Source organism: Triturus cristatus, unplaced genomic scaffold, assembly GCF_964204655.1.
Source record: "Triturus cristatus unplaced genomic scaffold, aTriCri1.1 SCAFFOLD_292, whole genome shotgun sequence".
Taxonomy (NCBI): Eukaryota; Metazoa; Chordata; class Amphibia; order Caudata; family Salamandridae; genus Triturus; species Triturus cristatus.
Genome location: NW_028188527.1, coordinates 567,570 through 707,600, shown reverse-complemented (window position 1 = coordinate 707,600; position 140,031 = coordinate 567,570). Strand labels below are relative to the sequence as shown.

Sequence of the window (140,031 nt, the reverse complement as noted above, 5' to 3'; positions counted from 1 at the left end):
GGATGAAGTCGCACCTTCTACCCAGGGTTATGGAGCTCCGCGCAGGGTAAGATTTCAGGTTTCACCCCTGGCTGCAGGGGTGAAAACAAAACACTTCACAGACTCAGTAAAGTGTATTTAACTCCTTCACAGCATCAGAACAAGGCCTGCAAGGCCTTGGGTGTGTTTCCAGCCTCCAGGCACCAATTTACTGATACTTGTGACATTTGCAGGGGTTAGGCTTCAAGGGGATGAAGCCGCACCTTCTACCCAGGGTTATGGAGCTCCGCGCAGGGTGAGATTTCAGGGTTTACCCCCGGATGGAAGTGTGAAAATAAAACACTTCACATACTCAGGAAAGTGTATTTAGCTGCTTTACAGTATCAGAATAAGGCCTGCAAGGTCTTGGGTGTGTTTCCAGCCTCCAGGCACCAATTTACTGATACTTGTGACATTTGCAGGTGTGAGGCATCATGGGGATGAAGTCGCACCTTCTACCCAGGGTTATGGAGCTCCGCGCAGGGTGAGATTTCAGGGTTCACCCCTGGATGGAAGTGTGAACATAAAACACTTCACATACTCAGGAAAGAGTATTTAGCTGCTTTACAGTATCAGAATAAGGCCTGCAAGGCCTTGGGACTACTTCCAGCCTCCTGGCACCAGTTTTACTGATACTTGTGACATTTGCAGGTGTTAGGCTTCAAGGGGATGAAGTCGCACCTTCTACCCAGGGTCATGGAGCTCCACGCAGGGTAAGATTTCAGGCTTCGCCCCAGGCTGGAGGAGTGAAAATAAAACACATCACATACTCAGGAAAGTGTATTTAACTCCTTTACAGTATCAGAATAAGGCCTGCAAGGCCTTGGGCCTACATCCAGCCTCCTGGCACCAGTTTTACTGATACTTGTGACATTCGTAGTTGTTAGGCTTCAAGGGGATGAAGTCGCGCCTTCTAACCAGGGTCATGGAGCTCCGCGCAGGGTAAGATTTCAGGTTTCACCCCTGGCTGCAGGGGTGAAAACAAAACACTTCACAGACTCAGTAAAGTGTATTTAACTCCTTCACAGCATCAGAACAAGGCCTGCAAGGCCTTGGGTGTGTTTCCAGCCTCCAGGCACCAATTTACTGATACTTGTGACATTTGCAGGTGTTAGGCATCAAGGGGATGAAGTCGCACCTTCTACCCAGGGTTATGGAGCTCCGCGCAGGGTAAGATTTCAGGTTTCACCCCTGGCTGCAGGGGTGAAAACAAAACACTTCGCATACTCAGTAAAGTGCATTTCACTCCTTTACAGTATCAGAACAAGGCCTGCAAGGCCTTGGGCCTACTTCCAGCCTCCTGGCACCAATTTACTGATACTTGTGACATTTGCAGGGGTTAGGCTTCAAGGGGATGAAGCCGCACCTTCTACCCAGGGTTATGGAGCTCCGCGCAGAGTGAGATTTCAGGGTTTACCCCTGGATGGAAGTGTGAACATAAAACACTTCACATACTCAGGAAAGTGTATGTAGCTGCTTTACAGTATCAGAATAAGGCATGCAAGGCCTTGGGCCTACTTCCAGCCTCCTGGCACCAGTTTTACTGATACTTGTGACATTTGCAGGTGTTAGGCATCAAGGGGATGAAGTCGCACCTTCTACCCAGGGTCATGGAGCTCCGCGCAGGGTGAGATTTCAGGGTTCACCCCTGGCTGCAGGTGGGAAAATAAAACACTTCACATACTCAGGAAAGTGTATTTAGCTCCTTTACAGTATCAGAATGAGGCCTGCAAGGCCTTGGGCCTACTTCCAGACTCCTGGCACCAGTTTTACTGATACTTGTGACATTTGCAGGGGTTAGGCTTCAAGGGGATGAAGTCGCACCTTCTACCCAGGGTTATGGAGCTCCGCGCAGGGTGAGATTTCAGGGTTTACCCCTGGATGGAAGTGTGAAAATAAAACACTTCACATACTCAGGAAAGTGTATTAGGTGCTTTACAGTATCAGAATAAGGCCTGCAAGGCCTTGGGCCTACTTCCAGCCTCCTGGCACCAGTTTACTGATACTTGTGACATTTGCAGGGGTTAGGCTTCAAGGGGATGAAGTCGCACCTTCTACCCAGGGTTATGGAGCTCCGCGCAGGGTGAGATTTCAGGGTTCACCCCTGGCTGCAGGTGGGAAAATAAAACACTTCACATACTCAGGAAAGTGTATTTAGCTCCTTTACAGTATCAGAATGAGGCCTGCAAGGCCTTGGGCCTACTTCCAGACTCCTGGCACCAGTTTTACTGATACTTGTGACATTTGCAGGTGTTAGGCTTCAAGGGGATGAAGTCGCACCTTCTACCCAGGTTTATGGAGCTCCGCGCAGGGTAAGATTTCAGGTTTCACCCCCGGCTGCAGGTGTGAAAACAAAACACTTCACAGACTCAGTAAAGTGTATTTAACTCCTTCACAGCATCAAAACAAGGCCTGCAAGGTCTTGGGTGTGTTTCCAGCCTCCAGGCACCAATTTACTGATACTTGTGACATTTGCAGGTGTGAGGCATCATGGGGATGAAGTCGCACCTTCTACCCAGGGTTATGGAGCTCCGCGCAGGGTGAGATTTCAGGGTTCACCCCTGGATGGAAGTGTGAACATAAAACACTTCACATACTCAGGAAAGAGTATTTAGCTGCTTTACAGTATCAGAATAAGGCCTGCAAGGCCTTGGGACTACTTCCAGCCTCCTGGCACCAGTTTTACTGATACTTGTGACATTTGCAGGTGTTAGGCTTCAAGGGGATGAAGTCGCACCTTCTACCCAGGGTCATGGAGCTCCACGCAGGGTAAGATTTCAGGCTTCGCCCCAGGCTGGAGGAGTGAAAATAAAACACATCACATACTCAGGAAAGTGTATTTAACTCCTTTACAGTATCAGAATAAGGCCTGCAAGGCCTTGGGCCTACATCCAGCCTCCTGGCACCAGTTTTACTGATACTTGTGACATTTGTAGTTGTTAGGCTTCAAGGGGATGAAGTCGCGCCTTCTACCCAGGGTCATGGAGCTCCGCGCAGGGTAAGATTTCAGGTTTCACCCCTGGCTGCAGGGGTGAAAACAAAACACTTCACAGACTCAGTAAAGTGTATTTAACTCCTTCACAGCATCAGAACAAGGCCTGCAAGGCCTTGGGTGTGTTTCCAGCCTCCAGGCACCAATTTACTGATACTTGTGACATTTGCAGGTGTTAGGCATCAAGGGGATGAAGTCGCACCTTCTACCCAGGGTTATGGAGCTCCGCGCAGGGTAAGATTTCAGGTTTCACCCCTGGCTGCAGGGGTGAAAACAAAACACTTCGCATACTCAGTAAAGTGCATTTCACTCCTTTACAGTATCAGAACAAGGCCTGCAAGGCCTTGGGCCTACTTCCAGCCTCCTGGCACCAATTTACTGATACTTGTGACATTTGCAGGGGTTAGGCTTCAAGGGGATGAAGCCGCACCTTCTACCCAGGGTTATGGAGCTCCGCGCAGAGTGAGATTTCAGGGTTTACCCCTGGATGGAAGTGTGAACATAAAACACTTCACATACTCAGGAAAGTGTATGTAGCTGCTTTACAGTATCAGAATAAGGCCTGCAAGGCCTTGGGACTACTTCCAGCCTCCTGGCACCAGTTTTACTGATACTTGTGACATTTGCAGGTGTTAGGCATCAAGGGGATGAAGTCGCACCTTCTACCCAGGGTCATGGAGCTCCGCGCAGGGTGAGATTTCAGGGTTCACCCCTGGCTGCAGGTGGGAAAATAAAACACTTCACATACTCAGGAAAGTGTATTTAGCTCCTTTACAGTATCAGAATGAGGCCTGCAAGGCCTTGGGCCTACTTCCAGACTCCTGGCACCAGTTTTACTGATACTTGTGACATTTGCAGGTGTTAGGCTTCAAGGGGATGAAGTAGCACCTTCTACCCAGGGTCATGGAGCTCCGCGCAGGGTAAGATTTCAGGTTTCACCCCTGGCTGCAGGGGTGAAAACAAAACACTTCACAGACTCAGTAAAGTGTATTTAACTCTTTCACAGCATCAGAACAAGGCCTGCAAGGCCTTGGGTGTGTTTCCAGCCTCCAGGCACCAATTTACTGATACTTGTGACATTTGCAGGTGTTAGGCATCAAGGGGATGAAGTCGCACCTTCTACCCAGGGTTATGGAGCTCCGCGCAGGGTAAGATTTCAGGGTTTACCCCTGGATGGAAGTGTGAAAATAAAACACTTCACATACTCAGGAAAGTGTATTAGGTGCTTTACAGTATCAGAATAAGGCCTGCAAGGCCTTGGGCCTACTTCCAGCCTCATGGCACCAGTTTACTGATACTTGTGACATTTGCAGGGGTTAGGCTTCAAGGGGATGAAGTCGCACCTTCTACCCAGGGTTATGGAGCTCCGCGCAGGGTGAGATTTCAGGGTTTACCCCCGGATGGAAGTGTGAAAATAAAACACTTCACATACTCAGGAAAGTGTATTTAGCTGCTTTACAGTATCAGAATAAGGCCTGCAAGGTCTTGGGTGTGTTTCCAGCCTCCAGGCACCAATTTACTGATACTTGTGACATTTGCAGGTGTGAGGCATCATGGGGATGAAGTCGCACCTTCTACCCAGGGTTATGGAGCTCCGCGCAGGGTGAGATTTCAGGGTTCACCCCTGGATGGAAGTGTGAACATAAAACACTTCACATACTCAGGAAAGAGTATTTAGCTGCTTTACAGTATCAGAATAAGGCCTGCAAGGCCTTGGGACTACTTCCAGCCTCCTGGCACCAGTTTTACTGATACTTGTGACATTTGCAGGTGTTAGGCTTCAAGGGGATGAAGTCGCACCTTCTACCCAGGGTCATGGAGCTCCACGCAGGGTAAGATTTCAGGCTTCGCCCCAGGCTGGAGGAGTGAAAATAAAACACATCACATACTCAGGAAAGTGTATTTAACTCCTTTACAGTATCAGAATAAGGCCTGCAAGGCCTTGGGCCTACATCCAGCCTCCTGGCACCAGTTTTACTGATACTTGTGACATTTGTAGTTGTTAGGCTTCAAGGGGATGAAGTCGCGCCTTCTACCCAGGGTCATGGAGCTCCGCGCAGGGTAAGATTTCAGGTTTCACCCCTGGCTGCAGGGGTGAAAACAAAACACTTCACAGACTCAGTAAAGTGTATTTAACTCCTTCACAGCATCAGAACAAGGCCTGCAAGGTCTTGGGTGTGTTTCCAGCCTCCAGGCACCAATTTACTGATACTTGTGACATTTGCAGGTGTGAGGCATCATGGGGATGAAGTCGCACCTTCTACCCAGGGTTATGGAGCTCCGCGCAGGGTGAGATTTCAGGGTTCACCCCTGGATGGAAGTGTGAACATAAAACACTTCACATACTCAGGAAAGAGTATTTAGCTGCTTTACAGTATCAGAATAAGGCCTGCAAGGCCTTGGGACTACTTCCAGCCTCCTGGCACCAGTTTTACTGATACTTGTGACATTTGCAGGTGTTAGGCTTCAAGGGGATGAAGTCGCACCTTCTACCCAGGGTCATGGAGCTCCACGCAGGGTAAGATTTCAGGCTTCGCCCCAGGCTGGAGGAGTGAAAATAAAACACATCACATACTCAGGAAAGTGTATTTAACTCCTTTACAGTATCAGAATAAGGCCTGCAAGGCCTTGGGCCTACATCCAGCCTCCTGGCACCAGTTTTACTGATACTTGTGACATTTGTAGTTGTTAGGCTTCAAGGGGATGAAGTCGCGCCTTCTACCCAGGGTCATGGAGCTCCGCGCAGGGTAAGATTTCAGGTTTCACCCCTGGCTGCAGGGGTGAAAACAAAACACTTCACAGACTCAGTAAAGTGTATTTAACTCCTTCACAGCATCAGAACAAGGCCTGCAAGGTCTTGGGTGTGTTTCCAGCCTCCAGGCACCAATTTACTGATACTTGTGACATTTGCAGGTGTTAGGCATCAAGGGGATGAAGTCGCACCTTCTACCCAGGGTTATGGAGCTCCGCGCAGGGTAAGATTTCAGGTTTCACCCCTGGCTGCAGGGGTGAAAACAAAACACTTCACATACTCAGTGAAGTGCATTTCACTCCTTTACAGTATCAGAACAAGGCCTGCAAGGCCTTGGGCCTACTTCCAGCCTCCTGGCACCAATTTACTGATACTTGTGACATTTGCAGGGTTAGGCTTCAAGGGGATGAAGTCGCACCTTCTATCCAGGGTTATGGAACTCCGCGCAGGGTGAGATTTCAGGGTTCACCCCTGGATGGAAGTGTGAACATAAAACACTTCACATACTCAGGAAAGAGTATTTAGCTGCTTTACAGTATCAGAATAAGGCCTGCAAGGCCTTGGGACTACTTCCAGCCTCCTGGCACCAGTTTTACTGATACTTGTGACATTTGCAGGTGTTAGGCTTCAAGGGGATGAAGTCGCACCTTCTACCCAGGGTCATGGAGCTCCACGCAGGGTAAGATTTCAGGCTTCGCCCCAGGCTGGAGGAGTGAAAATAAAACACATCACATACTCAGGAAAGTGTATTTAACTCCTTTACAGTATCAGAATAAGGCCTGCAAGGCCTTGGGCCTACATCCAGCCTCCTGGCACCAGTTTTACTGATACTTGTGACATTCGTAGTTGTTAGGCTTCAAGGGGATGAAGTCGCGCCTTCTAACCAGGGTCATGGAGCTCCGCGCAGGGTAAGATTTCAGGTTTCACCCCTGGCTGCAGGGGTGAAAACAAAACACTTCACAGACTCAGTAAAGTGTATTTAACTCCTTCACAGCATCAGAACAAGGCCTGCAAGGCCTTGGGTGTGTTTCCAGCCTCCAGGCACCAATTTACTGATACTTGTGACATTTGCAGGTGTTAGGCATCAAGGGGATGAAGTCGCACCTTCTACCCAGGGTTATGGAGCTCCGCGCAGGGTAAGATTTCAGGTTTCACCCCTGGCTGCAGGGGTGAAAACAAAACACTTCGCATACTCAGTAAAGTGCATTTCACTCCTTTACAGTATCAGAACAAGGCCTGCAAGGCCTTGGGCCTACTTCCAGCCTCCTGGCACCAATTTACTGATACTTGTGACATTTGCAGGGGTTAGGCTTCAAGGGGATGAAGCCGCACCTTCTACCCAGGGTTATGGAGCTCCGCGCAGAGTGAGATTTCAGGGTTTACCCCTGGATGGAAGTGTGAACATAAAACACTTCACATACTCAGGAAAGTGTATGTAGCTGCTTTACAGTATCAGAATAAGGCATGCAAGGCCTTGGGCCTACTTCCAGCCTCCTGGCACCAGTTTTACTGATACTTGTGACATTTGCAGGTGTTAGGCATCAAGGGGATGAAGTCGCACCTTCTACCCAGGGTCATGGAGCTCCGCGCAGGGTGAGATTTCAGGGTTCACCCCTGGCTGCAGGTGGGAAAATAAAACACTTCACATACTCAGGAAAGTGTATTTAGCTCCTTTACAGTATCAGAATGAGGCCTGCAAGGCCTTGGGCCTACTTCCAGACTCCTGGCACCAGTTTTACTGATACTTGTGACATTTGCAGGGGTTAGGCTTCAAGGGGATGAAGTCGCACCTTCTACCCAGGGTTATGGAGCTCCGCGCAGGGTGAGATTTCAGGGTTTACCCCTGGATGGAAGTGTGAAAATAAAACACTTCACATACTCAGGAAAGTGTATTAGGTGCTTTACAGTATCAGAATAAGGCCTGCAAGGCCTTGGGCCTACTTCCAGCCTCCTGGCACCAGTTTACTGATACTTGTGACATTTGCAGGGGTTAGGCTTCAAGGGGATGAAGTCGCACCTTCTACCCAGGGTTATGGAGCTCCGCGCAGGGTGAGATTTCAGGGTTTACCCCTGGATGGAAGTGTGAACATAAAACACTTCACATACTCAGGAAAGTGTATGTAGCTGCTTTACAGTATCAGAATAAGGCATGCAAGGCCTTGGGCCTACTTCCAGCCTCCTGGCACCAGTTTTACTGATACTTGTGACATTTGCAGGTGTTAGGCATCAAGGGGATGAAGTCGCACCTTCTACCCAGGGTCATGGAGCTCCGCGCAGGGTGAGATTTCAGGGTTCACCCCTGGCTGCAGGTGGGAAAATAAAACACTTCACATACTCAGGAAAGTGTATTTAGCTCCTTTACAGTATCAGAATGAGGCCTGCAAGGCCGTGTGTGTGTTTCCAGCATCCTGGCACTAGTTTTACTGATACTTTGTGACATTTGCAGGTTTTAGGCTTCAAGGGGATGAAGTCGCACCTTCTACCCAGGTTTATGGAGCTCCGCGCAGGGTAAGATTTCAGGGTTCACCCCAGGCTTGAGCTGAGAAAATAAAACACTTCACATTCTCAGGAAAGTGTTTTTATCTCCTTTCCAGTATCAGAATAGGGCCTGCAAGGCCTTGGGCCTACTTCCAGCCTCCTGGCACCAGTTTTTCTGATACTTGTGACATTTGCAGGTGTTAGGCTTCAAGGGGATGAAGTCGCGCCTTCTACCCAGGGTCATGGAGCTCCGCGCAGGGTAAGATTTCAGGTTTCACCCCTGGCTGCAGGGGTGAAAACAAAACACTTCACAGACTCAGTAAAGTGTATTTAACTCCTTCACAGCATCAGAACAAGGCCTGCAAGGCCTTGGGTGTGTTTCCAGCCTCCAGGCACCAATTTACTGATACTTGTGACATTTGCAGGTGTTAGGCATCAAGGGGATGAAGTCGCACCTTCTACCCAGGGTTATGGAGCTCCGCGCAGGGTAAGATTTCAGGTTTCACCCCTGGCTGCAGGGGTGAAAACAAAACACTTCGCATACTCAGTAAAGTGCATTTCACTCCTTTACAGTATCAGAACAAGGCCTGCAAGGCCTTGGGCCTACTTCCAGCCTCCTGGCACCAATTTACTGATACTTGTGACATTTGCAGGGGTTAGGCTTCAAGGGGATGAAGCCGCACCTTCTACCCAGGGTTATGGAGCTCCGCGCAGAGTGAGATTTCAGGGTTTACCCCTGGATGGAAGTGTGAACATAAAACACTTCACATACTCAGGAAAGTGTATGTAGCTGCTTTACAGTATCAGAATAAGGCATGCAAGGCCTTGGGCCTACTTCCAGCCTCCTGGCACCAGTTTTACTGATACTTGTGACATTTGCAGGTGTTAGGCATCAAGGGGATGAAGTCGCACCTTCTACCCAGGGTCATGGAGCTCCGCGCAGGGTGAGATTTCAGGGTTCACCCCTGGCTGCAGGTGGGAAAATAAAACACTTCACATACTCAGGAAAGTGTATTTAGCTCCTTTACAGTATCAGAATGAGGCCTGCAAGGCCTTGGGCCTACTTCCAGACTCCTGGCACCAGTTTTACTGATACTTGTGACATTTGCAGGGGTTAGGCTTCAAGGGGATGAAGTCGCACCTTCTACCCAGGGTTATGGAGCTCCGCGCAGGGTGAGATTTCAGGGTTTACCCCTGGATGGAAGTGTGAAAATAAAACACTTCACATACTCAGGAAAGTGTATTAGGTGCTTTACAGTATCAGAATAAGGCCTGCAAGGCCTTGGGCCTACTTCCAGCCTCCTGGCACCAGTTTACTGATACTTGTGACATTTGCAGGGGTTAGGCTTCAAGGGGATGAAGTCGCACCTTCTACCCAGGGTTATGGAGCTCCGCGCAGGGTGAGATTTCAGGGTTTACCCCTGGATGGAAGTGTGAACATAAAACACTTCACATACTCAGGAAAGTGTATGTAGCTGCTTTACAGTATCAGAATAAGGCATGCAAGGCCTTGGGCCTACTTCCAGCCTCCTGGCACCAGTTTTACTGATACTTGTGACATTTGCAGGTGTTAGGCATCAAGGGGATGAAGTCGCACCTTCTACCCAGGGTCATGGAGCTCCGCGCAGGGTGAGATTTCAGGGTTCACCCCTGGCTGCAGGTGGGAAAATAAAACACTTCACATACTCAGGAAAGTGTATTTAGCTCCTTTACAGTATCAGAATGAGGCCTGCAAGGCCTTGGGCCTACTTCCAGACTCCTGGCACCAGTTTTACTGATACTTGTGACATTTGCAGGTGTTAGGCTTCAAGGGGATGAAGTCGCACCTTCTACCCAGGTTTATGGAGCTCCGCGCAGGGTAAGATTTCAGGTTTCACCCCCGGCTGCAGGTGTGAAAACAAAACACTTCACAGACTCAGTAAAGTGTATTTAACTCCTTCACAGCATCAAAACAAGGCCTGCAAGGTCTTGGGTGTGTTTCCAGCCTCCAGGCACCAATTTACTGATACTTGTGACATTTGCAGGTGTGAGGCATCATGGGGATGAAGTCGCACCTTCTACCCAGGGTTATGGAGCTCCGCGCAGGGTGAGATTTCAGGGTTCACCCCTGGATGGAAGTGTGAACATAAAACACTTCACATACTCAGGAAAGAGTATTTAGCTGCTTTACAGTATCAGAATAAGGCCTGCAAGGCCTTGGGACTACTTCCAGCCTCCTGGCACCAGTTTTACTGATACTTGTGACATTTGCAGGTGTTAGGCTTCAAGGGGATGAAGTCGCACCTTCTACCCAGGGTCATGGAGCTCCACGCAGGGTAAGATTTCAGGCTTCGCCCCAGGCTGGAGGAGTGAAAATAAAACACATCACATACTCAGGAAAGTGTATTTAACTCCTTTACAGTATCAGAATAAGGCCTGCAAGGCCTTGGGCCTACATCCAGCCTCCTGGCACCAGTTGTACTGATACTTGTGACATTTGTAGTTGTTAGGCTTCAAGGGGATGAAGTCGCGCCTTCTACCCAGGGTCATGGAGCTCCGCGCAGGGTAAGATTTCAGGTTTCACCCCTGGCTGCAGGGGTGAAAACAAAACACTTCACAGACTCAGTAAAGTGTATTTAACTCCTTCACAGCATCAGAACAAGGCCTGCAAGGCCTTGGGTGTGTTTCCAGCCTCCAGGCACCAATTTACTGATACTTGTGACATTTGCAGGTGTTAGGCATCAAGGGGATGAAGTCGCACCTTCTACCCAGGGTTATGGAGCTCCGCGCAGGGTAAGATTTCAGGTTTCACCCCTGGCTGCAGGGGTGAAAACAAAACACTTCGCATACTCAGTAAAGTGCATTTCACTCCTTTACAGTATCAGAACAAGGCCTGCAAGGCCTTGGGCCTACTTCCAGCCTCCTGGCACCAATTTACTGATACTTGTGACATTTGCAGGGGTTAGGCTTCAAGGGGATGAAGCCGCACCTTCTACCCAGGGTTATGGAGCTCCGCGCAGAGTGAGATTTCAGGGTTTACCCCAGGCTGGAGGAGTGAAAATAAAACACTTCACATACTCAGGAAAGTGTATTTATCTCCTTTACAGTATCAGAATAAGGCCTGCAAGTCCTTGGGCCTACTTCGAGCCTCCTGGCACCAGTTTTACTGATACTTGTGACATTTGCAGGTGTTAGGCTTCAAGGGGATGAAGTTGCACCTTCTACCCAGGGTCATGGAGCTCCGCGCAGGGTGAGATTTCAGGGTTCACCCCAGGCTTGAGGTGTGACAATAAAACACTTCACATACTCCGGAAAGTGTAATTAACTCCTTTACTGTATCAGAATAAGGCCTGCAAGGCCTTGGGCCTACTTCCAGCCTCCAGGCACCAGTATTACTGATACTTTGTGACATTTTAAGGTGTTAAGCTTCAAGGGGATGAAGTCACACCTTGTACCCAGTGTCATGGAGCTCCGCGCAGGGTAAGATTTCAGGCTTCACCCCAGGCTGGAGGAGTGAAAATAAAACACTTCACATACTCAGGAAAGTGTATTTAACTCCTTTACAGTATCAGAATAAGGCCTGCAAGGCCTTGGGCCTACTTCCAGCCTCCAGGCACCAGTATTACTGATACTTTGTGACATTTTAAGGTGTTAGGCTTCAAGGGGATGAAGTCGCACCTTGTACCCAGGGTCATGGAGCTCCGCGCAGGGTACGATTTCAGGTTTGGAGGTGTGAACTCCGTTACAGTATCAGAACAAGACCTGCATGGCCTTGGGTGTGTTTCTAGCCTCCAGGCACCAGTTTTACTGATACTTTGTGACCTTTGGAGGAGATAAGCTTCAAGGGGACGTAGTTGCACCTTCTACCCAGGGTTATGGAGCTATGCGCAGGGTAAGATTTCAGGGTTCACCCCTGGCTGGAGGTGTGACTATGTGGATTGTTTTGTTTTCACACCTCCAGCCAGGGGTGAACCCTGAAATCTCACCCTGCGCGGAGCTCCATAACCCTGGGTAGAAGGTGCGACTTCATCCCCTTGAAGCTGTAAACCTCCAAATGTCACAAATATTACTAAAACATGTACCTGGAAGCTAGGGATGGGCCGGAGATCCTGAAGGCTAAGATCTGATACTGTGAATGGTGTTCATGTGCGTTCTGGACTTTGTGAAGTGTTTTGTTTTCTTCCCCTACCTCCATCCAAATTAGCAGCAGGCCTCGATCAGGCTACAGTGCGCAGAATATGATTTCTGGTCTCAGGTCTCCCTCGTGACATACCATTGGATTCAGGAGTGGTCCCCACTCCAGCGATAGGGCTCAGTAGAACAGTGGTAGTCACAGGCCTCACTCTGTACTGTACTATTCAGTTCCGCAGTGGGCCTCCCCGGTCATAGGCTCAGCGTCTGACATACAGTAACTCACTCTGTCTACAGATGTCACCTCAGAGGTACACCTAGCTCCAGCTGTAAAAATCAGCTCAGCAGAGTGCCTCCATGCCGGTACTGGGGTCACCATTTCAGGTGCATTCACACCCTCTGCTCTCACTTGGGGTGTCTTAAAACATGTAGGCCTAACTCGGCCGCCTTCCTTCATTGTGTCACTGTGTATTTATTGTATTGAGTCTGCACCCGCCTCCTCTGGCTCGGCGCTCGGCAGTGAATGCTCTCTGCCTGCATGTGAAGCTGCCAGCACACGGCCGCCTGGTGATGCGTGCGAGGCTGGAGCCAGGGCCGTGCCCCGCTGCTTGTAAGCCCCGAGCCGAGGGTGCCACAGCCGAGGGTGCAGGCGCGCGGGGAGGGCCCCCTGGCCCCCGTGCCAGGGGCTCCCTGGCATTGTTTCCACCCCGCGCTCGGCCGGCGGAGCCCTGTGTTACTTCGGCCCGTTCCAGAACGCGCTCCCCGCGGCCCCCGCAGCCCCACTGTGACGCCACAGGGCCCGCTCCCTGCAGGAGCCCCCTCCCTCCCGCGGGCCGCCGCTCCCGGCCGCAGGAGTCGAGAGAGGACCGGGGAAAAGGGGTCCGGAGCCCGGGATTTCAGGCATGGAGGCGCCCGCCGTCGGGGGAGCGCCGAGTCTCCCCGCGGATCACAAGCCAGGGATGAGGGGTGGATCCGAAACGGGGGCAGGCCCGGGAGAGGGCCGAAGCTGGGCTCCTGGTCATGTATGCGTGGAAGCGCGTGTTTAACTGATTGTGTTTTAAAACGTGGATAATCCGAAGGTAGGAAACACAAAAGTCAGCTGGGAGCAAAGAGCCGAGTGTGCCTCGCACAGCCCTGTCTGCTCGGGACCAATCAGAGGCCGGCTCCTCCCTGTATATATTCACGGGGCTCGGGTTTGGGAGGGACATTTCTGTTCAGTGACAGCGCCCGCGCCGAGACTCGCATTACAATGGCCGAAACCGCTCCAGCCGCCGCGGCGCCTCCCGCTGAGGTCGCCCCCAAGAAAAAGCAGCAGAAGAAGACAGCGGGGGCCTCCAAGGCCAAGAAGCCTTCCGGCCCCAGCGTGGCCGATCTGATCCTGAAGGTGGTGACCGCCTCTGCCGAGAGGAAGGGAGTCTCCCTGTCGGCCATGAAGAAGGGGCTGGTCGCCGAGGGCTACGATGTGGACAAGAACAAGAGCCGGGTCAAGGCCTCCCTCAAGAGCCTGGTCAGCAAAGGCGCCCTGGCCCAGCTGAAGGGCACCGGGGCCTCCGGATCCTTCAAGGTGAACAAGAAGCAGCTGGAGGGCAAGAAGGCGGCCAAGAAGGCGGCCGCCAAGACCAAGAAACCAGCGGCCAAGAAAGCTGCCCCTGCCGCCAAGAAGCCCAAAAAGGCTCCCGCGGGGGTCAAGAAGAGCCCGAAGAAGGTCAAGAAGCCTGCGGCAGCAAAGAGCCCCAAGAAGCCCAAGGCTGCCCCCGCCAAGAAGGCTGCCAAGAGCCCAGCGAAAGCCAAGGCGGCGAAGCCCAAAGTGGCCAAGAAAAGCCCTGCCAAGGTAGTCAAACCCAAGGCAGCCAAGCCCAAAGCAGCCAAGCCCAAGAAGGCAGCGCCCAAGAAGAAGTAAGGGCTTGCACCAAGACACTGCAAACACAACGGCTCTTTTAAGAGCCATCCACCCGGTCCAGAAGAGAGCTTGTTCGTCCCCACCCTTGCACCCCGCGTGCACACTTCTCTATAATAATAAACGGCACAGTAAATCCATAGCGCACCTTTCCGCACGCGAGTGCCGTGTGTGATCTTGGTCATGTAAACGGCTCTTTTGGTGCTGCGTGGATTGAAATCTGTGTACCAAATAAAGAAGGGGGTCTGGGAGTTTATTAGACCTCCGTTTATAATAAATGTGAAATAACGTGTGCCTTGGTGCTTTCACTGTATCCGGGCAGATTCGAAGTGGTGTCTGCATAAAGCAGACGATTGTGAACGTGAAATCGAGCGCAGTTAACGGCGGCGTGTTCCAGGGTGACCAAGGGCAGTACACTTATAAAATCCTGGGCTCCTCGCCCAGTTGACCGGGGGCGAGTGGTTCGTGTGACTATGGATGGACACGGAGACAAAGGCTGACCCAAGCGCGGGCTACGGCTCCAACGTACATCATCCAATCGGAGGGTGTCTTTTTCTCCACAGCTCATTGGAGAGACAGGCTGCAGCCTCCGGTTCATTGGCCAATCATTGCACACCGCGGGCTATTTTCAAACGTGGGGCGGTCGCTTCAGCCAACCAGAGCAGCCCTCCGTCTTCGAGTGCATAAATAGGGCTCTTGCCTGCTTGAACTCCATTCTTCCTCGCTTGTCGCTGAGAGAGACCGCTCCCGCCATGGCCCGCACCAAGCAGACAGCCCGCAAGTCCACCGGCGGCAAAGCGCCTCGCAAGCAGCTGGCCACCAAGGCTGCCCGCAAGAGCGCGCCTGCCACCGGCGGCGTCAAGAAGCCTCACCGCTACCGACCCGGCACTGTGGCTCTCCGCGAGATCCGCCGCTACCAGAAGTCCACCGAGCTCCTCATCCGCAAGCTGCCCTTCCAGCGCTTGGTGAGGGAGATCGCCCAGGACTTCAAGACCGACCTGCGCTTCCAGAGCTCCGCCGTCATGGCCCTGCAAGAGGCCAGCGAGGCCTACCTGGTGGGGCTCTTCGAGGACACCAACCTGTGCGCCATCCACGCCAAGAGGGTGACCATCATGCCCAAGGACATCCAGCTGGCCCGTCGTATCCGAGGCGAGAGGGCCTAAGGAGACACGCCGACCCGAACAACCACCACAACGGCTCTTTTAAGGGCCACCACCCTGTCACATACGAGCTTCTCTTATCTGCCATGGCATGTTCTACAGGTTAGGGTGGGTGGGCTGGCTGAGAGTACCACGAGTACTGGGTAACTTATACCGGCACTGGGTGACCAGAGCACTCCGTGTTCACAGTGCACAATCGCATCTTCAATGTGTCCATCGTTTAATAAAGAGCTTTGTTTGGGTGGAGGGTTGTGTTGGGATCCGCTGGTCACAAGCCAGCGCTGTGGGGCATCTGTGCTCCCGGTACATCGGGTTCATGTGTCCGATTTCGGGAGCGCTTGCCCAGGGGCGGATTATTGCCGTTGCCCTTGGTCTTAAAGTACAAACACAACGTGACACCCGCACACACTAAAACTGGTCGCCGAAAACAATAAGCCCGTGGGCTCATTTAACGTCATCGTTACATTACAGTGCTTATGTGACACTTGGTACCAAAGAGAGGGCTCATTCATATAAACAGGTTTATTTAAACAGGCAAAACGGGTTGCCTGCTCCATCGTCCCTCGCTCATTTAACGTCATCGTTACATTACAGTGCTTACGTGAGACTTGGTCCCAAAGAGAGGGCTCATTCATATAAACATGTTTATTAAAAACGGGTTGCCTGCTCCATCGTCCCTCGGTCTGCAGCAAGACCCGTGAGAGCGGGTCTTGTGCGCTCAACATTACCTTTTAAAACACTTATTTCTCCGGTCATAATAGAAGCACATTAGCTCTTAGGGGAGGACGTGGTTGGCCCTTAAAAGAGCCGTTGTGTTAGTTGGGGATGCGCCTCGAAGCCTTACTTGGCGCTGGTGTACTTGGTGACGGCCTTGGTGCCCTCCGACACGGCGTGCTTGGCCAGCTCTCCGGGCAGCAGCAGACGCACTGCGGTCTGGATCTCCCGGGAGGTGATGGTGCGCCGCGAGTTGTAGTGGGCCAGGCGGGAAGCCTCCCCGGCGATGCGCTCGAAGATGTCGTTCACGAAGGAGTTCATGATGCCCATGGCCTTAGAGGAGATGCCGGTGTCCGGGTGCACCTGCTTCATCACTTTGTAAATGTAGATTGCATAGCTTTCCTTCCTGCTCCTCTTGCGCTTCTTCCCGTCCTTCTTGGGCGGCTTGGAGAGCGCTTTCTTGGAGCCCTTCTTGGGAGCCGGCGCGGACTTGGCTGGTTCAGGCATGGTCGACAATCTGCACCGCTTCCTGTGGAGCCGAGAGAAATAAGGCCAGGCGAGCCCGGCACTTGTATTTATAGGCTGGGCGTGTAAAGTAGCTGCTTCTCTGCTCTCCCTTCTCATTGGCAGGCAAAGGCAAGCCCCCCACCTCCTAGTGTACTGCGGTTCTGGGTCTCTGATTGGTGAAACAGAAGCCCTCCTCCCTCCAATGAGAAGTACTATCAGCGCCTAGCTGTCAACCAATCAGACGCACCCGAAGTCTTTATATCGCCGGAGTCGAGCCGAACAGCAGTACTAATCTCTCTGTTGTGTGAGTGAGCCCCTGCATCGATCGCCATGTCTGGACGCGGAAAGCAAGGAGGAAAGGCCCGCGCTAAGGCCAAGACACGCTCTTCCAGAGCCGGGCTCCAGTTCCCCGTGGGCCGTGTGCACAGGTTACTCCGGAAGGGAAGCTACGCCGAGAGGGTGGGCGCCGGTGCCCCCCGTCTATTTGGCTGCAGTCCTGGAGTACCTGACCGCTGAGATCCTGGAGCTGGCCGGCAACGCTGCCCGTGACAACAAGAAGACCCGCATCATCCCCAGACACCTCCAGCTGGCCATCCGCAACGACGAGGAGCTGAATAAGCTGCTGGGCCGAGTCACCATCGCCCAGGGAGGAGTCCTGCCCAACATCCAGGCCGTGCTGCTGCCCAAGAAAACCGAGAGCCACAAGGCAGGGGGCAAAGCAAGCAAGTAAAGGCCCGCAGACCACCGTGGAAACACACCCTAAACACAAAGGCTCTTTTCAGGGCCAACCACAGACTCCATCAAAGAGCGTATCCGTGCCAAGGTGTTACTCTGGCAGGCTTCATAGTCGCGGCAGCGCCCGCACCGTCGCTACATAGGAGGGATGCCCAAGCCCTCGGACGGACACATAAATGCTGCCCCCGTCCCAAAACCGAGCTTGAGGCCGACGAGAATAATCTTTTTGTAAAAATAAATAAATACGTGTTTATAGGGGCAGTTTACAGACTTGCCACGACCGGGCCTGACCTGTGGACAGTGTTACGGGGTTGCGGGCGGCCGCACACAGCGGGGTGGTGCCGGTGAGGCCGTTAATGTGTTGGCTCCATTAAAACATTTCAGAGCCTGCTGTTCATAGTGGGAGCGGGCACCGAGCGCCAGGGTTAGGCGGGCCGCGGTGATGAGTGGGGGCCGGGAAGGGAGGCGTGTGTGTGTGCTTGACTGTGATCCGTGCCCCGGCGGCAGCTGCTGAGCCCACGACAAAGAGGCGGCTGGGAGCGCGCTCTTTTTCAAACGGCAACGGCCGCTCCAGCCCCCCGCTCCCTGCAGAGGGCGGTCCAGGGGCGGGCTCCCCCTCGCCTTCCGTTGAGTCACGTGGGCCGCTTGGAGCGCCCTAGCCGGTCCGCCGCAGCTCCTCCATATAAGCAGCCGTCGCTGGCTGTTTCCTCATTTCTGCTCAGTCACAGTACCGACAGGACAACATGTCTGGACGCGGCAAAGGAGGGAAGGGGCTCGGCAAAGGCGGCGCCAAGAGGCACCGCAAGGTGCTCCGGGACAACATCCAGGGCATCACCAAGCCGGCCATTCGCCGCCTGGCGCGCCGTGGCGGGGTCAAGCGCATCTCCGGCCTCATCTACGAGGAGACCCGCGGGGTGCTGAAGGTTTTCCTGGAGAATGTGATCCGGGACGCCGTCACCTACACCGAGCACGCCAAGAGGAAGACCGTCACCGCCATGGATGTCGTTTACGCCCTGAAGCGCCAGGGCCGCACCCTCTACGGATTCGGCGGTTAAACTCTCGACTTGCCCACGGAAAGAAAGAGAAAAAAAAACACCAACCCAAAGGCTCTTTTAAGAGCCGACCACGATGTCATGGGAGAGCTGTATCTATGCACTAGGGATCCCGCAGGGCAGGCCTGCTTTGTAGGCCCACAGCCGGTCGGGTGAGGGGGGCATTTCTCCGAAACCGCCATGCAAGGCACTGTCCTGGGGCCAGGGCACCTTCCTGGAGCCCCGCGTCCATCCTAGTCCCGCCCACGGGGCCCGCTGTCCTGAAGCCACCTAAGGCGGGTATAGCCCGGCCCAGGGGCCCGCCATTCTGGAGCTCTGTACTTGGGACCTAAGGCGGGTATAGCCCGGCCCGGGGGCCCGCCATCCTGGAGCCCTGGACTGGGGACCCATGGCGAGTTTGGCCCGGCCCAGGGCCGGTCATTTCCCTCGACTATTAAGCCCCCACGTAGTGGGGGCTTACAGAACACGAATGAGGGACAAAGGTTCGAGCTAGCGGCGGCGGCCGCGCGGCCGGCCATCTGGTCGCCGATTTGCGCGACCAGATGGCCCACGGAGCTGCGCGACCAGATGGCCGGGCGGCGGAACGGCCGCGCTACCTCTAACTTTTGTCTCTCGCTCGGGCGCTGTAAGCCCCCACTTCGTGGGGGCTTAATAGTCGGTAAAATAGAGCGTTCCCATGCAGGCCCATGGGGTGTGCGATCCTCATTTTTTTTTGTGACCGATTTCGGGACTCTAAGCACCTGTTTTAGTGCTTTTTTTTTTTTATTATTGTTTTGTTGACATTTTGGTTCAAGGGGACCACGGCACTACTTCTACCCGGGGCAATGGAGCTCCACTTCGGGTAACATTTCAGGTTTTCCCCCTCAGCTGGAGATGGGCCCCCAAAAAAAAAAAAAATCGTAATCCTAATAAAATACATATATTTTTATTTTTTTTCACCCAAAAATGAAATAACGTCCTTCACAGTATCTGGTCCATTTTGTAGCCTCCAGTCACCCCTTTAACAATGTTTAATAAAAAATAAAAATAAAAATACTAAAATTTTAGGTCAAATGGGACGAAGTCACTTTTTCTACACAGGGTGCTCCAATTGGGGTAATATTTCAGGATTTACCCCTCGACTGGAGGTGGGAAAAATACTTCACTCAAAGGGTACATAAAGCCCTTTACATTATCAGATCCAAGACTTCAGTGTCTCGGGCCCATTTCTAGCCTCCAGGCGCTTGTTTTGTTCTTTTTATGACATTTTGAAATTTACAGGTTTATGGGGACACAGTAGCTCGTTCTACCCAGGGCTATGGAGCTCCGCGCAGGGTAAGATTTCAAGTTTCGCCCCGGGCTGGAGATGTGAAAACGCAACACTTCACATACTCAGCAAAGTGTATTTAACCCCTTTACAGTATCAGAACAAGGCCTTGGGCCTACCTCCAGCCTCCAGGCACCAATTTTACTGATACTTGTGACATTTGCAGGTGTTAGGCTTCAAGGGGATGAAGTCGCACCTTCTACCCAGGGTTATGGAGCTCCGCGCAGGGTAAGATTTCAGGATTCACCCCTGGCTGTGGTGCGAAAATAAAACACTTCACATACTCAGTACAGTCTATTTAACCCTTAACAGTATCAGAACAAGGCCTGCAAGGCCTTGGGCCTACTTCCAGCCTCCTGGCACCAGTTTTACTGATACTTGTGACATTTAAAGGTGTTAGGCTTCAAGGGGATGAAGTCGCACCTTCTACCCAGGGTTATGGAGCTCCGCGCAGGGTAAGATTTCAGGTTTCACCCCTGGCTGCAGGGGTGAAAACAAAACACTTCACAGACTCAGTAAAGTGTATTTAACTCCTTCACAGCATCAGAACAAGGCCTGCAAGGCCTTGGGTGTGTTTCCAGCCTCCAGGCACCAATTTACTGATACTTGTGACATTTGCAGGGGTTAGGCTTCAAGGGGATGAAGCCGCACCTTCTACCCAGGGTTATGGAGCTCCGCGCAGGGTGAGATTTCAGGGTTTACCCCCGGATGGAAGTGTGAAAATAAAACACTTCACATACTCAGGAAAGTGTATTTAGCTGCTTTACAGTATCAGAATAAGGCCTGCAAGGTCTTGGGTGTGTTTCCAGCCTCCAGGCACCAATTTACTGATACTTGTGACATTTGCAGGTGTGAGGCATCATGGGGATGAAGTCGCACCTTCTACCCAGGGTTATGGAGCTCCGCGCAGGGTGAGATTTCAGGGTTCACCCCTGGATGGAAGTGTGAACATAAAACACTTCACATACTCAGGAAAGAGTATTTAGCTGCTTTACAGTATCAGAATAAGGCCTGCAAGGCCTTGGGACTACTTCCAGCCTCCTGGCACCAGTTTTACTGATACTTGTGACATTTGCAGGTGTTAGGCTTCAAGGGGATGAAGTCGCACCTTCTACCCAGGGTCATGGAGCTCCACGCAGGGTAAGATTTCAGGCTTCGCCCCAGGCTGGAGGAGTGAAAATAAAACACATCACATACTCAGGAAAGTGTATTTAACTCCTTTACAGTATCAGAATAAGGCCTGCAAGGCCTTGGGCCTACATCCAGCCTCCTGGCACCAGTTTTACTGATACTTGTGACATTCGTAGTTGTTAGGCTTCAAGGGGATGAAGTCGCGCCTTCTAACCAGGGTCATGGAGCTCCGCGCAGGGTAAGATTTCAGGTTTCACCCCTGGCTGCAGGGGTGAAAACAAAACACTTCACAGACTCAGTAAAGTGTATTTAACTCCTTCACAGCATCAGAACAAGGCCTGCAAGGCCTTGGGTGTGTTTCCAGCCTCCAGGCACCAATTTACTGATACTTGTGACATTTGCAGGTGTTAGGCATCAAGGGGATGAAGTCGCACCTTCTACCCAGGGTTATGGAGCTCCGCGCAGGGTAAGATTTCAGGTTTCACCCCTGGCTGCAGGGGTGAAAACAAAACACTTCGCATACTCAGTAAAGTGCATTTCACTCCTTTACAGTATCAGAACAAGGCCTGCAAGGCCTTGGGCCTACTTCCAGCCTCCTGGCACCAATTTACTGATACTTGTGACATTTGCAGGGGTTAGGCTTCAAGGGGATGAAGCCGCACCTTCTACCCAGGGTTATGGAGCTCCGCGCAGAGTGAGATTTCAGGGTTTACCCCTGGATGGAAGTGTGAACATAAAACACTTCACATACTCAGGAAAGTGTATGTAGCTGCTTTACAGTATCAGAATAAGGCATGCAAGGCCTTGGGCCTACTTCCAGCCTCCTGGCACCAGTTTTACTGATACTTGTGACATTTGCAGGTGTTAGGCATCAAGGGGATGAAGTCGCACCTTCTACCCAGGGTCATGGAGCTCCGCGCAGGGTGAGATTTCAGGGTTCACCCCTGGCTGCAGGTGGGAAAATAAAACACTTCACATACTCAGGAAAGTGTATTTAGCTCCTTTACAGTATCAGAATGAGGCCTGCAAGGCCTTGGGCCTACTTCCAGACTCCTGGCACCAGTTTTACTGATACTTGTGACATTTGCAGGGGTTAGGCTTCAAGGGGATGAAGTCGCACCTTCTACCCAGGGTTATGGAGCTCCGCGCAGGGTGAGATTTCAGGGTTTACCCCTGGATGGAAGTGTGAAAATAAAACACTTCACATACTCAGGAAAGTGTATTAGGTGCTTTACAGTATCAGAATAAGGCCTGCAAGGCCTTGGGCCTACTTCCAGCCTCCTGGCACCAGTTTACTGATACTTGTGACATTTGCAGGGGTTAGGCTTCAAGGGGATGAAGTCGCACCTTCTACCCAGGGTTATGGAGCTCCGCGCAGGGTGAGATTTCAGGGTTTACCCCTGGATGGAAGTGTGAACATAAAACACTTCACATACTCAGGAAAGTGTATGTAGCTGCTTTACAGTATCAGAATAAGGCATGCAAGGCCTTGGGCCTACTTCCAGCCTCCTGGCACCAGTTTTACTGATACTTGTGACATTTGCAGGTGTTAGGCATCAAGGGGATGAAGTCGCACCTTCTACCCAGGGTCATGGAGCTCCGCGCAGGGTGAGATTTCAGGGTTCACCCCTGGCTGCAGGTGGGAAAATAAAACACTTCACATACTCAGGAAAGTGTATTTAGCTCCTTTACAGTATCAGAATGAGGCCTGCAAGGCCTTGGGCCTACTTCCAGACTCCTGGCACCAGTTTTACTGATACTTGTGACATTTGCAGGTGTTAGGCTTCAAGGGGATGAAGTCGCACCTTCTACCCAGGTTTATGGAGCTCCGCGCAGGGTAAGATTTCAGGTTTCACCCCCGGCTGCAGGTGTGAAAACAAAACACTTCACAGACTCAGTAAAGTGTATTTAACTCCTTCACAGCATCAAAACAAGGCCTGCAAGGTCTTGGGTGTGTTTCCAGCCTCCAGGCACCAATTTACTGATACTTGTGACATTTGCAGGTGTGAGGCATCATGGGGATGAAGTCGCACCTTCTACCCAGGGTTATGGAGCTCCGCGCAGGGTGAGATTTCAGGGTTCACCCCTGGATGGAAGTGTGAACATAAAACACTTCACATACTCAGGAAAGAGTATTTAGCTGCTTTACAGTATCAGAATAAGGCCTGCAAGGCCTTGGGACTACTTCCAGCCTCCTGGCACCAGTTTTACTGATACTTGTGACATTTGCAGGTGTTAGGCTTCAAGGGGATGAAGTCGCACCTTCTACCCAGGGTCATGGAGCTCCACGCAGGGTAAGATTTCAGGCTTCGCCCCAGGCTGGAGGAGTGAAAATAAAACACATCACATACTCAGGAAAGTGTATTTAACTCCTTTACAGTATCAGAATAAGGCCTGCAAGGCCTTGGGCCTACTTCCAGCCTCCTGGCACCAATTTACTGATACTTGTGACATTTGCAGGTGTTAGGCATCAAGGGGATGAAGTCGCACCTTCTACCCAGGGTTATGGAGCTCCGCGCAGGGTAAGATTTCAGGTTTCACCCCTGGCTGCAGGGGTGAAAACAAAACACTTCGCATACTCAGTAAAGTGCATTTCACTCCTTTACAGTATCAGAACAAGGCCTGCAAGGCCTTGGGCCTACTTCCAGCCTCCTGGCACCAATTTACTGATACTTGTGACATTTGCAGGGGTTAGGCTTCAAGGGGATGAAGCCGCACCTTCTACCCAGGGTTATGGAGCTCCGCGCAGAGTGAGATTTCAGGGTTTACCCCTGGATGGAAGTGTGAACATAAAACACTTCACATACTCAGGAAAGTGTATGTAGCTGCTTTACAGTATCAGAATAAGGCCTGCAAGGCCTTGGGACTACTTCCAGCCTCCTGGCACCAGTTTTACTGATACTTGTGACATTTGCAGGTGTTAGGCATCAAGGGGATGAAGTCGCACCTTCTACCCAGGGTCATGGAGCTCCGCGCAGGGTGAGATTTCAGGGTTCACCCCTGGCTGCAGGTGGGAAAATAAAACACTTCACATACTCAGGAAAGTGTATTTAGCTCCTTTACAGTATCAGAATGAGGCCTGCAAGGCCTTGGGCCTACTTCCAGACTCCTGGCACCAGTTTTACTGATACTTGTGACATTTGCAGGTGTTAGGCTTCAAGGGGATGAAGTAGCACCTTCTACCCAGGGTCATGGAGCTCCGCGCAGGGTAAGATTTCAGGTTTCACCCCTGGCTGCAGGGGTGAAAACAAAACACTTCACAGACTCAGTAAAGTGTATTTAACTCTTTCACAGCATCAGAACAAGGCCTGCAAGGCCTTGGGTGTGTTTCCAGCCTCCAGGCACCAATTTACTGATACTTGTGACATTTGCAGGTGTTAGGCATCAAGGGGATGAAGTCGCACCTTCTACCCAGGGTTATGGAGCTCCGCGCAGGGTAAGATTTCAGGGTTTACCCCTGGATGGAAGTGTGAAAATAAAACACTTCACATACTCAGGAAAGTGTATTAGGTGCTTTACAGTATCAGAATAAGGCCTGCAAGGCCTTGGGCCTACTTCCAGCCTCCTGGCACCAGTTTACTGATACTTGTGACATTTGCAGGGGTTAGGCTTCAAGGGGATGAAGTCGCACCTTCTACCCAGGGTTATGGAGCTCCGCGCAGGGTGAGATTTCAGGGTTTACCCCCGGATGGAAGTGTGAAAATAAAACACTTCACATACTCAGGAAAGTGTATTTAGCTGCTTTACAGTATCAGAATAAGGCCTGCAAGGTCTTGGGTGTGTTTCCAGCCTCCAGGCACCAATTTACTGATACTTGTGACATTTGCAGGTGTGAGGCATCATGGGGATGAAGTCGCACCTTCTACCCAGGGTTATGGAGCTCCGCGCAGGGTGAGATTTCAGGGTTCACCCCTGGATGGAAGTGTGAACATAAAACACTTCACATACTCGGGAAAGAGTATTTAGCTGCTTTACAGTATCAGAATAAGGCCTGCAAGGCCTTGGGACTACTTCCAGCCTCCTGGCACCAGTTTTACTGATACTTGTGACATTTGCAGGTGTTAGGCTTCAAGGGGATGAAGTCGCACCTTCTACCCAGGGTCATGGAGCTCCACGCAGGGTAAGATTTCAGGCTTCGCCCCAGGCTGGAGGAGTGAAAATAAAACACATCACATACTCAGGAAAGTGTATTTAACTCCTTTACAGTATCAGAATAAGGCCTGCAAGGCCTTGGGCCTACATCCAGCCTCCTGGCACCAGTTTTACTGATACTTGTGACATTTGTAGTTGTTAGGCTTCAAGGGGATGAAGTCGCGCCTTCTACCCAGGGTCATGGAGCTCCGCGCAGGGTAAGATTTCAGGTTTCACCCCTGGCTGCAGGGGTGAAAACAAAACACTTCACAGACTCAGTAAAGTGTATTTAACTCCTTCACAGCATCAGAACAAGGCCTGCAAGGTCTTGGGTGTGTTTCCAGCCTCCAGGCACCAATTTACTGATACTTGTGACATTTGCAGGTGTGAGGCATCATGGGGATGAAGTCGCACCTTCTACCCAGGGTTATGGAGCTCCGCGCAGGGTGAGATTTCAGGGTTCACCCCTGGATGGAAGTGTGAACATAAAACACTTCACATACTCAGGAAAGAGTATTTAGCTGCTTTACAGTATCAGAATAAGGCCTGCAAGGCCTTGGGACTACTTCCAGCCTCCTGGCACCAGTTTTACTGATACTTGTGACATTTGCAGGTGTTAGGCTTCAAGGGGATGAAGTCGCACCTTCTACCCAGGGTCATGGAGCTCCACGCAGGGTAAGATTTCAGGCTTCGCCCCAGGCTGGAGGAGTGAAAAGAAAACACATCACATACTCAGGAAAGTGTATTTAACTCCTTTACAGTATCAGAATAAGGCCTGCAAGGCCTTGGGCCTACATCCAGCCTCCTGGCACCAGTTTTACTGATACTTGTGACATTTGTAGTTGTTAGGCTTCAAGGGGATGAAGTCGCGCCTTCTACCCAGGGTCATGGAGCTCCGCGCAGGGTAAGATTTCAGGTTTCACCCCTGGCTGCAGGGGTGAAAACAAAACACTTCACAGACTCAGTAAAGTGTATTTAACTCCTTCACAGCATCAGAACAAGGCCTGCAAGGTCTTGGGTGTGTTTCCAGCCTCCAGGCACCAATTTACTGATACTTGTGACATTTGCAGGTGTTAGGCATCAAGGGGATGAAGTCGCACCTTCTACCCAGGGTTATGGAGCTCCGCGCAGGGTAAGATTTCAGGTTTCACCCCTGGCTGCAGGGGTGAAAACAAAACACTTCACATACTCAGTAAAGTGCATTTCACTCCTTTACAGTATCAGAACAAGGCCTGCAAGGCCTTGGGCCTACTTCCAGCCTCCTGGCACCAATTTACTGATACTTGTGACATTTGCAGGGTTAGGCTTCAAGGGGATGAAGTCGCACCTTCTATCCAGGGTTATGGAACTCCGCGCAGGGTGAGATTTCAGGGTTCACCCCTGGATGGAAGTGTGAACATAAAACACTTCACATACTCAGGAAAGAGTATTTAGCTGCTTTACAGTATCAGAATAAGGCCTGCAAGGCCTTGGGACTACTTCCAGCCTCCTGGCACCAGTTTTACTGATACTTGTGACATTTGCAGGGGTTAGGCTTCAAGGGGATGAAGTCGCACCTTCTACCCAGGGTTATGGAGCTCCGCGCAGGGTGAGATTTCAGGGTTTACCCCTGGATGGAAGTGTGAACATAAAACACTTCACATACTCAGGAAAGTGTATTTAGCTCCTTTACAGTATCAGAATGAGGCCTGCAAGGCCTTGGGCCTACTTCCAGACTCCTGGCACCCGTTTTACTGATACTTGTGACATTTGCAGGTGTTAGGCTTCAAGGGGATGAAGTCGCACCTTCTACCCAGGTTTATGGAGCTCCGCGCAGGGTAAGATTTCAGGTTTCACCCCCGGCTGCAGGTGTGAAAACAAAACACTTCACAGACTCAGTAAAGTGTATTTAACTCCTTCACAGCATCAAAACAAGGCCTGCAAGGTCTTGGGTAAGGGTGGGCGTAGTGGGCGTAGTGGGGCTACGTGAAGCAGCACGTAGTGTGCCCAAATCTACGCACACTACGCGCTTCGCGTAGCCCCACTACGTGCCACCCACCTCCCACCCGCCATTCTTTTAAATATTATAAGCAATGAAAAATAAAGTAAAAGTAAGTCGACTTACCCGTAAGCGCGGCGTCTCCGGGGCTCCCTCTTTCAGTTTCTAATTTCTTCTGGCAAATGCGCATGCGCGGACGCCCGCGCATGCGCATTTCTCGCGAGAAATGCGCATGCGCGGGTGTCCGCGCATGCGCATTTGCCAGAAGAAATTAGAAACTGAAAGAGGGAGCCCCGGAGACGCCGCGCTTACGGGTAAGTCGACTTACTTTACTTTATTTTTCATTGCTCATATATTTAAAAGAAGGGCGGGCGGGAGGTGGGTGGCGGGTGGCAAGCAGCTACGCTTCGCCCTCGGCGTGTGCGTAGCGCTGCCCTGCTTCGCCTACTTCGGAAAGTGCGAAGCAGGCAGCGCTACGTACACTACGTGGGCGAAGCGTAGTGCTACGCCCGGGGTTAGTCTTGGGTGTGTTTCCAGCCTCCAGGCACCAATTTACTGATACTTGTGACATTTGCAGGTGTGAGGCATCATGGGGATGAAGTCGCACCTGCTACCCAGGGTTATGGAGCTCCGCGCAGGGTGAGATTTCAGGGTTTACCCCTGGATGGAAGTGTGAACATAAAACACTTCACATACTCAGGAAAGTGTATTTAGCTGCTTTACAGTATCAGAATAAGGCCTGCAAGGCCGTGGGCCTCTTTTCAGCCTCCTGGCACCAGTTGTACTGAAACTTGTGACATTTTGCAGGTGTTAGGCATCAAGGGGATGAAGTCGCACCTTCTACCCAGGGTTATGGAGCTCCGCGCAGGGTAAGATTACAGGTTTCACCCTTGGCTGCAGGGGTGAAAACAAAACACTTCACAGACTCAGGAAAGTGTATTTAACTCCTTCACAGCATCAGAACAAGGCCTGCAAGGTCTTGGGTGTGTTTCCAGCCTCCAGGCACCAATTTACTGATACTTGTGACATTTTAAGGTGTTAAGCTGTGAGGGGATGAAGTCGCACCTTCTACCCAGGGTTATGGAGCTCCGCGCAGGGTAAGGTTTCATGTTTCACCCCTGGCTGCAGGTGTGAAAACAAAACACTTCACAGACTCAGTAAAGTGTATTTAACTCCTTCACAGCATCAGAACAAGGCCTGCAAGGTCTTGGGTGTGTTTCCAGCCTCCAGGCACCAATTTACTGATACTTGTGACATTTGCAGGTGTTAGGCATCAAGGGGATGAAGTCGCACCTTCTACCCAGGGTTATGGAGCTCCGCGCAGGGTAAGATTACAGGTTTCACCCCTGGCTGCAGGGGTGAAAACAAAACACTTCACAGACTCAGGAAAGTGTATTTAACTCCTTCACAGCATCAGAACAAGGCCTGCAAGGTCTTGGGTGTGTTTCCAGCCTCCAGGCACCAATTTACTGATACTTGTGACATTTTAAGGTGTTAAGCTTCAAGGGGATGAAGTCGCACCTTCTACCCAGGGTTATGGAGCTCCTCGCAGGGTAAGATTTCAGGTTTCACCCCTGGCTGCAGGGGTGAAAACAAAACACTTCACAGACTCAGTAAAGTGTATTTAGCTACTTTACAGTATCAGAACAAGGCCTGCAAGGTCTTGGGTGTGTTTCCAGCCTCCAGGCACCAATTTACTGATACTTGTGACATTTGCAGGTGTTAGGCATCAAGGGGATGAAGTCGCACCTTCTACCCAGGGTAATGGAGCTCCGCGCAGGGTAAGATTTCAGGTTTCACCCCTGGCTGCAGGGGTGAAAACAAAACACTTCACATACTCAGTAAAGTGCATTTCACTCCTTTACAGTATCAGAACAAGGCCTGCAAGGCCTTGGGCCTACTTCCAGCCTCCTGGCACCAATTTACTGATACTTGTGACATTTGCAGGGTTAGGCTTCAAGGGGATGAAGTCGCACCTTCTATCCAGGGTTATGGAACTCCGCGCAGGGTGAGATTTCAGGGTTCACCCCTGGATGGAAGTGTGAACATAAAACACTTCACATACTCAGGAAAGAGTATTTAGCTGCTTTACAGTATCAGAATAAGGCCTGCAAGGCCTTGGGACTACTTCCAGCCTCCTGGCACCAGTTTTACTGATACTTGTGACATTTGCAGGGGTTAGGCTTCAAGGGGATGAAGTCGCACCTTCTACCCAGGGTTATGGAGCTCCGCGCAGGGTGAGATTTCAGGGTTTACCCCTGGATGGAAGTGTGAACATAAAACACTTCACATACTCAGGAAAGTGTATTTAGCTCCTTTACAGTATCAGAATGAGGCCTGCAAGGCCTTGGGCCTACTTCCAGACTCCTGGCACCCGTTTTACTGATACTTGTGACATTTGCAGGTGTTAGGCTTCAAGGGGATGAAGTCGCACCTTCTACCCAGGTTTATGGAGCTCCGCGCAGGGTAAGATTTCAGGTTTCACCCCCGGCTGCAGGTGTGAAAACAAAACACTTCACAGACTCAGTAAAGTGTATTTAACTCCTTCACAGCATCAAAACAAGGCCTGCAAGGTCTTGGGTAAGGGTGGGCGTAGTGGGCGTAGTGGGGCTACGTGAAGCAGCACGTAGTGTGCCCAAATCTACGCACACTACGCGCTTCGCGTAGCCCCACTACGTGCCACCCACCTCCCACCCGCCATTCTTTTAAATATTATAAGCAATGAAAAATAAAGTAAAAGTAAGTCGACTTACCCGTAAGCGCGGCGTCTCCGGGGCTCCCTCTTTCAGTTTCTAATTTCTTCTGGCAAATGCGCATGCGCGGACGCCCGCGCATGCGCATTTCTCGCGAGAAATGCGCATGCGCGGGTGTCCGCGCATGCGCATTTGCCAGAAGAAATTAGAAACTGAAAGAGGGAGCCCCGGAGACGCCGCGCTTACGGGTAAGTCGACTTACTTTACTTTATTTTTCATTGCTCATATATTTAAAAGAAGGGCGGGCGGGAGGTGGGTGGCGGGTGGCAAGCAGCTACGCTTCGCCCTCGGCGTGTGCGTAGCGCTGCCCTGCTTCGCCTACTTCGGAAAGTGCGAAGCAGGCAGCGCTACGTACACTACGTGGGCGAAGCGTAGTGCTACGCCCGGGGTTAGTCTTGGGTGTGTTTCCAGCCTCCAGGCACCAATTTACTGATACTTGTGACATTTGCAGGTGTGAGGCATCATGGGGATGAAGTCGCACCTGCTACCCAGGGTTATGGAGCTCCGCGCAGGGTGAGATTTCAGGGTTTACCCCTGGATGGAAGTGTGAACATAAAACACTTCACATACTCAGGAAAGTGTATTTAGCTGCTTTACAGTATCAGAATAAGGCCTGCAAGTCCGTGGGCCTCTTTTCAGCCTCCTGGCACCAGTTGTACTGAAACTTGTGACATTTTGCAGGTGTTAGGCATCAAGGGGATGAAGTCGCACCTTCTACCCAGGGTTATGGAGCTCCGCGCAGGGTAAGATTACAGGTTTCACCCTTGGCTGCAGGGGTGAAAACAAAACACTTCACAGACTCAGGAAAGTGTATTTAACTCCTTCACAGCATCAGAACAAGGCCTGCAAGGTCTTGGGTGTGTTTCCAGCCTCCAGGCACCAATTTACTGATACTTGTGACATTTTAAGGTGTTAAGCTGTGAGGGGATGAAGTCGCACCTTCTACCCAGGGTTATGGAGCTCCGCGCAGGGTAAGGTTTCATGTTTCACCCCTGGCTGCAGGTGTGAAAACAAAACACTTCACAGACTCAGTAAAGTGTATTTAACTCCTTCACAGCATCAGAACAAGGCCTGCAAGGTCTTGGGTGTGTTTCCAGCCTCCAGGCACCAATTTACTGATACTTGTGACATTTTAAGGTGTTAAGCTGTGAGGGGATGAAGTCGCACCTTCTACCCAGGGTTATGGAGCTCCGCGCAGGGTAAGGTTTCATGTTTCACCCCTGGCTGCAGGTGTGAAAACAAAACACTTCACAGACTCAGTAAAGTGTATTTAACTCCTTCACAGCATCAGAACAAGGCCTGCAAGGTCTTGGGTGTGTTTCCAGCCTCCAGGCACCAATTTACTGATACTTGTGACATTTGCAGGTGTTAGGCATCAAGGGGATGAAGTCGCACCTTCTACCCAGGGTTATGGAGCTCCGCGCAGGGTAAGATTACAGGTTTCACCCCTGGCTGCAGGGGTGAAAACAAAACACTTCACAGACTCAGGAAAGTGTATTTAACTCCTTCACAGCATCAGAACAAGGCCTGCAAGGTCTTGGGTGTGTTTCCAGCCTCAAGGCACCAATTTACTGATACTTGTGACATTTTAAGGTGTTAAGCTTCAAGGGGATGAAGTCGCACCTTCTACCCAGGGTTATGGAGCTCCTCGCAGGGTAAGATTTCAGGTTTCACCCCTGGCTGCAGGGGTGAAAACAAAACACTTCACAGACTCAGTAAAGTGTATTTAACTCCTTCACAGCATCAGAACAAGGCCTGCAAGGTCTTGGGTGTGTTTCCAGACTCCAGGCACCAATTTACTGATACTTGTGACATTTGCAGGTGTTAGGCATCAAGGGGATGAAGTCGCACCTTCTACCCAGGGTTATGGAGCTCCGCGCAGGGTAAGATTTCCGGTTTCACCCCTGACTGCAGGGGTGAAAACAAAACACTTCGCATACTCAGTAAAGTGCATTTCACTCCTTTACAGTATCAGAACAAGGCCTGCAAGGCCTTGGGCCTACTTCCAGCCTCCTGGCACCAATTTACTGATACTTGTGACATTTGCAGGGGTTAGGCTTCAAGGGGATGAAGTCGCACCTTCTACCCAGGGTTATGGAGCTCCGCGCAGGGTGAGATTTCAGGGTTTACCCCTGGATGGAAGTGTGAACATAAAACACTTCACATACTCAGGAAAGTGTATGTAGCTGCTTTACAGTATCAGAATAAGGCATGCAAGGCCTTGGGCCTACTTCCAGCCTCCTGGCACCAGTTTTACTGATACTTGTGACATTTGCAGGTGTTAGGCATCAAGGGGATGAAGGCGCACCTTCTACCCAGGGTCATGGAGCTCCGCGCAGGGTGAGATTTCAGGGTTCACCCCTGGCTGCAGGTGGGAAAATAAAACACTTCACATACTCAGGAAAGTGTATTTAGCTCCTTTACAGTATCAGAATGAGGCCTGCAAGGCCTTGGGCCTACTTCCAGACTCCTGGCACCAGTTTTACTGATACTTGTGACATTTGCAGGTGTTAGGCTTCAAGGGGATGAAGTCGCACCTTCTACCCAGGTTTATGGAGCTCCGCGCAGGGTAAGATTTCAGGTTTCACCCCCGGCTGCAGGTGTGAAAACAAAACACTTCACAGACTCAGTAAAGTGTATTTAACTCCTTCACAGCATCAGAACAAGGCCTGCAAGGTCTTGGGTGTGTTTCCAGCCTCCAGGCACCAATTTACTGATACTTGTGACATTTGCAGGTGTGAGGCATCATGGGGATGAAGTCGCACCTTCTACCCAGGGTTATGGAGCTCCGCGCAGGGTAAGATTTCAGGTTTCACCCCTGGCTGCAGGGGTGAAAACAAAACACTTCACAGACTCAGTAAAGTGTATTTAACTCCTTCACAGCATCAGAACAAGGCCTGCAAGGTCTTGGGTGTGTTTCCAGACTCCAGGCACCAATTTACTGATACTTGTGACATTTGCAGGTGTTAGGCATCAAGGGGATGAAGTCGCACCTTCTACCCAGGGTTATGGAGCTCCGCGCAGGGTAAGATTTCCGGTTTCACCCCTGGCTGCAGGGGTGAAAACAAAACACTTCGCATACTCAGTAAAGTGCATTTCACTCCTTTACAGTATCAGAACAAGGCCTGCAAGGCCTTGGGCCTACTTCCAGCCTCCTGGCACCAATTTACTGATACTTGTGACATTTTCAGGGGTTAGGCTTCAAGGGGATGAAGTCGCACCTTCTACCCAGGGTTATGGAGCTCCGCGCAGGGTGAGATTTCAGGGTTTACCCCTGGATGGAAGTGTGAACATAAAACACTTCACATACTCAGGAAAGTGTATGTAGCTGCTTTACAGTATCAGAATAAGGCATGCAAGGCCTTGGGCCTACTTCCAGCCTCCTGGCACCAGTTTTACTGATACTTGTGACATTTGCAGGTGTTAGGCATCAAGGGGATGAAGGCGCACCTTCTACCCAGGGTCATGGAGCTCCGCGCAGGGTGAGATTTCAGGGTTCACCCCTGGCTGCAGGTAGGAAAATAAAACACTTCACATACTCAGGAAAGTGTATTTAGCTCCTTTACAGTATCAGAATGAGGCCTGCAAGGCCTTGGGCCTACTTCCAGACTCCTGGCACCAGTTTTACTGATACTTGTGACATTTGCAGGTGTTAGGCTTCAAGGGGATGAAGTCGCACCTTCTACCCAGGTTTATGGAGCTCCGCGCAGGGTAAGATTTCAGGTTTCACCCCCGGCTGCAGGTGTGAAAACAAAACACTTCACAGACTCAGTAAAGTGTATTTAACTCCTTCACAGCATCAGAACAAGGCCTGCAAGGTCTTGGGTGTGTTTCCAGCCTCCAGGCACCAATTTACTGATACTTGTGACATTTGCAGGTGTGAGGCATCATGGGGATGAAGTCGCACCTTCTACCCAGGGTTATGGAGCTCCGCGCAGGGTAAGATTTCAGGTTTCACCCCTGGCTGCAGGGGTGAAAACAAAACACTTCACAGACTCAGTAAAGTGTATTTAACTCCTTTACAGTATCAGAATAAGGCCTGCAAGGCTGTGTGTGTGTTTCCAGCCTCCAGGCACCAATTTACTGATACTTGTGACATTTTAAGGTGTTAAGCTTCAAGGGGATGAAGTCACACCTTGTACCCAGGGTCATGGAGCTCCGCGCAGGGTAAGATTTCAGGCTTCACCCCAGGCTCGAGGAGTGAAAATAAAACACTTCACATACTCAGGAAAGTGTATTTAACTCCTTTACAGTATCAGAATAAGGCCTGCAAGGCCGTGTGTGTGTTTCCAGCATCCTGGCACTAGTTTTACTGATACTTTGTGACATTTGCAGGTTTTAGGCTTCAAGGGGATGAAGTCGCACCTTCTACCCAGGTTTATGGAGCTCCGCGCAGGGTAAGATTTCAGGGTTCACCCCAGGCTTGAGCTGAGAAAATAAAACACTTCACATTCTCAGGAAAGTGTTTTTATCTCCTTTCCAGTATCAGAATAGGGCCTGCAAGGCCTTGGGCCTACTTCCAGCCTCCTGGCACCAGTTTTTCTGATACTTGTGACATTTGCAGGTGTTAGGCTTCAAGGGGATGAAGTCGCGCCTTCTACCCAGGGTCATGGAGCTCCGCGCAGGGTAAGATTTCAGGTTTCACCCCTGGCTGCAGGGGTGAAAACAAAACACTTCACAGACTCAGTAAAGTGTATTTAACTCCTTCACAGCATCAGAACAAGGCCTGCAAGGCCTTGGGTGTGTTTCCAGCCTCCAGGCACCAATTTACTGATACTTGTGACATTTGCAGGTGTTAGGCATCAAGGGGATGAAGTCGCACCTTCTACCCAGGGTTATGGAGCTCCGCGCAGGGTAAGATTTCAGGTTTCACCCCTGGCTGCAGGGGTGAAAACAAAACACTTCGCATACTCAGTAAAGTGCATTTCACTCCTTTACAGTATCAGAACAAGGCCTGCAAGGCCTTGGGCCTACTTCCAGCCTCCTGGCACCAATTTACTGATACTTGTGACATTTGCAGGGGTTAGGCTTCAAGGGGATGAAGCCGCACCTTCTACCCAGGGTTATGGAGCTCCGCGCAGAGTGAGATTTCAGGGTTTACCCCTGGATGGAAGTGTGAACATAAAACACTTCACATACTCAGGAAAGTGTATGTAGCTGCTTTACAGTATCAGAATAAGGCATGCAAGGCCTTGGGCCTACTTCCAGCCTCCTGGCACCAGTTTTACTGATACTTGTGACATTTGCAGGTGTTAGGCATCAAGGGGATGAAGTCGCACCTTCTACCCAGGGTCATGGAGCTCCGCGCAGGGTGAGATTTCAGGGTTCACCCCTGGCTGCAGGTGGGAAAATAAAACACTTCACATACTCAGGAAAGTGTATTTAGCTCCTTTACAGTATCAGAATGAGGCCTGCAAGGCCTTGGGCCTACTTCCAGACTCCTGGCACCAGTTTTACTGATACTTGTGACATTTGCAGGGGTTAGGCTTCAAGGGGATGAAGTCGCACCTTCTACCCAGGGTTATGGAGCTCCGCGCAGGGTGAGATTTCAGGGTTTACCCCTGGATGGAAGTGTGAAAATAAAACACTTCACATACTCAGGAAAGTGTATTAGGTGCTTTACAGTATCAGAATAAGGCCTGCAAGGCCTTGGGCCTACTTCCAGCCTCCTGGCACCAGTTTACTGATACTTGTGACATTTGCAGGGGTTAGGCTTCAAGGGGATGAAGTCGCACCTTCTACCCAGGGTTATGGAGCTCCGCGCAGGGTGAGATTTCAGGGTTTACCCCTGGATGGAAGTGTGAACATAAAACACTTCACATACTCAGGAAAGTGTATGTAGCTGCTTTACAGTATCAGAATAAGGCATGCAAGGCCTTGGGCCTACTTCCAGCCTCCTGGCACCAGTTTTACTGATACTTGTGACATTTGCAGGTGTTAGGCATCAAGGGGATGAAGTCGCACCTTCTACCCAGGGTCATGGAGCTCCGCGTAGGGTGAGATTTCAGGGTTCACCCCTGGCTGCAGGTGGGAAAATAAAACACTTCACATACTCAGGAAAGTGTATTTAGCTCCTTTACAGTATCAGAATGAGGCCTGCAAGGCCTTGGGCCTACTTCCAGACTCCTGGCACCAGTTTTACTGATACTTGTGACATTTGCAGGTGTTAGGCTTCAAGGGGATGAAGTCGCACCTTCTACCCAGGGTTATGGAGCTCCGCGCATGGTGAGATTTCAGGGTTCACCCCTGGATGGAAGTGTGAGAATAAAACACTTCACAGACTCAGTAAAGTGTATTTAACTCCTTCACAGCATCAAAACAAGGCCTGCAAGGTCTTGGGTGTGTTTCCAGCCTCCAGGCACCAATTTACTGATACTTGTGACATTTGCAGGTGTGAGGCATCATGGGGATGAAGTCGCACCTTCTACCCAGGGTTATGGAGCTCCGCGCAGGGTGAGATTTCAGGGTTCACCCCTGGATGGAAGTGTGAACATAAAACACTTCACATACTCAGGAAAGAGTATTTAGCTGCTTTACAGTATCAGAATAAGGCCTGCAAGGCCTTGGGACTACTTCCAGCCTCCTGGCACCAGTTTTACTGATACTTGTGACATTTGCAGGTGTTAGGCTTCAAGGGGATGAAGTCGCACCTTCTACCCAGGGTCATGGAGCTCCACGCAGGGTAAGATTTCAGGCTTCGCCCCAGGCTGGAGGAGTGAAAATAAAACACATCACATACTCAGGAAAGTGTATTTAACTCCTTTACAGTATCAGAATAAGGCCTGCAAGGCCTTGGGCCTACATCCAGCCTCCTGGCACCAGTTTTACTGATACTTGTGACATTTGTAGTTGTTAGGCTTCAAGGGGATGAAGTCGCGCCTTCTACCCAGGGTCATGGAGCTCCGCGCAGGGTAAGATTTCAGGTTTCACCCCTGGCTGCAGGGGTGAAAACAAAACACTTCACAGACTCAGTAAAGTGTATTTAACTCCTTCACAGCATCAGAACAAGGCCTGCAAGGCCTTGGGTGTGTTTCCAGCCTCCAGGCACCAATTTACTGATACTTGTGACATTTGCAGGTGTTAGGCATCAAGGGGATGAAGTCGCACCTTCTACCCAGGGTTATGGAGCTCCGCGCAGGGTAAGATTTCAGGTTTCACCCCTGGCTGCAGGGGTGAAAACAAAACACTTCGCATACTCAGTAAAGTGCATTTCACTCCTTTACAGTATCAGAACAAGGCCTGCAAGGCCTTGGGCCTACTTCCAGCCTCCTGGCACCAATTTACTGATACTTGTGACATTTGCAGGGGTTAGGCTTCAAGGGGATGAAGCCGCACCTTCTACCCAGGGTTATGGAGCTCCGCGCAGAGTGAGATTTCAGGGTTTACCCCAGGCTGGAGGAGTGAAAATAAAACACTTCACATACTCAGGAAAGTGTATTTATCTCCTTTACAGTATCAGAATAAGGCCTGCAAGTCCTTGGGCCTACTTCGAGCCTCCTGGCACCAGTTTTACTGATACTTGTGACATTTGCAGGTGTTAGGCTTCAAGGGGATGAAGTTGCACCTTCTACCCAGGGTCATGGAGCTCCGCGCAGGGTGAGATTTCAGGGTACACCCCAGGCTTGAGGTGTGACAATAAAACACTTCACATACTCCGGAAAGTGTAATTAACTCCTTTACCGTATCAGAATAAGGCCTGCAAGGCCTTGGGCCTACTTCCAGCCTCCAGGCACCAGTATTACTGATACTTTGTGACATTTTAAGGTGTTAAGCTTCAAGGGGATGAAGTCACACCTTGTACCCAGTGTCATGGAGCTCCGCGCAGGGTAAGATTTCAGGCTTCACCCCAGGCTGGAGGAGTGAAAATAAAACACTTCACATACTCAGGAAAGTGTATTTAACTCCTTTACAGTATCAGAATAAGGCCTGCAAGGCCTTGGGCCTACTTCCAGCCTCCAGGCACCAGTATTACTGATACTTTGTGACATTTTAAGGTGTTAGGCTTCAAGGGGATGAAGTCGCACCTTGTACCCAGGGTCATGGAGCTCCGCGCAGGGTACGATTTCAGGTTTGGAGGTGTGAACTCCGTTACAGTATCAGAACAAGACCTGCATGGCCTTGGGTGTGTTTCTAGCCTCCAGGCACCAGTTTTACTGATACTTTGTGACCTTTGGAGGAGATAAGCTTCAAGGGGACGTAGTTGCACCTTCTACCCAGGGTTATGGAGCTATGCGCAGGGTGAGATTTCAGGGTTCACCCCTGGCTGGAGGTGTGACTATGTGGATTGTTTTGTTTTCACACCTCCAGCCAGGGGTGAACCCTGAAATCTCACCCTGCGCGGAGCTCCATAACCCTGGGTAGAAGGTGCGACTTCATCCCCTTGAAGCTGTAAACCTCCAAATGTCACAAATATTACTAAAACATGTACCTGGAAGCTAGGGATGGGCCGGAGATCCTGAAGGCTAAGATCTGATACTGTGAATGGTGTTCATGTGCGTTCTGGACTTTGTGAAGTGTTTTGTTTTCTTCCCCTACCTCCATCCAAATTAGCAGCAGGCCTCGATCAGGCTACAGTGCGCAGAATATGATTTCTGGTCTCAGGTCTCCCTCGTGACATACCATTGGATTCAGGAGTGGTCCCCACTCCAGCGATAGGGCTCAGTAGAACAGTGGTAGTCACAGGCCTCACTCTGTACTGTACTATTCAGTTCCGCAGTGGGCCTCCCCGGTCATAGGCTCAGCGTCTGACATACAGTAACTCACTCTGTCTACAGATGTCACCTCAGAGGTACACCTAGCTCCAGCTGTAAAAATCAGCTCAGCAGAGTGCCTCCATGCCGGTACTGGGGTCACCATTTCAGGTGCATTCACACCCTCTGCTCTCACTTGGGGTGTCTTAAAACATGTAGGCCTAACTCGGCCGCCTTCCTTCATTGTGTCACTGTGTATTTATTGTATTGAGTCTGCACCCGCCTCCTCTGGCTCGGCGCTCGGCAGTGAATGCTCTCTGCCTGCATGTGAAGCTGCCAGCACACGGCCGCCTGGTGATGCGTGCGAGGCTGGAGCCAGGGCCGTGCCCCGCTGCTTGTAAGCCCCGAGCCGAGGGTGCCACAGCCGAGGGTGCAGGCGCGCGGGGAGGGCCCCCTGGCCCCCGTGCCAGGGGCTCCCTGGCATTGTTTCCACCCCGCGCTCGGCCGGCGGAGCCCTGTGTTACTTCGGCCCGTTCCAGAACGCGCTCCCCGCGGCCCCCGCAGCCCCACTGTGACGCCACAGGGCCCGCTCCCTGCAGGAGCCCCCTCCCTCCCGCGGGCCGCCGCTCCCGGCCGCAGGAGTCGAGAGAGGACCGGGGAAAAGGGGTCCGGAGCCCGGGATTTCAGGCATGGAGGCGCCCGCCGTCGGGGGAGCGCCGAGTCTCCCCGCGGATCACAAGCCAGGGATGAGGGGTGGATCCGAAACGGGGGCAGGCCCGGGAGAGGGCCGAAGCTGGGCTCCTGGTCATGTATGCGTGGAAGCGCGTGTTTAACTGATTGTGTTTTAAAACGTGGATAATCCGAAGGTAGGAAACACAAAAGTCAGCTGGCAGCAAAGAGCCGAGTGTGCCTCGCACAGCCCTGTCTGCTCGGGACCAATCAGAGGCCGGCTCCTCCCTGTATATATTCACGGGGCTCGGGTTTGGGAGGGACATTTCTGTTCAGTGACAGCGCCCGCGCCGAGACTCGCATTACAATGGCCGAAACCGCTCCAGCCGCCGCGGCGCCTCCCGCTGAGGTCGCCCCCAAGAAAAAGCAGCAGAAGAAGACAGCGGGGGCCTCCAAGGCCAAGAAGCCTTCCGGCCCCAGCGTGGCCGATCTGATCCTGAAGGTGGTGACCGCCTCTGCCGAGAGGAAGGGAGTCTCCCTGTCGGCCATGAAGAAGGGGCTGGTCGCCGAGGGCTACGATGTGGACAAGAACAAGAGCCGGGTCAAGGCCTCCCTCAAGAGCCTGGTCAGCAAAGGCGCCCTGGCCCAGCTGAAGGGCACCGGGGCCTCCGGATCCTTCAAGGTGAACAAGAAGCAGCTGGAGGGCAAGAAGGCGGCCAAGAAGGCGGCCGCCAAGACCAAGAAACCAGCGGCCAAGAAAGCTGCCCCTGCCGCCAAGAAGCCCAAAAAGGCTCCCGCGGGGGTCAAGAAGAGCCCGAAGAAGGTCAAGAAGCCTGCGGCAGCAAAGAGCCCCAAGAAGCCCAAGGCTGCCCCCGCCAAGAAGGCTGCCAAGAGCCCAGCGAAAGCCAAGGCGGCGAAGCCCAAAGTGGCCAAGAAAAGCCCTGCCAAGGTAGTCAAACCCAAGGCAGCCAAGCCCAAAGCAGCCAAGCCCAAGAAGGCAGCGCCCAAGAAGAAGTAAGGGCTTGCACCAAGACACTGCAAACACAACGGCTCTTTTAAGAGCCATCCACCCGGTCCAGAAGAGAGCTTGTTCGTCCCCACCCTTGCACCCCGCGTGCACACTTCTCTATAATAATAAACGGCACAGTAAATCCATAGCGCACCTTTCCGCACGCGAGTGCCGTGTGTGATCTTGGTCATGTAAACGGCTCTTTTGGTGCTGCGTGGATTGAAATCTGTGTACCAAATAAAGAAGGGGGTCTGGGAGTTTATTAGACCTCCGTTTATAATAAATGTGAAATAACGTGTGCCTTGGTGCTTTCACTGTATCCGGGCAGATTCGAAGTGGTGTCTGCATAAAGCAGACGATTGTGAACGTGAAATCGAGCGCAGTTAACGGCGGCGTGTTCCAGGGTGACCAAGGGCAGTACACTTATAAAATCCTGGGCTCCTCGCCCAGTTGACCGGGGGCGAGTGGTTCGTGTGACTATGGATGGACACGGAGACAAAGGCTGACCCAAGCGCGGGCTACGGCTCCAACGTACATCATCCAATCGGAGGGTGTCTTTTTCTCCACAGCTCATTGGAGAGACAGGCTGCAGCCTCCGGTTCATTGGCCAATCATTGCACACCGCGGGCTATTTTCAAACGTGGGGCGGTCGCTTCAGCCAACCAGAGCAGCCCTCCGTCTTCGAGTGCATAAATAGGGCTCTTGCCTGCTTGAACTCCATTCTTCCTCGCTTGTCGCTGAGAGAGACCGCTCCCAGCAGACAGCCCGCAAGTCCACCGGCGGCAAAGCGCCTCGCAAGCAGCTGGCCACCAAGGCTGCCCGCAAGAGCGCGCCTGCCACCGGCGGCGTCAAGAAGCCTCACCGCTACCGACCCGGCACTGTGGCTCTCCGCGAGATCCGCCGCTACCAGAAGTCCACCGAGCTCCTCATCCGCAAGCTGCCCTTCCAGCGCTTGGTGAGGGAGATCGCCCAGGACTTCAAGACCGACCTGCGCTTCCAGAGCTCCGCCGTCATGGCCCTGCAAGAGGCCAGCGAGGCCTACCTGGTGGGGCTCTTCGAGGACACCAACCTGTGCGCCATCCACGCCAAGAGGGTGACCATCATGCCCAAGGACATCCAGCTGGCCCGTCGTATCCGAGGCGAGAGGGCCTAAGGAGACACGCCGACCCGAACAACCACCACAACGGCTCTTTTAAGGGCCACCACCCTGTCACCTACGAGCTTCTCTTATCTGCCATGGCATGTTCTACAGGTTAGGGTGGGTGGGCTGGCTGAGAGTACCACGAGTACTGGGTAACTTATACCGGCACTGGGTGACCAGAGCACTCCGTGTTCACAGTGCACAATCGCATCTTCAATGTGTCCATCGTTTAATAAAGAGCTTTGTTTGGGTGGAGGGTTGTGTTGGGATCCGCTGGTCACAAGCCAGCGCTGTGGGGCATCTGTGCTCCCGGTACATCGGGTTCATGTGTCCGATTTCGGGAGCGCTTGCCCAGGGGCGGATTATTGCCGTTGCCCTTGGTCTTAAAGTACAAACACAACGTGACACCCGCACACACTAAAACTGGTCGCCGAAAACAATAAGCCCGTGGGCTCATTTAACGTCATCGTTACATTACAGTGCTTATGTGACACTTGGTACCAAAGAGAGGGCTCATTCATATAAACAGGTTTATTTAAACATTATTTTCACGTGGCTCCCTGCTGACGAGAGGCAATTACCTCGAAACACGTGTCCAGGGATGGCATTATTTCACATACTCGTGGCATAGGCGTACTCACCGCTGCCACTACATTATCCAGAATTCTTTGGGGCTATTTGCTAGTATGACGAGCAGTGTCGCGACCCACTACGTAAAAGGTTTATTTAAACAGGCAAAACGGGTTGCCTGCTCCATCGTCCCTCGCTCATTTAACGTCATCGTTACATTACAGTGCTTACGTGAGACTTGGTCCCAAAGAGAGGGCTCATTCATATAAACATGTTTATTAAAAACGGGTTGCCTGCTCCATCGTCCCTCGGTCTGCAGCAAGACCCGTGAGAGCGGGTCTTGTGCGCTCAACATTACCTTTTAAAACACTTATTTCTCCGGTCATAATAGAAGCACATTAGCTCTTAGGGGAGGACGTGGTTGGCCCTTAAAAGAGCCGTTGTGTTAGTTGGGGATGCGCCTCGAAGCCTTACTTGGCGCTGGTGTACTTGGTGACGGCCTTGGTGCCCTCCGACACGGCGTGCTTGGCCAGCTCTCCGGGCAGCAGCAGACGCACTGCGGTCTGGATCTCCCGGGAGGTGATGGTGCGCCGCGAGTTGTAGTGGGCCAGGCGGGAAGCCTCCCCGGCGATGCGCTCGAAGATGTCGTTCACGAAGGAGTTCATGATGCCCATGGCCTTAGAGGAGATGCCGGTGTCCGGGTGCACCTGCTTCATCACTTTGTAAATGTAGATTGCATAGCTTTCCTTCCTGCTCCTCTTGCGCTTCTTCCCGTCCTTCTTGGGCGGCTTGGAGAGCGCTTTCTTGGAGCCCTTCTTGGGAGCCGGCGCGGACTTGGCTGGTTCAGGCATGGTCGACAATCTGCACCGCTTCCTGTGGAGCCGAGAGAAATAAGGCCAGGCGAGCCCGGCACTTGTATTTATAGGCTGGGCGTGTAAAGTAGCTGCTTCTCTGCTCTCCCTTCTCATTGGCAGGCAAAGGCAAGCCCCCCACCTCCTAGTGTACTGCGGTTCTGGGTCTCTGATTGGTGAAACAGAAGCCCTCCTCCCTCCAATGAGAAGTACTATCAGCGCCTAGCTGTCAACCAATCAGACGCACCCGAAGTCTTTATATCGCCGGAGTCGAGCCGAACAGCAGTACTAATCTCTCTGTTGTGTGAGTGAGCCCCTGCATCGATCGCCATGTCTGGACGCGGAAAGCAAGGAGGAAAGGCCCGCGCTAAGGCCAAGACACGCTCTTCCAGAGCCGGGCTCCAGTTCCCCGTGGGCCGTGTGCACAGGTTACTCCGGAAGGGAAGCTACGCCGAGAGGGTGGGCGCCGGTGCCCCCCGTCTATTTGGCTGCAGTCCTGGAGTACCTGACCGCTGAGATCCTGGAGCTGGCCGGCAACGCTGCCCGTGACAACAAGAAGACCCGCATCATCCCCAGACACCTCCAGCTGGCCATCCGCAACGACGAGGAGCTGAATAAGCTGCTGGGCCGAGTCACCATCGCCCAGGGAGGAGTCCTGCCCAACATCCAGGCCGTGCTGCTGCCCAAGAAAACCGAGAGCCACAAGGCAGGGGGCAAAGCAAGCAAGTAAAGGCCCGCAGACCACCGTGGAAACACACCCTAAACACAAAGGCTCTTTTCAGGGCCAACCACAGACTCCATCAAAGAGCGTATCCGTGCCAAGGTGTTACTCTGGCAGGCTTCATAGTCGCGGCAGCGCCCGCACCGTCGCTACATAGGAGGGATGCCCAAGCCCTCGGACGGACACATAAATGCTGCCCCCGTCCCAAAACCGAGCTTGAGGCCGACGAGAATAATCTTTTTGTAAAAATAAATAAATACGTGTTTATAGGGGCAGTTTACAGACTTGCCACGACCGGGCCTGACCTGTGGACAGTGTTACGGGGTTGCGGGCGGCCGCACACAGCGGGGTGGTGCCGGTGAGGCCGTTAATGTGTTGGCTCCATTAAAACATTTCAGAGCCTGCTGTTCATAGTGGGAGCGGGCACCGAGCGCCAGGGTTAGGCGGGCCGCGGTGATGAGTGGGGGCCGGGAAGGGAGGCGTGTGTGTGTGCTTGACTGTGATCCGTGCCCCGGCGGCAGCTGCTGAGCCCACGACAAAGAGGCGGCTGGGAGCGCGCTCTTTTTCAAACGGCAACGGCCGCTCCAGCCCCCCGCTCCCTGCAGAGGGCGGTCCAGGGGCGGGCTCCCCCTCGCCTTCCGTTGAGTCACGTGGGCCGCTTGGAGCGCCCTAGCCGGTCCGCCGCAGCTCCTCCATATAAGCAGCCGTCGCTGGCTGTTTCCTCATTTCTGCTCAGTCACAGTACCGACAGGACAACATGTCTGGACGCGGCAAAGGAGGGAAGGGGCTCGGCAAAGGCGGCGCCAAGAGGCACCGCAAGGTGCTCCGGGACAACATCCAGGGCATCACCAAGCCGGCCATTCGCCGCCTGGCGCGCCGTGGCGGGGTCAAGCGCATCTCCGGCCTCATCTACGAGGAGACCCGCGGGGTGCTGAAGGTTTTCCTGGAGAATGTGATCCGGGACGCCGTCACCTACACCGAGCACGCCAAGAGGAAGACCGTCACCGCCATGGATGTCGTTTACGCCCTGAAGCGCCAGGGCCGCACCCTCTACGGATTCGGCGGTTTAACTCTCGACTTGCCCACGGAAAGAAAGAGAAAAAAAAACACCAACCCAAAGGCTCTTTTAAGAGCCGACCACGATGTCATGGGAGAGCTGTATCTATGCACTAGGGATCCCGCAGGGCAGGCCTGCTTTGTAGGCCCACAGCCGGTCGGGTGAGGGGGGCATTTCTCCGAAACCGCCATGCAAGGCACTGTCCTGGGGCCAGGGCACCTTCCTGGAGCCCCGCGTCCATCCTAGTCCCGCCCACGGGGCCCGCTGTCCTGAAGCCCTGTACTGGCCACCTAAGGCGGGTATAGCCCGGCCCAGGGGCCCGCCATTCTGGAGCTCTGTACTTGGGACCTAAGGCGGGTATAGCCCGGCCCGGGGGCCCGCCATCCTGGAGCCCTGGACTGGGGACCCATGGCGAGTTTGGCCCGGCCCAGGGCCGGTCATTTCCCTCGACTATTAAGCCCCCACGTAGTGGGGGCTTACAGAACACGAATGAGGGACAAAGGTTCGAGCTAGCGGCGGCGGCCGCGCGGCCGGCCATCTGGTCGCCGATTTGCGCGACCAGATGGCCCACGGAGCTGCGCGACCAGATGGCCGGGCGGCGGAACGGCCGCGCTACCTCTAACTTTTGTCTCTCGCTCGGGCGCTGTAAGCCCCCACTTCGTGGGGGCTTAATAGTCGGTAAAATAGAGCGTTCCCATGCAGGCCCATGGGGTGTGCGATCCTCATTTTTTTTTGTGACCGATTTCGGGACTCTAAGCACCTGTTTTAGTGCTTTTTTTTTTTTATTATTGTTTTGTTGACATTTTGGTTCAAGGGGACCACGGCACTACTTCTACCCGGGGCAATGGAGCTCCACTTCGGGTAACATTTCAGGTTTTCCCCCTCAGCTGGAGATGGGCCCCCAAAAAAAAAAAAAATCGTAATCCTAATAAAATACATATATTTTTATTTTTTTTCACCCAAAAATGAAATAACGTCCTTCACAGTATCTGGTCCATTTTGTAGCCTCCAGTCACCCCTTTAACAATGTTTAATAAAAAATAAAAATAAAAATACTAAAATTTTAGGTCAAATGGGACGAAGTCACTTTTTCTACACAGGGTGCTCCAATTGGGGTAATATTTCAGGATTTACCCCTCGACTGGAGGTGGGAAAAATACTTCACTCAAAGGGTACATAAAGCCCTTTACATTATCAGATCCAAGACTTCAGTGTCTCGGGCCCATTTCTAGCCTCCAGGCGCTTGTTTTGTTCTTTTTATGACATTTTGAAATTTACAGGTTTATGGGGACACAGTAGCTCGTTCTACCCAGGGCTATGGAGCTCCGCGCAGGGTAAGATTTCAAGTTTCGCCCCGGGCTGGAGATGTGAAAACGCAACACTTCACATACTCAGCAAAGTGTATTTAACCCCTTTACAGTATCAGAACAAGGCCTTGGGCCTACCTCCAGCCTCCAGGCACCAATTTTACTGATACTTGTGACATTTGCAGGTGTTAGGCTTCAAGGGGATGAAGTCGCACCTTCTACCCAGGGTTATGGAGCTCCGCGCAGGGTAAGATTTCAGGATTCACCCCTGGCTGTGGTGCGAAAATAAAACACTTCACATACTCAGTACAGTCTATTTAACCCTTAACAGTATCAGAACAAGGCCTGCAAGGCCTTGGGCCTACTTCCAGCCTCCTGGCACCAGTTTTACTGATACTTGTGACATTTAAAGGTGTTAGGCTTCAAGGGGATGAAGTCGCACCTTCTACCCAGGGTTATGGAGCTCCGCGCAGGGTAAGATTTCAGGTTTCACCCCTGGCTGCAGGGGTGAAAACAAAACACTTCACAGACTCAGTAAAGTGTATTTAACTCCTTCACAGCATCAGAACAAGGCCTGCAAGGCCTTGGGTGTGTTTCCAGCCTCCAGGCACCAATTTACTGATACTTGTGACATTTGCAGGGGTTAGGCTTCAAGGGGATGAAGCCGCACCTTCTACCCAGGGTTATGGAGCTCCGCGCAGGGTGAGATTTCAGGGTTTACCCCCGGATGGAAGTGTGAAAATAAAACACTTCACATACTCAGGAAAGTGTATTTAGCTGCTTTACAGTATCAGAATAAGGCCTGCAAGGTCTTGGGTGTGTTTCCAGCCTCCAGGCACCAATTTACTGATACTTGTGACATTTGCAGGTGTGAGGCATCATGGGGATGAAGTCGCACCTTCTACCCAGGGTTATGGAGCTCCGCGCAGGGTGAGATTTCAGGGTTCACCCCTGGATGGAAGTGTGAACATAAAACACTTCACATACTCAGGAAAGAGTATTTAGCTGCTTTACAGTATCAGAATAAGGCCTGCAAGGCCTTGGGACTACTTCCAGCCTCCTGGCACCAGTTTTACTGATACTTGTGACATTTGCAGGTGTTAGGCTTCAAGGGGATGAAGTCGCACCTTCTACCCAGGGTCATGGAGCTCCACGCAGGGTAAGATTTCAGGCTTCGCCCCAGGCTGGAGGAGTGAAAATAAAACACATCACATACTCAGGAAAGTGTATTTAACTCCTTTACAGTATCAGAATAAGGCCTGCAAGGCCTTGGGCCTACATCCAGCCTCCTGGCACCAGTTTTACTGATACTTGTGACATTCGTAGTTGTTAGGCTTCAAGGGGATGAAGTCGCGCCTTCTAACCAGGGTCATGGAGCTCCGCGCAGGGTAAGATTTCAGGTTTCACCCCTGGCTGCAGGGGTGAAAACAAAACACTTCACAGACTCAGTAAAGTGTATTTAACTCCTTCACAGCATCAGAACAAGGCCTGCAAGGCCTTGGGTGTGTTTCCAGCCTCCAGGCACCAATTTACTGATACTTGTGACATTTGCAGGTGTTAGGCATCAAGGGGATGAAGTCGCACCTTCTACCCAGGGTTATGGAGCTCCGCGCAGGGTAAGATTTCAGGTTTCACCCCTGGCTGCAGGGGTGAAAACAAAACACTTCGCATACTCAGTAAAGTGCATTTCACTCCTTTACAGTATCAGAACAAGGCCTGCAAGGCCTTGGGCCTACTTCCAGCCTCCTGGCACCAATTTACTGATACTTGTGACATTTGCAGGGGTTAGGCTTCAAGGGGATGAAGCCGCACCTTCTACCCAGGGTTATGGAGCTCCGCGCAGAGTGAGATTTCAGGGTTTACCCCTGGATGGAAGTGTGAACATAAAACACTTCACATACTCAGGAAAGTGTATGTAGCTGCTTTACAGTATCAGAATAAGGCATGCAAGGCCTTGGGCCTACTTCCAGCCTCCTGGCACCAGTTTTACTGATACTTGTGACATTTGCAGGTGTTAGGCATCAAGGGGATGAAGTCGCACCTTCTACCCAGGGTCATGGAGCTCCGCGCAGGGTGAGATTTCAGGGTTCACCCCTGGCTGCAGGTGGGAAAATAAAACACTTCACATACTCAGGAAAGTGTATTTAGCTCCTTTACAGTATCAGAATGAGGCCTGCAAGGCCTTGGGCCTACTTCCAGACTCCTGGCACCAGTTTTACTGATACTTGTGACATTTGCAGGGGTTAGGCTTCAAGGGGATGAAGTCGCACCTTCTACCCAGGGTTATGGAGCTCCGCGCAGGGTGAGATTTCAGGGTTTACCCCTGGATGGAAGTGTGAAAATAAAACACTTCACATACTCAGGAAAGTGTATTAGGTGCTTTACAGTATCAGAATAAGGCCTGCAAGGCCTTGGGCCTACTTCCAGCCTCCTGGCACCAGTTTACTGATACTTGTGACATTTGCAGGGGTTAGGCTTCAAGGGGATGAAGTCGCACCTTCTACCCAGGGTTATGGAGCTCCGCGCAGGGTGAGATTTCAGGGTTTACCCCTGGATGGAAGTGTGAACATAAAACACTTCACATACTCAGGAAAGTGTATGTAGCTGCTTTACAGTATCAGAATAAGGCATGCAAGGCCTTGGGCCTACTTCCAGCCTCCTGGCACCAGTTTTACTGATACTTGTGACATTTGCAGGTGTTAGGCATCAAGGGGATGAAGTCGCACCTTCTACCCAGGGTCATGGAGCTCCGCGCAGGGTGAGATTTCAGGGTTCACCCCTGGCTGCAGGTGGGAAAATAAAACACTTCACATACTCAGGAAAGTGTATTTAGCTCCTTTACAGTATCAGAATGAGGCCTGCAAGGCCTTGGGCCTACTTCCAGACTCCTGGCACCAGTTTTACTGATACTTGTGACATTTGCAGGTGTTAGGCTTCAAGGGGATGAAGTCGCACCTTCTACCCAGGTTTATGGAGCTCCGCGCAGGGTAAGATTTCAGGTTTCACCCCCGGCTGCAGGTGTGAAAACAAAACACTTCACAGACTCAGTAAAGTGTATTTAACTCCTTCACAGCATCAAAACAAGGCCTGCAAGGTCTTGGGTGTGTTTCCAGCCTCCAGGCACCAATTTACTGATACTTGTGACATTTGCAGGTGTGAGGCATCATGGGGATGAAGTCGCACCTTCTACCCAGGGTTATGGAGCTCCGCGCAGGGTGAGATTTCAGGGTTCACCCCTGGATGGAAGTGTGAACATAAAACACTTCACATACTCAGGAAAGAGTATTTAGCTGCTTTACAGTATCAGAATAAGGCCTGCAAGGCCTTGGGACTACTTCCAGCCTCCTGGCACCAGTTTTACTGATACTTGTGACATTTGCAGGTGTTAGGCTTCAAGGGGATGAAGTCGCACCTTCTACCCAGGGTCATGGAGCTCCACGCAGGGTAAGATTTCAGGCTTCGCCCCAGGCTGGAGGAGTGAAAATAAAACACATCACATACTCAGGAAAGTGTATTTAACTCCTTTACAGTATCAGAATAAGGCCTGCAAGGCCTTGGGCCTACATCCAGCCTCCTGGCACCAGTTTTACTGATACTTGTGACATTTGTAGTTGTTAGGCTTCAAGGGGATGAAGTCGCGCCTTCTACCCAGGGTCATGGAGCTCCGCGCAGGGTAAGATTTCAGGTTTCACCCCTGGCTGCAGGGGTGAAAACAAAACACTTCACAGACTCAGTAAAGTGTATTTAACTCCTTCACAGCATCAGAACAAGGCCTGCAAGGCCTTGGGTGTGTTTCCAGCCTCCAGGCACCAATTTACTGATACTTGTGACATTTGCAGGTGTTAGGCATCAAGGGGATGAAGTCGCACCTTCTACCCAGGGTTATGGAGCTCCGCGCAGGGTAAGATTTCAGGTTTCACCCCTGGCTGCAGGGGTGAAAACAAAACACTTCGCATACTCAGTAAAGTGCATTTCACTCCTTTACAGTATCAGAACAAGGCCTGCAAGGCCTTGGGCCTACTTCCAGCCTCCTGGCACCAATTTACTGATACTTGTGACATTTGCAGGGGTTAGGCTTCAAGGGGATGAAGCCGCACCTTCTACCCAGGGTTATGGAGCTCCGCGCAGAGTGAGATTTCAGGGTTTACCCCTGGATGGAAGTGTGAACATAAAACACTTCACATACTCAGGAAAGTGTATGTAGCTGCTTTACAGTATCAGAATAAGGCCTGCAAGGCCTTGGGACTACTTCCAGCCTCCTGGCACCAGTTTTACTGATACTTGTGACATTTGCAGGTGTTAGGCATCAAGGGGATGAAGTCGCACCTTCTACCCAGGGTCATGGAGCTCCGCGCAGGGTGAGATTTCAGGGTTCACCCCTGGCTGCAGGTGGGAAAATAAAACACTTCACATACTCAGGAAAGTGTATTTAGCTCCTTTACAGTATCAGAATGAGGCCTGCAAGGCCTTGGGCCTACTTCCAGACTCCTGGCACCAGTTTTACTGATACTTGTGACATTTGCAGGTGTTAGGCTTCAAGGGGATGAAGTAGCACCTTCTACCCAGGGTCATGGAGCTCCGCGCAGGGTAAGATTTCAGGTTTCACCCCTGGCTGCAGGGGTGAAAACAAAACACTTCACAGACTCAGTAAAGTGTATTTAACTCTTTCACAGCATCAGAACAAGGCCTGCAAGGCCTTGGGTGTGTTTCCAGCCTCCAGGCACCAATTTACTGATACTTGTGACATTTGCAGGTGTTAGGCATCAAGGGGATGAAGTCGCACCTTCTACCCAGGGTTATGGAGCTCCGCGCAGGGTAAGATTTCAGGGTTTACCCCTGGATGGAAGTGTGAAAATAAAACACTTCACATACTCAGGAAAGTGTATTAGGTGCTTTACAGTATCAGAATAAGGCCTGCAAGGCCTTGGGCCTACTTCCAGCCTCCTGGCACCAGTTTACTGATACTTGTGACATTTGCAGGGGTTAGGCTTCAAGGGGATGAAGTCGCACCTTCTACCCAGGGTTATGGAGCTCCGCGCAGGGTGAGATTTCAGGGTTTACCCCCGGATGGAAGTGTGAAAATAAAACACTTCACATACTCAGGAAAGTGTATTTAGCTGCTTTACAGTATCAGAATAAGGCCTGCAAGGTCTTGGGTGTGTTTCCAGCCTCCAGGCACCAATTTACTGATACTTGTGACATTTGCAGGTGTGAGGCATCATGGGGATGAAGTCGCACCTTCTACCCAGGGTTATGGAGCTCCGCGCAGGGTGAGATTTCAGGGTTCACCCCTGGATGGAAGTGTGAACATAAAACACTTCACATACTCGGGAAAGAGTATTTAGCTGCTTTACAGTATCAGAATAAGGCCTGCAAGGCCTTGGGACTACTTCCAGCCTCCTGGCACCAGTTTTACTGATACTTGTGACATTTGCAGGTGTTAGGCTTCAAGGGGATGAAGTCGCACCTTCTACCCAGGGTCATGGAGCTCCACGCAGGGTAAGATTTCAGGCTTCGCCCCAGGCTGGAGGAGTGAAAATAAAACACATCACATACTCAGGAAAGTGTATTTAACTCCTTTACAGTATCAGAATAAGGCCTGCAAGGCCTTGGGCCTACATCCAGCCTCCTGGCACCAGTTTTACTGATACTTGTGACATTTGTAGTTGTTAGGCTTCAAGGGGATGAAGTCGCGCCTTCTACCCAGGGTCATGGAGCTCCGCGCAGGGTAAGATTTCAGGTTTCACCCCTGGCTGCAGGGGTGAAAACAAAACACTTCACAGACTCAGTAAAGTGTATTTAACTCCTTCACAGCATCAGAACAAGGCCTGCAAGGTCTTGGGTGTGTTTCCAGCCTCCAGGCACCAATTTACTGATACTTGTGACATTTGCAGGTGTGAGGCATCATGGGGATGAAGTCGCACCTTCTACCCAGGGTTATGGAGCTCCGCGCAGGGTGAGATTTCAGGGTTCACCCCTGGATGGAAGTGTGAACATAAAACACTTCACATACTCAGGAAAGAGTATTTAGCTGCTTTACAGTATCAGAATAAGGCCTGCAAGGCCTTGGGACTACTTCCAGCCTCCTGGCACCAGTTTTACTGATACTTGTGACATTTGCAGGTGTTAGGCTTCAAGGGGATGAAGTCGCACCTTCTACCCAGGGTCATGGAGCTCCACGCAGGGTAAGATTTCAGGCTTCGCCCCAGGCTGGAGGAGTGAAAAGAAAACACATCACATACTCAGGAAAGTGTATTTAACTCCTTTACAGTATCAGAATAAGGCCTGCAAGGCCTTGGGCCTACATCCAGCCTCCTGGCACCAGTTTTACTGATACTTGTGACATTTGTAGTTGTTAGGCTTCAAGGGGATGAAGTCGCGCCTTCTACCCAGGGTCATGGAGCTCCGCGCAGGGTAAGATTTCAGGTTTCACCCCTGGCTGCAGGGGTGAAAACAAAACACTTCACAGACTCAGTAAAGTGTATTTAACTCCTTCACAGCATCAGAACAAGGCCTGCAAGGTCTTGGGTGTGTTTCCAGCCTCCAGGCACCAATTTACTGATACTTGTGACATTTGCAGGTGTTAGGCATCAAGGGGATGAAGTCGCACCTTCTACCCAGGGTTATGGAGCTCCGCGCAGGGTAAGATTTCAGGTTTCACCCCTGGCTGCAGGGGTGAAAACAAAACACTTCACATACTCAGTAAAGTGCATTTCACTCCTTTACAGTATCAGAACAAGGCCTGCAAGGCCTTGGGCCTACTTCCAGCCTCCTGGCACCAATTTACTGATACTTGTGACATTTGCAGGGTTAGGCTTCAAGGGGATGAAGTCGCACCTTCTATCCAGGGTTATGGAACTCCGCGCAGGGTGAGATTTCAGGGTTCACCCCTGGATGGAAGTGTGAACATAAAACACTTCACATACTCAGGAAAGAGTATTTAGCTGCTTTACAGTATCAGAATAAGGCCTGCAAGGCCTTGGGACTACTTCCAGCCTCCTGGCACCAGTTTTACTGATACTTGTGACATTTGCAGGGGTTAGGCTTCAAGGGGATGAAGTCGCACCTTCTACCCAGGGTTATGGAGCTCCGCGCAGGGTGAGATTTCAGGGTTTACCCCTGGATGGAAGTGTGAACATAAAACACTTCACATACTCAGGAAAGTGTATTTAGCTCCTTTACAGTATCAGAATGAGGCCTGCAAGGCCTTGGGCCTACTTCCAGACTCCTGGCACCCGTTTTACTGATACTTGTGACATTTGCAGGTGTTAGGCTTCAAGGGGATGAAGTCGCACCTTCTACCCAGGTTTATGGAGCTCCGCGCAGGGTAAGATTTCAGGTTTCACCCCCGGCTGCAGGTGTGAAAACAAAACACTTCACAGACTCAGTAAAGTGTATTTAACTCCTTCACAGCATCAAAACAAGGCCTGCAAGGTCTTGGGTAAGGGTGGGCGTAGTGGGCGTAGTGGGGCTACGTGAAGCAGCACGTAGTGTGCCCAAATCTACGCACACTACGCGCTTCGCGTAGCCCCACTACGTGCCACCCACCTCCCACCCGCCATTCTTTTAAATATTATAAGCAATGAAAAATAAAGTAAAAGTAAGTCGACTTACCCGTAAGCGCGGCGTCTCCGGGGCTCCCTCTTTCAGTTTCTAATTTCTTCTGGCAAATGCGCATGCGCGGACGCCCGCGCATGCGCATTTCTCGCGAGAAATGCGCATGCGCGGGTGTCCGCGCATGCGCATTTGCCAGAAGAAATTAGAAACTGAAAGAGGGAGCCCCGGAGACGCCGCGCTTACGGGTAAGTCGACTTACTTTACTTTATTTTTCATTGCTCATATATTTAAAAGAAGGGCGGGCGGGAGGTGGGTGGCGGGTGGCAAGCAGCTACGCTTCGCCCTCGGCGTGTGCGTAGCGCTGCCCTGCTTCGCCTACTTCGGAAAGTGCGAAGCAGGCAGCGCTACGTACACTACGTGGGCGAAGCGTAGTGCTACGCCCGGGGTTAGTCTTGGGTGTGTTTCCAGCCTCCAGGCACCAATTTACTGATACTTGTGACATTTGCAGGTGTGAGGCATCATGGGGATGAAGTCGCACCTGCTACCCAGGGTTATGGAGCTCCGCGCAGGGTGAGATTTCAGGGTTTACCCCTGGATGGAAGTGTGAACATAAAACACTTCACATACTCAGGAAAGTGTATTTAGCTGCTTTACAGTATCAGAATAAGGCCTGCAAGGCCGTGGGCCTCTTTTCAGCCTCCTGGCACCAGTTGTACTGAAACTTGTGACATTTTGCAGGTGTTAGGCATCAAGGGGATGAAGTCGCACCTTCTACCCAGGGTTATGGAGCTCCGCGCAGGGTAAGATTACAGGTTTCACCCTTGGCTGCAGGGGTGAAAACAAAACACTTCACAGACTCAGGAAAGTGTATTTAACTCCTTCACAGCATCAGAACAAGGCCTGCAAGGTCTTGGGTGTGTTTCCAGCCTCCAGGCACCAATTTACTGATACTTGTGACATTTTAAGGTGTTAAGCTGTGAGGGGATGAAGTCGCACCTTCTACCCAGGGTTATGGAGCTCCGCGCAGGGTAAGGTTTCATGTTTCACCCCTGGCTGCAGGTGTGAAAACAAAACACTTCACAGACTCAGTAAAGTGTATTTAACTCCTTCACAGCATCAGAACAAGGCCTGCAAGGTCTTGGGTGTGTTTCCAGCCTCCAGGCACCAATTTACTGATACTTGTGACATTTGCAGGTGTTAGGCATCAAGGGGATGAAGTCGCACCTTCTACCCAGGGTTATGGAGCTCCGCGCAGGGTAAGATTACAGGTTTCACCCCTGGCTGCAGGGGTGAAAACAAAACACTTCACAGACTCAGGAAAGTGTATTTAACTCCTTCACAGCATCAGAACAAGGCCTGCAAGGTCTTGGGTGTGTTTCCAGCCTCCAGGCACCAATTTACTGATACTTGTGACATTTTAAGGTGTTAAGCTTCAAGGGGATGAAGTCGCACCTTCTACCCAGGGTTATGGAGCTCCTCGCAGGGTAAGATTTCAGGTTTCACCCCTGGCTGCAGGGGTGAAAACAAAACACTTCACAGACTCAGTAAAGTGTATTTAGCTACTTTACAGTATCAGAACAAGGCCTGCAAGGTCTTGGGTGTGTTTCCAGCCTCCAGGCACCAATTTACTGATACTTGTGACATTTGCAGGTGTTAGGCATCAAGGGGATGAAGTCGCACCTTCTACCCAGGGTTATGGAGCTCCGCGCAGGGTAAGATTTCAGGTTTCACCCCTGGCTGCAGGGGTGAAAACAAAACACTTCACATACTCAGTAAAGTGCATTTCACTCCTTTACAGTATCAGAACAAGGCCTGCAAGGCCTTGGGCCTACTTCCAGCCTCCTGGCACCAATTTACTGATACTTGTGACATTTGCAGGGTTAGGCTTCAAGGGGATGAAGTCGCACCTTCTATCCAGGGTTATGGAACTCCGCGCAGGGTGAGATTTCAGGGTTCACCCCTGGATGGAAGTGTGAACATAAAACACTTCACATACTCAGGAAAGAGTATTTAGCTGCTTTACAGTATCAGAATAAGGCCTGCAAGGCCTTGGGACTACTTCCAGCCTCCTGGCACCAGTTTTACTGATACTTGTGACATTTGCAGGGGTTAGGCTTCAAGGGGATGAAGTCGCACCTTCTACCCAGGGTTATGGAGCTCCGCGCAGGGTGAGATTTCAGGGTTTACCCCTGGATGGAAGTGTGAACATAAAACACTTCACATACTCAGGAAAGTGTATTTAGCTCCTTTACAGTATCAGAATGAGGCCTGCAAGGCCTTGGGCCTACTTCCAGACTCCTGGCACCCGTTTTACTGATACTTGTGACATTTGCAGGTGTTAGGCTTCAAGGGGATGAAGTCGCACCTTCTACCCAGGTTTATGGAGCTCCGCGCAGGGTAAGATTTCAGGTTTCACCCCCGGCTGCAGGTGTGAAAACAAAACACTTCACAGACTCAGTAAAGTGTATTTAACTCCTTCACAGCATCAAAACAAGGCCTGCAAGGTCTTGGGTAAGGGTGGGCGTAGTGGGCGTAGTGGGGCTACGTGAAGCAGCACGTAGTGTGCCCAAATCTACGCACACTACGCGCTTCGCGTAGCCCCACTACGTGCCACCCACCTCCCACCCGCCATTCTTTTAAATATTATAAGCAATGAAAAATAAAGTAAAAGTAAGTCGACTTACCCGTAAGCGCGGCGTCTCCGGGGCTCCCTCTTTCAGTTTCTAATTTCTTCTGGCAAATGCGCATGCGCGGACGCCCGCGCATGCGCATTTCTCGCGAGAAATGCGCATGCGCGGGTGTCCGCGCATGCGCATTTGCCAGAAGAAATTAGAAACTGAAAGAGGGAGCCCCGGAGACGCCGCGCTTACGGGTAAGTCGACTTACTTTACTTTATTTTTCATTGCTCATATATTTAAAAGAAGGGCGGGCGGGAGGTGGGTGGCGGGTGGCAAGCAGCTACGCTTCGCCCTCGGCGTGTGCGTAGCGCTGCCCTGCTTCGCCTACTTCGGAAAGTGCGAAGCAGGCAGCGCTACGTACACTACGTGGGCGAAGCGTAGTGCTACGCCCGGGGTTAGTCTTGGGTGTGTTTCCAGCCTCCAGGCACCAATTTACTGATACTTGTGACATTTGCAGGTGTGAGGCATCATGGGGATGAAGTCGCACCTGCTACCCAGGGTTATGGAGCTCCGCGCAGGGTGAGATTTCAGGGTTTACCCCTGGATGGAAGTGTGAACATAAAACACTTCACATACTCAGGAAAGTGTATTTAGCTGCTTTACAGTATCAGAATAAGGCCTGCAAGTCCGTGGGCCTCTTTTCAGCCTCCTGGCACCAGTTGTACTGAAACTTGTGACATTTTGCAGGTGTTAGGCATCAAGGGGATGAAGTCGCACCTTCTACCCAGGGTTATGGAGCTCCGCGCAGGGTAAGATTACAGGTTTCACCCTTGGCTGCAGGGGTGAAAACAAAACACTTCACAGACTCAGGAAAGTGTATTTAACTCCTTCACAGCATCAGAACAAGGCCTGCAAGGTCTTGGGTGTGTTTCCAGCCTCCAGGCACCAATTTACTGATACTTGTGACATTTTAAGGTGTTAAGCTGTGAGGGGATGAAGTCGCACCTTCTACCCAGGGTTATGGAGCTCCGCGCAGGGTAAGGTTTCATGTTTCACCCCTGGCTGCAGGTGTGAAAACAAAACACTTCACAGACTCAGTAAAGTGTATTTAACTCCTTCACAGCATCAGAACAAGGCCTGCAAGGTCTTGGGTGTGTTTCCAGCCTCCAGGCACCAATTTACTGATACTTGTGACATTTTAAGGTGTTAAGCTGTGAGGGGATGAAGTCGCACCTTCTACCCAGGGTTATGGAGCTCCGCGCAGGGTAAGGTTTCATGTTTCACCCCTGGCTGCAGGTGTGAAAACAAAACACTTCACAGACTCAGTAAAGTGTATTTAACTCCTTCACAGCATCAGAACAAGGCCTGCAAGGTCTTGGGTGTGTTTCCAGCCTCCAGGTACCAATTTACTGATACTTGTGACATTTGCAGGTGTTAGGCATCAAGGGGATGAAGTCGCACCTTCTACCCAGGGTTATGGAGCTCCGCGCAGGGTAAGATTACAGGTTTCACCCCTGGCTGCAGGGGTGAAAACAAAACACTTCACAGACTCAGGAAAGTGTATTTAACTCCTTCACAGCATCAGAACAAGGCCTGCAAGGTCTTGGGTGTGTTTCCAGCCTCAAGGCACCAATTTACTGATACTTGTGACATTTTAAGGTGTTAAGCTTCAAGGGGATGAAGTCGCACCTTCTACCCAGGGTTATGGAGCTCCTCGCAGGGTAAGATTTCAGGTTTCACCCCTGGCTGCAGGGGTGAAAACAAAACACTTCACAGACTCAGTAAAGTGTATTTAACTCCTTCACAGCATCAGAACAAGGCCTGCAAGGTCTTGGGTGTGTTTCCAGACTCCAGGCACCAATTTACTGATACTTGTGACATTTGCAGGTGTTAGGCATCAAGGGGATGAAGTCGCACCTTCTACCCAGGGTTATGGAGCTCCGCGCAGGGTAAGATTTCCGGTTTCACCCCTGACTGCAGGGGTGAAAACAAAACACTTCGCATACTCAGTAAAGTGCATTTCACTCCTTTACAGTATCAGAACAAGGCCTGCAAGGCCTTGGGCCTACTTCCAGCCTCCTGGCACCAATTTACTGATACTTGTGACATTTGCAGGGGTTAGGCTTCAAGGGGATGAAGTCGCACCTTCTACCCAGGGTTATGGAGCTCCGCGCAGGGTGAGATTTCAGGGTTTACCCCTGGATGGAAGTGTGAACATAAAACACTTCACATACTCAGGAAAGTGTATGTAGCTGCTTTACAGTATCAGAATAAGGCATGCAAGGCCTTGGGCCTACTTCCAGCCTCCTGGCACCAGTTTTACTGATACTTGTGACATTTGCAGGTGTTAGGCATCAAGGGGATGAAGGCGCACCTTCTACCCAGGGTCATGGAGCTCCGCGCAGGGTGAGATTTCAGGGTTCACCCCTGGCTGCAGGTGGGAAAATAAAACACTTCACATACTCAGGAAAGTGTATTTAGCTCCTTTACAGTATCAGAATGAGGCCTGCAAGGCCTTGGGCCTACTTCCAGACTCCTGGCACCAGTTTTACTGATACTTGTGACATTTGCAGGTGTTAGGCTTCAAGGGGATGAAGTCGCACCTTCTACCCAGGTTTATGGAGCTCCGCGCAGGGTAAGATTTCAGGTTTCACCCCCGGCTGCAGGTGTGAAAACAAAACACTTCACAGACTCAGTAAAGTGTATTTAACTCCTTCACAGCATCAGAACAAGGCCTGCAAGGTCTTGGGTGTGTTTCCAGCCTCCAGGCACCAATTTACTGATACTTGTGACATTTGCAGGTGTGAGGCATCATGGGGATGAAGTCGCACCTTCTACCCAGGGTTATGGAGCTCCGCGCAGGGTAAGATTTCAGGTTTCACCCCTGGCTGCAGGGGTGAAAACAAAACACTTCACAGACTCAGTAAAGTGTATTTAACTCCTTCACAGCATCAGAACAAGGCCTGCAAGGTCTTGGGTGTGTTTCCAGACTCCAGGCACCAATTTACTGATACTTGTGACATTTGCAGGTGTTAGGCATCAAGGGGATGAAGTCGCACCTTCTACCCAGGGTTATGGAGCTCCGCGCAGGGTAAGATTTCCGGTTTCACCCCTGGCTGCAGGGGTGAAAACAAAACACTTCGCATACTCAGTAAAGTGCATTTCACTCCTTTACAGTATCAGAACAAGGCCTGCAAGGCCTTGGGCCTACTTCCAGCCTCCTGGCACCAATTTACTGATACTTGTGACATTTGCAGGGGTTAGGCTTCAAGGGGATGAAGTCGCACCTTCTACCCAGGGTTATGGAGCTCCGCGCAGGGTGAGATTTCAGGGTTTACCCCTGGATGGAAGTGTGAACATAAAACACTTCACATACTCAGGAAAGTGTATGTAGCTGCTTTACAGTATCAGAATAAGGCATGCAAGGCCTTGGGCCTACTTCCAGCCTCCTGGCACCAGTTTTACTGATACTTGTGACATTTGCAGGTGTTAGGCATCAAGGGGATGAAGGCGCACCTTCTACCCAGGGTCATGGAGCTCCGCGCAGGGTGAGATTTCAGGGTTCACCCCTGGCTGCAGGTAGGAAAATAAAACACTTCACATACTCAGGAAAGTGTATTTAGCTCCTTTACAGTATCAGAATGAGGCCTGCAAGGCCTTGGGCCTACTTCCAGACTCCTGGCACCAGTTTTACTGATACTTGTGACATTTGCAGGTGTTAGGCTTCAAGGGGATGAAGTCGCACCTTCTACCCAGGTTTATGGAGCTCCGCGCAGGGTAAGATTTCAGGTTTCACCCCCGGCTGCAGGTGTGAAAACAAAACACTTCACAGACTCAGTAAAGTGTATTTAACTCCTTCACAGCATCAGAACAAGGCCTGCAAGGTCTTGGGTGTGTTTCCAGCCTCCAGGCACCAATTTACTGATACTTGTGACATTTGCAGGTGTGAGGCATCATGGGGATGAAGTCGCACCTTCTACCCAGGGTTATGGAGCTCCGCGCAGGGTAAGATTTCAGGTTTCACCCCTGGCTGCAGGGGTGAAAACAAAACACTTCACAGACTCAGTAAAGTGTATTTAACTCCTTTACAGTATCAGAATAAGGCCTGCAAGGCTGTGTGTGTGTTTCCAGCCTCCAGGCACCAATTTACTGATACTTGTGACATTTTAAGGTGTTAAGCTTCAAGGGGATGAAGTCACACCTTGTACCCAGGGTCATGGAGCTCCGCGCAGGGTAAGATTTCAGGCTTCACCCCAGGCTCGAGGAGTGAAAATAAAACACTTCACATACTCAGGAAAGTGTATTTAACTCCTTTACAGTATCAGAATAAGGCCTGCAAGGCCGTGTGTGTGTTTCCAGCATCCTGGCACTAGTTTTACTGATACTTTGTGACATTTGCAGGTTTTAGGCTTCAAGGGGATGAAGTCGCACCTTCTACCCAGGTTTATGGAGCTCCGCGCAGGGTAAGATTTCAGGGTTCACCCCAGGCTTGAGCTGAGAAAATAAAACACTTCACATTCTCAGGAAAGTGTTTTTATCTCCTTTCCAGTATCAGAATAGGGCCTGCAAGGCCTTGGGCCTACTTCCAGCCTCCTGGCACCAGTTTTTCTGATACTTGTGACATTTGCAGGTGTTAGGCTTCAAGGGGATGAAGTCGCGCCTTCTACCCAGGGTCATGGAGCTCCGCGCAGGGTAAGATTTCAGGTTTCACCCCTGGCTGCAGGGGTGAAAACAAAACACTTCACAGACTCAGTAAAGTGTATTTAACTCCTTCACAGCATCAGAACAAGGCCTGCAAGGCCTTGGGTGTGTTTCCAGCCTCCAGGCACCAATTTACTGATACTTGTGACATTTGCAGGTGTTAGGCATCAAGGGGATGAAGTCGCACCTTCTACCCAGGGTTATGGAGCTCCGCGCAGGGTAAGATTTCAGGTTTCACCCCTGGCTGCAGGGGTGAAAACAAAACACTTCGCATACTCAGTAAAGTGCATTTCACTCCTTTACAGTATCAGAACAAGGCCTGCAAGGCCTTGGGCCTACTTCCAGCCTCCTGGCACCAATTTACTGATACTTGTGACATTTGCAGGGGTTAGGCTTCAAGGGGATGAAGCCGCACCTTCTACCCAGGGTTATGGAGCTCCGCGCAGAGTGAGATTTCAGGGTTTACCCCTGGATGGAAGTGTGAACATAAAACACTTCACATACTCAGGAAAGTGTATGTAGCTGCTTTACAGTATCAGAATAAGGCATGCAAGGCCTTGGGCCTACTTCCAGCCTCCTGGCACCAGTTTTACTGATACTTGTGACATTTGCAGGTGTTAGGCATCAAGGGGATGAAGTCGCACCTTCTACCCAGGGTCATGGAGCTCCGCGCAGGGTGAGATTTCAGGGTTCACCCCTGGCTGCAGGTGGGAAAATAAAACACTTCACATACTCAGGAAAGTGTATTTAGCTCCTTTACAGTATCAGAATGAGGCCTGCAAGGCCTTGGGCCTACTTCCAGACTCCTGGCACCAGTTTTACTGATACTTGTGACATTTGCAGGGGTTAGGCTTCAAGGGGATGAAGTCGCACCTTCTACCCAGGGTTATGGAGCTCCGCGCAGGGTGAGATTTCAGGGTTTACCCCTGGATGGAAGTGTGAAAATAAAACACTTCACATACTCAGGAAAGTGTATTAGGTGCTTTACAGTATCAGAATAAGGCCTGCAAGGCCTTGGGCCTACTTCCAGCCTCCTGGCACCAGTTTACTGATACTTGTGACATTTGCAGGGGTTAGGCTTCAAGGGGATGAAGTCGCACCTTCTACCCAGGGTTATGGAGCTCCGCGCAGGGTGAGATTTCAGGGTTTACCCCTGGATGGAAGTGTGAACATAAAACACTTCACATACTCAGGAAAGTGTATGTAGCTGCTTTACAGTATCAGAATAAGGCATGCAAGGCCTTGGGCCTACTTCCAGCCTCCTGGCACCAGTTTTACTGATACTTGTGACATTTGCAGGTGTTAGGCATCAAGGGGATGAAGTCGCACCTTCTACCCAGGGTCATGGAGCTCCGCGCAGGGTGAGATTTCAGGGTTCACCCCTGGCTGCAGGTGGGAAAATAAAACACTTCACATACTCAGGAAAGTGTATTTAGCTCCTTTACAGTATCAGAATGAGGCCTGCAAGGCCTTGGGCCTACTTCCAGACTCCTGGCACCAGTTTTACTGATACTTGTGACATTTGCAGGTGTTAGGCTTCAAGGGGATGAAGTCGCACCTTCTACCCAGGTTTATGGAGCTCCGCGCAGGGTAAGATTTCAGGTTTCACCCCCGGCTGCAGGTGTGAAAACAAAACACTTCACAGACTCAGTAAAGTGTATTTAACTCCTTCACAGCATCAAAACAAGGCCTGCAAGGTCTTGGGTGTGTTTCCAGCCTCCAGGCACCAATTTACTGATACTTGTGACATTTGCAGGTGTGAGGCATCATGGGGATGAAGTCGCACCTTCTACCCAGGGTTATGGAGCTCCGCGCAGGGTGAGATTTCAGGGTTCACCCCTGGATGGAAGTGTGAACATAAAACACTTCACATACTCAGGAAAGAGTATTTAGCTGCTTTACAGTATCAGAATAAGGCCTGCAAGGCCTTGGGACTACTTCCAGCCTCCTGGCACCAGTTTTACTGATACTTGTGACATTTGCAGGTGTTAGGCTTCAAGGGGATGAAGTCGCACCTTCTACCCAGGGTCATGGAGCTCCACGCAGGGTAAGATTTCAGGCTTCGCCCCAGGCTGGAGGAGTGAAAATAAAACACATCACATACTCAGGAAAGTGTATTTAACTCCTTTACAGTATCAGAATAAGGCCTGCAAGGCCTTGGGCCTACATCCAGCCTCCTGGCACCAGTTTTACTGATACTTGTGACATTTGTAGTTGTTAGGCTTCAAGGGGATGAAGTCGCGCCTTCTACCCAGGGTCATGGAGCTCCGCGCAGGGTAAGATTTCAGGTTTCACCCCTGGCTGCAGGGGTGAAAACAAAACACTTCACAGACTCAGTAAAGTGTATTTAACTCCTTCACAGCATCAGAACAAGGCCTGCAAGGCCTTGGGTGTGTTTCCAGCCTCCAGGCACCAATTTACTGATACTTGTGACATTTGCAGGTGTTAGGCATCAAGGGGATGAAGTCGCACCTTCTACCCAGGGTTATGGAGCTCCGCGCAGGGTAAGATTTCAGGTTTCACCCCTGGCTGCAGGGGTGAAAACAAAACACTTCGCATACTCAGTAAAGTGCATTTCACTCCTTTACAGTATCAGAACAAGGCCTGCAAGGCCTTGGGCCTACTTCCAGCCTCCTGGCACCAATTTACTGATACTTGTGACATTTGCAGGGGTTAGGCTTCAAGGGGATGAAGCCGCACCTTCTACCCAGGGTTATGGAGCTCCGCGCAGAGTGAGATTTCAGGGTTTACCCCTGGATGGAAGTGTGAACATAAAACACTTCACATACTCAGGAAAGTGTATGTAGCTGCTTTACAGTATCAGAATAAGGCCTGCAAGGCCTTGGGACTACTTCCAGCCTCCTGGCACCAGTTTTACTGATACTTGTGACATTTGCAGGTGTTAGGCATCAAGGGGATGAAGTCGCACCTTCTACCCAGGGTCATGGAGCTCCGCGCAGGGTGAGATTTCAGGGTTCACCCCTGGCTGCAGGTGGGAAAATAAAACACTTCACATACTCAGGAAAGTGTATTTAGCTCCTTTACAGTATCAGAATGAGGCCTGCAAGGCCTTGGGCCTACTTCCAGACTCCTGGCACCAGTTTTACTGATACTTGTGACATTTGCAGGTGTTAGGCTTCAAGGGGATGAAGTAGCACCTTCTACCCAGGGTCATGGAGCTCCGCGCAGGGTAAGATTTCAGGTTTCACCCCTGGCTGCAGGGGTGAAAACAAAACACTTCACAGACTCAGTAAAGTGTATTTAACTCTTTCACAGCATCAGAACAAGGCCTGCAAGGCCTTGGGTGTGTTTCCAGCCTCCAGGCACCAATTTACTGATACTTGTGACATTTGCAGGTGTTAGGCATCAAGGGGATGAAGTCGCACCTTCTACCCAGGGTTATGGAGCTCCGCGCAGGGTAAGATTTCAGGGTTTACCCCTGGATGGAAGTGTGAAAATAAAACACTTCACATACTCAGGAAAGTGTATTAGGTGCTTTACAGTATCAGAATAAGGCCTGCAAGGCCTTGGGCCTACTTCCAGCCTCCTGGCACCAGTTTACTGATACTTGTGACATTTGCAGGGGTTAGGCTTCAAGGGGATGAAGTCGCACCTTCTACCCAGGGTTATGGAGCTCCGCGCAGGGTGAGATTTCAGGGTTTACCCCCGGATGGAAGTGTGAAAATAAAACACTTCACATACTCAGGAAAGTGTATTTAGCTGCTTTACAGTATCAGAATAAGGCCTGCAAGGTCTTGGGTGTGTTTCCAGCCTCCAGGCACCAATTTACTGATACTTGTGACATTTGCAGGTGTGAGGCATCATGGGGATGAAGTCGCACCTTCTACCCAGGGTTATGGAGCTCCGCGCAGGGTGAGATTTCAGGGTTCACCCCTGGATGGAAGTGTGAACATAAAACACTTCACATACTCGGGAAAGAGTATTTAGCTGCTTTACAGTATCAGAATAAGGCCTGCAAGGCCTTGGGACTACTTCCAGCCTCCTGGCACCAGTTTTACTGATACTTGTGACATTTGCAGGTGTTAGGCTTCAAGGGGATGAAGTCGCACCTTCTACCCAGGGTCATGGAGCTCCACGCAGGGTAAGATTTCAGGCTTCGCCCCAGGCTGGAGGAGTGAAAATAAAACACATCACATACTCAGGAAAGTGTATTTAACTCCTTTACAGTATCAGAATAAGGCCTGCAAGGCCTTGGGCCTACATCCAGCCTCCTGGCACCAGTTTTACTGATACTTGTGACATTTGTAGTTGTTAGGCTTCAAGGGGATGAAGTCGCGCCTTCTACCCAGGGTCATGGAGCTCCGCGCAGGGTAAGATTTCAGGTTTCACCCCTGGCTGCAGGGGTGAAAACAAAACACTTCACAGACTCAGTAAAGTGTATTTAACTCCTTCACAGCATCAGAACAAGGCCTGCAAGGTCTTGGGTGTGTTTCCAGCCTCCAGGCACCAATTTACTGATACTTGTGACATTTGCAGGTGTGAGGCATCATGGGGATGAAGTCGCACCTTCTACCCAGGGTTATGGAGCTCCGCGCAGGGTGAGATTTCAGGGTTCACCCCTGGATGGAAGTGTGAACATAAAACACTTCACATACTCAGGAAAGAGTATTTAGCTGCTTTACAGTATCAGAATAAGGCCTGCAAGGCCTTGGGACTACTTCCAGCCTCCTGGCACCAGTTTTACTGATACTTGTGACATTTGCAGGTGTTAGGCTTCAAGGGGATGAAGTCGCACCTTCTACCCAGGGTCATGGAGCTCCACGCAGGGTAAGATTTCAGGCTTCGCCCCAGGCTGGAGGAGTGAAAAGAAAACACATCACATACTCAGGAAAGTGTATTTAACTCCTTTACAGTATCAGAATAAGGCCTGCAAGGCCTTGGGCCTACATCCAGCCTCCTGGCACCAGTTTTACTGATACTTGTGACATTTGTAGTTGTTAGGCTTCAAGGGGATGAAGTCGCGCCTTCTACCCAGGGTCATGGAGCTCCGCGCAGGGTAAGATTTCAGGTTTCACCCCTGGCTGCAGGGGTGAAAACAAAACACTTCACAGACTCAGTAAAGTGTATTTAACTCCTTCACAGCATCAGAACAAGGCCTGCAAGGTCTTGGGTGTGTTTCCAGCCTCCAGGCACCAATTTACTGATACTTGTGACATTTGCAGGTGTTAGGCATCAAGGGGATGAAGTCGCACCTTCTACCCAGGGTTATGGAGCTCCGCGCAGGGTAAGATTTCAGGTTTCACCCCTGGCTGCAGGGGTGAAAACAAAACACTTCACATACTCAGTAAAGTGCATTTCACTCCTTTACAGTATCAGAACAAGGCCTGCAAGGCCTTGGGCCTACTTCCAGCCTCCTGGCACCAATTTACTGATACTTGTGACATTTGCAGGGTTAGGCTTCAAGGGGATGAAGTCGCACCTTCTATCCAGGGTTATGGAACTCCGCGCAGGGTGAGATTTCAGGGTTCACCCCTGGATGGAAGTGTGAACATAAAACACTTCACATACTCAGGAAAGAGTATTTAGCTGCTTTACAGTATCAGAATAAGGCCTGCAAGGCCTTGGGACTACTTCCAGCCTCCTGGCACCAGTTTTACTGATACTTGTGACATTTGCAGGGGTTAGGCTTCAAGGGGATGAAGTCGCACCTTCTACCCAGGGTTATGGAGCTCCGCGCAGGGTGAGATTTCAGGGTTTACCCCTGGATGGAAGTGTGAACATAAAACACTTCACATACTCAGGAAAGTGTATTTAGCTCCTTTACAGTATCAGAATGAGGCCTGCAAGGCCTTGGGCCTACTTCCAGACTCCTGGCACCCGTTTTACTGATACTTGTGACATTTGCAGGTGTTAGGCTTCAAGGGGATGAAGTCGCACCTTCTACCCAGGTTTATGGAGCTCCGCGCAGGGTAAGATTTCAGGTTTCACCCCCGGCTGCAGGTGTGAAAACAAAACACTTCACAGACTCAGTAAAGTGTATTTAACTCCTTCACAGCATCAAAACAAGGCCTGCAAGGTCTTGGGTAAGGGTGGGCGTAGTGGGCGTAGTGGGGCTACGTGAAGCAGCACGTAGTGTGCCCAAATCTACGCACACTACGCGCTTCGCGTAGCCCCACTACGTGCCACCCACCTCCCACCCGCCATTCTTTTAAATATTATAAGCAATGAAAAATAAAGTAAAAGTAAGTCGACTTACCCGTAAGCGCGGCGTCTCCGGGGCTCCCTCTTTCAGTTTCTAATTTCTTCTGGCAAATGCGCATGCGCGGACGCCCGCGCATGCGCATTTCTCGCGAGAAATGCGCATGCGCGGGTGTCCGCGCATGCGCATTTGCCAGAAGAAATTAGAAACTGAAAGAGGGAGCCCCGGAGACGCCGCGCTTACGGGTAAGTCGACTTACTTTACTTTATTTTTCATTGCTCATATATTTAAAAGAAGGGCGGGCGGGAGGTGGGTGGCGGGTGGCAAGCAGCTACGCTTCGCCCTCGGCGTGTGCGTAGCGCTGCCCTGCTTCGCCTACTTCGGAAAGTGCGAAGCAGGCAGCGCTACGTACACTACGTGGGCGAAGCGTAGTGCTACGCCCGGGGTTAGTCTTGGGTGTGTTTCCAGCCTCCAGGCACCAATTTACTGATACTTGTGACATTTGCAGGTGTGAGGCATCATGGGGATGAAGTCGCACCTGCTACCCAGGGTTATGGAGCTCCGCGCAGGGTGAGATTTCAGGGTTTACCCCTGGATGGAAGTGTGAACATAAAACACTTCACATACTCAGGAAAGTGTATTTAGCTGCTTTACAGTATCAGAATAAGGCCTGCAAGGCCGTGGGCCTCTTTTCAGCCTCCTGGCACCAGTTGTACTGAAACTTGTGACATTTTGCAGGTGTTAGGCATCAAGGGGATGAAGTCGCACCTTCTACCCAGGGTTATGGAGCTCCGCGCAGGGTAAGATTACAGGTTTCACCCTTGGCTGCAGGGGTGAAAACAAAACACTTCACAGACTCAGGAAAGTGTATTTAACTCCTTCACAGCATCAGAACAAGGCCTGCAAGGTCTTGGGTGTGTTTCCAGCCTCCAGGCACCAATTTACTGATACTTGTGACATTTTAAGGTGTTAAGCTGTGAGGGGATGAAGTCGCACCTTCTACCCAGGGTTATGGAGCTCCGCGCAGGGTAAGGTTTCATGTTTCACCCCTGGCTGCAGGTGTGAAAACAAAACACTTCACAGACTCAGTAAAGTGTATTTAACTCCTTCACAGCATCAGAACAAGGCCTGCAAGGTCTTGGGTGTGTTTCCAGCCTCCAGGCACCAATTTACTGATACTTGTGACATTTGCAGGTGTTAGGCATCAAGGGGATGAAGTCGCACCTTCTACCCAGGGTTATGGAGCTCCGCGCAGGGTAAGATTACAGGTTTCACCCCTGGCTGCAGGGGTGAAAACAAAACACTTCACAGACTCAGGAAAGTGTATTTAACTCCTTCACAGCATCAGAACAAGGCCTGCAAGGTCTTGGGTGTGTTTCCAGCCTCCAGGCACCAATTTACTGATACTTGTGACATTTTAAGGTGTTAAGCTTCAAGGGGATGAAGTCGCACCTTCTACCCAGGGTTATGGAGCTCCTCGCAGGGTAAGATTTCAGGTTTCACCCCTGGCTGCAGGGGTGAAAACAAAACACTTCACAGACTCAGTAAAGTGTATTTAGCTACTTTACAGTATCAGAACAAGGCCTGCAAGGTCTTGGGTGTGTTTCCAGCCTCCAGGCACCAATTTACTGATACTTGTGACATTTGCAGGTGTTAGGCATCAAGGGGATGAAGTCGCACCTTCTACCCAGGGTTATGGAGCTCCGCGCAGGGTAAGATTTCAGGTTTCACCCCTGGCTGCAGGGGTGAAAACAAAACACTTCACATACTCAGTAAAGTGCATTTCACTCCTTTACAGTATCAGAACAAGGCCTGCAAGGCCTTGGGCCTACTTCCAGCCTCCTGGCACCAATTTACTGATACTTGTGACATTTGCAGGGTTAGGCTTCAAGGGGATGAAGTCGCACCTTCTATCCAGGGTTATGGAACTCCGCGCAGGGTGAGATTTCAGGGTTCACCCCTGGATGGAAGTGTGAACATAAAACACTTCACATACTCAGGAAAGAGTATTTAGCTGCTTTACAGTATCAGAATAAGGCCTGCAAGGCCTTGGGACTACTTCCAGCCTCCTGGCACCAGTTTTACTGATACTTGTGACATTTGCAGGGGTTAGGCTTCAAGGGGATGAAGTCGCACCTTCTACCCAGGGTTATGGAGCTCCGCGCAGGGTGAGATTTCAGGGTTTACCCCTGGATGGAAGTGTGAACATAAAACACTTCACATACTCAGGAAAGTGTATTTAGCTCCTTTACAGTATCAGAATGAGGCCTGCAAGGCCTTGGGCCTACTTCCAGACTCCTGGCACCCGTTTTACTGATACTTGTGACATTTGCAGGTGTTAGGCTTCAAGGGGATGAAGTCGCACCTTCTACCCAGGTTTATGGAGCTCCGCGCAGGGTAAGATTTCAGGTTTCACCCCCGGCTGCAGGTGTGAAAACAAAACACTTCACAGACTCAGTAAAGTGTATTTAACTCCTTCACAGCATCAAAACAAGGCCTGCAAGGTCTTGGGTAAGGGTGGGCGTAGTGGGCGTAGTGGGGCTACGTGAAGCAGCACGTAGTGTGCCCAAATCTACGCACACTACGCGCTTCGCGTAGCCCCACTACGTGCCACCCACCTCCCACCCGCCATTCTTTTAAATATTATAAGCAATGAAAAATAAAGTAAAAGTAAGTCGACTTACCCGTAAGCGCGGCGTCTCCGGGGCTCCCTCTTTCAGTTTCTAATTTCTTCTGGCAAATGCGCATGCGCGGACGCCCGCGCATGCGCATTTCTCGCGAGAAATGCGCATGCGCGGGTGTCCGCGCATGCGCATTTGCCAGAAGAAATTAGAAACTGAAAGAGGGAGCCCCGGAGACGCCGCGCTTACGGGTAAGTCGACTTACTTTACTTTATTTTTCATTGCTCATATATTTAAAAGAAGGGCGGGCGGGAGGTGGGTGGCGGGTGGCAAGCAGCTACGCTTCGCCCTCGGCGTGTGCGTAGCGCTGCCCTGCTTCGCCTACTTCGGAAAGTGCGAAGCAGGCAGCGCTACGTACACTACGTGGGCGAAGCGTAGTGCTACGCCCGGGGTTAGTCTTGGGTGTGTTTCCAGCCTCCAGGCACCAATTTACTGATACTTGTGACATTTGCAGGTGTGAGGCATCATGGGGATGAAGTCGCACCTGCTACCCAGGGTTATGGAGCTCCGCGCAGGGTGAGATTTCAGGGTTTACCCCTGGATGGAAGTGTGAACATAAAACACTTCACATACTCAGGAAAGTGTATTTAGCTGCTTTACAGTATCAGAATAAGGCCTGCAAGTCCGTGGGCCTCTTTTCAGCCTCCTGGCACCAGTTGTACTGAAACTTGTGACATTTTGCAGGTGTTAGGCATCAAGGGGATGAAGTCGCACCTTCTACCCAGGGTTATGGAGCTCCGCGCAGGGTAAGATTACAGGTTTCACCCTTGGCTGCAGGGGTGAAAACAAAACACTTCACAGACTCAGGAAAGTGTATTTAACTCCTTCACAGCATCAGAACAAGGCCTGCAAGGTCTTGGGTGTGTTTCCAGCCTCCAGGCACCAATTTACTGATACTTGTGACATTTTAAGGTGTTAAGCTGTGAGGGGATGAAGTCGCACCTTCTACCCAGGGTTATGGAGCTCCGCGCAGGGTAAGGTTTCATGTTTCACCCCTGGCTGCAGGTGTGAAAACAAAACACTTCACAGACTCAGTAAAGTGTATTTAACTCCTTCACAGCATCAGAACAAGGCCTGCAAGGTCTTGGGTGTGTTTCCAGCCTCCAGGCACCAATTTACTGATACTTGTGACATTTTAAGGTGTTAAGCTGTGAGGGGATGAAGTCGCACCTTCTACCCAGGGTTATGGAGCTCCGCGCAGGGTAAGGTTTCATGTTTCACCCCTGGCTGCAGGTGTGAAAACAAAACACTTCACAGACTCAGTAAAGTGTATTTAACTCCTTCACAGCATCAGAACAAGGCCTGCAAGGTCTTGGGTGTGTTTCCAGCCTCCAGGCACCAATTTACTGATACTTGTGACATTTGCAGGTGTTAGGCATCAAGGGGATGAAGTCGCACCTTCTACCCAGGGTTATGGAGCTCCGCGCAGGGTAAGATTACAGGTTTCACCCCTGGCTGCAGGGGTGAAAACAAAACACTTCACAGACTCAGGAAAGTGTATTTAACTCCTTCACAGCATCAGAACAAGGCCTGCAAGGTCTTGGGTGTGTTTCCAGCCTCAAGGCACCAATTTACTGATACTTGTGACATTTTAAGGTGTTAAGCTTCAAGGGGATGAAGTCGCACCTTCTACCCAGGGTTATGGAGCTCCTCGCAGGGTAAGATTTCAGGTTTCACCCCTGGCTGCAGGGGTGAAAACAAAACACTTCACAGACTCAGTAAAGTGTATTTAACTCCTTCACAGCATCAGAACAAGGCCTGCAAGGTCTTGGGTGTGTTTCCAGACTCCAGGCACCAATTTACTGATACTTGTGACATTTGCAGGTGTTAGGCATCAAGGGGATGAAGTCGCACCTTCTACCCAGGGTTATGGAGCTCCGCGCAGGGTAAGATTTCCGGTTTCACCCCTGACTGCAGGGGTGAAAACAAAACACTTCGCATACTCAGTAAAGTGCATTTCACTCCTTTACAGTATCAGAACAAGGCCTGCAAGGCCTTGGGCCTACTTCCAGCCTCCTGGCACCAATTTACTGATACTTGTGACATTTGCAGGGGTTAGGCTTCAAGGGGATGAAGTCGCACCTTCTACCCAGGGTTATGGAGCTCCGCGCAGGGTGAGATTTCAGGGTTTACCCCTGGATGGAAGTGTGAACATAAAACACTTCACATACTCAGGAAAGTGTATGTAGCTGCTTTACAGTATCAGAATAAGGCATGCAAGGCCTTGGGCCTACTTCCAGCCTCCTGGCACCAGTTTTACTGATACTTGTGACATTTGCAGGTGTTAGGCATCAAGGGGATGAAGGCGCACCTTCTACCCAGGGTCATGGAGCTCCGCGCAGGGTGAGATTTCAGGGTTCACCCCTGGCTGCAGGTGGGAAAATAAAACACTTCACATACTCAGGAAAGTGTATTTAGCTCCTTTACAGTATCAGAATGAGGCCTGCAAGGCCTTGGGCCTACTTCCAGACTCCTGGCACCAGTTTTACTGATACTTGTGACATTTGCAGGTGTTAGGCTTCAAGGGGATGAAGTCGCACCTTCTACCCAGGTTTATGGAGCTCCGCGCAGGGTAAGATTTCAGGTTTCACCCCCGGCTGCAGGTGTGAAAACAAAACACTTCACAGACTCAGTAAAGTGTATTTAACTCCTTCACAGCATCAGAACAAGGCCTGCAAGGTCTTGGGTGTGTTTCCAGCCTCCAGGCACCAATTTACTGATACTTGTGACATTTGCAGGTGTGAGGCATCATGGGGATGAAGTCGCACCTTCTACCCAGGGTTATGGAGCTCCGCGCAGGGTAAGATTTCAGGTTTCACCCCTGGCTGCAGGGGTGAAAACAAAACACTTCACAGACTCAGTAAAGTGTATTTAACTCCTTCACAGCATCAGAACAAGGCCTGCAAGGTCTTGGGTGTGTTTCCAGACTCCAGGCACCAATTTACTGATACTTGTGACATTTGCAGGTGTTAGGCATCAAGGGGATGAAGTCGCACCTTCTACCCAGGGTTATGGAGCTCCGCGCAGGGTAAGATTTCCGGTTTCACCCCTGGCTGCAGGGGTGAAAACAAAACACTTCGCATACTCAGTAAAGTGCATTTCACTCCTTTACAGTATCAGAACAAGGCCTGCAAGGCCTTGGGCCTACTTCCAGCCTCCTGGCACCAATTTACTGATACTTGTGACATTTGCAGGGGTTAGGCTTCAAGGGGATGAAGTCGCACCTTCTACCCAGGGTTATGGAGCTCCGCGCAGGGTGAGATTTCAGGGTTTACCCCTGGATGGAAGTGTGAACATAAAACACTTCACATACTCAGGAAAGTGTATGTAGCTGCTTTACAGTATCAGAATAAGGCATGCAAGGCCTTGGGCCTACTTCCAGCCTCCTGGCACCAGTTTTACTGATACTTGTGACATTTGCAGGTGTTAGGCATCAAGGGGATGAAGGCGCACCTTCTACCCAGGGTCATGGAGCTCCGCGCAGGGTGAGATTTCAGGGTTCACCCCTGGCTGCAGGTAGGAAAATAAAACACTTCACATACTCAGGAAAGTGTATTTAGCTCCTTTACAGTATCAGAATGAGGCCTGCAAGGCCTTGGGCCTACTTCCAGACTCCTGGCACCAGTTTTACTGATACTTGTGACATTTGCAGGTGTTAGGCTTCAAGGGGATGAAGTCGCACCTTCTACCCAGGTTTATGGAGCTCCGCGCAGGGTAAGATTTCAGGTTTCACCCCCGGCTGCAGGTGTGAAAACAAAACACTTCACAGACTCAGTAAAGTGTATTTAACTCCTTCACAGCATCAGAACAAGGCCTGCAAGGTCTTGGGTGTGTTTCCAGCCTCCAGGCACCAATTTACTGATACTTGTGACATTTGCAGGTGTGAGGCATCATGGGGATGAAGTCGCACCTTCTACCCAGGGTTATGGAGCTCCGCGCAGGGTAAGATTTCAGGTTTCACCCCTGGCTGCAGGGGTGAAAACAAAACACTTCACAGACTCAGTAAAGTGTATTTAACTCCTTTACAGTATCAGAATAAGGCCTGCAAGGCTGTGTGTGTGTTTCCAGCCTCCAGGCACCAATTTACTGATACTTGTGACATTTTAAGGTGTTAAGCTTCAAGGGGATGAAGTCACACCTTGTACCCAGGGTCATGGAGCTCCGCGCAGGGTAAGATTTCAGGCTTCACCCCAGGCTCGAGGAGTGAAAATAAAACACTTCACATACTCAGGAAAGTGTATTTAACTCCTTTACAGTATCAGAATAAGGCCTGCAAGGCCGTGTGTGTGTTTCCAGCATCCTGGCACTAGTTTTACTGATACTTTGTGACATTTGCAGGTTTTAGGCTTCAAGGGGATGAAGTCGCACCTTCTACCCAGGTTTATGGAGCTCCGCGCAGGGTAAGATTTCAGGGTTCACCCCAGGCTTGAGCTGAGAAAATAAAACACTTCACATTCTCAGGAAAGTGTTTTTATCTCCTTTCCAGTATCAGAATAGGGCCTGCAAGGCCTTGGGCCTACTTCCAGCCTCCTGGCACCAGTTTTTCTGATACTTGTGACATTTGCAGGTGTTAGGCTTCAAGGGGATGAAGTCGCGCCTTCTACCCAGGGTCATGGAGCTCCGCGCAGGGTAAGATTTCAGGTTTCACCCCTGGCTGCAGGGGTGAAAACAAAACACTTCACAGACTCAGTAAAGTGTATTTAACTCCTTCACAGCATCAGAACAAGGCCTGCAAGGCCTTGGGTGTGTTTCCAGCCTCCAGGCACCAATTTACTGATACTTGTGACATTTGCAGGTGTTAGGCATCAAGGGGATGAAGTCGCACCTTCTACCCAGGGTTATGGAGCTCCGCGCAGGGTAAGATTTCAGGTTTCACCCCTGGCTGCAGGGGTGAAAACAAAACACTTCGCATACTCAGTAAAGTGCATTTCACTCCTTTACAGTATCAGAACAAGGCCTGCAAGGCCTTGGGCCTACTTCCAGCCTCCTGGCACCAATTTACTGATACTTGTGACATTTGCAGGGGTTAGGCTTCAAGGGGATGAAGCCGCACCTTCTACCCAGGGTTATGGAGCTCCGCGCAGAGTGAGATTTCAGGGTTTACCCCTGGATGGAAGTGTGAACATAAAACACTTCACATACTCAGGAAAGTGTATGTAGCTGCTTTACAGTATCAGAATAAGGCATGCAAGGCCTTGGGCCTACTTCCAGCCTCCTGGCACCAGTTTTACTGATACTTGTGACATTTGCAGGTGTTAGGCATCAAGGGGATGAAGTCGCACCTTCTACCCAGGGTCATGGAGCTCCGCGCAGGGTGAGATTTCAGGGTTCACCCCTGGCTGCAGGTGGGAAAATAAAACACTTCACATACTCAGGAAAGTGTATTTAGCTCCTTTACAGTATCAGAATGAGGCCTGCAAGGCCTTGGGCCTACTTCCAGACTCCTGGCACCAGTTTTACTGATACTTGTGACATTTGCAGGGGTTAGGCTTCAAGGGGATGAAGTCGCACCTTCTACCCAGGGTTATGGAGCTCCGCGCAGGGTGAGATTTCAGGGTTTACCCCTGGATGGAAGTGTGAAAATAAAACACTTCACATACTCAGGAAAGTGTATTAGGTGCTTTACAGTATCAGAATAAGGCCTGCAAGGCCTTGGGCCTACTTCCAGCCTCCTGGCACCAGTTTACTGATACTTGTGACATTTGCAGGGGTTAGGCTTCAAGGGGATGAAGTCGCACCTTCTACCCAGGGTTATGGAGCTCCGCGCAGGGTGAGATTTCAGGGTTTACCCCTGGATGGAAGTGTGAACATAAAACACTTCACATACTCAGGAAAGTGTATGTAGCTGCTTTACAGTATCAGAATAAGGCATGCAAGGCCTTGGGCCTACTTCCAGCCTCCTGGCACCAGTTTTACTGATACTTGTGACATTTGCAGGTGTTAGGCATCAAGGGGATGAAGTCGCACCTTCTACCCAGGGTCATGGAGCTCCGCGTAGGGTGAGATTTCAGGGTTCACCCCTGGCTGCAGGTGGGAAAATAAAACACTTCACATACTCAGGAAAGTGTATTTAGCTCCTTTACAGTATCAGAATGAGGCCTGCAAGGCCTTGGGCCTACTTCCAGACTCCTGGCACCAGTTTTACTGATACTTGTGACATTTGCAGGTGTTAGGCTTCAAGGGGATGAAGTCGCACCTTCTACCCAGGGTTATGGAGCTCCGCGCATGGTGAGATTTCAGGGTTCACCCCTGGATGGAAGTGTGAGAATAAAACACTTCACAGACTCAGTAAAGTGTATTTAACTCCTTCACAGCATCAAAACAAGGCCTGCAAGGTCTTGGGTGTGTTTCCAGCCTCCAGGCACCAATTTACTGATACTTGTGACATTTGCAGGTGTGAGGCATCATGGGGATGAAGTCGCACCTTCTACCCAGGGTTATGGAGCTCCGCGCAGGGTGAGATTTCAGGGTTCACCCCTGGATGGAAGTGTGAACATAAAACACTTCACATACTCAGGAAAGAGTATTTAGCTGCTTTACAGTATCAGAATAAGGCCTGCAAGGCCTTGGGACTACTTCCAGCCTCCTGGCACCAGTTTTACTGATACTTGTGACATTTGCAGGTGTTAGGCTTCAAGGGGATGAAGTCGCACCTTCTACCCAGGGTCATGGAGCTCCACGCAGGGTAAGATTTCAGGCTTCGCCCCAGGCTGGAGGAGTGAAAATAAAACACATCACATACTCAGGAAAGTGTATTTAACTCCTTTACAGTATCAGAATAAGGCCTGCAAGGCCTTGGGCCTACATCCAGCCTCCTGGCACCAGTTTTACTGATACTTGTGACATTTGTAGTTGTTAGGCTTCAAGGGGATGAAGTCGCGCCTTCTACCCAGGGTCATGGAGCTCCGCGCAGGGTAAGATTTCAGGTTTCACCCCTGGCTGCAGGGGTGAAAACAAAACACTTCACAGACTCAGTAAAGTGTATTTAACTCCTTCACAGCATCAGAACAAGGCCTGCAAGGCCTTGGGTGTGTTTCCAGCCTCCAGGCACCAATTTACTGATACTTGTGACATTTGCAGGTGTTAGGCATCAAGGGGATGAAGTCGCACCTTCTACCCAGGGTTATGGAGCTCCGCGCAGGGTAAGATTTCAGGTTTCACCCCTGGCTGCAGGGGTGAAAACAAAACACTTCGCATACTCAGTAAAGTGCATTTCACTCCTTTACAGTATCAGAACAAGGCCTGCAAGGCCTTGGGCCTACTTCCAGCCTCCTGGCACCAATTTACTGATACTTGTGACATTTGCAGGGGTTAGGCTTCAAGGGGATGAAGCCGCACCTTCTACCCAGGGTTATGGAGCTCCGCGCAGAGTGAGATTTCAGGGTTTACCCCAGGCTGGAGGAGTGAAAATAAAACACTTCACATACTCAGGAAAGTGTATTTATCTCCTTTACAGTATCAGAATAAGGCCTGCAAGTCCTTGGGCCTACTTCGAGCCTCCTGGCACCAGTTTTACTGATACTTGTGACATTTGCAGGTGTTAGGCTTCAAGGGGATGAAGTTGCACCTTCTACCCAGGGTCATGGAGCTCCGCGCAGGGTGAGATTTCAGGGTTCACCCCAGGCTTGAGGTGTGACAATAAAACACTTCACATACTCCGGAAAGTGTAATTAACTCCTTTACCGTATCAGAATAAGGCCTGCAAGGCCTTGGGCCTACTTCCAGCCTCCAGGCACCAGTATTACTGATACTTTGTGACATTTTAAGGTGTTAAGCTTCAAGGGGATGAAGTCACACCTTGTACCCAGTGTCATGGAGCTCCGCGCAGGGTAAGATTTCAGGCTTCACCCCAGGCTGGAGGAGTGAAAATAAAACACTTCACATACTCAGGAAAGTGTATTTAACTCCTTTACAGTATCAGAATAAGGCCTGCAAGGCCTTGGGCCTACTTCCAGCCTCCAGGCACCAGTATTACTGATACTTTGTGACATTTTAAGGTGTTAGGCTTCAAGGGGATGAAGTCGCACCTTGTACCCAGGGTCATGGAGCTCCGCGCAGGGTACGATTTCAGGTTTGGAGGTGTGAACTCCGTTACAGTATCAGAACAAGACCTGCATGGCCTTGGGTGTGTTTCTAGCCTCCAGGCACCAGTTTTACTGATACTTTGTGACCTTTGGAGGAGATAAGCTTCAAGGGGACGTAGTTGCACCTTCTACCCAGGGTTATGGAGCTATGCGCAGGGTGAGATTTCAGGGTTCACCCCTGGCTGGAGGTGTGACTATGTGGATTGTTTTGTTTTCACACCTCCAGCCAGGGGTGAACCCTGAAATCTCACCCTGCGCGGAGCTCCATAACCCTGGGTAGAAGGTGCGACTTCATCCCCTTGAAGCTGTAAACCTCCAAATGTCACAAATATTACTAAAACATGTACCTGGAAGCTAGGGATGGGCCGGAGATCCTGAAGGCTAAGATCTGATACTGTGAATGGTGTTCATGTGCGTTCTGGACTTTGTGAAGTGTTTTGTTTTCTTCCCCTACCTCCATCCAAATTAGCAGCAGGCCTCGATCAGGCTACAGTGCGCAGAATATGATTTCTGGTCTCAGGTCTCCCTCGTGACATACCATTGGATTCAGGAGTGGTCCCCACTCCAGCGATAGGGCTCAGTAGAACAGTGGTAGTCACAGGCCTCACTCTGTACTGTACTATTCAGTTCCGCAGTGGGCCTCCCCGGTCATAGGCTCAGCGTCTGACATACAGTAACTCACTCTGTCTACAGATGTCACCTCAGAGGTACACCTAGCTCCAGCTGTAAAAATCAGCTCAGCAGAGTGCCTCCATGCCGGTACTGGGGTCACCATTTCAGGTGCATTCACACCCTCTGCTCTCACTTGGGGTGTCTTAAAACATGTAGGCCTAACTCGGCCGCCTTCCTTCATTGTGTCACTGTGTATTTATTGTATTGAGTCTGCACCCGCCTCCTCTGGCTCGGCGCTCGGCAGTGAATGCTCTCTGCCTGCATGTGAAGCTGCCAGCACACGGCCGCCTGGTGATGCGTGCGAGGCTGGAGCCAGGGCCGTGCCCCGCTGCTTGTAAGCCCCGAGCCGAGGGTGCCACAGCCGAGGGTGCAGGCGCGCGGGGAGGGCCCCCTGGCCCCCGTGCCAGGGGCTCCCTGGCATTGTTTCCACCCCGCGCTCGGCCGGCGGAGCCCTGTGTTACTTCGGCCCGTTCCAGAACGCGCTCCCCGCGGCCCCCGCAGCCCCACTGTGACGCCACAGGGCCCGCTCCCTGCAGGAGCCCCCTCCCTCCCGCGGGCCGCCGCTCCCGGCCGCAGGAGTCGAGAGAGGACCGGGGAAAAGGGGTCCGGAGCCCGGGATTTCAGGCATGGAGGCGCCCGCCGTCGGGGGAGCGCCGAGTCTCCCCGCGGATCACAAGCCAGGGATGAGGGGTGGATCCGAAACGGGGGCAGGCCCGGGAGAGGGCCGAAGCTGGGCTCCTGGTCATGTATGCGTGGAAGCGCGTGTTTAACTGATTGTGTTTTAAAACGTGGATAATCCGAAGGTAGGAAACACAAAAGTCAGCTGGCAGCAAAGAGCCGAGTGTGCCTCGCACAGCCCTGTCTGCTCGGGACCAATCAGAGGCCGGCTCCTCCCTGTATATATTCACGGGGCTCGGGTTTGGGAGGGACATTTCTGTTCAGTGACAGCGCCCGCGCCGAGACTCGCATTACAATGGCCGAAACCGCTCCAGCCGCCGCGGCGCCTCCCGCTGAGGTCGCCCCCAAGAAAAAGCAGCAGAAGAAGACAGCGGGGGCCTCCAAGGCCAAGAAGCCTTCCGGCCCCAGCGTGGCCGATCTGATCCTGAAGGTGGTGACCGCCTCTGCCGAGAGGAAGGGAGTCTCCCTGTCGGCCATGAAGAAGGGGCTGGTCGCCGAGGGCTACGATGTGGACAAGAACAAGAGCCGGGTCAAGGCCTCCCTCAAGAGCCTGGTCAGCAAAGGCGCCCTGGCCCAGCTGAAGGGCACCGGGGCCTCCGGATCCTTCAAGGTGAACAAGAAGCAGCTGGAGGGCAAGAAGGCGGCCAAGAAGGCGGCCGCCAAGACCAAGAAACCAGCGGCCAAGAAAGCTGCCCCTGCCGCCAAGAAGCCCAAAAAGGCTCCCGCGGGGGTCAAGAAGAGCCCGAAGAAGGTCAAGAAGCCTGCGGCAGCAAAGAGCCCCAAGAAGCCCAAGGCTGCCCCCGCCAAGAAGGCTGCCAAGAGCCCAGCGAAAGCCAAGGCGGCGAAGCCCAAAGTGGCCAAGAAAAGCCCTGCCAAGGTAGTCAAACCCAAGGCAGCCAAGCCCAAAGCAGCCAAGCCCAAGAAGGCAGCGCCCAAGAAGAAGTAAGGGCTTGCACCAAGACACTGCAAACACAACGGCTCTTTTAAGAGCCATCCACCCGGTCCAGAAGAGAGCTTGTTCGTCCCCACCCTTGCACCCCGCGTGCACACTTCTCTATAATAATAAACGGCACAGTAAATCCATAGCGCACCTTTCCGCACGCGAGTGCCGTGTGTGATCTTGGTCATGTAAACGGCTCTTTTGGTGCTGCGTGGATTGAAATCTGTGTACCAAATAAAGAAGGGGGTCTGGGAGTTTATTAGACCTCCGTTTATAATAAATGTGAAATAACGTGTGCCTTGGTGCTTTCACTGTATCCGGGCAGATTCGAAGTGGTGTCTGCATAAAGCAGACGATTGTGAACGTGAAATCGAGCGCAGTTAACGGCGGCGTGTTCCAGGGTGACCAAGGGCAGTACACTTATAAAATCCTGGGCTCCTCGCCCAGTTGACCGGGGGCGAGTGGTTCGTGTGACTATGGATGGACACGGAGACAAAGGCTGACCCAAGCGCGGGCTACGGCTCCAACGTACATCATCCAATCGGAGGGTGTCTTTTTCTCCACAGCTCATTGGAGAGACAGGCTGCAGCCTCCGGTTCATTGGCCAATCATTGCACACCGCGGGCTATTTTCAAACGTGGGGCGGTCGCTTCAGCCAACCAGAGCAGCCCTCCGTCTTCGAGTGCATAAATAGGGCTCTTGCCTGCTTGAACTCCATTCTTCCTCGCTTGTCGCTGAGAGAGACCGCTCCCAGCAGACAGCCCGCAAGTCCACCGGCGGCAAAGCGCCTCGCAAGCAGCTGGCCACCAAGGCTGCCCGCAAGAGCGCGCCTGCCACCGGCGGCGTCAAGAAGCCTCACCGCTACCGACCCGGCACTGTGGCTCTCCGCGAGATCCGCCGCTACCAGAAGTCCACCGAGCTCCTCATCCGCAAGCTGCCCTTCCAGCGCTTGGTGAGGGAGATCGCCCAGGACTTCAAGACCGACCTGCGCTTCCAGAGCTCCGCCGTCATGGCCCTGCAAGAGGCCAGCGAGGCCTACCTGGTGGGGCTCTTCGAGGACACCAACCTGTGCGCCATCCACGCCAAGAGGGTGACCATCATGCCCAAGGACATCCAGCTGGCCCGTCGTATCCGAGGCGAGAGGGCCTAAGGAGACACGCCGACCCGAACAACCACCACAACGGCTCTTTTAAGGGCCACCACCCTGTCACCTACGAGCTTCTCTTATCTGCCATGGCATGTTCTACAGGTTAGGGTGGGTGGGCTGGCTGAGAGTACCACGAGTACTGGGTAACTTATACCGGCACTGGGTGACCAGAGCACTCCGTGTTCACAGTGCACAATCGCATCTTCAATGTGTCCATCGTTTAATAAAGAGCTTTGTTTGGGTGGAGGGTTGTGTTGGGATCCGCTGGTCACAAGCCAGCGCTGTGGGGCATCTGTGCTCCCGGTACATCGGGTTCATGTGTCCGATTTCGGGAGCGCTTGCCCAGGGGCGGATTATTGCCGTTGCCCTTGGTCTTAAAGTACAAACACAACGTGACACCCGCACACACTAAAACTGGTCGCCGAAAACAATAAGCCCGTGGGCTCATTTAACGTCATCGTTACATTACAGTGCTTATGTGACACTTGGTACCAAAGAGAGGGCTCATTCATATAAACAGGTTTATTTAAACAGGCAAAACGGGTTGCCTGCTCCATCGTCCCTCGCTCATTTAACGTCATCGTTACATTACAGTGCTTACGTGAGACTTGGTCCCAAAGAGAGGGCTCATTCATATAAACATGTTTATTAAAAACGGGTTGCCTGCTCCATCGTCCCTCGGTCTGCAGCAAGACCCGTGAGAGCGGGTCTTGTGCGCTCAACATTACCTTTTAAAACACTTATTTCTCCGGTCATAATAGAAGCACATTAGCTCTTAGGGGAGGACGTGGTTGGCCCTTAAAAGAGCCGTTGTGTTAGTTGGGGATGCGCCTCGAAGCCTTACTTGGCGCTGGTGTACTTGGTGACGGCCTTGGTGCCCTCCGACACGGCGTGCTTGGCCAGCTCTCCGGGCAGCAGCAGACGCACTGCGGTCTGGATCTCCCGGGAGGTGATGGTGCGCCGCGAGTTGTAGTGGGCCAGGCGGGAAGCCTCCCCGGCGATGCGCTCGAAGATGTCGTTCACGAAGGAGTTCATGATGCCCATGGCCTTAGAGGAGATGCCGGTGTCCGGGTGCACCTGCTTCATCACTTTGTAAATGTAGATTGCATAGCTTTCCTTCCTGCTCCTCTTGCGCTTCTTCCCGTCCTTCTTGGGCGGCTTGGAGAGCGCTTTCTTGGAGCCCTTCTTGGGAGCCGGCGCGGACTTGGCTGGTTCAGGCATGGTCGACAATCTGCACCGCTTCCTGTGGAGCCGAGAGAAATAAGGCCAGGCGAGCCCGGCACTTGTATTTATAGGCTGGGCGTGTAAAGTAGCTGCTTCTCTGCTCTCCCTTCTCATTGGCAGGCAAAGGCAAGCCCCCCACCTCCTAGTGTACTGCGGTTCTGGGTCTCTGATTGGTGAAACAGAAGCCCTCCTCCCTCCAATGAGAAGTACTATCAGCGCCTAGCTGTCAACCAATCAGACGCACCCGAAGTCTTTATATCGCCGGAGTCGAGCCGAACAGCAGTACTAATCTCTCTGTTGTGTGAGTGAGCCCCTGCATCGATCGCCATGTCTGGACGCGGAAAGCAAGGAGGAAAGGCCCGCGCTAAGGCCAAGACACGCTCTTCCAGAGCCGGGCTCCAGTTCCCCGTGGGCCGTGTGCACAGGTTACTCCGGAAGGGAAGCTACGCCGAGAGGGTGGGCGCCGGTGCCCCCCGTCTATTTGGCTGCAGTCCTGGAGTACCTGACCGCTGAGATCCTGGAGCTGGCCGGCAACGCTGCCCGTGACAACAAGAAGACCCGCATCATCCCCAGACACCTCCAGCTGGCCATCCGCAACGACGAGGAGCTGAATAAGCTGCTGGGCCGAGTCACCATCGCCCAGGGAGGAGTCCTGCCCAACATCCAGGCCGTGCTGCTGCCCAAGAAAACCGAGAGCCACAAGGCAGGGGGCAAAGCAAGCAAGTAAAGGCCCGCAGACCACCGTGGAAACACACCCTAAACACAAAGGCTCTTTTCAGGGCCAACCACAGACTCCATCAAAGAGCGTATCCGTGCCAAGGTGTTACTCTGGCAGGCTTCATAGTCGCGGCAGCGCCCGCACCGTCGCTACATAGGAGGGATGCCCAAGCCCTCGGACGGACACATAAATGCTGCCCCCGTCCCAAAACCGAGCTTGAGGCCGACGAGAATAATCTTTTTGTAAAAATAAATAAATACGTGTTTATAGGGGCAGTTTACAGACTTGCCACGACCGGGCCTGACCTGTGGACAGTGTTACGGGGTTGCGGGCGGCCGCACACAGCGGGGTGGTGCCGGTGAGGCCGTTAATGTGTTGGCTCCATTAAAACATTTCAGAGCCTGCTGTTCATAGTGGGAGCGGGCACCGAGCGCCAGGGTTAGGCGGGCCGCGGTGATGAGTGGGGGCCGGGAAGGGAGGCGTGTGTGTGTGCTTGACTGTGATCCGTGCCCCGGCGGCAGCTGCTGAGCCCACGACAAAGAGGCGGCTGGGAGCGCGCTCTTTTTCAAACGGCAACGGCCGCTCCAGCCCCCCGCTCCCTGCAGAGGGCGGTCCAGGGGCGGGCTCCCCCTCGCCTTCCGTTGAGTCACGTGGGCCGCTTGGAGCGCCCTAGCCGGTCCGCCGCAGCTCCTCCATATAAGCAGCCGTCGCTGGCTGTTTCCTCATTTCTGCTCAGTCACAGTACCGACAGGACAACATGTCTGGACGCGGCAAAGGAGGGAAGGGGCTCGGCAAAGGCGGCGCCAAGAGGCACCGCAAGGTGCTCCGGGACAACATCCAGGGCATCACCAAGCCGGCCATTCGCCGCCTGGCGCGCCGTGGCGGGGTCAAGCGCATCTCCGGCCTCATCTACGAGGAGACCCGCGGGGTGCTGAAGGTTTTCCTGGAGAATGTGATCCGGGACGCCGTCACCTACACCGAGCACGCCAAGAGGAAGACCGTCACCGCCATGGATGTCGTTTACGCCCTGAAGCGCCAGGGCCGCACCCTCTACGGATTCGGCGGTTTAACTCTCGACTTGCCCACGGAAAGAAAGAGAAAAAAAAACACCAACCCAAAGGCTCTTTTAAGAGCCGACCACGATGTCATGGGAGAGCTGTATCTATGCACTAGGGATCCCGCAGGGCAGGCCTGCTTTGTAGGCCCACAGCCGGTCGGGTGAGGGGGGCATTTCTCCGAAACCGCCATGCAAGGCACTGTCCTGGGGCCAGGGCACCTTCCTGGAGCCCCGCGTCCATCCTAGTCCCGCCCACGGGGCCCGCTGTCCTGAAGCCCTGTACTGGCCACCTAAGGCGGGTATAGCCCGGCCCAGGGGCCCGCCATTCTGGAGCTCTGTACTTGGGACCTAAGGCGGGTATAGCCCGGCCCGGGGGCCCGCCATCCTGGAGCCCTGGACTGGGGACCCATGGCGAGTTTGGCCCGGCCCAGGGCCGGTCATTTCCCTCGACTATTAAGCCCCCACGTAGTGGGGGCTTACAGAACACGAATGAGGGACAAAGGTTCGAGCTAGCGGCGGCGGCCGCGCGGCCGGCCATCTGGTCGCCGATTTGCGCGACCAGATGGCCCACGGAGCTGCGCGACCAGATGGCCGGGCGGCGGAACGGCCGCGCTACCTCTAACTTTTGTCTCTCGCTCGGGCGCTGTAAGCCCCCACTTCGTGGGGGCTTAATAGTCGGTAAAATAGAGCGTTCCCATGCAGGCCCATGGGGTGTGCGATCCTCATTTTTTTTTGTGACCGATTTCGGGACTCTAAGCACCTGTTTTAGTGCTTTTTTTTTTTTATTATTGTTTTGTTGACATTTTGGTTCAAGGGGACCACGGCACTACTTCTACCCGGGGCAATGGAGCTCCACTTCGGGTAACATTTCAGGTTTTCCCCCTCAGCTGGAGATGGGCCCCCAAAAAAAAAAAAAATCGTAATCCTAATAAAATACATATATTTTTATTTTTTTTCACCCAAAAATGAAATAACGTCCTTCACAGTATCTGGTCCATTTTGTAGCCTCCAGTCACCCCTTTAACAATGTTTAATAAAAAATAAAAATAAAAATACTAAAATTTTAGGTCAAATGGGACGAAGTCACTTTTTCTACACAGGGTGCTCCAATTGGGGTAATATTTCAGGATTTACCCCTCGACTGGAGGTGGGAAAAATACTTCACTCAAAGGGTACATAAAGCCCTTTACATTATCAGATCCAAGACTTCAGTGTCTCGGGCCCATTTCTAGCCTCCAGGCGCTTGTTTTGTTCTTTTTATGACATTTTGAAATTTACAGGTTTATGGGGACACAGTAGCTCGTTCTACCCAGGGCTATGGAGCTCCGCGCAGGGTAAGATTTCAAGTTTCGCCCCGGGCTGGAGATGTGAAAACGCAACACTTCACATACTCAGCAAAGTGTATTTAACCCCTTTACAGTATCAGAACAAGGCCTTGGGCCTACCTCCAGCCTCCAGGCACCAATTTTACTGATACTTGTGACATTTGCAGGTGTTAGGCTTCAAGGGGATGAAGTCGCACCTTCTACCCAGGGTTATGGAGCTCCGCGCAGGGTAAGATTTCAGGATTCACCCCTGGCTGTGGTGCGAAAATAAAACACTTCACATACTCAGTACAGTCTATTTAACCCTTAACAGTATCAGAACAAGGCCTGCAAGGCCTTGGGCCTACTTCCAGCCTCCTGGCACCAGTTTTACTGATACTTGTGACATTTAAAGGTGTTAGGCTTCAAGGGGATGAAGTCGCACCTTCTACCCAGGGTTATGGAGCTCCGCGCAGGGTAAGATTTCAGGTTTCACCCCTGGCTGCAGGGGTGAAAACAAAACACTTCACAGACTCAGTAAAGTGTATTTAACTCCTTCACAGCATCAGAACAAGGCCTGCAAGGCCTTGGGTGTGTTTCCAGCCTCCAGGCACCAATTTACTGATACTTGTGACATTTGCAGGGGTTAGGCTTCAAGGGGATGAAGCCGCACCTTCTACCCAGGGTTATGGAGCTCCGCGCAGGGTGAGATTTCAGGGTTTACCCCCGGATGGAAGTGTGAAAATAAAACACTTCACATACTCAGGAAAGTGTATTTAGCTGCTTTACAGTATCAGAATAAGGCCTGCAAGGTCTTGGGTGTGTTTCCAGCCTCCAGGCACCAATTTACTGATACTTGTGACATTTGCAGGTGTGAGGCATCATGGGGATGAAGTCGCACCTTCTACCCAGGGTTATGGAGCTCCGCGCAGGGTGAGATTTCAGGGTTCACCCCTGGATGGAAGTGTGAACATAAAACACTTCACATACTCAGGAAAGAGTATTTAGCTGCTTTACAGTATCAGAATAAGGCCTGCAAGGCCTTGGGACTACTTCCAGCCTCCTGGCACCAGTTTTACTGATACTTGTGACATTTGCAGGTGTTAGGCTTCAAGGGGATGAAGTCGCACCTTCTACCCAGGGTCATGGAGCTCCACGCAGGGTAAGATTTCAGGCTTCGCCCCAGGCTGGAGGAGTGAAAATAAAACACATCACATACTCAGGAAAGTGTATTTAACTCCTTTACAGTATCAGAATAAGGCCTGCAAGGCCTTGGGCCTACATCCAGCCTCCTGGCACCAGTTTTACTGATACTTGTGACATTCGTAGTTGTTAGGCTTCAAGGGGATGAAGTCGCGCCTTCTAACCAGGGTCATGGAGCTCCGCGCAGGGTAAGATTTCAGGTTTCACCCCTGGCTGCAGGGGTGAAAACAAAACACTTCACAGACTCAGTAAAGTGTATTTAACTCCTTCACAGCATCAGAACAAGGCCTGCAAGGCCTTGGGTGTGTTTCCAGCCTCCAGGCACCAATTTACTGATACTTGTGACATTTGCAGGTGTTAGGCATCAAGGGGATGAAGTCGCACCTTCTACCCAGGGTTATGGAGCTCCGCGCAGGGTAAGATTTCAGGTTTCACCCCTGGCTGCAGGGGTGAAAACAAAACACTTCGCATACTCAGTAAAGTGCATTTCACTCCTTTACAGTATCAGAACAAGGCCTGCAAGGCCTTGGGCCTACTTCCAGCCTCCTGGCACCAATTTACTGATACTTGTGACATTTGCAGGGGTTAGGCTTCAAGGGGATGAAGCCGCACCTTCTACCCAGGGTTATGGAGCTCCGCGCAGAGTGAGATTTCAGGGTTTACCCCTGGATGGAAGTGTGAACATAAAACACTTCACATACTCAGGAAAGTGTATGTAGCTGCTTTACAGTATCAGAATAAGGCATGCAAGGCCTTGGGCCTACTTCCAGCCTCCTGGCACCAGTTTTACTGATACTTGTGACATTTGCAGGTGTTAGGCATCAAGGGGATGAAGTCGCACCTTCTACCCAGGGTCATGGAGCTCCGCGCAGGGTGAGATTTCAGGGTTCACCCCTGGCTGCAGGTGGGAAAATAAAACACTTCACATACTCAGGAAAGTGTATTTAGCTCCTTTACAGTATCAGAATGAGGCCTGCAAGGCCTTGGGCCTACTTCCAGACTCCTGGCACCAGTTTTACTGATACTTGTGACATTTGCAGGGGTTAGGCTTCAAGGGGATGAAGTCGCACCTTCTACCCAGGGTTATGGAGCTCCGCGCAGGGTGAGATTTCAGGGTTTACCCCTGGATGGAAGTGTGAAAATAAAACACTTCACATACTCAGGAAAGTGTATTAGGTGCTTTACAGTATCAGAATAAGGCCTGCAAGGCCTTGGGCCTACTTCCAGCCTCCTGGCACCAGTTTACTGATACTTGTGACATTTGCAGGGGTTAGGCTTCAAGGGGATGAAGTCGCACCTTCTACCCAGGGTTATGGAGCTCCGCGCAGGGTGAGATTTCAGGGTTTACCCCTGGATGGAAGTGTGAACATAAAACACTTCACATACTCAGGAAAGTGTATGTAGCTGCTTTACAGTATCAGAATAAGGCATGCAAGGCCTTGGGCCTACTTCCAGCCTCCTGGCACCAGTTTTACTGATACTTGTGACATTTGCAGGTGTTAGGCATCAAGGGGATGAAGTCGCACCTTCTACCCAGGGTCATGGAGCTCCGCGCAGGGTGAGATTTCAGGGTTCACCCCTGGCTGCAGGTGGGAAAATAAAACACTTCACATACTCAGGAAAGTGTATTTAGCTCCTTTACAGTATCAGAATGAGGCCTGCAAGGCCTTGGGCCTACTTCCAGACTCCTGGCACCAGTTTTACTGATACTTGTGACATTTGCAGGTGTTAGGCTTCAAGGGGATGAAGTCGCACCTTCTACCCAGGTTTATGGAGCTCCGCGCAGGGTAAGATTTCAGGTTTCACCCCCGGCTGCAGGTGTGAAAACAAAACACTTCACAGACTCAGTAAAGTGTATTTAACTCCTTCACAGCATCAAAACAAGGCCTGCAAGGTCTTGGGTGTGTTTCCAGCCTCCAGGCACCAATTTACTGATACTTGTGACATTTGCAGGTGTGAGGCATCATGGGGATGAAGTCGCACCTTCTACCCAGGGTTATGGAGCTCCGCGCAGGGTGAGATTTCAGGGTTCACCCCTGGATGGAAGTGTGAACATAAAACACTTCACATACTCAGGAAAGAGTATTTAGCTGCTTTACAGTATCAGAATAAGGCCTGCAAGGCCTTGGGACTACTTCCAGCCTCCTGGCACCAGTTTTACTGATACTTGTGACATTTGCAGGTGTTAGGCTTCAAGGGGATGAAGTCGCACCTTCTACCCAGGGTCATGGAGCTCCACGCAGGGTAAGATTTCAGGCTTCGCCCCAGGCTGGAGGAGTGAAAATAAAACACATCACATACTCAGGAAAGTGTATTTAACTCCTTTACAGTATCAGAATAAGGCCTGCAAGGCCTTGGGCCTACATCCAGCCTCCTGGCACCAGTTTTACTGATACTTGTGACATTTGTAGTTGTTAGGCTTCAAGGGGATGAAGTCGCGCCTTCTACCCAGGGTCATGGAGCTCCGCGCAGGGTAAGATTTCAGGTTTCACCCCTGGCTGCAGGGGTGAAAACAAAACACTTCACAGACTCAGTAAAGTGTATTTAACTCCTTCACAGCATCAGAACAAGGCCTGCAAGGCCTTGGGTGTGTTTCCAGCCTCCAGGCACCAATTTACTGATACTTGTGACATTTGCAGGTGTTAGGCATCAAGGGGATGAAGTCGCACCTTCTACCCAGGGTTATGGAGCTCCGCGCAGGGTAAGATTTCAGGTTTCACCCCTGGCTGCAGGGGTGAAAACAAAACACTTCGCATACTCAGTAAAGTGCATTTCACTCCTTTACAGTATCAGAACAAGGCCTGCAAGGCCTTGGGCCTACTTCCAGCCTCCTGGCACCAATTTACTGATACTTGTGACATTTGCAGGGGTTAGGCTTCAAGGGGATGAAGCCGCACCTTCTACCCAGGGTTATGGAGCTCCGCGCAGAGTGAGATTTCAGGGTTTACCCCTGGATGGAAGTGTGAACATAAAACACTTCACATACTCAGGAAAGTGTATGTAGCTGCTTTACAGTATCAGAATAAGGCCTGCAAGGCCTTGGGACTACTTCCAGCCTCCTGGCACCAGTTTTACTGATACTTGTGACATTTGCAGGTGTTAGGCATCAAGGGGATGAAGTCGCACCTTCTACCCAGGGTCATGGAGCTCCGCGCAGGGTGAGATTTCAGGGTTCACCCCTGGCTGCAGGTGGGAAAATAAAACACTTCACATACTCAGGAAAGTGTATTTAGCTCCTTTACAGTATCAGAATGAGGCCTGCAAGGCCTTGGGCCTACTTCCAGACTCCTGGCACCAGTTTTACTGATACTTGTGACATTTGCAGGTGTTAGGCTTCAAGGGGATGAAGTAGCACCTTCTACCCAGGGTCATGGAGCTCCGCGCAGGGTAAGATTTCAGGTTTCACCCCTGGCTGCAGGGGTGAAAACAAAACACTTCACAGACTCAGTAAAGTGTATTTAACTCTTTCACAGCATCAGAACAAGGCCTGCAAGGCCTTGGGTGTGTTTCCAGCCTCCAGGCACCAATTTACTGATACTTGTGACATTTGCAGGTGTTAGGCATCAAGGGGATGAAGTCGCACCTTCTACCCAGGGTTATGGAGCTCCGCGCAGGGTAAGATTTCAGGGTTTACCCCTGGATGGAAGTGTGAAAATAAAACACTTCACATACTCAGGAAAGTGTATTAGGTGCTTTACAGTATCAGAATAAGGCCTGCAAGGCCTTGGGCCTACTTCCAGCCTCCTGGCACCAGTTTACTGATACTTGTGACATTTGCAGGGGTTAGGCTTCAAGGGGATGAAGTCGCACCTTCTACCCAGGGTTATGGAGCTCCGCGCAGGGTGAGATTTCAGGGTTTACCCCCGGATGGAAGTGTGAAAATAAAACACTTCACATACTCAGGAAAGTGTATTTAGCTGCTTTACAGTATCAGAATAAGGCCTGCAAGGTCTTGGGTGTGTTTCCAGCCTCCAGGCACCAATTTACTGATACTTGTGACATTTGCAGGTGTGAGGCATCATGGGGATGAAGTCGCACCTTCTACCCAGGGTTATGGAGCTCCGCGCAGGGTGAGATTTCAGGGTTCACCCCTGGATGGAAGTGTGAACATAAAACACTTCACATACTCGGGAAAGAGTATTTAGCTGCTTTACAGTATCAGAATAAGGCCTGCAAGGCCTTGGGACTACTTCCAGCCTCCTGGCACCAGTTTTACTGATACTTGTGACATTTGCAGGTGTTAGGCTTCAAGGGGATGAAGTCGCACCTTCTACCCAGGGTCATGGAGCTCCACGCAGGGTAAGATTTCAGGCTTCGCCCCAGGCTGGAGGAGTGAAAATAAAACACATCACATACTCAGGAAAGTGTATTTAACTCCTTTACAGTATCAGAATAAGGCCTGCAAGGCCTTGGGCCTACATCCAGCCTCCTGGCACCAGTTTTACTGATACTTGTGACATTTGTAGTTGTTAGGCTTCAAGGGGATGAAGTCGCGCCTTCTACCCAGGGTCATGGAGCTCCGCGCAGGGTAAGATTTCAGGTTTCACCCCTGGCTGCAGGGGTGAAAACAAAACACTTCACAGACTCAGTAAAGTGTATTTAACTCCTTCACAGCATCAGAACAAGGCCTGCAAGGTCTTGGGTGTGTTTCCAGCCTCCAGGCACCAATTTACTGATACTTGTGACATTTGCAGGTGTGAGGCATCATGGGGATGAAGTCGCACCTTCTACCCAGGGTTATGGAGCTCCGCGCAGGGTGAGATTTCAGGGTTCACCCCTGGATGGAAGTGTGAACATAAAACACTTCACATACTCAGGAAAGAGTATTTAGCTGCTTTACAGTATCAGAATAAGGCCTGCAAGGCCTTGGGACTACTTCCAGCCTCCTGGCACCAGTTTTACTGATACTTGTGACATTTGCAGGTGTTAGGCTTCAAGGGGATGAAGTCGCACCTTCTACCCAGGGTCATGGAGCTCCACGCAGGGTAAGATTTCAGGCTTCGCCCCAGGCTGGAGGAGTGAAAAGAAAACACATCACATACTCAGGAAAGTGTATTTAACTCCTTTACAGTATCAGAATAAGGCCTGCAAGGCCTTGGGCCTACATCCAGCCTCCTGGCACCAGTTTTACTGATACTTGTGACATTTGTAGTTGTTAGGCTTCAAGGGGATGAAGTCGCGCCTTCTACCCAGGGTCATGGAGCTCCGCGCAGGGTAAGATTTCAGGTTTCACCCCTGGCTGCAGGGGTGAAAACAAAACACTTCACAGACTCAGTAAAGTGTATTTAACTCCTTCACAGCATCAGAACAAGGCCTGCAAGGTCTTGGGTGTGTTTCCAGCCTCCAGGCACCAATTTACTGATACTTGTGACATTTGCAGGTGTTAGGCATCAAGGGGATGAAGTCGCACCTTCTACCCAGGGTTATGGAGCTCCGCGCAGGGTAAGATTTCAGGTTTCACCCCTGGCTGCAGGGGTGAAAACAAAACACTTCACATACTCAGTAAAGTGCATTTCACTCCTTTACAGTATCAGAACAAGGCCTGCAAGGCCTTGGGCCTACTTCCAGCCTCCTGGCACCAATTTACTGATACTTGTGACATTTGCAGGGTTAGGCTTCAAGGGGATGAAGTCGCACCTTCTATCCAGGGTTATGGAACTCCGCGCAGGGTGAGATTTCAGGGTTCACCCCTGGATGGAAGTGTGAACATAAAACACTTCACATACTCAGGAAAGAGTATTTAGCTGCTTTACAGTATCAGAATAAGGCCTGCAAGGCCTTGGGACTACTTCCAGCCTCCTGGCACCAGTTTTACTGATACTTGTGACATTTGCAGGGGTTAGGCTTCAAGGGGATGAAGTCGCACCTTCTACCCAGGGTTATGGAGCTCCGCGCAGGGTGAGATTTCAGGGTTTACCCCTGGATGGAAGTGTGAACATAAAACACTTCACATACTCAGGAAAGTGTATTTAGCTCCTTTACAGTATCAGAATGAGGCCTGCAAGGCCTTGGGCCTACTTCCAGACTCCTGGCACCCGTTTTACTGATACTTGTGACATTTGCAGGTGTTAGGCTTCAAGGGGATGAAGTCGCACCTTCTACCCAGGTTTATGGAGCTCCGCGCAGGGTAAGATTTCAGGTTTCACCCCCGGCTGCAGGTGTGAAAACAAAACACTTCACAGACTCAGTAAAGTGTATTTAACTCCTTCACAGCATCAAAACAAGGCCTGCAAGGTCTTGGGTAAGGGTGGGCGTAGTGGGCGTAGTGGGGCTACGTGAAGCAGCACGTAGTGTGCCCAAATCTACGCACACTACGCGCTTCGCGTAGCCCCACTACGTGCCACCCACCTCCCACCCGCCATTCTTTTAAATATTATAAGCAATGAAAAATAAAGTAAAAGTAAGTCGACTTACCCGTAAGCGCGGCGTCTCCGGGGCTCCCTCTTTCAGTTTCTAATTTCTTCTGGCAAATGCGCATGCGCGGACGCCCGCGCATGCGCATTTCTCGCGAGAAATGCGCATGCGCGGGTGTCCGCGCATGCGCATTTGCCAGAAGAAATTAGAAACTGAAAGAGGGAGCCCCGGAGACGCCGCGCTTACGGGTAAGTCGACTTACTTTACTTTATTTTTCATTGCTCATATATTTAAAAGAAGGGCGGGCGGGAGGTGGGTGGCGGGTGGCAAGCAGCTACGCTTCGCCCTCGGCGTGTGCGTAGCGCTGCCCTGCTTCGCCTACTTCGGAAAGTGCGAAGCAGGCAGCGCTACGTACACTACGTGGGCGAAGCGTAGTGCTACGCCCGGGGTTAGTCTTGGGTGTGTTTCCAGCCTCCAGGCACCAATTTACTGATACTTGTGACATTTGCAGGTGTGAGGCATCATGGGGATGAAGTCGCACCTGCTACCCAGGGTTATGGAGCTCCGCGCAGGGTGAGATTTCAGGGTTTACCCCTGGATGGAAGTGTGAACATAAAACACTTCACATACTCAGGAAAGTGTATTTAGCTGCTTTACAGTATCAGAATAAGGCCTGCAAGGCCGTGGGCCTCTTTTCAGCCTCCTGGCACCAGTTGTACTGAAACTTGTGACATTTTGCAGGTGTTAGGCATCAAGGGGATGAAGTCGCACCTTCTACCCAGGGTTATGGAGCTCCGCGCAGGGTAAGATTACAGGTTTCACCCTTGGCTGCAGGGGTGAAAACAAAACACTTCACAGACTCAGGAAAGTGTATTTAACTCCTTCACAGCATCAGAACAAGGCCTGCAAGGTCTTGGGTGTGTTTCCAGCCTCCAGGCACCAATTTACTGATACTTGTGACATTTTAAGGTGTTAAGCTGTGAGGGGATGAAGTCGCACCTTCTACCCAGGGTTATGGAGCTCCGCGCAGGGTAAGGTTTCATGTTTCACCCCTGGCTGCAGGTGTGAAAACAAAACACTTCACAGACTCAGTAAAGTGTATTTAACTCCTTCACAGCATCAGAACAAGGCCTGCAAGGTCTTGGGTGTGTTTCCAGCCTCCAGGCACCAATTTACTGATACTTGTGACATTTGCAGGTGTTAGGCATCAAGGGGATGAAGTCGCACCTTCTACCCAGGGTTATGGAGCTCCGCGCAGGGTAAGATTACAGGTTTCACCCCTGGCTGCAGGGGTGAAAACAAAACACTTCACAGACTCAGGAAAGTGTATTTAACTCCTTCACAGCATCAGAACAAGGCCTGCAAGGTCTTGGGTGTGTTTCCAGCCTCCAGGCACCAATTTACTGATACTTGTGACATTTTAAGGTGTTAAGCTTCAAGGGGATGAAGTCGCACCTTCTACCCAGGGTTATGGAGCTCCTCGCAGGGTAAGATTTCAGGTTTCACCCCTGGCTGCAGGGGTGAAAACAAAACACTTCACAGACTCAGTAAAGTGTATTTAGCTACTTTACAGTATCAGAACAAGGCCTGCAAGGTCTTGGGTGTGTTTCCAGCCTCCAGGCACCAATTTACTGATACTTGTGACATTTGCAGGTGTTAGGCATCAAGGGGATGAAGTCGCACCTTCTACCCAGGGTTATGGAGCTCCGCGCAGGGTAAGATTTCAGGTTTCACCCCTGGCTGCAGGGGTGAAAACAAAACACTTCACATACTCAGTAAAGTGCATTTCACTCCTTTACAGTATCAGAACAAGGCCTGCAAGGCCTTGGGCCTACTTCCAGCCTCCTGGCACCAATTTACTGATACTTGTGACATTTGCAGGGTTAGGCTTCAAGGGGATGAAGTCGCACCTTCTATCCAGGGTTATGGAACTCCGCGCAGGGTGAGATTTCAGGGTTCACCCCTGGATGGAAGTGTGAACATAAAACACTTCACATACTCAGGAAAGAGTATTTAGCTGCTTTACAGTATCAGAATAAGGCCTGCAAGGCCTTGGGACTACTTCCAGCCTCCTGGCACCAGTTTTACTGATACTTGTGACATTTGCAGGGGTTAGGCTTCAAGGGGATGAAGTCGCACCTTCTACCCAGGGTTATGGAGCTCCGCGCAGGGTGAGATTTCAGGGTTTACCCCTGGATGGAAGTGTGAACATAAAACACTTCACATACTCAGGAAAGTGTATTTAGCTCCTTTACAGTATCAGAATGAGGCCTGCAAGGCCTTGGGCCTACTTCCAGACTCCTGGCACCCGTTTTACTGATACTTGTGACATTTGCAGGTGTTAGGCTTCAAGGGGATGAAGTCGCACCTTCTACCCAGGTTTATGGAGCTCCGCGCAGGGTAAGATTTCAGGTTTCACCCCCGGCTGCAGGTGTGAAAACAAAACACTTCACAGACTCAGTAAAGTGTATTTAACTCCTTCACAGCATCAAAACAAGGCCTGCAAGGTCTTGGGTAAGGGTGGGCGTAGTGGGCGTAGTGGGGCTACGTGAAGCAGCACGTAGTGTGCCCAAATCTACGCACACTACGCGCTTCGCGTAGCCCCACTACGTGCCACCCACCTCCCACCCGCCATTCTTTTAAATATTATAAGCAATGAAAAATAAAGTAAAAGTAAGTCGACTTACCCGTAAGCGCGGCGTCTCCGGGGCTCCCTCTTTCAGTTTCTAATTTCTTCTGGCAAATGCGCATGCGCGGACGCCCGCGCATGCGCATTTCTCGCGAGAAATGCGCATGCGCGGGTGTCCGCGCATGCGCATTTGCCAGAAGAAATTAGAAACTGAAAGAGGGAGCCCCGGAGACGCCGCGCTTACGGGTAAGTCGACTTACTTTACTTTATTTTTCATTGCTCATATATTTAAAAGAAGGGCGGGCGGGAGGTGGGTGGCGGGTGGCAAGCAGCTACGCTTCGCCCTCGGCGTGTGCGTAGCGCTGCCCTGCTTCGCCTACTTCGGAAAGTGCGAAGCAGGCAGCGCTACGTACACTACGTGGGCGAAGCGTAGTGCTACGCCCGGGGTTAGTCTTGGGTGTGTTTCCAGCCTCCAGGCACCAATTTACTGATACTTGTGACATTTGCAGGTGTGAGGCATCATGGGGATGAAGTCGCACCTGCTACCCAGGGTTATGGAGCTCCGCGCAGGGTGAGATTTCAGGGTTTACCCCTGGATGGAAGTGTGAACATAAAACACTTCACATACTCAGGAAAGTGTATTTAGCTGCTTTACAGTATCAGAATAAGGCCTGCAAGTCCGTGGGCCTCTTTTCAGCCTCCTGGCACCAGTTGTACTGAAACTTGTGACATTTTGCAGGTGTTAGGCATCAAGGGGATGAAGTCGCACCTTCTACCCAGGGTTATGGAGCTCCGCGCAGGGTAAGATTACAGGTTTCACCCTTGGCTGCAGGGGTGAAAACAAAACACTTCACAGACTCAGGAAAGTGTATTTAACTCCTTCACAGCATCAGAACAAGGCCTGCAAGGTCTTGGGTGTGTTTCCAGCCTCCAGGCACCAATTTACTGATACTTGTGACATTTTAAGGTGTTAAGCTGTGAGGGGATGAAGTCGCACCTTCTACCCAGGGTTATGGAGCTCCGCGCAGGGTAAGGTTTCATGTTTCACCCCTGGCTGCAGGTGTGAAAACAAAACACTTCACAGACTCAGTAAAGTGTATTTAACTCCTTCACAGCATCAGAACAAGGCCTGCAAGGTCTTGGGTGTGTTTCCAGCCTCCAGGCACCAATTTACTGATACTTGTGACATTTTAAGGTGTTAAGCTGTGAGGGGATGAAGTCGCACCTTCTACCCAGGGTTATGGAGCTCCGCGCAGGGTAAGGTTTCATGTTTCACCCCTGGCTGCAGGTGTGAAAACAAAACACTTCACAGACTCAGTAAAGTGTATTTAACTCCTTCACAGCATCAGAACAAGGCCTGCAAGGTCTTGGGTGTGTTTCCAGCCTCCAGGTACCAATTTACTGATACTTGTGACATTTGCAGGTGTTAGGCATCAAGGGGATGAAGTCGCACCTTCTACCCAGGGTTATGGAGCTCCGCGCAGGGTAAGATTACAGGTTTCACCCCTGGCTGCAGGGGTGAAAACAAAACACTTCACAGACTCAGGAAAGTGTATTTAACTCCTTCACAGCATCAGAACAAGGCCTGCAAGGTCTTGGGTGTGTTTCCAGCCTCAAGGCACCAATTTACTGATACTTGTGACATTTTAAGGTGTTAAGCTTCAAGGGGATGAAGTCGCACCTTCTACCCAGGGTTATGGAGCTCCTCGCAGGGTAAGATTTCAGGTTTCACCCCTGGCTGCAGGGGTGAAAACAAAACACTTCACAGACTCAGTAAAGTGTATTTAACTCCTTCACAGCATCAGAACAAGGCCTGCAAGGTCTTGGGTGTGTTTCCAGACTCCAGGCACCAATTTACTGATACTTGTGACATTTGCAGGTGTTAGGCATCAAGGGGATGAAGTCGCACCTTCTACCCAGGGTTATGGAGCTCCGCGCAGGGTAAGATTTCCGGTTTCACCCCTGACTGCAGGGGTGAAAACAAAACACTTCGCATACTCAGTAAAGTGCATTTCACTCCTTTACAGTATCAGAACAAGGCCTGCAAGGCCTTGGGCCTACTTCCAGCCTCCTGGCACCAATTTACTGATACTTGTGACATTTGCAGGGGTTAGGCTTCAAGGGGATGAAGTCGCACCTTCTACCCAGGGTTATGGAGCTCCGCGCAGGGTGAGATTTCAGGGTTTACCCCTGGATGGAAGTGTGAACATAAAACACTTCACATACTCAGGAAAGTGTATGTAGCTGCTTTACAGTATCAGAATAAGGCATGCAAGGCCTTGGGCCTACTTCCAGCCTCCTGGCACCAGTTTTACTGATACTTGTGACATTTGCAGGTGTTAGGCATCAAGGGGATGAAGGCGCACCTTCTACCCAGGGTCATGGAGCTCCGCGCAGGGTGAGATTTCAGGGTTCACCCCTGGCTGCAGGTGGGAAAATAAAACACTTCACATACTCAGGAAAGTGTATTTAGCTCCTTTACAGTATCAGAATGAGGCCTGCAAGGCCTTGGGCCTACTTCCAGACTCCTGGCACCAGTTTTACTGATACTTGTGACATTTGCAGGTGTTAGGCTTCAAGGGGATGAAGTCGCACCTTCTACCCAGGTTTATGGAGCTCCGCGCAGGGTAAGATTTCAGGTTTCACCCCCGGCTGCAGGTGTGAAAACAAAACACTTCACAGACTCAGTAAAGTGTATTTAACTCCTTCACAGCATCAGAACAAGGCCTGCAAGGTCTTGGGTGTGTTTCCAGCCTCCAGGCACCAATTTACTGATACTTGTGACATTTGCAGGTGTGAGGCATCATGGGGATGAAGTCGCACCTTCTACCCAGGGTTATGGAGCTCCGCGCAGGGTAAGATTTCAGGTTTCACCCCTGGCTGCAGGGGTGAAAACAAAACACTTCACAGACTCAGTAAAGTGTATTTAACTCCTTCACAGCATCAGAACAAGGCCTGCAAGGTCTTGGGTGTGTTTCCAGACTCCAGGCACCAATTTACTGATACTTGTGACATTTGCAGGTGTTAGGCATCAAGGGGATGAAGTCGCACCTTCTACCCAGGGTTATGGAGCTCCGCGCAGGGTAAGATTTCCGGTTTCACCCCTGGCTGCAGGGGTGAAAACAAAACACTTCGCATACTCAGTAAAGTGCATTTCACTCCTTTACAGTATCAGAACAAGGCCTGCAAGGCCTTGGGCCTACTTCCAGCCTCCTGGCACCAATTTACTGATACTTGTGACATTTGCAGGGGTTAGGCTTCAAGGGGATGAAGTCGCACCTTCTACCCAGGGTTATGGAGCTCCGCGCAGGGTGAGATTTCAGGGTTTACCCCTGGATGGAAGTGTGAACATAAAACACTTCACATACTCAGGAAAGTGTATGTAGCTGCTTTACAGTATCAGAATAAGGCATGCAAGGCCTTGGGCCTACTTCCAGCCTCCTGGCACCAGTTTTACTGATACTTGTGACATTTGCAGGTGTTAGGCATCAAGGGGATGAAGGCGCACCTTCTACCCAGGGTCATGGAGCTCCGCGCAGGGTGAGATTTCAGGGTTCACCCCTGGCTGCAGGTAGGAAAATAAAACACTTCACATACTCAGGAAAGTGTATTTAGCTCCTTTACAGTATCAGAATGAGGCCTGCAAGGCCTTGGGCCTACTTCCAGACTCCTGGCACCAGTTTTACTGATACTTGTGACATTTGCAGGTGTTAGGCTTCAAGGGGATGAAGTCGCACCTTCTACCCAGGTTTATGGAGCTCCGCGCAGGGTAAGATTTCAGGTTTCACCCCCGGCTGCAGGTGTGAAAACAAAACACTTCACAGACTCAGTAAAGTGTATTTAACTCCTTCACAGCATCAGAACAAGGCCTGCAAGGTCTTGGGTGTGTTTCCAGCCTCCAGGCACCAATTTACTGATACTTGTGACATTTGCAGGTGTGAGGCATCATGGGGATGAAGTCGCACCTTCTACCCAGGGTTATGGAGCTCCGCGCAGGGTAAGATTTCAGGTTTCACCCCTGGCTGCAGGGGTGAAAACAAAACACTTCACAGACTCAGTAAAGTGTATTTAACTCCTTTACAGTATCAGAATAAGGCCTGCAAGGCTGTGTGTGTGTTTCCAGCCTCCAGGCACCAATTTACTGATACTTGTGACATTTTAAGGTGTTAAGCTTCAAGGGGATGAAGTCACACCTTGTACCCAGGGTCATGGAGCTCCGCGCAGGGTAAGATTTCAGGCTTCACCCCAGGCTCGAGGAGTGAAAATAAAACACTTCACATACTCAGGAAAGTGTATTTAACTCCTTTACAGTATCAGAATAAGGCCTGCAAGGCCGTGTGTGTGTTTCCAGCATCCTGGCACTAGTTTTACTGATACTTTGTGACATTTGCAGGTTTTAGGCTTCAAGGGGATGAAGTCGCACCTTCTACCCAGGTTTATGGAGCTCCGCGCAGGGTAAGATTTCAGGGTTCACCCCAGGCTTGAGCTGAGAAAATAAAACACTTCACATTCTCAGGAAAGTGTTTTTATCTCCTTTCCAGTATCAGAATAGGGCCTGCAAGGCCTTGGGCCTACTTCCAGCCTCCTGGCACCAGTTTTTCTGATACTTGTGACATTTGCAGGTGTTAGGCTTCAAGGGGATGAAGTCGCGCCTTCTACCCAGGGTCATGGAGCTCCGCGCAGGGTAAGATTTCAGGTTTCACCCCTGGCTGCAGGGGTGAAAACAAAACACTTCACAGACTCAGTAAAGTGTATTTAACTCCTTCACAGCATCAGAACAAGGCCTGCAAGGCCTTGGGTGTGTTTCCAGCCTCCAGGCACCAATTTACTGATACTTGTGACATTTGCAGGTGTTAGGCATCAAGGGGATGAAGTCGCACCTTCTACCCAGGGTTATGGAGCTCCGCGCAGGGTAAGATTTCAGGTTTCACCCCTGGCTGCAGGGGTGAAAACAAAACACTTCGCATACTCAGTAAAGTGCATTTCACTCCTTTACAGTATCAGAACAAGGCCTGCAAGGCCTTGGGCCTACTTCCAGCCTCCTGGCACCAATTTACTGATACTTGTGACATTTGCAGGGGTTAGGCTTCAAGGGGATGAAGCCGCACCTTCTACCCAGGGTTATGGAGCTCCGCGCAGAGTGAGATTTCAGGGTTTACCCCTGGATGGAAGTGTGAACATAAAACACTTCACATACTCAGGAAAGTGTATGTAGCTGCTTTACAGTATCAGAATAAGGCATGCAAGGCCTTGGGCCTACTTCCAGCCTCCTGGCACCAGTTTTACTGATACTTGTGACATTTGCAGGTGTTAGGCATCAAGGGGATGAAGTCGCACCTTCTACCCAGGGTCATGGAGCTCCGCGCAGGGTGAGATTTCAGGGTTCACCCCTGGCTGCAGGTGGGAAAATAAAACACTTCACATACTCAGGAAAGTGTATTTAGCTCCTTTACAGTATCAGAATGAGGCCTGCAAGGCCTTGGGCCTACTTCCAGACTCCTGGCACCAGTTTTACTGATACTTGTGACATTTGCAGGGGTTAGGCTTCAAGGGGATGAAGTCGCACCTTCTACCCAGGGTTATGGAGCTCCGCGCAGGGTGAGATTTCAGGGTTTACCCCTGGATGGAAGTGTGAAAATAAAACACTTCACATACTCAGGAAAGTGTATTAGGTGCTTTACAGTATCAGAATAAGGCCTGCAAGGCCTTGGGCCTACTTCCAGCCTCCTGGCACCAGTTTACTGATACTTGTGACATTTGCAGGGGTTAGGCTTCAAGGGGATGAAGTCGCACCTTCTACCCAGGGTTATGGAGCTCCGCGCAGGGTGAGATTTCAGGGTTTACCCCTGGATGGAAGTGTGAACATAAAACACTTCACATACTCAGGAAAGTGTATGTAGCTGCTTTACAGTATCAGAATAAGGCATGCAAGGCCTTGGGCCTACTTCCAGCCTCCTGGCACCAGTTTTACTGATACTTGTGACATTTGCAGGTGTTAGGCATCAAGGGGATGAAGTCGCACCTTCTACCCAGGGTCATGGAGCTCCGCGCAGGGTGAGATTTCAGGGTTCACCCCTGGCTGCAGGTGGGAAAATAAAACACTTCACATACTCAGGAAAGTGTATTTAGCTCCTTTACAGTATCAGAATGAGGCCTGCAAGGCCTTGGGCCTACTTCCAGACTCCTGGCACCAGTTTTACTGATACTTGTGACATTTGCAGGTGTTAGGCTTCAAGGGGATGAAGTCGCACCTTCTACCCAGGTTTATGGAGCTCCGCGCAGGGTAAGATTTCAGGTTTCACCCCCGGCTGCAGGTGTGAAAACAAAACACTTCACAGACTCAGTAAAGTGTATTTAACTCCTTCACAGCATCAAAACAAGGCCTGCAAGGTCTTGGGTGTGTTTCCAGCCTCCAGGCACCAATTTACTGATACTTGTGACATTTGCAGGTGTGAGGCATCATGGGGATGAAGTCGCACCTTCTACCCAGGGTTATGGAGCTCCGCGCAGGGTGAGATTTCAGGGTTCACCCCTGGATGGAAGTGTGAACATAAAACACTTCACATACTCAGGAAAGAGTATTTAGCTGCTTTACAGTATCAGAATAAGGCCTGCAAGGCCTTGGGACTACTTCCAGCCTCCTGGCACCAGTTTTACTGATACTTGTGACATTTGCAGGTGTTAGGCTTCAAGGGGATGAAGTCGCACCTTCTACCCAGGGTCATGGAGCTCCACGCAGGGTAAGATTTCAGGCTTCGCCCCAGGCTGGAGGAGTGAAAATAAAACACATCACATACTCAGGAAAGTGTATTTAACTCCTTTACAGTATCAGAATAAGGCCTGCAAGGCCTTGGGCCTACATCCAGCCTCCTGGCACCAGTTTTACTGATACTTGTGACATTTGTAGTTGTTAGGCTTCAAGGGGATGAAGTCGCGCCTTCTACCCAGGGTCATGGAGCTCCGCGCAGGGTAAGATTTCAGGTTTCACCCCTGGCTGCAGGGGTGAAAACAAAACACTTCACAGACTCAGTAAAGTGTATTTAACTCCTTCACAGCATCAGAACAAGGCCTGCAAGGCCTTGGGTGTGTTTCCAGCCTCCAGGCACCAATTTACTGATACTTGTGACATTTGCAGGTGTTAGGCATCAAGGGGATGAAGTCGCACCTTCTACCCAGGGTTATGGAGCTCCGCGCAGGGTAAGATTTCAGGTTTCACCCCTGGCTGCAGGGGTGAAAACAAAACACTTCGCATACTCAGTAAAGTGCATTTCACTCCTTTACAGTATCAGAACAAGGCCTGCAAGGCCTTGGGCCTACTTCCAGCCTCCTGGCACCAATTTACTGATACTTGTGACATTTGCAGGGGTTAGGCTTCAAGGGGATGAAGCCGCACCTTCTACCCAGGGTTATGGAGCTCCGCGCAGAGTGAGATTTCAGGGTTTACCCCAGGCTGGAGGAGTGAAAATAAAACACTTCACATACTCAGGAAAGTGTATTTATCTCCTTTACAGTATCAGAATAAGGCCTGCAAGTCCTTGGGCCTACTTCGAGCCTCCTGGCACCAGTTTTACTGATACTTGTGACATTTGCAGGTGTTAGGCTTCAAGGGGATGAAGTTGCACCTTCTACCCAGGGTCATGGAGCTCCGCGCAGGGTGAGATTTCAGGGTTCACCCCAGGCTTGAGGTGTGACAATAAAACACTTCACATACTCCGGAAAGTGTAATTAACTCCTTTACCGTATCAGAATAAGGCCTGCAAGGCCTTGGGCCTACTTCCAGCCTCCAGGCACCAGTATTACTGATACTTTGTGACATTTTAAGGTGTTAAGCTTCAAGGGGATGAAGTCACACCTTGTACCCAGTGTCATGGAGCTCCGCGCAGGGTAAGATTTCAGGCTTCACCCCAGGCTGGAGGAGTGAAAATAAAACACTTCACATACTCAGGAAAGTGTATTTAACTCCTTTACAGTATCAGAATAAGGCCTGCAAGGCCTTGGGCCTACTTCCAGCCTCCAGGCACCAGTATTACTGATACTTTGTGACATTTTAAGGTGTTAGGCTTCAAGGGGATGAAGTCGCACCTTGTACCCAGGGTCATGGAGCTCCGCGCAGGGTACGATTTCAGGTTTGGAGGTGTGAACTCCGTTACAGTATCAGAACAAGACCTGCATGGCCTTGGGTGTGTTTCTAGCCTCCAGGCACCAGTTTTACTGATACTTTGTGACCTTTGGAGGAGATAAGCTTCAAGGGGACGTAGTTGCACCTTCTACCCAGGGTTATGGAGCTATGCGCAGGGTGAGATTTCAGGGTTCACCCCTGGCTGGAGGTGTGACTATGTGGATTGTTTTGTTTTCACACCTCCAGCCAGGGGTGAACCCTGAAATCTCACCCTGCGCGGAGCTCCATAACCCTGGGTAGAAGGTGCGACTTCATCCCCTTGAAGCTGTAAACCTCCAAATGTCACAAATATTACTAAAACATGTACCTGGAAGCTAGGGATGGGCCGGAGATCCTGAAGGCCAAGATCTGATACTGTGAATGGTGTTCATGTGCGTTCTGGACTTTGTGAAGTGTTTTGTTTTCTTCCCCTACCTCCATCCAAATTAGCAGCAGGCCTCGATCAGGCTACAGTGCGCAGAATATGATTTCTGGTCTCAGGTCTCCCTCGTGACATACCATTGGATTCAGGAGTGGTCCCCACTCCAGCGATAGGGCTCAGTAGAACAGTGGTAGTCACAGGCCTCACTCTGTACTGTACTATTCAGTTCCGCAGTGGGCCTCCCCGGTCATAGGCTCAGCGTCTGACATACAGTAACTCACTCTGTCTACAGATGTCACCTCAGAGGTACACCTAGCTCCAGCTGTAAAAATCAGCTCAGCAGAGTGCCTCCATGCCGGTACTGGGGTCACCATTTCAGGTGCATTCACACCCTCTGCTCTCACTTGGGGTGTCTTAAAACATGTAGGCCTAACTCGGCCGCCTTCCTTCATTGTGTCACTGTGTATTTATTGTATTGAGTCTGCACCCGCCTCCTCTGGCTCGGCGCTCGGCAGTGAATGCTCTCTGCCTGCATGTGAAGCTGCCAGCACACGGCCGCCTGGTGATGCGTGCGAGGCTGGAGCCAGGGCCGTGCCCCGCTGCTTGTAAGCCCCGAGCCGAGGGTGCCACAGCCGAGGGTGCAGGCGCGCGGGGAGGGCCCCCTGGCCCCCGTGCCAGGGGCTCCCTGGCATTGTTTCCACCCCGCGCTCGGCCGGCGGAGCCCTGTGTTACTTCGGCCCGTTCCAGAACGCGCTCCCCGCGGCCCCCGCAGCCCCACTGTGACGCCACAGGGCCCGCTCCCTGCAGGAGCCCCCTCCCTCCCGCGGGCCGCCGCTCCCGGCCGCAGGAGTCGAGAGAGGACCGGGGAAAAGGGGTCCGGAGCCCGGGATTTCAGGCATGGAGGCGCCCGCCGTCGGGGGAGCGCCGAGTCTCCCCGCGGATCACAAGCCAGGGATGAGGGGTGGATCCGAAACGGGGGCAGGCCCGGGAGAGGGCCGAAGCTGGGCTCCTGGTCATGTATGCGTGGAAGCGCGTGTTTAACTGATTGTGTTTTAAAACGTGGATAATCCGAAGGTAGGAAACACAAAAGTCAGCTGGGAGCAAAGAGCCGAGTGTGCCTCGCACAGCCCTGTCTGCTCGGGACCAATCAGAGGCCGGCTCCTCCCTGTATATATTCACGGGGCTCGGGTTTGGGAGGGACATTTCTGTTCAGTGACAGCGCCCGCGCCGAGACTCGCATTACAATGGCCGAAACCGCTCCAGCCGCCGCGGCGCCTCCCGCTGAGGTCGCCCCCAAGAAAAAGCAGCAGAAGAAGACAGCGGGGGCCTCCAAGGCCAAGAAGCCTTCCGGCCCCAGCGTGGCCGATCTGATCCTGAAGGTGGTGACCGCCTCTGCCGAGAGGAAGGGAGTCTCCCTGTCGGCCATGAAGAAGGGGCTGGTCGCCGAGGGCTACGATGTGGACAAGAACAAGAGCCGGGTCAAGGCCTCCCTCAAGAGCCTGGTCAGCAAAGGCGCCCTGGCCCAGCTGAAGGGCACCGGGGCCTCCGGATCCTTCAAGGTGAACAAGAAGCAGCTGGAGGGCAAGAAGGCGGCCAAGAAGGCGGCCGCCAAGACCAAGAAACCAGCGGCCAAGAAAGCTGCCCCTGCCGCCAAGAAGCCCAAAAAGGCTCCCGCGGGGGTCAAGAAGAGCCCGAAGAAGGTCAAGAAGCCTGCGGCAGCAAAGAGCCCCAAGAAGCCCAAGGCTGCCCCCGCCAAGAAGGCTGCCAAGAGCCCAGCGAAAGCCAAGGCGGCGAAGCCCAAAGTGGCCAAGAAAAGCCCTGCCAAGGTAGTCAAACCCAAGGCAGCCAAGCCCAAAGCAGCCAAGCCCAAGAAGGCAGCGCCCAAGAAGAAGTAAGGGCTTGCACCAAGACACTGCAAACACAACGGCTCTTTTAAGAGCCATCCACCCGGTCCAGAAGAGAGCTTGTTCGTCCCCACCCTTGCACCCCGCGTGCACACTTCTCTATAATAATAAACGGCACAGTAAATCCATAGCGCACCTTTCCGCACGCGAGTGCCGTGTGTGATCTTGGTCATGTAAACGGCTCTTTTGGTGCTGCGTGGATTGAAATCTGTGTACCAAATAAAGAAGGGGGTCTGGGAGTTTATTAGACCTCCGTTTATAATAAATGTGAAATAACGTGTGCCTTGGTGCTTTCACTGTATCCGGGCAGATTCGAAGTGGTGTCTGCATAAAGCAGACGATTGTGAACGTGAAATCGAGCGCAGTTAACGGCGGCGTGTTCCAGGGTGACCAAGGGCAGTACACTTATAAAATCCTGGGCTCCTCGCCCAGTTGACCGGGGGCGAGTGGTTCGTGTGACTATGGATGGACACGGAGACAAAGGCTGACCCAAGCGCGGGCTACGGCTCCAACGTACATCATCCAATCGGAGGGTGTCTTTTTCTCCACAGCTCATTGGAGAGACAGGCTGCAGCCTCCGGTTCATTGGCCAATCATTGCACACCGCGGGCTATTTTCAAACGTGGGGCGGTCGCTTCAGCCAACCAGAGCAGCCCTCCGTCTTCGAGTGCATAAATAGGGCTCTTGCCTGCTTGAACTCCATTCTTCCTCGCTTGTCGCTGAGAGAGACCGCTCCCGCCATGGCCCGCACCAAGCAGACAGCCCGCAAGTCCACCGGCGGCAAAGCGCCTCGCAAGCAGCTGGCCACCAAGGCTGCCCGCAAGAGCGCGCCTGCCACCGGCGGCGTCAAGAAGCCTCACCGCTACCGACCCGGCACTGTGGCTCTCCGCGAGATCCGCCGCTACCAGAAGTCCACCGAGCTCCTCATCCGCAAGCTGCCCTTCCAGCGCTTGGTGAGGGAGATCGCCCAGGACTTCAAGACCGACCTGCGCTTCCAGAGCTCCGCCGTCATGGCCCTGCAAGAGGCCAGCGAGGCCTACCTGGTGGGGCTCTTCGAGGACACCAACCTGTGCGCCATCCACGCCAAGAGGGTGACCATCATGCCCAAGGACATCCAGCTGGCCCGTCGTATCCGAGGCGAGAGGGCCTAAGGAGACACGCCGACCCGAACAACCACCACAACGGCTCTTTTAAGGGCCACCACCCTGTCACCTACGAGCTTCTCTTATCTGCCATGGCATGTTCTACAGGTTAGGGTGGGTGGGCTGGCTGAGAGTACCACGAGTACTGGGTAACATACCGGCACTGGGTGACCAGAGCACTCCGTGTTCACAGTGCACAATCGCATCTTCAATGTGTCCATCGTTTAATAAAGAGCTTTGTTTGGGTGGAGGGTTGTGTTGGGATCCGCTGGTCACAAGCCAGCGCTGTGGGGCATCTGTGCTCCCGGTACATCGGGTTCATGTGTCCGATTTCGGGAGCGCTTGCCCAGGGGCGGATTATTGCCGTTGCCCTTGGTCTTAAAGTACAAACACAACGTGACACCCGCACACACTAAAACTGGTCGCCGAAAACAATAAGCCCGTGGGCTCATTTAACGTCATCGTTACATTACAGTGCTTATGTGACACTTGGTACCAAAGAGAGGGCTCATTCATATAAACAGGTTTATTTAAACAGGCAAAACGGGTTGCCTGCTCCATCGTCCCTCGCTCATTTAACGTCATCGTTACATTACAGTGCTTACGTGAGACTTGGTCCCAAAGAGAGGGCTCATTCATATAAACATGTTTATTAAAAACGGGTTGCCTGCTCCATCGTCCCTCGGTCTGCAGCAAGACCCGTGAGAGCGGGTCTTGTGCGCTCAACATTACCTTTTAAAACACTTATTTCTCCGGTCATAATAGAAGCACATTAGCTCTTAGGGGAGGACGTGGTTGGCCCTTAAAAGAGCCGTTGTGTTAGTTGGGGATGCGCCTCGAAGCCTTACTTGGCGCTGGTGTACTTGGTGACGGCCTTGGTGCCCTCCGACACGGCGTGCTTGGCCAGCTCTCCGGGCAGCAGCAGACGCACTGCGGTCTGGATCTCCCGGGAGGTGATGGTGCGCCGCGAGTTGTAGTGGGCCAGGCGGGAAGCCTCCCCGGCGATGCGCTCGAAGATGTCGTTCACGAAGGAGTTCATGATGCCCATGGCCTTAGAGGAGATGCCGGTGTCCGGGTGCACCTGCTTCATCACTTTGTAAATGTAGATTGCATAGCTTTCCTTCCTGCTCCTCTTGCGCTTCTTCCCGTCCTTCTTGGGCGGCTTGGAGAGCGCTTTCTTGGAGCCCTTCTTGGGAGCCGGCGCGGACTTGGCTGGTTCAGGCATGGTCGACAATCTGCACCGCTTCCTGTGGAGCCGAGAGAAATAAGGCCAGGCGAGCCCGGCACTTGTATTTATAGGCTGGGCGTGTAAAGTAGCTGCTTCTCTGCTCTCCCTTCTCATTGGCAGGCAAAGGCAAGCCCCCCACCTCCTAGTGTACTGCGGTTCTGGGTCTCTGATTGGTGAAACAGAAGCCCTCCTCCCTCCAATGAGAAGTACTATCAGCGCCTAGCTGTCAACCAATCAGACGCACCCGAAGTCTTTATATCGCCGGAGTCGAGCCGAACAGCAGTACTAATCTCTCTGTTGTGTGAGTGAGCCCCTGCATCGATCGCCATGTCTGGACGCGGAAAGCAAGGAGGAAAGGCCCGCGCTAAGGCCAAGACACGCTCTTCCAGAGCCGGGCTCCAGTTCCCCGTGGGCCGTGTGCACAGGTTACTCCGGAAGGGAAGCTACGCCGAGAGGGTGGGCGCCGGTGCCCCCCGTCTATTTGGCTGCAGTCCTGGAGTACCTGACCGCTGAGATCCTGGAGCTGGCCGGCAACGCTGCCCGTGACAACAAGAAGACCCGCATCATCCCCAGACACCTCCAGCTGGCCATCCGCAACGACGAGGAGCTGAATAAGCTGCTGGGCCGAGTCACCATCGCCCAGGGAGGAGTCCTGCCCAACATCCAGGCCGTGCTGCTGCCCAAGAAAACCGAGAGCCACAAGGCAGGGGGCAAAGCAAGCAAGTAAAGGCCCGCAGACCACCGTGGAAACACACCCTAAACACAAAGGCTCTTTTCAGGGCCAACCACAGACTCCATCAAAGAGCGTATCCGTGCCAAGGTGTTACTCTGGCAGGCTTCATAGTCGCGGCAGCGCCCGCACCGTCGCTACATAGGAGGGATGCCCAAGCCCTCGGACGGACACATAAATGCTGCCCCCGTCCCAAAACCGAGCTTGAGGCCGACGAGAATAATCTTTTTGTAAAAATAAATAAATACGTGTTTATAGGGGCAGTTTACAGACTTGCCACGACCGGGCCTGACCTGTGGACAGTGTTACGGGGTTGCGGGCGGCCGCACACAGCGGGGTGGTGCCGGTGAGGCCGTTAATGTGTTGGCTCCATTAAAACATTTCAGAGCCTGCTGTTCATAGTGGGAGCGGGCACCGAGCGCCAGGGTTAGGCGGGCCGCGGTGATGAGTGGGGGCCGGGAAGGGAGGCGTGTGTGTGTGCTTGACTGTGATCCGTGCCCCGGCGGCAGCTGCTGAGCCCACGACAAAGAGGCGGCTGGGAGCGCGCTCTTTTTCAAACGGCAACGGCCGCTCCAGCCCCCCGCTCCCTGCAGAGGGCGGTCCAGGGGCGGGCTCCCCCTCGCCTTCCGTTGAGTCACGTGGGCCGCTTGGAGCGCCCTAGCCGGTCCGCCGCAGCTCCTCCATATAAGCAGCCGTCGCTGGCTGTTTCCTCATTTCTGCTCAGTCACAGTACCGACAGGACAACATGTCTGGACGCGGCAAAGGAGGGAAGGGGCTCGGCAAAGGCGGCGCCAAGAGGCACCGCAAGGTGCTCCGGGACAACATCCAGGGCATCACCAAGCCGGCCATTCGCCGCCTGGCGCGCCGTGGCGGGGTCAAGCGCATCTCCGGCCTCATCTACGAGGAGACCCGCGGGGTGCTGAAGGTTTTCCTGGAGAATGTGATCCGGGACGCCGTCACCTACACCGAGCACGCCAAGAGGAAGACCGTCACCGCCATGGATGTCGTTTACGCCCTGAAGCGCCAGGGCCGCACCCTCTACGGATTCGGCGGTTAAACTCTCGACTTGCCCACGGAAAGAAAGAGAAAAAAAAACACCAACCCAAAGGCTCTTTTAAGAGCCGACCACGATGTCATGGGAGAGCTGTATCTATGCACTAGGGATCCCGCAGGGCAGGCCTGCTTTGTAGGCCCACAGCCGGTCGGGTGAGGGGGGCATTTCTCCGAAACCGCCATGCAAGGCACTGTCCTGGGGCCAGGGCACCTTCCTGGAGCCCCGCGTCCATCCTAGTCCCGCCCACGGGGCCCGCTGTCCTGAAGCCACCTAAGGCGGGTATAGCCCGGCCCAGGGGCCCGCCATTCTGGAGCTCTGTACTTGGGACCTAAGGCGGGTATAGCCCGGCCCGGGGGCCCGCCATCCTGGAGCCCTGGACTGGGGACCCATGGCGAGTTTGGCCCGGCCCAGGGCCGGTCATTTCCCTCGACTATTAAGCCCCCACGTAGTGGGGGCTTACAGAACACGAATGAGGGACAAAGGTTCGAGCTAGCGGCGGCGGCCGCGCGGCCGGCCATCTGGTCGCCGATTTGCGCGACCAGATGGCCCACGGAGCTGCGCGACCAGATGGCCGGGCGGCGGAACGGCCGCGCTACCTCTAACTTTTGTCTCTCGCTCGGGCGCTGTAAGCCCCCACTTCGTGGGGGCTTAATAGTCGGTAAAATAGAGCGTTCCCATGCAGGCCCATGGGGTGTGCGATCCTCATTTTTTTTTGTGACCGATTTCGGGACTCTAAGCACCTGTTTTAGTGCTTTTTTTTTTTTATTATTGTTTTGTTGACATTTTGGTTCAAGGGGACCACGGCACTACTTCTACCCGGGGCAATGGAGCTCCACTTCGGGTAACATTTCAGGTTTTCCCCCTCAGCTGGAGATGGGCCCCCAAAAAAAAAAAAAATCGTAATCCTAATAAAATACATATATTTTTATTTTTTTTCACCCAAAAATGAAATAACGTCCTTCACAGTATCTGGTCCATTTTGTAGCCTCCAGTCACCCCTTTAACAATGTTTAATAAAAAATAAAAATAAAAATACTAAAATTTTAGGTCAAATGGGACGAAGTCACTTTTTCTACACAGGGTGCTCCAATTGGGGTAATATTTCAGGATTTACCCCTCGACTGGAGGTGGGAAAAATACTTCACTCAAAGGGTACATAAAGCCCTTTACATTATCAGATCCAAGACTTCAGTGTCTCGGGCCCATTTCTAGCCTCCAGGCGCTTGTTTTGTTCTTTTTATGACATTTTGAAATTTACAGGTTTATGGGGACACAGTAGCTCGTTCTACCCAGGGCTATGGAGCTCCGCGCAGGGTAAGATTTCAAGTTTCGCCCCGGGCTGGAGATGTGAAAACGCAACACTTCACATACTCAGCAAAGTGTATTTAACCCCTTTACAGTATCAGAACAAGGCCTTGGGCCTACCTCCAGCCTCCAGGCACCAATTTTACTGATACTTGTGACATTTGCAGGTGTTAGGCTTCAAGGGGATGAAGTCGCACCTTCTACCCAGGGTTATGGAGCTCCGCGCAGGGTAAGATTTCAGGATTCACCCCTGGCTGTGGTGCGAAAATAAAACACTTCACATACTCAGTACAGTCTATTTAACCCTTAACAGTATCAGAACAAGGCCTGCAAGGCCTTGGGCCTACTTCCAGCCTCCTGGCACCAGTTTTACTGATACTTGTGACATTTAAAGGTGTTAGGCTTCAAGGGGATGAAGTCGCACCTTCTACCCAGGGTTATGGAGCTCCGCGCAGGGTAAGATTTCAGGTTTCACCCCTGGCTGCAGGGGTGAAAACAAAACACTTCACAGACTCAGTAAAGTGTATTTAACTCCTTCACAGCATCAGAACAAGGCCTGCAAGGCCTTGGGTGTGTTTCCAGCCTCCAGGCACCAATTTACTGATACTTGTGACATTTGCAGGGGTTAGGCTTCAAGGGGATGAAGCCGCACCTTCTACCCAGGGTTATGGAGCTCCGCGCAGGGTGAGATTTCAGGGTTTACCCCCGGATGGAAGTGTGAAAATAAAACACTTCACATACTCAGGAAAGTGTATTTAGCTGCTTTACAGTATCAGAATAAGGCCTGCAAGGTCTTGGGTGTGTTTCCAGCCTCCAGGCACCAATTTACTGATACTTGTGACATTTGCAGGTGTGAGGCATCATGGGGATGAAGTCGCACCTTCTACCCAGGGTTATGGAGCTCCGCGCAGGGTGAGATTTCAGGGTTCACCCCTGGATGGAAGTGTGAACATAAAACACTTCACATACTCAGGAAAGAGTATTTAGCTGCTTTACAGTATCAGAATAAGGCCTGCAAGGCCTTGGGACTACTTCCAGCCTCCTGGCACCAGTTTTACTGATACTTGTGACATTTGCAGGTGTTAGGCTTCAAGGGGATGAAGTCGCACCTTCTACCCAGGGTCATGGAGCTCCACGCAGGGTAAGATTTCAGGCTTCGCCCCAGGCTGGAGGAGTGAAAATAAAACACATCACATACTCAGGAAAGTGTATTTAACTCCTTTACAGTATCAGAATAAGGCCTGCAAGGCCTTGGGCCTACATCCAGCCTCCTGGCACCAGTTTTACTGATACTTGTGACATTCGTAGTTGTTAGGCTTCAAGGGGATGAAGTCGCGCCTTCTAACCAGGGTCATGGAGCTCCGCGCAGGGTAAGATTTCAGGTTTCACCCCTGGCTGCAGGGGTGAAAACAAAACACTTCACAGACTCAGTAAAGTGTATTTAACTCCTTCACAGCATCAGAACAAGGCCTGCAAGGCCTTGGGTGTGTTTCCAGCCTCCAGGCACCAATTTACTGATACTTGTGACATTTGCAGGTGTTAGGCATCAAGGGGATGAAGTCGCACCTTCTACCCAGGGTTATGGAGCTCCGCGCAGGGTAAGATTTCAGGTTTCACCCCTGGCTGCAGGGGTGAAAACAAAACACTTCGCATACTCAGTAAAGTGCATTTCACTCCTTTACAGTATCAGAACAAGGCCTGCAAGGCCTTGGGCCTACTTCCAGCCTCCTGGCACCAATTTACTGATACTTGTGACATTTGCAGGGGTTAGGCTTCAAGGGGATGAAGCCGCACCTTCTACCCAGGGTTATGGAGCTCCGCGCAGAGTGAGATTTCAGGGTTTACCCCTGGATGGAAGTGTGAACATAAAACACTTCACATACTCAGGAAAGTGTATGTAGCTGCTTTACAGTATCAGAATAAGGCATGCAAGGCCTTGGGCCTACTTCCAGCCTCCTGGCACCAGTTTTACTGATACTTGTGACATTTGCAGGTGTTAGGCATCAAGGGGATGAAGTCGCACCTTCTACCCAGGGTCATGGAGCTCCGCGCAGGGTGAGATTTCAGGGTTCACCCCTGGCTGCAGGTGGGAAAATAAAACACTTCACATACTCAGGAAAGTGTATTTAGCTCCTTTACAGTATCAGAATGAGGCCTGCAAGGCCTTGGGCCTACTTCCAGACTCCTGGCACCAGTTTTACTGATACTTGTGACATTTGCAGGGGTTAGGCTTCAAGGGGATGAAGTCGCACCTTCTACCCAGGGTTATGGAGCTCCGCGCAGGGTGAGATTTCAGGGTTTACCCCTGGATGGAAGTGTGAAAATAAAACACTTCACATACTCAGGAAAGTGTATTAGGTGCTTTACAGTATCAGAATAAGGCCTGCAAGGCCTTGGGCCTACTTCCAGCCTCCTGGCACCAGTTTACTGATACTTGTGACATTTGCAGGGGTTAGGCTTCAAGGGGATGAAGTCGCACCTTCTACCCAGGGTTATGGAGCTCCGCGCAGGGTGAGATTTCAGGGTTTACCCCTGGATGGAAGTGTGAACATAAAACACTTCACATACTCAGGAAAGTGTATTTAGCTCCTTTACAGTATCAGAATGAGGCCTGCAAGGCCTTGGGCCTACTTCCAGACTCCTGGCACCAGTTTTACTGATACTTGTGACATTTGCAGGTGTTAGGCTTCAAGGGGATGAAGTCGCACCTTCTACCCAGGTTTATGGAGCTCCGCGCAGGGTAAGATTTCAGGTTTCACCCCCGGCTGCAGGTGTGAAAACAAAACACTTCACAGACTCAGTAAAGTGTATTTAACTCCTTCACAGCATCAAAACAAGGCCTGCAAGGTCTTGGGTGTGTTTCCAGCCTCCAGGCACCAATTTACTGATACTTGTGACATTTGCAGGTGTGAGGCATCATGGGGATGAAGTCGCACCTTCTACCCAGGGTTATGGAGCTCCGCGCAGGGTGAGATTTCAGGGTTCACCCCTGGATGGAAGTGTGAACATAAAACACTTCACATACTCAGGAAAGAGTATTTAGCTGCTTTACAGTATCAGAATAAGGCCTGCAAGGCCTTGGGACTACTTCCAGCCTCCTGGCACCAGTTTTACTGATACTTGTGACATTTGCAGGTGTTAGGCTTCAAGGGGATGAAGTCGCACCTTCTACCCAGGGTCATGGAGCTCCACGCAGGGTAAGATTTCAGGCTTCGCCCCAGGCTGGAGGAGTGAAAATAAAACACATCACATACTCAGGAAAGTGTATTTAACTCCTTTACAGTATCAGAATAAGGCCTGCAAGGCCTTGGGCCTACATCCAGCCTCCTGGCACCAGTTTTACTGATACTTGTGACATTTGTAGTTGTTAGGCTTCAAGGGGATGAAGTCGCGCCTTCTACCCAGGGTCATGGAGCTCCGCGCAGGGTAAGATTTCAGGTTTCACCCCTGGCTGCAGGGGTGAAAACAAAACACTTCACAGACTCAGTAAAGTGTATTTAACTCCTTCACAGCATCAGAACAAGGCCTGCAAGGCCTTGGGTGTGTTTCCAGCCTCCAGGCACCAATTTACTGATACTTGTGACATTTGCAGGTGTTAGGCATCAAGGGGATGAAGTCGCACCTTCTACCCAGGGTTATGGAGCTCCGCGCAGGGTAAGATTTCAGGTTTCACCCCTGGCTGCAGGGGTGAAAACAAAACACTTCGCATACTCAGTAAAGTGCATTTCACTCCTTTACAGTATCAGAACAAGGCCTGCAAGGCCTTGGGCCTACTTCCAGCCTCCTGGCACCAATTTACTGATACTTGTGACATTTGCAGGGGTTAGGCTTCAAGGGGATGAAGCCGCACCTTCTACCCAGGGTTATGGAGCTCCGCGCAGAGTGAGATTTCAGGGTTTACCCCTGGATGGAAGTGTGAACATAAAACACTTCACATACTCAGGAAAGTGTATGTAGCTGCTTTACAGTATCAGAATAAGGCCTGCAAGGCCTTGGGACTACTTCCAGCCTCCTGGCACCAGTTTTACTGATACTTGTGACATTTGCAGGTGTTAGGCATCAAGGGGATGAAGTCGCACCTTCTACCCAGGGTCATGGAGCTCCGCGCAGGGTGAGATTTCAGGGTTCACCCCTGGCTGCAGGTGGGAAAATAAAACACTTCACATACTCAGGAAAGTGTATTTAGCTCCTTTACAGTATCAGAATGAGGCCTGCAAGGCCTTGGGCCTACTTCCAGACTCCTGGCACCAGTTTTACTGATACTTGTGACATTTGCAGGTGTTAGGCTTCAAGGGGATGAAGTAGCACCTTCTACCCAGGGTCATGGAGCTCCGCGCAGGGTAAGATTTCAGGTTTCACCCCTGGCTGCAGGGGTGAAAACAAAACACTTCACAGACTCAGTAAAGTGTATTTAACTCTTTCACAGCATCAGAACAAGGCCTGCAAGGCCTTGGGTGTGTTTCCAGCCTCCAGGCACCAATTTACTGATACTTGTGACATTTGCAGGTGTTAGGCATCAAGGGGATGAAGTCGCACCTTCTACCCAGGGTTATGGAGCTCCGCGCAGGGTAAGATTTCAGGGTTTACCCCTGGATGGAAGTGTGAAAATAAAACACTTCACATACTCAGGAAAGTGTATTAGGTGCTTTACAGTATCAGAATAAGGCCTGCAAGGCCTTGGGCCTACTTCCAGCCTCCTGGCACCAGTTTACTGATACTTGTGACATTTGCAGGGGTTAGGCTTCAAGGGGATGAAGTCGCACCTTCTACCCAGGGTTATGGAGCTCCGCGCAGGGTGAGATTTCAGGGTTTACCCCCGGATGGAAGTGTGAAAATAAAACACTTCACATACTCAGGAAAGTGTATTTAGCTGCTTTACGGTATCAGAATAAGGCCTGCAAGGTCTTGGGTGTGTTTCCAGCCTCCAGGCACCAATTTACTGATACTTGTGACATTTGCAGGTGTGAGGCATCATGGGGATGAAGTCGCACCTTCTACCCAGGGTTATGGAGCTCCGCGCAGGGTGAGATTTCAGGGTTCACCCCTGGATGGAAGTGTGAACATAAAACACTTCACATACTCGGGAAAGAGTATTTAGCTGCTTTACAGTATCAGAATAAGGCCTGCAAGGCCTTGGGACTACTTCCAGCCTCCTGGCACCAGTTTTACTGATACTTGTGACATTTGCAGGTGTTAGGCTTCAAGGGGATGAAGTCGCACCTTCTACCCAGGGTCATGGAGCTCCACGCAGGGTAAGATTTCAGGCTTCGCCCCAGGCTGGAGGAGTGAAAATAAAACACATCACATACTCAGGAAAGTGTATTTAACTCCTTTACAGTATCAGAATAAGGCCTGCAAGGCCTTGGGCCTACATCCAGCCTCCTGGCACCAGTTTTACTGATACTTGTGACATTTGTAGTTGTTAGGCTTCAAGGGGATGAAGTCGCGCCTTCTACCCAGGGTCATGGAGCTCCGCGCAGGGTAAGATTTCAGGTTTCACCCCTGGCTGCAGGGGTGAAAACAAAACACTTCACAGACTCAGTAAAGTGTATTTAACTCCTTCACAGCATCAGAACAAGGCCTGCAAGGTCTTGGGTGTGTTTCCAGCCTCCAGGCACCAATTTACTGATACTTGTGACATTTGCAGGTGTGAGGCATCATGGGGATGAAGTCGCACCTTCTACCCAGGGTTATGGAGCTCCGCGCAGGGTGAGATTTCAGGGTTCACCCCTGGATGGAAGTGTGAACATAAAACACTTCACATACTCAGGAAAGAGTATTTAGCTGCTTTACAGTATCAGAATAAGGCCTGCAAGGCCTTGGGACTACTTCCAGCCTCCTGGCACCAGTTTTACTGATACTTGTGACATTTGCAGGTGTTAGGCTTCAAGGGGATGAAGTCGCACCTTCTACCCAGGGTCATGGAGCTCCACGCAGGGTAAGATTTCAGGCTTCGCCCCAGGCTGGAGGAGTGAAAAGAAAACACATCACATACTCAGGAAAGTGTATTTAACTCCTTTACAGTATCAGAATAAGGCCTGCAAGGCCTTGGGCCTACATCCAGCCTCCTGGCACCAGTTTTACTGATACTTGTGACATTTGTAGTTGTTAGGCTTCAAGGGGATGAAGTCGCGCCTTCTACCCAGGGTCATGGAGCTCCGCGCAGGGTAAGATTTCAGGTTTCACCCCTGGCTGCAGGGGTGAAAACAAAACACTTCACAGACTCAGTAAAGTGTATTTAACTCCTTCACAGCATCAGAACAAGGCCTGCAAGGTCTTGGGTGTGTTTCCAGCCTCCAGGCACCAATTTACTGATACTTGTGACATTTGCAGGTGTTAGGCATCAAGGGGATGAAGTCGCACCTTCTACCCAGGGTTATGGAGCTCCGCGCAGGGTAAGATTTCAGGTTTCACCCCTGGCTGCAGGGGTGAAAACAAAACACTTCACATACTCAGTAAAGTGCATTTCACTCCTTTACAGTATCAGAACAAGGCCTGCAAGGCCTTGGGCCTACTTCCAGCCTCCTGGCACCAATTTACTGATACTTGTGACATTTGCAGGGTTAGGCTTCAAGGGGATGAAGTCGCACCTTCTATCCAGGGTTATGGAACTCCGCGCAGGGTGAGATTTCAGGGTTCACCCCTGGATGGAAGTGTGAACATAAAACACTTCACATACTCAGGAAAGAGTATTTAGCTGCTTTACAGTATCAGAATAAGGCCTGCAAGGCCTTGGGACTACTTCCAGCCTCCTGGCACCAGTTTTACTGATACTTGTGACATTTGCAGGGGTTAGGCTTCAAGGGGATGAAGTCGCACCTTCTACCCAGGGTTATGGAGCTCCGCGCAGGGTGAGATTTCAGGGTTTACCCCTGGATGGAAGTGTGAACATAAAACACTTCACATACTCAGGAAAGTGTATTTAGCTCCTTTACAGTATCAGAATGAGGCCTGCAAGGCCTTGGGCCTACTTCCAGACTCCTGGCACCCGTTTTACTGATACTTGTGACATTTGCAGGTGTTAGGCTTCAAGGGGATGAAGTCGCACCTTCTACCCAGGTTTATGGAGCTCCGCGCAGGGTAAGATTTCAGGTTTCACCCCCGGCTGCAGGTGTGAAAACAAAACACTTCACAGACTCAGTAAAGTGTATTTAACTCCTTCACAGCATCAAAACAAGGCCTGCAAGGTCTTGGGTAAGGGTGGGCGTAGTGGGCGTAGTGGGGCTACGTGAAGCAGCACGTAGTGTGCCCAAATCTACGCACACTACGCGCTTCGCGTAGCCCCACTACGTGCCACCCACCTCCCACCCGCCATTCTTTTAAATATTATAAGCAATGAAAAATAAAGTAAAAGTAAGTCGACTTACCCGTAAGCGCGGCGTCTCCGGGGCTCCCTCTTTCAGTTTCTAATTTCTTCTGGCAAATGCGCATGCGCGGACGCCCGCGCATGCGCATTTCTCGCGAGAAATGCGCATGCGCGGGTGTCCGCGCATGCGCATTTGCCAGAAGAAATTAGAAACTGAAAGAGGGAGCCCCGGAGACGCCGCGCTTACGGGTAAGTCGACTTACTTTACTTTATTTTTCATTGCTCATATATTTAAAAGAAGGGCGGGCGGGAGGTGGGTGGCGGGTGGCAAGCAGCTACGCTTCGCCCTCGGCGTGTGCGTAGCGCTGCCCTGCTTCGCCTACTTCGGAAAGTGCGAAGCAGGCAGCGCTACGTACACTACGTGGGCGAAGCGTAGTGCTACGCCCGGGGTTAGTCTTGGGTGTGTTTCCAGCCTCCAGGCACCAATTTACTGATACTTGTGACATTTGCAGGTGTGAGGCATCATGGGGATGAAGTCGCACCTGCTACCCAGGGTTATGGAGCTCCGCGCAGGGTGAGATTTCAGGGTTTACCCCTGGATGGAAGTGTGAACATAAAACACTTCACATACTCAGGAAAGTGTATTTAGCTGCTTTACAGTATCAGAATAAGGCCTGCAAGGCCGTGGGCCTCTTTTCAGCCTCCTGGCACCAGTTGTACTGAAACTTGTGACATTTTGCAGGTGTTAGGCATCAAGGGGATGAAGTCGCACCTTCTACCCAGGGTTATGGAGCTCCGCGCAGGGTAAGATTACAGGTTTCACCCTTGGCTGCAGGGGTGAAAACAAAACACTTCACAGACTCAGGAAAGTGTATTTAACTCCTTCACAGCATCAGAACAAGGCCTGCAAGGTCTTGGGTGTGTTTCCAGCCTCCAGGCACCAATTTACTGATACTTGTGACATTTTAAGGTGTTAAGCTGTGAGGGGATGAAGTCGCACCTTCTACCCAGGGTTATGGAGCTCCGCGCAGGGTAAGGTTTCATGTTTCACCCCTGGCTGCAGGTGTGAAAACAAAACACTTCACAGACTCAGTAAAGTGTATTTAACTCCTTCACAGCATCAGAACAAGGCCTGCAAGGTCTTGGGTGTGTTTCCAGCCTCCAGGCACCAATTTACTGATACTTGTGACATTTGCAGGTGTTAGGCATCAAGGGGATGAAGTCGCACCTTCTACCCAGGGTTATGGAGCTCCGCGCAGGGTAAGATTACAGGTTTCACCCCTGGCTGCAGGGGTGAAAACAAAACACTTCACAGACTCAGGAAAGTGTATTTAACTCCTTCACAGCATCAGAACAAGGCCTGCAAGGTCTTGGGTGTGTTTCCAGCCTCCAGGCACCAATTTACTGATACTTGTGACATTTTAAGGTGTTAAGCTTCAAGGGGATGAAGTCGCACCTTCTACCCAGGGTTATGGAGCTCCTCGCAGGGTAAGATTTCAGGTTTCACCCCTGGCTGCAGGGGTGAAAACAAAACACTTCACAGACTCAGTAAAGTGTATTTAGCTACTTTACAGTATCAGAACAAGGCCTGCAAGGTCTTGGGTGTGTTTCCAGCCTCCAGGCACCAATTTACTGATACTTGTGACATTTGCAGGTGTTAGGCATCAAGGGGATGAAGTCGCACCTTCTACCCAGGGTTATGGAGCTCCGCGCAGGGTAAGATTTCAGGTTTCACCCCTGGCTGCAGGGGTGAAAACAAAACACTTCACATACTCAGTAAAGTGCATTTCACTCCTTTACAGTATCAGAACAAGGCCTGCAAGGCCTTGGGCCTACTTCCAGCCTCCTGGCACCCGTTTTACTGATACTTGTGACATTTGCAGGTGTTAGGCTTCAAGGGGATGAAGTCGCACCTTCTACCCAGGTTTATGGAGCTCCGCGCAGGGTAAGATTTCAGGTTTCACCCCCGGCTGCAGGTGTGAAAACAAAACACTTCACAGACTCAGTAAAGTGTATTTAACTCCTTCACAGCATCAAAACAAGGCCTGCAAGGTCTTGGGTAAGGGTGGGCGTAGTGGGCGTAGTGGGGCTACGTGAAGCAGCACGTAGTGTGCCCAAATCTACGCACACTACGCGCTTCGCGTAGCCCCACTACGTGCCACCCACCTCCCACCCGCCATTCTTTTAAATATTATAAGCAATGAAAAATAAAGTAAAAGTAAGTCGACTTACCCGTAAGCGCGGCGTCTCCGGGGCTCCCTCTTTCAGTTTCTAATTTCTTCTGGCAAATGCGCATGCGCGGACGCCCGCGCATGCGCATTTCTCGCGAGAAATGCGCATGCGCGGGTGTCCGCGCATGCGCATTTGCCAGAAGAAATTAGAAACTGAAAGAGGGAGCCCCGGAGACGCCGCGCTTACGGGTAAGTCGACTTACTTTACTTTATTTTTCATTGCTCATATATTTAAAAGAAGGGCGGGCGGGAGGTGGGTGGCGGGTGGCAAGCAGCTACGCTTCGCCCTCGGCGTGTGCGTAGCGCTGCCCTGCTTCGCCTACTTCGGAAAGTGCGAAGCAGGCAGCGCTACGTACACTACGTGGGCGAAGCGTAGTGCTACGCCCGGGGTTAGTCTTGGGTGTGTTTCCAGCCTCCAGGCACCAATTTACTGATACTTGTGACATTTGCAGGTGTGAGGCATCATGGGGATGAAGTCGCACCTGCTACCCAGGGTTATGGAGCTCCGCGCAGGGTGAGATTTCAGGGTTTACCCCTGGATGGAAGTGTGAACATAAAACACTTCACATACTCAGGAAAGTGTATTTAGCTGCTTTACAGTATCAGAATAAGGCCTGCAAGTCCGTGGGCCTCTTTTCAGCCTCCTGGCACCAGTTGTACTGAAACTTGTGACATTTTGCAGGTGTTAGGCATCAAGGGGATGAAGTCGCACCTTCTACCCAGGGTTATGGAGCTCCGCGCAGGGTAAGATTACAGGTTTCACCCTTGGCTGCAGGGGTGAAAACAAAACACTTCACAGACTCAGGAAAGTGTATTTAACTCCTTCACAGCATCAGAACAAGGCCTGCAAGGTCTTGGGTGTGTTTCCAGCCTCCAGGCACCAATTTACTGATACTTGTGACATTTTAAGGTGTTAAGCTGTGAGGGGATGAAGTCGCACCTTCTACCCAGGGTTATGGAGCTCCGCGCAGGGTAAGGTTTCATGTTTCACCCCTGGCTGCAGGTGTGAAAACAAAACACTTCACAGACTCAGTAAAGTGTATTTAACTCCTTCACAGCATCAGAACAAGGCCTGCAAGGTCTTGGGTGTGTTTCCAGCCTCCAGGCACCAATTTACTGATACTTGTGACATTTTAAGGTGTTAAGCTGTGAGGGGATGAAGTCGCACCTTCTACCCAGGGTTATGGAGCTCCGCGCAGGGTAAGGTTTCATGTTTCACCCCTGGCTGCAGGTGTGAAAACAAAACACTTCACAGACTCAGTAAAGTGTATTTAACTCCTTCACAGCATCAGAACAAGGCCTGCAAGGTCTTGGGTGTGTTTCCAGCCTCCAGGTACCAATTTACTGATACTTGTGACATTTGCAGGTGTTAGGCATCAAGGGGATGAAGTCGCACCTTCTACCCAGGGTTATGGAGCTCCGCGCAGGGTAAGATTACAGGTTTCACCCCTGGCTGCAGGGGTGAAAACAAAACACTTCACAGACTCAGGAAAGTGTATTTAACTCCTTCACAGCATCAGAACAAGGCCTGCAAGGTCTTGGGTGTGTTTCCAGCCTCAAGGCACCAATTTACTGATACTTGTGACATTTTAAGGTGTTAAGCTTCAAGGGGATGAAGTCGCACCTTCTACCCAGGGTTATGGAGCTCCTCGCAGGGTAAGATTTCAGGTTTCACCCCTGGCTGCAGGGGTGAAAACAAAACACTTCACAGACTCAGTAAAGTGTATTTAACTCCTTCACAGCATCAGAACAAGGCCTGCAAGGTCTTGGGTGTGTTTCCAGACTCCAGGCACCAATTTACTGATACTTGTGACATTTGCAGGTGTTAGGCATCAAGGGGATGAAGTCGCACCTTCTACCCAGGGTTATGGAGCTCCGCGCAGGGTAAGATTTCCGGTTTCACCCCTGACTGCAGGGGTGAAAACAAAACACTTCGCATACTCAGTAAAGTGCATTTCACTCCTTTACAGTATCAGAACAAGGCCTGCAAGGCCTTGGGCCTACTTCCAGCCTCCTGGCACCAATTTACTGATACTTGTGACATTTGCAGGGGTTAGGCTTCAAGGGGATGAAGTCGCACCTTCTACCCAGGGTTATGGAGCTCCGCGCAGGGTGAGATTTCAGGGTTTACCCCTGGATGGAAGTGTGAACATAAAACACTTCACATACTCAGGAAAGTGTATGTAGCTGCTTTACAGTATCAGAATAAGGCATGCAAGGCCTTGGGCCTACTTCCAGCCTCCTGGCACCAGTTTTACTGATACTTGTGACATTTGCAGGTGTTAGGCATCAAGGGGATGAAGGCGCACCTTCTACCCAGGGTCATGGAGCTCCGCGCAGGGTGAGATTTCAGGGTTCACCCCTGGCTGCAGGTGGGAAAATAAAACACTTCACATACTCAGGAAAGTGTATTTAGCTCCTTTACAGTATCAGAATGAGGCCTGCAAGGCCTTGGGCCTACTTCCAGACTCCTGGCACCAGTTTTACTGATACTTGTGACATTTGCAGGTGTTAGGCTTCAAGGGGATGAAGTCGCACCTTCTACCCAGGTTTATGGAGCTCCGCGCAGGGTAAGATTTCAGGTTTCACCCCCGGCTGCAGGTGTGAAAACAAAACACTTCACAGACTCAGTAAAGTGTATTTAACTCCTTCACAGCATCAGAACAAGGCCTGCAAGGTCTTGGGTGTGTTTCCAGCCTCCAGGCACCAATTTACTGATACTTGTGACATTTGCAGGTGTGAGGCATCATGGGGATGAAGTCGCACCTTCTACCCAGGGTTATGGAGCTCCGCGCAGGGTAAGATTTCAGGTTTCACCCCTGGCTGCAGGGGTGAAAACAAAACACTTCACAGACTCAGTAAAGTGTATTTAACTCCTTCACAGCATCAGAACAAGGCCTGCAAGGTCTTGGGTGTGTTTCCAGACTCCAGGCACCAATTTACTGATACTTGTGACATTTGCAGGTGTTAGGCATCAAGGGGATGAAGTCGCACCTTCTACCCAGGGTTATGGAGCTCCGCGCAGGGTAAGATTTCCGGTTTCACCCCTGGCTGCAGGGGTGAAAACAAAACACTTCGCATACTCAGTAAAGTGCATTTCACTCCTTTACAGTATCAGAACAAGGCCTGCAAGGCCTTGGGCCTACTTCCAGCCTCCTGGCACCAATTTACTGATACTTGTGACATTTGCAGGGGTTAGGCTTCAAGGGGATGAAGTCGCACCTTCTACCCAGGGTTATGGAGCTCCGCGCAGGGTGAGATTTCAGGGTTTACCCCTGGATGGAAGTGTGAACATAAAACACTTCACATACTCAGGAAAGTGTATGTAGCTGCTTTACAGTATCAGAATAAGGCATGCAAGGCCTTGGGCCTACTTCCAGCCTCCTGGCACCAGTTTTACTGATACTTGTGACATTTGCAGGTGTTAGGCATCAAGGGGATGAAGGCGCACCTTCTACCCAGGGTCATGGAGCTCCGCGCAGGGTGAGATTTCAGGGTTCACCCCTGGCTGCAGGTAGGAAAATAAAACACTTCACATACTCAGTAAAGTCTATTTAACCCTTAACAGTATCAGAACAAGGCCTGCAAGGCCTTGGGCCTACTTCCAGCCTCCTGGCACCAGTTTTACTGATACTTGTGACATTTAAAGGTGTTAGGCTTCAAGGGGATGAAGTCGCACCTTCTACCCAGGGTTATGGAGCTCCGCGCAGGGTAAGATTTCAGGTTTCACCCCTGGCTGCAGGGGTGAAAACAAAACACTTCACAGACTCAGTAAAGTGTATTTAACTCCTTCACAGCATCAGAACAAGGCCTGCAAGGCCTTGGGTGTGTTTCCAGCCTCCAGGCACCAATTTACTGATACTTGTGACATTTGCAGGGGTTAGGCTTCAAGGGGATGAAGCCGCACCTTCTACCCAGGGTTATGGAGCTCCGCGCAGGGTGAGATTTCAGGGTTTACCCCCGGATGGAAGTGTGAAAATAAAACACTTCACATACTCAGGAAAGTGTATTTAGCTGCTTTACAGTATCAGAATAAGGCCTGCAAGGTCTTGGGTGTGTTTCCAGCCTCCAGGCACCAATTTACTGATACTTGTGACATTTGCAGGTGTGAGGCATCATGGGGATGAAGTCGCACCTTCTACCCAGGGTTATGGAGCTCCGCGCAGGGTGAGATTTCAGGGTTCACCCCTGGATGGAAGTGTGAACATAAAACACTTCACATACTCAGGAAAGAGTATTTAGCTGCTTTACAGTATCAGAATAAGGCCTGCAAGGCCTTGGGACTACTTCCAGCCTCCTGGCACCAGTTTTACTGATACTTGTGACATTTGCAGGTGTTAGGCTTCAAGGGGATGAAGTCGCACCTTCTACCCAGGGTCATGGAGCTCCACGCAGGGTAAGATTTCAGGCTTCGCCCCAGGCTGGAGGAGTGAAAATAAAACACATCACATACTCAGGAAAGTGTATTTAACTCCTTTACAGTATCAGAATAAGGCCTGCAAGGCCTTGGGCCTACATCCAGCCTCCTGGCACCAGTTTTACTGATACTTGTGACATTCGTAGTTGTTAGGCTTCAAGGGGATGAAGTCGCGCCTTCTAACCAGGGTCATGGAGCTCCGCGCAGGGTAAGATTTCAGGTTTCACCCCTGGCTGCAGGGGTGAAAACAAAACACTTCACAGACTCAGTAAAGTGTATTTAACTCCTTCACAGCATCAGAACAAGGCCTGCAAGGCCTTGGGTGTGTTTCCAGCCTCCAGGCACCAATTTACTGATACTTGTGACATTTGCAGGTGTTAGGCATCAAGGGGATGAAGTCGCACCTTCTACCCAGGGTTATGGAGCTCCGCGCAGGGTAAGATTTCAGGTTTCACCCCTGGCTGCAGGGGTGAAAACAAAACACTTCGCATACTCAGTAAAGTGCATTTCACTCCTTTACAGTATCAGAACAAGGCCTGCAAGGCCTTGGGCCTACTTCCAGCCTCCTGGCACCAATTTACTGATACTTGTGACATTTGCAGGGGTTAGGCTTCAAGGGGATGAAGCCGCACCTTCTACCCAGGGTTATGGAGCTCCGCGCAGAGTGAGATTTCAGGGTTTACCCCTGGATGGAAGTGTGAACATAAAACACTTCACATACTCAGGAAAGTGTATGTAGCTGCTTTACAGTATCAGAATAAGGCATGCAAGGCCTTGGGCCTACTTCCAGCCTCCTGGCACCAGTTTTACTGATACTTGTGACATTTGCAGGTGTTAGGCATCAAGGGGATGAAGTCGCACCTTCTACCCAGGGTCATGGAGCTCCGCGCAGGGTGAGATTTCAGGGTTCACCCCTGGCTGCAGGTGGGAAAATAAAACACTTCACATACTCAGGAAAGTGTATTTAGCTCCTTTACAGTATCAGAATGAGGCCTGCAAGGCCTTGGGCCTACTTCCAGACTCCTGGCACCAGTTTTACTGATACTTGTGACATTTGCAGGGGTTAGGCTTCAAGGGGATGAAGTCGCACCTTCTACCCAGGGTTATGGAGCTCCGCGCAGGGTGAGATTTCAGGGTTTACCCCTGGATGGAAGTGTGAAAATAAAACACTTCACATACTCAGGAAAGTGTATTAGGTGCTTTACAGTATCAGAATAAGGCCTGCAAGGCCTTGGGCCTACTTCCAGCCTCCTGGCACCAGTTTACTGATACTTGTGACATTTGCAGGGGTTAGGCTTCAAGGGGATGAAGTCGCACCTTCTACCCAGGGTTATGGAGCTCCGCGCAGGGTGAGATTTCAGGGTTTACCCCTGGATGGAAGTGTGAACATAAAACACTTCACATACTCAGGAAAGTGTATGTAGCTGCTTTACAGTATCAGAATAAGGCATGCAAGGCCTTGGGCCTACTTCCAGCCTCCTGGCACCAGTTTTACTGATACTTGTGACATTTGCAGGTGTTAGGCATCAAGGGGATGAAGTCGCACCTTCTACCCAGGGTCATGGAGCTCCGCGCAGGGTGAGATTTCAGGGTTCACCCCTGGCTGCAGGTGGGAAAATAAAACACTTCACATACTCAGGAAAGTGTATTTAGCTCCTTTACAGTATCAGAATGAGGCCTGCAAGGCCTTGGGCCTACTTCCAGACTCCTGGCACCAGTTTTACTGATACTTGTGACATTTGCAGGTGTTAGGCTTCAAGGGGATGAAGTCGCACCTTCTACCCAGGTTTATGGAGCTCCGCGCAGGGTAAGATTTCAGGTTTCACCCCCGGCTGCAGGTGTGAAAACAAAACACTTCACAGACTCAGTAAAGTGTATTTAACTCCTTCACAGCATCAAAACAAGGCCTGCAAGGTCTTGGGTGTGTTTCCAGCCTCCAGGCACCAATTTACTGATACTTGTGACATTTGAAGGTGTGAGGCATCATGGGGATGAAGTCGCACCTTCTACCCAGGGTTATGGAGCTCCGCGCAGGGTGAGATTTCAGGGTTCACCCCTGGATGGAAGTGTGAACATAAAACACTTCACATACTCAGGAAAGAGTATTTAGCTGCTTTACAGTATCAGAATAAGGCCTGCAAGGCCTTGGGACTACTTCCAGCCTCCTGGCACCAGTTTTACTGATACTTGTGACATTTGCAGGTGTTAGGCTTCAAGGGGATGAAGTCGCACCTTCTACCCAGGGTCATGGAGCTCCACGCAGGGTAAGATTTCAGGCTTCGCCCCAGGCTGGAGGAGTGAAAATAAAACACATCACATACTCAGGAAAGTGTATTTAACTCCTTTACAGTATCAGAATAAGGCCTGCAAGGCCTTGGGCCTACATCCAGCCTCCTGGCACCAGTTTTACTGATACTTGTGACATTTGTAGTTGTTAGGCTTCAAGGGGATGAAGTCGCGCCTTCTACCCAGGGTCATGGAGCTCCGCGCAGGGTAAGATTTCAGGTTTCACCCCTGGCTGCAGGGGTGAAAACAAAACACTTCACAGACTCAGTAAAGTGTATTTAACTCCTTCACAGCATCAGAACAAGGCCTGCAAGGCCTTGGGTGTGTTTCCAGCCTCCAGGCACCAATTTACTGATACTTGTGACATTTGCAGGTGTTAGGCATCAAGGGGATGAAGTCGCACCTTCTACCCAGGGTTATGGAGCTCCGCGCAGGGTAAGATTTCAGGTTTCACCCCTGGCTGCAGGGGTGAAAACAAAACACTTCGCATACTCAGTAAAGTGCATTTCACTCCTTTACAGTATCAGAACAAGGCCTGCAAGGCCTTGGGCCTACTTCCAGCCTCCTGGCACCAATTTACTGATACTTGTGACATTTGCAGGGGTTAGGCTTCAAGGGGATGAAGCCGCACCTTCTACCCAGGGTTATGGAGCTCCGCGCAGAGTGAGATTTCAGGGTTTACCCCAGGCTGGAGGAGTGAAAATAAAACACTTCACATACTCAGGAAAGTGTATTTATCTCCTTTACAGTATCAGAATAAGGCCTGCAAGTCCTTGGGCCTACTTCGAGCCTCCTGGCACCAGTTTTACTGATACTTGTGACATTTGCAGGTGTTAGGCTTCAAGGGGATGAAGTTGCACCTTCTACCCAGGGTCATGGAGCTCCGCGCAGGGTGAGATTTCAGGGTTCACCCCAGGCTTGAGGTGTGACAATAAAACACTTCACATACTCCGGAAAGTGTAATTAACTCCTTTACCGTATCAGAATAAGGCCTGCAAGGCCTTGGGCCTACTTCCAGCCTCCAGGCACCAGTATTACTGATACTTTGTGACATTTTAAGGTGTTAAGCTTCAAGGGGATGAAGTCACACCTTGTACCCAGTGTCATGGAGCTCCGCGCAGGGTAAGATTTCAGGCTTCACCCCAGGCTGGAGGAGTGAAAATAAAACACTTCACATACTCAGGAAAGTGTATTTAACTCCTTTACAGTATCAGAATAAGGCCTGCAAGGCCTTGGGCCTACTTCCAGCCTCCAGGCACCAGTATTACTGATACTTTGTGACATTTTAAGGTGTTAGGCTTCAAGGGGATGAAGTCGCACCTTGTACCCAGGGTCATGGAGCTCCGCGCAGGGTACGATTTCAGGTTTGGAGGTGTGAACTCCGTTACAGTATCAGAACAAGACCTGCATGGCCTTGGGTGTGTTTCTAGCCTCCAGGCACCAGTTTTACTGATACTTTGTGACCTTTGGAGGAGATAAGCTTCAAGGGGACGTAGTTGCACCTTCTACCCAGGGTTATGGAGCTATGCGCAGGGTGAGATTTCAGGGTTCACCCCTGGCTGGAGGTGTGACTATGTGGATTGTTTTGTTTTCACACCTCCAGCCAGGGGTGAACCCTGAAATCTCACCCTGCGCGGAGCTCCATAACCCTGGGTAGAAGGTGCGACTTCATCCCCTTGAAGCTGTAAACCTCCAAATGTACCCAGGGTTATGGAGCTCCGCGCAGGGTAAGATTTCAGGTTTCACCCCTGGCTGCAGGGGTGAAAACAAAACACTTCACAGACTCAGTAAAGTGTATTTAACTCCTTCACAGCATCAGAACAAGGCCTGCAAGGTCTTGGGTGTGTTTCCAGACTCCAGGCACCAATTTACTGATACTTGTGACATTTGCAGGTGTTAGGCATCAAGGGGATGAAGTCGCACCTTCTACCCAGGGTTATGGAGCTCCGCGCAGGGTAAGATTTCCGGTTTCACCCCTGGCTGCAGGGGTGAAAACAAAACACTTCGCATACTCAGTAAAGTGCATTTCACTCCTTTACAGTATCAGAACAAGGCCTGCAAGGCCTTGGGCCTACTTCCAGCCTCCTGGCACCAATTTACTGATACTTGTGACATTTGCAGGGGTTAGGCTTCAAGGGGATGAAGTCGCACCTTCTACCCAGGGTTATGGAGCTCCGCGCAGGGTGAGATTTCAGGGTTTACCCCTGGATGGAAGTGTGAACATAAAACACTTCACATACTCAGGAAAGTGTATGTAGCTGCTTTACAGTATCAGAATAAGGCATGCAAGGCCTTGGGCCTACTTCCAGCCTCCTGGCACCAGTTTTACTGATACTTGTGACATTTGCAGGTGTTAGGCATCAAGGGGATGAAGGCGCACCTTCTACCCAGGGTCATGGAGCTCCGCGCAGGGTGAGATTTCAGGGTTCACCCCTGGCTGCAGGTAGGAAAATAAAACACTTCACATACTCAGTAAAGTCTATTTAACCCTTAACAGTATCAGAACAAGGCCTGCAAGGCCTTGGGCCTACTTCCAGCCTCCTGGCACCAGTTTTACTGATACTTGTGACATTTAAAGGTGTTAGGCTTCAAGGGGATGAAGTCGCACCTTCTACCCAGGGTTATGGAGCTCCGCGCAGGGTAAGATTTCAGGTTTCACCCCTGGCTGCAGGGGTGAAAACAAAACACTTCACAGACTCAGTAAAGTGTATTTAACTCCTTCACAGCATCAGAACAAGGCCTGCAAGGCCTTGGGTGTGTTTCCAGCCTCCAGGCACCAATTTACTGATACTTGTGACATTTGCAGGGGTTAGGCTTCAAGGGGATGAAGCCGCACCTTCTACCCAGGGTTATGGAGCTCCGCGCAGGGTGAGATTTCAGGGTTTACCCCCGGATGGAAGTGTGAAAATAAAACACTTCACATACTCAGGAAAGTGTATTTAGCTGCTTTACAGTATCAGAATAAGGCCTGCAAGGTCTTGGGTGTGTTTCCAGCCTCCAGGCACCAATTTACTGATACTTGTGACATTTGCAGGTGTGAGGCATCATGGGGATGAAGTCGCACCTTCTACCCAGGGTTATGGAGCTCCGCGCAGGGTGAGATTTCAGGGTTCACCCCTGGATGGAAGTGTGAACATAAAACACTTCACATACTCAGGAAAGAGTATTTAGCTGCTTTACAGTATCAGAATAAGGCCTGCAAGGCCTTGGGACTACTTCCAGCCTCCTGGCACCAGTTTTACTGATACTTGTGACATTTGCAGGTGTTAGGCTTCAAGGGGATGAAGTCGCACCTTCTACCCAGGGTCATGGAGCTCCACGCAGGGTAAGATTTCAGGCTTCGCCCCAGGCTGGAGGAGTGAAAATAAAACACATCACATACTCAGGAAAGTGTATTTAACTCCTTTACAGTATCAGAATAAGGCCTGCAAGGCCTTGGGCCTACATCCAGCCTCCTGGCACCAGTTTTACTGATACTTGTGACATTCGTAGTTGTTAGGCTTCAAGGGGATGAAGTCGCGCCTTCTAACCAGGGTCATGGAGCTCCGCGCAGGGTAAGATTTCAGGTTTCACCCCTGGCTGCAGGGGTGAAAACAAAACACTTCACAGACTCAGTAAAGTGTATTTAACTCCTTCACAGCATCAGAACAAGGCCTGCAAGGCCTTGGGTGTGTTTCCAGCCTCCAGGCACCAATTTACTGATACTTGTGACATTTGCAGGTGTTAGGCATCAAGGGGATGAAGTCGCACCTTCTACCCAGGGTTATGGAGCTCCGCGCAGGGTAAGATTTCAGGTTTCACCCCTGGCTGCAGGGGTGAAAACAAAACACTTCGCATACTCAGTAAAGTGCATTTCACTCCTTTACAGTATCAGAACAAGGCCTGCAAGGCCTTGGGCCTACTTCCAGCCTCCTGGCACCAATTTACTGATACTTGTGACATTTGCAGGGGTTAGGCTTCAAGGGGATGAAGCCGCACCTTCTACCCAGGGTTATGGAGCTCCGCGCAGAGTGAGATTTCAGGGTTTACCCCTGGATGGAAGTGTGAACATAAAACACTTCACATACTCAGGAAAGTGTATGTAGCTGCTTTACAGTATCAGAATAAGGCATGCAAGGCCTTGGGCCTACTTCCAGCCTCCTGGCACCAGTTTTACTGATACTTGTGACATTTGCAGGTGTTAGGCATCAAGGGGATGAAGTCGCACCTTCTACCCAGGGTCATGGAGCTCCGCGCAGGGTGAGATTTCAGGGTTCACCCCTGGCTGCAGGTGGGAAAATAAAACACTTCACATACTCAGGAAAGTGTATTTAGCTCCTTTACAGTATCAGAATGAGGCCTGCAAGGCCTTGGGCCTACTTCCAGACTCCTGGCACCAGTTTTACTGATACTTGTGACATTTGCAGGGGTTAGGCTTCAAGGGGATGAAGTCGCACCTTCTACCCAGGGTTATGGAGCTCCGCGCAGGGTGAGATTTCAGGGTTTACCCCTGGATGGAAGTGTGAAAATAAAACACTTCACATACTCAGGAAAGTGTATTAGGTGCTTTACAGTATCAGAATAAGGCCTGCAAGGCCTTGGGCCTACTTCCAGCCTCCTGGCACCAGTTTACTGATACTTGTGACATTTGCAGGGGTTAGGCTTCAAGGGGATGAAGTCGCACCTTCTACCCAGGGTTATGGAGCTCCGCGCAGGGTGAGATTTCAGGGTTTACCCCTGGATGGAAGTGTGAACATAAAACACTTCACATACTCAGGAAAGTGTATGTAGCTGCTTTACAGTATCAGAATAAGGCATGCAAGGCCTTGGGCCTACTTCCAGCCTCCTGGCACCAGTTTTACTGATACTTGTGACATTTGCAGGTGTTAGGCATCAAGGGGATGAAGTCGCACCTTCTACCCAGGGTCATGGAGCTCCGCGCAGGGTGAGATTTCAGGGTTCACCCCTGGCTGCAGGTGGGAAAATAAAACACTTCACATACTCAGGAAAGTGTATTTAGCTCCTTTACAGTATCAGAATGAGGCCTGCAAGGCCTTGGGCCTACTTCCAGACTCCTGGCACCAGTTTTACTGATACTTGTGACATTTGCAGGTGTTAGGCTTCAAGGGGATGAAGTCGCACCTTCTACCCAGGTTTATGGAGCTCCGCGCAGGGTAAGATTTCAGGTTTCACCCCCGGCTGCAGGTGTGAAAACAAAACACTTCACAGACTCAGTAAAGTGTATTTAACTCCTTCACAGCATCAAAACAAGGCCTGCAAGGTCTTGGGTGTGTTTCCAGCCTCCAGGCACCAATTTACTGATACTTGTGACATTTGAAGGTGTGAGGCATCATGGGGATGAAGTCGCACCTTCTACCCAGGGTTATGGAGCTCCGCGCAGGGTGAGATTTCAGGGTTCACCCCTGGATGGAAGTGTGAACATAAAACACTTCACATACTCAGGAAAGAGTATTTAGCTGCTTTACAGTATCAGAATAAGGCCTGCAAGGCCTTGGGACTACTTCCAGCCTCCTGGCACCAGTTTTACTGATACTTGTGACATTTGCAGGTGTTAGGCTTCAAGGGGATGAAGTCGCACCTTCTACCCAGGGTCATGGAGCTCCACGCAGGGTAAGATTTCAGGCTTCGCCCCAGGCTGGAGGAGTGAAAATAAAACACATCACATACTCAGGAAAGTGTATTTAACTCCTTTACAGTATCAGAATAAGGCCTGCAAGGCCTTGGGCCTACATCCAGCCTCCTGGCACCAGTTTTACTGATACTTGTGACATTTGTAGTTGTTAGGCTTCAAGGGGATGAAGTCGCGCCTTCTACCCAGGGTCATGGAGCTCCGCGCAGGGTAAGATTTCAGGTTTCACCCCTGGCTGCAGGGGTGAAAACAAAACACTTCACAGACTCAGTAAAGTGTATTTAACTCCTTCACAGCATCAGAACAAGGCCTGCAAGGCCTTGGGTGTGTTTCCAGCCTCCAGGCACCAATTTACTGATACTTGTGACATTTGCAGGTGTTAGGCATCAAGGGGATGAAGTCGCACCTTCTACCCAGGGTTATGGAGCTCCGCGCAGGGTAAGATTTCAGGTTTCACCCCTGGCTGCAGGGGTGAAAACAAAACACTTCGCATACTCAGTAAAGTGCATTTCACTCCTTTACAGTATCAGAACAAGGCCTGCAAGGCCTTGGGCCTACTTCCAGCCTCCTGGCACCAATTTACTGATACTTGTGACATTTGCAGGGGTTAGGCTTCAAGGGGATGAAGCCGCACCTTCTACCCAGGGTTATGGAGCTCCGCGCAGAGTGAGATTTCAGGGTTTACCCCAGGCTGGAGGAGTGAAAATAAAACACTTCACATACTCAGGAAAGTGTATTTATCTCCTTTACAGTATCAGAATAAGGCCTGCAAGTCCTTGGGCCTACTTCGAGCCTCCTGGCACCAGTTTTACTGATACTTGTGACATTTGCAGGTGTTAGGCTTCAAGGGGATGAAGTTGCACCTTCTACCCAGGGTCATGGAGCTCCGCGCAGGGTGAGATTTCAGGGTTCACCCCAGGCTTGAGGTGTGACAATAAAACACTTCACATACTCCGGAAAGTGTAATTAACTCCTTTACCGTATCAGAATAAGGCCTGCAAGGCCTTGGGCCTACTTCCAGCCTCCAGGCACCAGTATTACTGATACTTTGTGACATTTTAAGGTGTTAAGCTTCAAGGGGATGAAGTCACACCTTGTACCCAGTGTCATGGAGCTCCGCGCAGGGTAAGATTTCAGGCTTCACCCCAGGCTGGAGGAGTGAAAATAAAACACTTCACATACTCAGGAAAGTGTATTTAACTCCTTTACAGTATCAGAATAAGGCCTGCAAGGCCTTGGGCCTACTTCCAGCCTCCAGGCACCAGTATTACTGATACTTTGTGACATTTTAAGGTGTTAGGCTTCAAGGGGATGAAGTCGCACCTTGTACCCAGGGTCATGGAGCTCCGCGCAGGGTACGATTTCAGGTTTGGAGGTGTGAACTCCGTTACAGTATCAGAACAAGACCTGCATGGCCTTGGGTGTGTTTCTAGCCTCCAGGCACCAGTTTTACTGATACTTTGTGACCTTTGGAGGAGATAAGCTTCAAGGGGACGTAGTTGCACCTTCTACCCAGGGTTATGGAGCTATGCGCAGGGTGAGATTTCAGGGTTCACCCCTGGCTGGAGGTGTGACTATGTGGATTGTTTTGTTTTCACACCTCCAGCCAGGGGTGAACCCTGAAATCTCACCCTGCGCGGAGCTCCATAACCCTGGGTAGAAGGTGCGACTTCATCCCCTTGAAGCTGTAAACCTCCAAATGTCACAAATATTACTAAAACATGTACCTGGAAGCTAGGGATGGGCCGGAGATCCTGAAGGCTAAGATCTGATACTGTGAATGGTGTTCATGTGCGTTCTGGACTTTGTGAAGTGTTTTGTTTTCTTCCCCTACCTCCATCCAAATTAGCAGCAGGCCTCGATCAGGCTACAGTGCGCAGAATATGATTTCTGGTCTCAGGTCTCCCTCGTGACATACCATTGGATTCAGGAGTGGTCCCCACTCCAGCGATAGGGCTCAGTAGAACAGTGGTAGTCACAGGCCTCACTCTGTACTGTACTATTCAGTTCCGCAGTGGGCCTCCCCGGTCATAGGCTCAGCGTCTGACATACAGTAACTCACTCTGTCTACAGATGTCACCTCAGAGGTACACCTAGCTCCAGCTGTAAAAATCAGCTCAGCAGAGTGCCTCCATGCCGGTACTGGGGTCACCATTTCAGGTGCATTCACACCCTCTGCTCTCACTTGGGGTGTCTTAAAACATGTAGGCCTAACTCGGCCGCCTTCCTTCATTGTGTCACTGTGTATTTATTGTATTGAGTCTGCACCCGCCTCCTCTGGCTCGGCGCTCGGCAGTGAATGCTCTCTGCCTGCATGTGAAGCTGCCAGCACACGGCCGCCTGGTGATGCGTGCGAGGCTGGAGCCAGGGCCGTGCCCCGCTGCTTGTAAGCCCCGAGCCGAGGGTGCCACAGCCGAGGGTGCAGGCGCGCGGGGAGGGCCCCCTGGCCCCCGTGCCAGGGGCTCCCTGGCATTGTTTCCACCCCGCGCTCGGCCGGCGGAGCCCTGTGTTACTTCGGCCCGTTCCAGAACGCGCTCCCCGCGGCCCCCGCAGCCCCACTGTGACGCCACAGGGCCCGCTCCCTGCAGGAGCCCCCTCCCTCCCGCGGGCCGCCGCTCCCGGCCGCAGGAGTCGAGAGAGGACCGGGGAAAAGGGGTCCGGAGCCCGGGATTTCAGGCATGGAGGCGCCCGCCGTCGGGGGAGCGCCGAGTCTCCCCGCGGATCACAAGCCAGGGATGAGGGGTGGATCCGAAACGGGGGCAGGCCCGGGAGAGGGCCGAAGCTGGGCTCCTGGTCATGTATGCGTGGAAGCGCGTGTTTAACTGATTGTGTTTTAAAACGTGGATAATCCGAAGGTAGGAAACACAAAAGTCAGCTGGGAGCAAAGAGCCGAGTGTGCCTCGCACAGCCCTGTCTGCTCGGGACCAATCAGAGGCCGGCTCCTCCCTGTATATATTCACGGGGCTCGGGTTTGGGAGGGACATTTCTGTTCAGTGACAGCGCCCGCGCCGAGACTCGCATTACAATGGCCGAAACCGCTCCAGCCGCCGCGGCGCCTCCCGCTGAGGTCGCCCCCAAGAAAAAGCAGCAGAAGAAGACAGCGGGGGCCTCCAAGGCCAAGAAGCCTTCCGGCCCCAGCGTGGCCGATCTGATCCTGAAGGTGGTGACCGCCTCTGCCGAGAGGAAGGGAGTCTCCCTGTCGGCCATGAAGAAGGGGCTGGTCGCCGAGGGCTACGATGTGGACAAGAACAAGAGCCGGGTCAAGGCCTCCCTCAAGAGCCTGGTCAGCAAAGGCGCCCTGGCCCAGCTGAAGGGCACCGGGGCCTCCGGATCCTTCAAGGTGAACAAGAAGCAGCTGGAGGGCAAGAAGGCGGCCAAGAAGGCGGCCGCCAAGACCAAGAAACCAGCGGCCAAGAAAGCTGCCCCTGCCGCCAAGAAGCCCAAAAAGGCTCCCGCGGGGGTCAAGAAGAGCCCGAAGAAGGTCAAGAAGCCTGCGGCAGCAAAGAGCCCCAAGAAGCCCAAGGCTGCCCCCGCCAAGAAGGCTGCCAAGAGCCCAGCGAAAGCCAAGGCGGCGAAGCCCAAAGTGGCCAAGAAAAGCCCTGCCAAGGTAGTCAAACCCAAGGCAGCCAAGCCCAAAGCAGCCAAGCCCAAGAAGGCAGCGCCCAAGAAGAAGTAAGGGCTTGCACCAAGACACTGCAAACACAACGGCTCTTTTAAGAGCCATCCACCCGGTCCAGAAGAGAGCTTGTTCGTCCCCACCCTTGCACCCCGCGTGCACACTTCTCTATAATAATAAACGGCACAGTAAATCCATAGCGCACCTTTCCGCACGCGAGTGCCGTGTGTGATCTTGGTCATGTAAACGGCTCTTTTGGTGCTGCGTGGATTGAAATCTGTGTACCAAATAAAGAAGGGGGTCTGGGAGTTTATTAGACCTCCGTTTATAATAAATGTGAAATAACGTGTGCCTTGGTGCTTTCACTGTATCCGGGCAGATTCGAAGTGGTGTCTGCATAAAGCAGACGATTGTGAACGTGAAATCGAGCGCAGTTAACGGCGGCGTGTTCCAGGGTGACCAAGGGCAGTACACTTATAAAATCCTGGGCTCCTCGCCCAGTTGACCGGGGGCGAGTGGTTCGTGTGACTATGGATGGACACGGAGACAAAGGCTGACCCAAGCGCGGGCTACGGCTCCAACGTACATCATCCAATCGGAGGGTGTCTTTTTCTCCACAGCTCATTGGAGAGACAGGCTGCAGCCTCCGGTTCATTGGCCAATCATTGCACACCGCGGGCTATTTTCAAACGTGGGGCGGTCGCTTCAGCCAACCAGAGCAGCCCTCCGTCTTCGAGTGCATAAATAGGGCTCTTGCCTGCTTGAACTCCATTCTTCCTCGCTTGTCGCTGAGAGAGACCGCTCCCGCCATGGCCCGCACCAAGCAGACAGCCCGCAAGTCCACCGGCGGCAAAGCGCCTCGCAAGCAGCTGGCCACCAAGGCTGCCCGCAAGAGCGCGCCTGCCACCGGCGGCGTCAAGAAGCCTCACCGCTACCGACCCGGCACTGTGGCTCTCCGCGAGATCCGCCGCTACCAGAAGTCCACCGAGCTCCTCATCCGCAAGCTGCCCTTCCAGCGCTTGGTGAGGGAGATCGCCCAGGACTTCAAGACCGACCTGCGCTTCCAGAGCTCCGCCGTCATGGCCCTGCAAGAGGCCAGCGAGGCCTACCTGGTGGGGCTCTTCGAGGACACCAACCTGTGCGCCATCCACGCCAAGAGGGTGACCATCATGCCCAAGGACATCCAGCTGGCCCGTCGTATCCGAGGCGAGAGGGCCTAAGGAGACACGCCGACCCGAACAACCACCACAACGGCTCTTTTAAGGGCCACCACCCTGTCACATACGAGCTTCTCTTATCTGCCATGGCATGTTCTACAGGTTAGGGTGGGTGGGCTGGCTGAGAGTACCACGAGTACTGGGTAACTTATACCGGCACTGGGTGACCAGAGCACTCCGTGTTCACAGTGCACAATCGCATCTTCAATGTGTCCATCGTTTAATAAAGAGCTTTGTTTGGGTGGAGGGTTGTGTTGGGATCCGCTGGTCACAAGCCAGCGCTGTGGGGCATCTGTGCTCCCGGTACATCGGGTTCATGTGTCCGATTTCGGGAGCGCTTGCCCAGGGGCGGATTATTGCCGTTGCCCTTGGTCTTAAAGTACAAACACAACGTGACACCCGCACACACTAAAACTGGTCGCCGAAAACAATAAGCCCGTGGGCTCATTTAACGTCATCGTTACATTACAGTGCTTATGTGACACTTGGTACCAAAGAGAGGGCTCATTCATATAAACAGGTTTATTTAAACAGGCAAAACGGGTTGCCTGCTCCATCGTCCCTCGCTCATTTAACGTCATCGTTACATTACAGTGCTTACGTGAGACTTGGTCCCAAAGAGAGGGCTCATTCATATAAACATGTTTATTAAAAACGGGTTGCCTGCTCCATCGTCCCTCGGTCTGCAGCAAGACCCGTGAGAGCGGGTCTTGTGCGCTCAACATTACCTTTTAAAACACTTATTTCTCCGGTCATAATAGAAGCACATTAGCTCTTAGGGGAGGACGTGGTTGGCCCTTAAAAGAGCCGTTGTGTTAGTTGGGGATGCGCCTCGAAGCCTTACTTGGCGCTGGTGTACTTGGTGACGGCCTTGGTGCCCTCCGACACGGCGTGCTTGGCCAGCTCTCCGGGCAGCAGCAGACGCACTGCGGTCTGGATCTCCCGGGAGGTGATGGTGCGCCGCGAGTTGTAGTGGGCCAGGCGGGAAGCCTCCCCGGCGATGCGCTCGAAGATGTCGTTCACGAAGGAGTTCATGATGCCCATGGCCTTAGAGGAGATGCCGGTGTCCGGGTGCACCTGCTTCATCACTTTGTAAATGTAGATTGCATAGCTTTCCTTCCTGCTCCTCTTGCGCTTCTTCCCGTCCTTCTTGGGCGGCTTGGAGAGCGCTTTCTTGGAGCCCTTCTTGGGAGCCGGCGCGGACTTGGCTGGTTCAGGCATGGTCGACAATCTGCACCGCTTCCTGTGGAGCCGAGAGAAATAAGGCCAGGCGAGCCCGGCACTTGTATTTATAGGCTGGGCGTGTAAAGTAGCTGCTTCTCTGCTCTCCCTTCTCATTGGCAGGCAAAGGCAAGCCCCCCACCTCCTAGTGTACTGCGGTTCTGGGTCTCTGATTGGTGAAACAGAAGCCCTCCTCCCTCCAATGAGAAGTACTATCAGCGCCTAGCTGTCAACCAATCAGACGCACCCGAAGTCTTTATATCGCCGGAGTCGAGCCGAACAGCAGTACTAATCTCTCTGTTGTGTGAGTGAGCCCCTGCATCGATCGCCATGTCTGGACGCGGAAAGCAAGGAGGAAAGGCCCGCGCTAAGGCCAAGACACGCTCTTCCAGAGCCGGGCTCCAGTTCCCCGTGGGCCGTGTGCACAGGTTACTCCGGAAGGGAAGCTACGCCGAGAGGGTGGGCGCCGGTGCCCCCCGTCTATTTGGCTGCAGTCCTGGAGTACCTGACCGCTGAGATCCTGGAGCTGGCCGGCAACGCTGCCCGTGACAACAAGAAGACCCGCATCATCCCCAGACACCTCCAGCTGGCCATCCGCAACGACGAGGAGCTGAATAAGCTGCTGGGCCGAGTCACCATCGCCCAGGGAGGAGTCCTGCCCAACATCCAGGCCGTGCTGCTGCCCAAGAAAACCGAGAGCCACAAGGCAGGGGGCAAAGCAAGCAAGTAAAGGCCCGCAGACCACCGTG

General features: G+C 51.5%; 8 protein-coding genes and 5 pseudogenes across 8 annotated transcripts; all 13 read left to right on the top strand.

The window, feature by feature from the left end:
• Positions 1-13,902: 13,902 nt before the first annotated feature.
• On the top strand, positions 13,903-15,439 carry LOC146768959 (histone H3). The gene has a single exon (XM_085640645.1). It carries the CDS (start codon positions 15,000-15,002, stop codon positions 15,408-15,410), a length of 411 nt encoding a protein of 136 aa, XP_085496771.1. The 5' UTR covers positions 13,903-14,999; the 3' UTR covers positions 15,411-15,439.
• A 1,497-nt stretch (positions 15,440-16,936) lies between these two features.
• LOC146768958 (histone H2A type 2-C-like) lies at positions 16,937-18,034 on the top strand (annotated as a pseudogene).
• Positions 18,035-18,065: 31 nt separating this feature from the next.
• On the top strand, positions 18,066-18,663 carry LOC146768957 (histone H4). Its single transcript, XM_085640595.1, has one exon. It carries the CDS (start codon positions 18,107-18,109, stop codon positions 18,416-18,418), a length of 312 nt encoding a protein of 103 aa, XP_085496721.1. The 5' UTR covers positions 18,066-18,106; the 3' UTR covers positions 18,419-18,663.
• A 19,885-nt stretch (positions 18,664-38,548) lies between these two features.
• On the top strand, positions 38,549-41,264 carry LOC146768956 (histone H3-like). Its single transcript, XM_085640631.1, has 2 exons — positions 38,549-38,554; positions 40,825-41,264. Exons 1-2 carry the CDS (start codon positions 38,549-38,551, stop codon positions 41,233-41,235), a joined length of 417 nt encoding a protein of 138 aa, XP_085496757.1. The 3' UTR covers positions 41,236-41,264.
• Positions 41,265-42,952: 1,688 nt separating this feature from the next.
• Positions 42,953-44,050, top strand: LOC146768955 (histone H2A type 2-C-like; annotated as a pseudogene).
• Positions 44,051-44,122: 72 nt separating this feature from the next.
• LOC146768954 (histone H3-like) lies at positions 44,123-80,999 on the top strand. Its single transcript, XM_085640630.1, has 3 exons — positions 44,123-44,380; positions 45,703-45,756; positions 80,560-80,999. The coding sequence occupies exons 1-3, from the start codon at positions 44,123-44,125 to the stop codon at positions 80,968-80,970; spliced, it is 723 nt and encodes a 240-aa protein (XP_085496756.1). The 3' UTR covers positions 80,971-80,999.
• Positions 81,000-82,496: 1,497 nt separating this feature from the next.
• On the top strand, positions 82,497-83,594 carry LOC146768953 (histone H2A type 2-C-like; annotated as a pseudogene).
• Positions 83,595-83,666: 72 nt separating this feature from the next.
• LOC146768952 (histone H4-like) lies at positions 83,667-85,000 on the top strand. The gene is made up of 2 exons (XM_085640629.1): positions 83,667-83,973; positions 84,972-85,000. The coding sequence occupies exons 1-2, from the start codon at positions 83,667-83,669 to the stop codon at positions 84,998-85,000; spliced, it is 336 nt and encodes a 111-aa protein (XP_085496755.1).
• A 20,542-nt stretch (positions 85,001-105,542) lies between these two features.
• On the top strand, positions 105,543-107,080 carry LOC146768951 (histone H3). The gene has a single exon (XM_085640590.1). The coding sequence runs from the start codon at positions 106,641-106,643 to the stop codon at positions 107,049-107,051; it is 411 nt and encodes a 136-aa protein (XP_085496716.1). The 5' UTR covers positions 105,543-106,640; the 3' UTR covers positions 107,052-107,080.
• Positions 107,081-108,575: 1,495 nt separating this feature from the next.
• LOC146768950 (histone H2A type 2-C-like) lies at positions 108,576-109,673 on the top strand (annotated as a pseudogene).
• A 31-nt stretch (positions 109,674-109,704) lies between these two features.
• LOC146768949 (histone H4) lies at positions 109,705-110,302 on the top strand. Its single transcript, XM_085640597.1, has one exon. The coding sequence runs from the start codon at positions 109,746-109,748 to the stop codon at positions 110,055-110,057; it is 312 nt and encodes a 103-aa protein (XP_085496723.1). The 5' UTR covers positions 109,705-109,745; the 3' UTR covers positions 110,058-110,302.
• Positions 110,303-136,556: 26,254 nt separating this feature from the next.
• On the top strand, positions 136,557-138,093 carry LOC146768948 (histone H3). Its single transcript, XM_085640646.1, has one exon. The coding sequence runs from the start codon at positions 137,654-137,656 to the stop codon at positions 138,062-138,064; it is 411 nt and encodes a 136-aa protein (XP_085496772.1). The 5' UTR covers positions 136,557-137,653; the 3' UTR covers positions 138,065-138,093.
• A 1,497-nt stretch (positions 138,094-139,590) lies between these two features.
• LOC146768947 (histone H2A type 2-C-like) overlaps positions 139,591-140,031 on the top strand; it is a 1,098-nt pseudogene continuing 657 nt past the window's right edge.

Bases quoted from the DNA above. Each gene is read 5' to 3' on its own strand.
- LOC146768959 (XM_085640645.1), top strand. From the start codon at position 15,000: ATGGCCCGCACCAAGCAGACAGCCCGCAAGTCCACCGGCGGCAAAGCG.
- LOC146768957 (XM_085640595.1), top strand. From the start codon at position 18,107: ATGTCTGGACGCGGCAAAGGAGGGAAGGGGCTCGGCAAAGGCGGCGCC.
- LOC146768954 (XM_085640630.1), top strand. From the start codon at position 44,123: ATGTCTGGACGCGGCAAAGGAGGGAAGGGGCTCGGCAAAGGCGGCGCC. The intron at 44,381-45,702 runs GTCGTTTACGCC...TGAAATTTACAG, and splicing joins AGACCGTCACCGCCATGGAT to GTTTATGGGGACACAGTAGC. The intron at 45,757-80,559 runs GTAAGATTTCAA...CTTGTCGCTGAG, and splicing joins GCTATGGAGCTCCGCGCAGG to AGAGACCGCTCCCAGCAGAC.
- LOC146768952 (XM_085640629.1), top strand. From the start codon at position 83,667: ATGTCTGGACGCGGCAAAGGAGGGAAGGGGCTCGGCAAAGGCGGCGCC. The intron at 83,974-84,971 runs GTTTAACTCTCG...TCCATTTTGTAG, and splicing joins CACCCTCTACGGATTCGGCG to CCTCCAGTCACCCCTTTAAC.
- LOC146768951 (XM_085640590.1), top strand. From the start codon at position 106,641: ATGGCCCGCACCAAGCAGACAGCCCGCAAGTCCACCGGCGGCAAAGCG.
- LOC146768949 (XM_085640597.1), top strand. From the start codon at position 109,746: ATGTCTGGACGCGGCAAAGGAGGGAAGGGGCTCGGCAAAGGCGGCGCC.
- LOC146768948 (XM_085640646.1), top strand. From the start codon at position 137,654: ATGGCCCGCACCAAGCAGACAGCCCGCAAGTCCACCGGCGGCAAAGCG.